Source organism: Oncorhynchus mykiss, chromosome 25, assembly GCF_057628025.1.
Source record: "Oncorhynchus mykiss isolate SJ-2025 chromosome 25, ASM5762802v1, whole genome shotgun sequence".
Classification (NCBI taxonomy): domain Eukaryota; kingdom Metazoa; phylum Chordata; class Actinopteri; order Salmoniformes; family Salmonidae; genus Oncorhynchus; species Oncorhynchus mykiss.
In genome coordinates this window covers 33,391,523-33,515,171 of record NC_143046.1, presented here as the reverse complement: position 1 = coordinate 33,515,171, position 123,649 = coordinate 33,391,523, and the positions used below count along the sequence as shown (strand labels likewise).

General features: G+C 44.7%; 8 protein-coding genes across 35 annotated transcripts in view; 4 read left to right on the top strand and 4 right to left on the bottom strand.

Moving 5' to 3' along the window:
- Window positions 1–9,511: 9,511 nt before the first annotated feature.
- LOC110505049 (catenin delta-1) lies at window positions 9,512–39,716 on the bottom strand. Of its 26 annotated transcripts, none has more exons than XM_036970426.2 (23): window positions 39,559–39,716; window positions 35,777–35,855; window positions 20,512–20,664; window positions 20,159–20,310; window positions 18,695–18,763; window positions 18,496–18,618; window positions 18,109–18,374; window positions 17,687–17,983; window positions 17,282–17,522; window positions 16,415–16,637; window positions 14,981–15,173; window positions 14,738–14,855; window positions 14,453–14,609; window positions 14,093–14,110; window positions 13,717–13,785; window positions 13,511–13,638; window positions 13,174–13,324; window positions 12,825–13,017; window positions 12,490–12,689; window positions 12,302–12,343; window positions 12,127–12,203; window positions 11,846–11,942; window positions 9,512–11,490 (listed from the first exon to the last, which is right to left on the bottom strand). In XM_036970426.2, exons 4-22 carry the CDS (start codon window positions 20,303–20,305, stop codon window positions 11,883–11,885), a joined length of 2,772 nt encoding a protein of 923 aa, XP_036826321.1. In that variant the 5' UTR covers window positions 20,306–20,310; window positions 20,512–20,664; window positions 35,777–35,855; window positions 39,559–39,716; the 3' UTR covers window positions 9,512–11,490; window positions 11,846–11,882. The 26 variants fall into 26 exon arrangements, with proteins under 26 accessions (XP_036826321.1, XP_036826313.1, XP_036826315.1 ...); XM_036970418.2 differs by having other exon boundaries at window positions 11,888–11,942; XM_036970420.2 differs by having other exon boundaries at window positions 11,888–11,942; window positions 35,777–35,876; window positions 39,559–39,685.
- A 709-nt stretch (window positions 39,717–40,425) lies between these two features.
- LOC110505047 (uncharacterized) lies at window positions 40,426–42,777 on the bottom strand. The gene is made up of 4 exons (XM_021583991.3): window positions 42,374–42,777; window positions 42,179–42,273; window positions 41,999–42,086; window positions 40,426–41,897 (listed from the first exon to the last, which is right to left on the bottom strand). Exons 1-4 carry the CDS (start codon window positions 42,660–42,662, stop codon window positions 41,059–41,061), a joined length of 1,311 nt encoding a protein of 436 aa, XP_021439666.1. The 5' UTR covers window positions 42,663–42,777; the 3' UTR covers window positions 40,426–41,058.
- Window positions 42,778–44,621: 1,844 nt separating this feature from the next.
- LOC110505045 (uncharacterized) lies at window positions 44,622–49,364 on the bottom strand. 2 transcript variants are annotated; one of them, XM_036969959.2, is made up of 6 exons: window positions 49,246–49,364; window positions 48,122–48,241; window positions 46,145–47,313; window positions 45,934–46,048; window positions 45,694–45,845; window positions 44,622–45,471 (listed from the first exon to the last, which is right to left on the bottom strand). In XM_036969959.2, the coding sequence occupies exons 2-6, from the start codon at window positions 48,200–48,202 to the stop codon at window positions 45,093–45,095; spliced, it is 1,896 nt and encodes a 631-aa protein (XP_036825854.2). In that variant the 5' UTR covers window positions 48,203–48,241; window positions 49,246–49,364; the 3' UTR covers window positions 44,622–45,092. The 2 variants fall into 2 exon arrangements, with proteins under 2 accessions (XP_036825854.2, XP_090075809.1); XM_090219683.1 differs by lacking the exon at window positions 49,246–49,364 and adding an exon at window positions 48,400–48,490.
- Window positions 49,365–59,339: 9,975 nt separating this feature from the next.
- Window positions 59,340–70,673, top strand: LOC110505044 (equilibrative nucleobase transporter 1). 2 transcript variants are annotated; one of them, XM_036969958.2, is made up of 13 exons: window positions 59,340–59,510; window positions 59,849–60,125; window positions 60,261–60,390; window positions 63,759–63,805; window positions 63,988–64,064; window positions 64,324–64,416; window positions 64,522–64,661; window positions 65,970–66,088; window positions 66,252–66,395; window positions 66,982–67,089; window positions 67,564–67,750; window positions 67,935–68,058; window positions 69,723–70,673. In XM_036969958.2, the coding sequence occupies exons 2-13, from the start codon at window positions 59,939–59,941 to the stop codon at window positions 69,840–69,842; spliced, it is 1,476 nt and encodes a 491-aa protein (XP_036825853.1). In that variant the 5' UTR covers window positions 59,340–59,510; window positions 59,849–59,938; the 3' UTR covers window positions 69,843–70,673. The 2 variants fall into 2 exon arrangements, with proteins under 2 accessions (XP_036825853.1, XP_036825852.1); XM_036969957.2 differs by having other exon boundaries at window positions 59,421–59,524.
- A 2,604-nt stretch (window positions 70,674–73,277) lies between these two features.
- On the bottom strand, window positions 73,278–82,142 carry LOC110505043 (uncharacterized). The gene is made up of 2 exons (XM_021583987.3): window positions 81,971–82,142; window positions 73,278–76,711 (listed from the first exon to the last, which is right to left on the bottom strand). Exons 1-2 carry the CDS (start codon window positions 82,065–82,067, stop codon window positions 74,760–74,762), a joined length of 2,049 nt encoding a protein of 682 aa, XP_021439662.3. The 5' UTR covers window positions 82,068–82,142; the 3' UTR covers window positions 73,278–74,759.
- Window positions 82,143–101,598: 19,456 nt separating this feature from the next.
- On the top strand, window positions 101,599–107,328 carry LOC110511522 (reticulon-4 receptor-like 2). Its single transcript, XM_036970059.2, has 4 exons — window positions 101,599–101,831; window positions 103,223–103,449; window positions 103,711–103,944; window positions 104,177–107,328. Exons 1-4 carry the CDS (start codon window positions 101,774–101,776, stop codon window positions 105,047–105,049), a joined length of 1,392 nt encoding a protein of 463 aa, XP_036825954.2. The 5' UTR covers window positions 101,599–101,773; the 3' UTR covers window positions 105,050–107,328.
- Window positions 107,329–114,594: 7,266 nt separating this feature from the next.
- Window positions 114,595–116,586, top strand: LOC110505042 (selenoprotein H). The gene is made up of 5 exons (XM_021583986.3): window positions 114,595–114,749; window positions 115,125–115,242; window positions 115,691–115,833; window positions 115,918–116,039; window positions 116,319–116,586. Exons 1-4 carry the CDS (start codon window positions 114,614–114,616, stop codon window positions 116,022–116,024), a joined length of 504 nt encoding a protein of 167 aa, XP_021439661.3. The 5' UTR covers window positions 114,595–114,613; the 3' UTR covers window positions 116,025–116,039; window positions 116,319–116,586.
- A 3,622-nt stretch (window positions 116,587–120,208) lies between these two features.
- The window catches only part of LOC110505041 (polyribonucleotide 5'-hydroxyl-kinase Clp1), a 4,381-nt gene continuing 940 nt past the window's right edge, over window positions 120,209–123,649 (top strand). Inside the window, exons 1-6 of the mRNA XM_021583984.3 lie at window positions 120,209–120,348; window positions 122,154–122,431; window positions 122,559–122,666; window positions 122,770–122,889; window positions 123,084–123,221; window positions 123,370–123,649. The exon at window positions 123,370–123,649 is cut by the window's right edge and continues 940 nt beyond it. Of these exons, the coding sequence (XP_021439659.1) occupies window positions 122,156–122,431; window positions 122,559–122,666; window positions 122,770–122,889; window positions 123,084–123,221; window positions 123,370–123,649 (922 nt within the window). The 5' untranslated portion in view covers window positions 120,209–120,348; window positions 122,154–122,155. The remainder of the gene's footprint in view (window positions 120,349–122,153; window positions 122,432–122,558; window positions 122,667–122,769; window positions 122,890–123,083; window positions 123,222–123,369) is intronic.

The window sequence follows — 123,649 nt, the reverse complement described above, 5'->3', positions numbered from 1 at the left end:
GGCAGTCCCCTCAGTCAGAGCAGACATGACAGATCCGATAGAAGGGGCGTGGGTCCAAATCTCCTCCAATGACATTGATATCTTCCTCTGAACCAAGCCCCGCTAAAGCCCCCAAACACATCCACTTCCTCTTGCTCCCAGCTTCCTGTTGACCCTTCGATGTCCACCTGTTGTGGACATCAAAGGATGGGAGACTGGAGGCTTTACTATCCCAGAATGCATCTGAACTGGGACCTTCCACTCGGCTATTTGGATTGCTGGGTTGTGGAGTTCTGTTGTCTGTTTATCTGCGCTGTCTGTCATCCATTCTTCTAGATGCTCTTCAATCGCTCCGATGTCCTCCACACCCATTTCTTCTTCCCTTTTCTCCATCTCTTCATCCATACATACGTTTCTCCCTCTCTTCTGTATGATCGGTCCTTTGTGGTTTGAGCTCGGTCCATCCTGTTTCCTCTCCTTGTCCCTCTCGTTCCCCCTCTCCATCTCTCACTCAGCTCTGTGTCTGCAGGACCACCCTGTTTTTCTGGAAGGCTGAGGAGGCAGTTACCTGAGTGACATCGACATCCTCCTCCTCTGTGGTCACTTCCTTCCCAGACTCCTCTCTGTCCTCGGGGTGTACCTACTCAACAGGCTGGGGGTTCTGGACCTGTGAGCGTATGGGCCGGTGGGACTAGCTCTGCTTCTGGACTTGTCCTCGCTGGCTCTCTCTCCTCCCCTCCCTTCGTCATCTCCTCCTCCACTCTCCTCCTTGCTGGCTCTGTTTCTCGCTTGTCCTCGCTGGCTCTGTTTCTCGCTTGTCCTCGCTGGCTCCGTTTCTCGCTTGTCCTCGCTGGCTCTGTTTCTCGCTTGTCCTCGCTGGCTCTGTTTCTCGCTTGTCCTCGCTGGCTCTGTTTCTCGCTTGTCCTCGCTGGCTCTGTTTCTCGCTTGTCCTCGCTGGCTCTGTTTCTCGCTTGTCCTCGCTGGCTCTGTTTCTCGCTTGTCCTCGCTGGCTCCATTTCTTGCTAGCTCTGTCTCTCTTGTCCTCCCTGGCTCCGGTCCTTTCTCCCACCCCAGCTGAGGCTTCTACTCTCCTCTTTTTCTTCCTCCTCCGTGTTTCTCCCTCTAGGCTGATCTGTTCTGCAAGGAGGCTGGTCTGTTCAGGTGGAGCTGGAGGGCTAGTAACCTTCGGTCTGCCTCTCCCTCTCTTCACGATAGCCACTGCCCCAGACAGTCCCCTCACATTCTTCTCGCTCTGTCTGATTGGCTGAGCACTCTCACGTCTGAGCTTCTTGGGGGTTCTGATTGGGGGATTGGGTAGGGGTGGGGATTTCTGGGTAGTGTCAGACTCTGCTGCTGGCCGGGCTTTGGTCTAAGAGAGATGACTATAATTAGACCACTCAGCCATAACACATCTATTCAAATTATACACTGCTAACAATTTACTGAAGAATACATGAAGTACCCCGAGTAAATAGTAATAGATGTTTCATAACAGAAAATGTTGAGGAATGAGCTTTGATCTTTTCAGCCGACCTGATTGGGCCGTTGCCCTTCGAGACTCCACCCCTGGTAACACCTTAGTCTTTCTTCTCCAGTCTAAGGGTTAGAGGTGTGTTGCTGTGTTCTGGTTGAGGTGTGTATACCTGGGCCAGGTGTGTTACTCTGCCCAGGGTTAGAGGTGTGTAGCTGTGTTCTGGTTGAGGCGTGTATACCTGGGCCAGGTGTGTGTTACTCTGCCCAGGGTTAGAGGTGTGTTGCTGTGTTCTGGTTGAGGTGTGTATACCTGGGCCAGGTGTGTTACTCTGCCCAGGGTTAGAGGTGTGTAGCTGTGTTCTGGTTGAGGCGTGTATACCTGGGCCAGGTGTGTGTTACTCTGCCCAGGGTTAGAGGTGTGTAGCTGTGTTCTGGTTGAGGTGTGTATACCTGGGCCAGGTGTGTGTTACTCTGCCCAGGGTTAGAGGTGTGTTGCTGTGTTCTGGTTGAGGTGTGTATACCTGGGCCAGGTGTGTGTTACTCTGCCCAGGGTTAGAGGTGTGTTGCTGTGTTCTGGTTGAGGTGTGCATACCTGGGCCAGGTGTGTGTTACTCTGCCCAGGGTTAGAGGTGTGTAGCTGTGTTCTGGTTGAGGTGTGTATACCTGGGCCAGGTGTGTTACTCTGCCCAGGGTTAGAGGTGTGTTGCTGTGTTCTGGTTGAGGTGTGCATACCTGGGCCAGGTGTGTGTTACTCTGCCCAGGGTTAGAGGTGTGTTGCTGTGTTCTGGTTGAGGTGTGCATACCTGGGCCAGGTGTGTGTTACTCTGCCCAGGGTTAGAGGTGTGTTGCTGTGTTCTGGTTGAGGTGTGCATACCTGGGCCAGGTGTGTGTTACTCTGCCCAGGGTTAGAGGTGTGCAGCTGTGTTCTGGTTGAGGTGTGTATACCTGGGCCAGGTGTGTGTTACTCTGCCCAGGGTTAGAGGTGTGTTGCTGTGTTCTGGTTGAGGCGTGTATACCTGGGCCAGGTGTGTGTTACTCTGCCCAGGGTTAGAGGTGTGTTGCTGTGTTCTGGTTGAGGCGTGTATATCTGGGCAAGGTGTGTGTTACTCTGGGCTGTGTGACTGTCGCTTTGCTCTTCTCTGACTTGAGTGCTTGGGGTTCTGTGTTCAGCTGTGCTGGTCTGTATCTATGCTCCACTATAGTTCCTGAGGGCAATGTAAGGCTCCGAGAGGCTGGCTGTGCTCTGATTGTCTACCTGTGTGCAGCTTGATCCCTCACCCTGTCCCTCTTCCCTTGAGTTGGCTGCTGCCACCTGCAGCTCAAATGACCTGAGGAATTGATCCAGGATGTCACTCAGCACGCCCTCCCCATGCTGTTGCTGCAGCCCCACTTCTGATGATGACTTGGCACTTTCAGAAAGGTCACCTTGGCAACAGTGTCCATGGTGCTAGGAGCTGCTACGGCAACGTCCCTGCCGGTGTCCTGGTCTAAGCCCATCATGATGTCCTCCTGCAGGCGGTCAAACTGCTCGGCTGAGTCCTCCTGGGGAGGGGGGGGCACCACAGGGGGAGGGGGCAGTGTGTAGGAAGGCCTGGGTGGGGGCCAGGAAAGGGGCCGTGACGGGAGGAAAGGGGGGTTGAATGGTGATGGTTTGTAGGTCAGAGCCTAGTAGAATTACATGGGTAGGACATGGAAGGGGATGGGGGGTAGAATTACATGGGTAGGACATGGAAGGGGATGGGGGGTAGAATTACATGGGTAGGACATGGAAGGGGATGGGGGGTAGAATTACATGGGTAGGACATGGAAGGGGATGGGTTTGACCAGAGCTCTCTGCCACTTTATCACTGGGAAGCCATCCTGAGGCAGAGGACTTCACCAAACACATAATACACTTGTTAGAATTTACAGCATTGGCAAGTGAAGAATGCACAAACACATAGTTCTAAAACCAAATAGATACAGTTGAAGTCAGAAGTTTACATACACACACATTTATTTTTAACAAACTACAGTTTTGGCAAGTTCGGGGAGGACATCTCCTTTGTGCATGACACGTAATTTTTCCAACATGGAAAATTCCAGAAAATGATGTAATGGCTTTAGAAGCTTCTGATAGGGTAATTGACATCATTGGAGTCAATTGGAGGTGTACCTGTGGATGTATTTCAAGGTCTACCTTCAAACTCAGTGCCTCTTTGCTTGACATCATGGGAAAATCAAAATAAATCAGCCAAGACCTCAGAAAACAATTGTAGACCTCCACAAGTCTGGTTCATCCTTGGGAGCAATTTCCAAATTCCTGAAGGTACCACGTTCATCTATACAAAAAAATAGTACGCAAGAATAAACACCATGGGACCACGCAGCCGTCATACCGCTCAGGAAGGAGACGCGTTCTGTCTCCTAGAGATGAACGTACTTTGGTGCGAAAAGTGCAAATCAATCCCAGAAAAACAGCAAAGGACCTTTTGAAGATGCTGGAGGAAACAGGTACAAAAGTGTCTATATCCATAGTAAAACCGGTCCGATATCGACATAACCTGAAAGGCTACTCCGCAAGGAAGAAGCCACTGCTCCAAAACCACCATTAAAAAAAGCCAGACTACATTTTTAAACTGCACATGGGGACAAAGATCATACTATTTGGAGAAATGTCCTCTGGTCTGATGAAACAAAAATAGAACTGTTTGGCCATAATAACCATCGTTATGTTTGGAGGAAAAAGGGAGAGGCTTGCAAGCCAAAGAACCGTGAAGCTTGGGGGTGGCAGCATCATGTTGTGGGGTGCTTTGCTGCAGGAGGGACTGGTGTACTTCAAAATATATGGCATCATGAGGGAGGAAAATTATGTGGATATATTGAAGCAACATCTCAAGACATCAGTGAGGAAGTTAAAGCTTGGTCGCAAATGGGTCTTCCATATGGACAATGACCCCAAGCATACTCCCAAAGTTGTGGCAAAATGGCTTAAGGACAACAAAGTCAAGGTATTGGAGTGGCCATCACAAAGCCCTGACCTCAATCCCCTAGAAAATGTGTGGGTAGAACTAAAAAAGCGTGTGCGAGCAAGGAGGCCTACAAACCTGACTCAGTTACACCAGCTCTGTCAGGAGGAATGGGCCAAAATTCACCCAACTTATTGTGGGAAGCTTGTGGAAGGCTATCTGGAATGTTTGACCCAAGTTAAACAATTTAGAAGGCAATGCTACCAAATACTAATTGAGTGTATGTAAACTTCTGACACTCTGGGAATGTGATGAAAGAAATCAAAGCTGAAATAAATAATTCTCTCTACTATTATTCTGACATTTCACATTCTTAAAATAAAGTGGTGATCCTAACTGTCCTAAGACAGGGAATTTTTAATAGGATTAAATGTCAGGAATTGTGAAAAACGGAGTTTAAATGTACTTGGCTAAGGTGTGTGTAAACTTCCGACTTCAACTGTATGTAATAACTGAGGTGTGTGACTGTGTGTCAGAGAGATGTCACTTACCGGGGTAAGCTGCTGTCATGCATTCTGTTGGCCCCTCCCTCCTCTTCTGCCCTGCAGCGAGGCTCAACCCCTCTCCCCACACCAGTGATCTCCTACCCCTCACTCTGCCCTCACTTCTTTAGACGGATCTTGATTGGCTGCATCAGCTCCCGGGGCTTCAGGTAGTTTCCTGCCGACCACGCCTGCGCCCCTCCCTGTCCTGCAGGCTCAGACTCCCCACCTCCAGTCTTCCTCTCTGGGACACCTCCACCATCGCCTGCTCAACTTCAGACCCTTTCATCCTCGCTGCTTCCCTTCCTCCTCCCTCCACCCCCACCTCCTCTCAGCTCTGTTCCTCCTCTCCTGGCTCCTAACGGGCAGTTTAGCAGGTGAGACAGGGGGGTGTAAGGAATATTAGGAGGGAGGGAGCGGTACGGAGAGGGGAACAGGGACAATAGAACCAGAGGCCTCCATTCCCTGGATGTCCACAGCGGACAGATGGGCCCAGGGGAGAAGACACCATTGAAGTCTCCTGTATCGGTCACACTCCCCTTTAACTCACAGGTCTGAGTCCCGGAGTCTTTTCATACCGAGTTGGTTTCACCTTCTCTCTGAGCTTCCTGGTGAGAGCTTCTGCTCTTCACTTCTCCCTCCCATCTTTCTCACTGCCTGAGCTTCACTGCTCTGCAGGGGGTCTGTCCCTCTGTGAAAGCCCCTCCCTCAGTCTATCCTCCTCCACCAAGCTTTGACCCACTCTTCCTTGACTGCTGGACCAAAACTCTCACCTCCCTTGTCATCTCTCGTTCCGACCTTCACCAGTCCTTGGATACCCAGCCTGGCAACAGCAGCAGCAGCGGTCACTTCCTGCCTCTCCACCTCCCCCCACCATCTTCCCAGAGTACAGCAAGCCCACCAACCTCAGGAGGGTGCAGGCCACCAAAGCCTGGAACTCCAGTAGGTGGTTCTGCCCAGAGGGAGATGGACAAAGCACAAGACAGCTGGGGGCTCTGGACGGATAGGATTCAACTGTGGGCTTGAATTAGCTATTTTGGCTACATCAGATGACACATATTAGCTAATCAGCCCATCTGTTAAAAGCATTTAGTTATGAGTTTAGACTAGAGGCAAGGCAAAATGACTTCATGAGTTTAAAATTTAGGGCATAATCACATCATCCTTTATGTCATCTAAATTGCAATCAGGGTATTGCAGACTTTGGTGACAGGGGCGGTGAATTGACAGACAGCTACATAATCACAGCCAAATTAGCACGTCAGCTAGCTAGCTGTGGTGATGTGCACCAGCTACAAACACTTGACTCAACCAATGAGTATACTGATAATATTTGAAGTGGCGGACCATGCAAATAGTTTGTTGAAGTGCACTCTGTATTAGCATTCTAGAAATAACTCATTTGTTTAACCGTGTAATTAGATAGCTAGCCAGTAAAAGTACATTCACAGACATCTTGCACCAACAGCTGCTAACGTTTGCTAGGCTAGCTAGTTGACAGAACAAAATCACGGATCGCTTTACTCACCTTTCTCCAAATCCCTTGATGTGTCCTTTTCTCAAAATAAAAACTGAAACTCCAAAAGCATCGAAAATGCTTAGTGCATAAAAGTTGAAATCATTATTGTTATTTGTAAACAGACTGTGTTTTTCTTTATTTAACTCTTAATTGACTGAAAGCTAGCCTGCTTGTCACGCTAAACACTAAATGGGTTGCCATGTGTGTGCGCACCTGTAATAAATCTATGTCTATGTGAAAACCCTGCAAAAAAAAAAAAAGCTGGCTATGTGTGTAGTATGGACTATAAAATGTACAGACAAGTACATTTGTTCAAACCCAAACTTTATTCACCATCAATTTGCATTTTTCTCCCAAAATAAAAACAATTATTCCCCTCTTTCATGAATTGTATTCATCTGAAACAGTTAAAAAAGGCCTACCGGAATTTAAATCACCGTCACACAGACAGTTATACAGGGCTAATAAATCTAGTTTAAGACAGAGCATTGCAGTCTAATTATTGCTTAGTTATGGTCCAGACTCCTAATCTGCACGTTATTCATAGCCCAATGGGCTGTTGAACAGACGTAGGGACACAATTGAGGCAATCAAAGACAGAAAGAACCCTCAGGGAGTCGGCGTGCTGATCTAATCATGATCTGATTAGGAATTCCATCGTAAATTCCACAGGGAGATTCTAAAAACCTTTGATCCACCTTCAAATAGAATCTAATGGCACAGGTAGAAGCATCCGAATTCCACGACTCCAGTTCAACGGGTTCCATTCCCTGTGTGCTCAAAAGGATCAGGGTAAAGGACCGGGTTTGAGGGTGCCGTATCCTTGTGCGGTTTGGGTCTTGGCCAACGTTCCTCGAACTTCTCAAAGAAGAGTGGATCGGTGAATGGCCCGGAGTAGATTATGTGCTGGATCAGGTACATGATTGCCACGACCATTGCACTGATCAGAAAGAATGGTATGAGCGGTCGCAGGTAAGCCCACACGACCCCCACCTCATACGACAACGATCCAAAACCACCTTGGTTACCAGTGTGAGAAGTGTGGCGAGACGAGCCTGGGAACAGGGTGGGAGACCCATCCCGCGCACCCCGCGTGTTGGAAGGCGGGGGAGAGAGGTAATCCATACTGGAGTAATAGAATGAACACTATTGCAAAACTGTCTGAATAGTTCAGTTATTTTATAGCCGGATGTCTTCAATTAGGCTAATAATCCATGGGGGAAAAATATGAAAGGAACATTCTCTAATTCTGTAGTTCCAGTGTCTTGGCACTCTAATCGCGTGGTCCAGACAATTCCTGTGCGCAATAGCCTGGGTACGATGTTGCTCTCGCTCACAGACAGTCACACACAAACACTAGTTACCCCCAGGGCTTGTGAATGGTCCATGGCTCTTAATGGTCAGAGTTTGACCTGAAGAGTTGATTCATCACGGGTCAACGTGATTAAATCCTCACTAAAATGCCATTGTCTCGGTCTCAATCGGTTCTTTAAAATTGTCCTTCTCCTGCCCTGCTGTGTTGATTCTGGAGGAATATGACACTGCGCATGATTGAGAGAGCAAATGAAGGAGAGTGGATTCTTTAAATAGATGTAGTACCAGTAACAAGGGAGCCAGGAGAAAGAATCTGCTGGGGAGAAGGACACAGGCCACATGCATACAGTACACACGCTTGCATGCATTCTATTAAAACACCTATTCTCTCTTACAGACACACACTATTCGCTCTCACACCCCCAAGAGTCGTAGTGATCCATCCAACAGCTGTAGTTTAATTGCATAGGCCAGTGTTTCCCCAACTCCAGTCCTCAAGTACCCCCAACAGTACATATTTTTGTTGTGGCCCCGGACGAGCACATTAGATGAGTCTCTAATCATCAAGCCCTTGATAAGTTGAATCACAACATTGAAAATGTGTGCTGTTGGGGGTACTGGAGGACTGGAGTTAGGAAACACTGACCTAGGCTATAAGATGAAGAGATGCCTCAAAGGGTTTTACAAGCAGACATTGAGGCACTTTAAAAAGGTTCAATGCAGCAATTTTTTTCCCTCAAAATTATTTCTGGTTAACAATTAAGTACCTTAGTGATTTTGTTTTGAATTAAAAATAGCTTCTTAGCAAAGAACAATTTCTCAAGCAAGAATTTTGCTAGGACTGTCTGGGAGTGGGCAGGGGAAAGTGAAAATTAGCTGTTATTGGCTGAGAGGTTTGGAAACATTTCTTATTGGTCTATTAACCAATTTACCGCCTGGTGCCGCCACCAGGCAGGCAAAAACTCCATCCTACCAAAACAGGCAGAAATTTCAGCCACTTTTCAAAAAGCTTTTACACCTAAAGGCATTAACATCATTCACAATATTTTTCCAACCTCACATTTTTGACTATAGTGGGCCTTTAAAGCCCTTATATTTAACCAAATCACCACCACACAATACATTATGTACCCCCCCCCCCGGTAATCTTCTCACAGCGTGAGACATGAGACAAAAAGCGACTGAGCACATCAACACTAAACATTAATCTGTGGTCAAATGTTCCCCAGGGTCATGTTAGCCTTTTAGAAAGCTTATCCTGGCTTTAGAGACAGCGCAATAGCAATGGCTTGGGTTCGGGCTATAATATTGGCCAAGGTATAGACTCAAAAGCAAATTCGGAGGGCTAAAGAAACTATTTTAGGCATCTCAAATGTCGTAGAAGCATACTTTAAGGAGGCACAAGACTGAGCAGACCACAAAGCTTAAAAGCCTTCATGAATATTAAAGGTGTGAATGTGTGTTTGAAGAGAGGGAGTCTGGTTACCCAGACAGACTAAGCTGTACCCCTTTAATTAGATGCGTTTATCCCCAAGAGCACATCTCCAGCTGTCACACGCACACAAAACATGCTACTTGATACCGATAGACCTCGCCAGTGTGCTAACGCTAGTTAGCATTGGCTCACAAAACTACCTCAAAACTTCCTTCATACTGAACACAGATACATAGGGAAGTAGATTAAGGGCCATATTGCCAAAAATCCCGAAGTAGCCCTTTAAAAACATCAAATCTGGTCTGAGAAAAGATCTTTATTTTATAAAAACAGCATTGCCAGTTACATACTCTTACTGAAGAAAATGAAACCTTTCAGAGCCAAGGCAAGTTCATCATATTTGTACATGAATAGGCAATGCTACAGAGAAACGACGCATGTGGCAACCATATAAAAAAAAAAATAAAAAAAAAGTTGAGTAGTCTCCTTTGCCATTAAAGAAAAGTTACAAAAGCAGAATAAAATAAAAAGTAGAATAGAGATTGCATAATGCTTCACCCACCACTCCCAACAACCATTCCCAAATCAGAAAACAATATTAAAAACCCAAAACACGGACACAAAATGAAAAGTCAAAGTATATATAAAAAAATAATAAAAAATAAAAAAAATGCTCCCAAAATGTGCTTTTCATTTCCCCCCCTAGTCTATGCTCAAGTCTGGTCCTACCGTCTGTTTATACTTGAGTTACCTCTGAGGAATCCAATTCTCCCGAAACACAAGTGTAATTTCTACAGAAAACCAACCCCTCTTTTTCAACCAATGCCTTTTGGGTCCATACGTACAGCACATTGTTCTGGCTAGTGTAACAGCAAGTACTGACTGAACTAGTGTTATTGTTAGTGGTATAGGAGGTTCAGAGCATTGCTGATAGAACAGACGATTAATGTTTAACATGCGGAACCAAGAATCTGCCAGCTCTATGCAAAAGATTGATCACGGAAGCGGTCCAAAACAATCCACCCTAGGGAACAGGCCCCGGGTCTGTAGTGGGGTTCTGTATAATAGTGTGGGGAATGCGTCCCTAGTGTTATAGTTTAGTGTTGGAATGTTATCGAGCGTATGAGAAAATGTAGGACTAAGAGCTGTGGTGCTTGTTAACCGTGTGTGAACAGTAGTATTCCTGCTACCGGCACAGCAGCAGCAAAACCCACACTCCAATAGGTGTATGAGATCGCACTCTCACAGCCATCGTTAACCAAAAAAATAGCAATGTAAAAAAAATTAAGGTATCACAACAAAAGAAATAGAGGCAGTTGGTACATCTGTAAAAGCCACAATTGAAAAGAAACCGAGACAACACAAATGATATTTGCAAAAGGAGTAGAAAAAACATGAAAGCACACAATATGAAGTCCTTAAAAATAAAAAAAAAACAGGCTCATATGGGTTGTTTGTTTGTTAAATAAAACCACTCATGCACACACACAGGTCTCAGGTCTCCTGTATGGCCCTCACTTACACACCGGCCTCACACGCTCCTCCCAACTACCCCAAAACCAACCAGCCTGTAATATACCTAGAAAAGGTGAAAATAACTCCTATACAAACATTCTGAACCTATGAGGACCGAGCCCCATTGGTCCAGCAGCCACGCATGACCTTTCCACTCACCAATCCCAATCTGGGTACCACTTAAATTAAAATCAACCCTAAAAAAAAAGCTATAGACACCTTCCTCCCCAATCAAAACATTTCCTCTTTTTATATACAAACACATACCCTACAGATATTAAAAATAAATTCATCTCAGGATGCAGATGGCAATAATCCGATTCACGACGATGAAAATAACAAAACACTTGGATGAGTATGAGGATTCTAACAAACGACAGGAAACACTCATTAAGCCAAATGTTGGATGTAAGTAACCAGAAAACAGAAATAAACAATGATTGTCAAACAAAGACTATTGCCTTGAGAAAAGGGAATATCAATATAATTTAAATAACAGGGAATATATTTCTGACGCTACTATGGTGTGTGTGTGTGTGTGTGTGTGTGTGTGTGTGTGTGTGTGCGCGTGTTCAGTTTGAGTGTTTAATATCACTCTGATTGCAACACAACCACTTTCTTTGGATGGCAACCCTCATAGCCTTGCGATGGAAGGAGAGAAAGAGGGGGATGAGAGAGAGCAAGTCCATGGATCTCTAGTGTTCTCTGCTCAGCAGGGGCAGGGTTGGGGCAGCTCACCCTGGGTAATGCACACCATCAGTTCTTCTGGAGGAAGAAGACGATGATAAATACTATGTTATCAGTGCATGTGGTAATATTTAAGAAGAGTAAAACAAACCGCACACAAGCCGATTTTGTGGTACGAGTATGTCAGTCTATACACAATATGCCAAAATGCAAGTGCCTAGGGAATACTGTTAGTTTTAGGGTTAAGTACAAGTCCACACAGCATACTGTACCGGTGTGAAAGCCTTCAATCAGTTTTCACTGCGCATTATACTGGGTGCAAAACCAAGGTACTGGAATTATACAATACAGACAGAGTTACAAGAGAAAAGGTCATAAGTTAAGAGAACGGATGGCGATTTAGAGTCCATGCAGGACAAGAGGTGAAACGTACCATGCTGTTACATGCAGGGGGGAGAGGGGGGGGGGGGCTAACCATCGTAGGAGTCCAACAGAGGCAGGGAACCCTTTCTGCCCCCGTACACCCCACGCTGAGACGGCATGAGAGAGAGAGAGAGAGAGAGAGGTGGTGGAAGAGATACCGTGAGTAGAGGTGACGGTCGTCAACCCGAAAAAGGTTTTGAAAAAGGTGTGAAGGAGAAGGTTAATAAAGGGTAGTGTGTTTAAGTTAAAGAAACCATGTGTACAGGGCGGGGGCGGGGGGGGGGGTGTTACCTTTAAAGTGTCTGTGGTGTCGAGGGAGTTGTCCAGAGAGCGTCTCCTCTCCCGCTGGTCCAGTGTAGAGTAGGCTTCTAAAGTGGAAGAGCATGAAATCAATATTGATTAGTTTTTTTTTTACAAAAATCTAATCTTCGGGCTCAGCTTTGACAGTGTTTCCATGGATACTCACCAGGGCCTAAGTCATTCAGTGGAATCATGTCTCTCTTCGCCCCTGTGGAAATAACAAAAAGCCATTACATCCCGCTTGTTTCCCTACAACTCCTACATACTGTATATTTTATGTCTAACTTCAACTTTCTGTCAAAGAAGCAAGTCTTTTTTCAGAAAAAAATGAAATAAAACTATTCCCAGTCTCACCTTTGTCTAGCATTGGCATGGTCGTTTCCTCGTAGGTCCCGTTGGTGCGTGCGGAGGGGCCGTTGGCGGATGTGTTGAGGTTCACCGTGAAGTCAGTCTTCTTCCAGCCGTCCTTCTCCAGGGGGCGCCGCAGATCCTTATGCCCCCACACCAGCTGCAACACCTGGCCTGCCCCGCGCACCTCTCGCTCGGACCGCTTACTGCAGGACCAATAGACATGCGCTCGGTTAGACGCGCTGTATGGACACACTTTGACCTATCCGTCTCAAACAAACGTGCACACACACAGAACATGCTTGTCAATGAGCTTCAGTTCAACACACACACTCTCTTACCCATCCTTATTGATGAGCACCAGTCTCTCGATGCCTTGGGAGGCCCTGAGGGTCTTGGCGGCCTCCAGGCTGTTGCCCAGCACCTCAGTGAGCGTGCTCAGCACAGACACCACCGTCTCCTCAGACAGAGGTCGTGCAGACTGGCTCTGGCCACCCGGCAGGTCTGCCACCAGGTGGGGCACGGCGTGCTTACCTGAGGGAGGACAGGACGGCTCAGATGAGCAACAACACAGACGAAAGAGTGGCTCTGAAGCAATCCAGGAAGGAACGACCTTTCTATATGCTAATGAAGCAGTCTTTCCTCATGTGAAGTTGTGATAACAGGCGACTGATGCACATGCCAACTTACCGAGCAGCTCGCGGTTGCGGTTGTCGATGGCCAGGTTCCTCAGGGCCCCGGACATGGCTCTGACCACACGGTCGTTCCCATGAGCCAGCAGCTCTGCCATCATAGGTAGGCCCTTCTCCAGACGTACCGTGGCCCGGATATACCGGCCATACTGATTGAGAGAGAGAGAGAACCATTACCATGGTTAGAACCATTACCATTCTGAACAGAGAAGTCATCCTGAGGAGAAAGCAGCAACCAACACCATTGGGGTAATGCTACGAAATCAGACAATGAGACGCGAGAGGTGGTGGAGATCTCAGGGAAAGATGAGAGAGATCAGAGGCTGTCCACTCACAGTCCAGCGTCCGGCACACAGGTTCTGTATAGCTCCGGCTGCTGCCTCCAGCACTGAGGGGTTCTTGCTCTCTCTCAGCAGGGAAGTGTAGACACGCACCACCTCAGGCTGGAACAACAGCTCATAGCCTGGTAGGAAGAGGGATTTTAGGAACGGATTGTGTGTGTCGCATGTACGCTGTGCTTTCATATGGCGTTTTGACTCACCTTTGGCAGGCGTCGTCCTCTTTGGGATATCGACCTGGTCCGCACTCCCGTCATCCGCATCTTTCTGACCTGGAGAGAAACCCAACCATCTAGAGATCATTCTGATTTCAATGGTTTTTTTAAATATTTTTTTTTTTTTTTTTATTTTTTTATAAAATCGGTTCCACCTCGGCCATTTTTAATAAATGCAAATTCCCCTCAATGACATTATGGTATCATGCAAACGTGGCCACTAGTTGAACAGCATGCACTCACTATGACAAGTCCCACCTACAAAACCTACGGGCTAAAGGAAAGGCAATGTTAAGGCCAGCCAGCGTTAGGAAAAGCCCTTGTTCAGCCATAGCGCAATAGGACACTAAGAAGAGAATCTTACCTGTGGAAAACCACTCATCTAAAACAGGACGGGAACAAAAGGAGGAGGACAGAGGGAGAGGGAGGGACGGAGTGTGAAAAACATGAATCCCAGCCACCAACAAGCAAAAACAAAACCGGTCAGGTCCACAAAAGCAAAACATTTAAAAAAAAAACTCAGCCCCGGGCATCAACAAAAAAAAAAAAGCACACACCGAGTAGGACTACGTTTCCACTAACCACAGATTCATCCCCTGTTACTGAGTCAGGACTGGGGCGAGGGCAATCTGATCCTTAATCTGGGGTTAAGGGAAACGGTCTACCTCTAGCCACAGAACACACAGGGTGTATACTATGACCTTAAAACAGGCCGGTTACTGACCTTTGCCCTTCCGTGAGCCGAAGCAGCTGGCCTTGTTGGATCCGGGGACAGGGCCCTGGTTTAGGGGCGCGGCCTCCAGGTAGCGCTCGCAGCCAGGAACCTCCCGGTGAACCTGATAGGACAGATTTCTCAGCAGACACACACTGTTCTCCACCAACTACACACAGAGAGAGATGGAGAGTGGAGGTTTAAAAGCATCTTTATTCAATCATGTTCATTGCAAAATAAAAAAAAATGTATGTACCATCCCAAAAATTACGTAATCAGATTTAAGCAATCAATTACCTTGTTGTCCACATCTTTGCGGTTGATCTGTGATTGGACAATGTACATGAGCGAGTCCACCAATCCCGTGCACTCTCTCAACTTCCGCCTGGCCTCGCTACGTTCTGAGCTCACGTTCCTGAACAAGAAAAGAAAATATGACATTAAAATGGTTTATATTTCCCCTCAGATCCAATAGCTATTCCCCCTGCCTTCATCTCCTCCGCTGATCGCCAGCCCTCCATTTCCTCTCCATCCACGTGCCTCAGACAGCCAGCCGTGTTGGTGAGGGCCGTCTCCCACTCCAGGTGGCGTGGTTTGAGGCTCTCTTCTCCTCCGTCACGCCCTCTCTCCCAGCCAGAGTGCGGCACCATCACCTCGTCAGAGAGGGCGTGTAACGCGTGGTCCACGATCTCCATCTTCACCGAGTCGTGAGACGAAAGGTTCCACAGCGTGCCTGAGGAAGAAGAGAACGCATTCTTCAGCGTTTTTCATGACTCTGTCCTCGGAGTCCAATCACAAAGTACAGGTAACTGCCAAAACCATGTCAACAAGGCCAGCATGTACAAAAATGATAGGCAGGCCATTATTTTGGCCACCGTGGCTATGCTCCCATCGGATGATAATTCCCCCATCCACAGGGCATGAGTGGTCACAATGGTTTGAGGAGCATGAAAATGACGTAAACCATATGCCACGGTCGTCTGCGGTCTCTAGATCTCAAACCAATTCTGGAACGGCGCCTGAAACCTTCCCACCATCAGCAAAACACCAAATGATGGAATTTCTTGTGGAAAAATGTCGCAATATTCCGATAGAGTCTCCAGACATGTGGAATCTATGCTGTTCTGGCTTGTGCTGTTTCCAGTATTTTGGCAGTTACTTATGTATAGAAAACATGAACACCAGCTCTTTCCATGACAGACTGACCAGGTGAACGCTATGATCCCTTATTGAGGTCACTACAATCAGTGTAGATGAAGGGGAGGAAACAGGTTAAAGAAGGATTTTGAAGCCTCGAGACAATTGAGACATGGATTGTGTATGTGTGCCAGTCAGAGGGTGAATGGGCAAGACATAAGATTTAAGTGACTTTGAACAGGGTAGGGTATCAGGTGCACCGGTTTGAAGGTGTCAAGAACTGCAACGCTGCTGGGTTTAAGCTCAACCGTTTCCTGTGTGTATCAAGAACGGTCCACCACCCAAAGGACACCCAGACAACTTGACGCAACTGTGAGAAGCATCGAGTCAACATGGGCCAGCATCCCTGTGGAACGCTTTCGACACCTGGTGGAGTCCATGCCCTGATGAATTGAGGCTCAATATTAGGAAGGTGTTCTTAATGTTTGGTATACTCAGTGTAGGTTATAGAGTTGAAGTAGACTAGGAATGCTACATGATCGTACTGGTGTCTCTGTCCCACAAGTAGTACAGGAATAGAAAGGCAGGATTCTCCCCGAAACGTAAACTGGGTGCTGCGCCACCTTGTGGACAGGCTGCGCCACTACGTAAAAATACATTTTAAAAACACTATTTGTTATCATTTAAGGCTCTAGATTGCAGGAAATGGCAGTTACACATGTTCAAAAACACAAGCCCTTCTGGGCCTTCCCCCTGCCTTACTCATAAGCACCACCTCATTAGAGAAAAGAAACCTGTAGAGCAAATGATAGAGAACAGACATAACGGTAGTACTACCTGTAATGGTGTCTGTGAGGTCCTGCTCTCTGGCCTTCCTCAGTAGCCTGACTAAGGCTGGGATGCCGTCACAGTTCTTGATGGCGATCTTGTTGTCGTGGTCTCGTCCGTATGAGATGTTCTTGAGCGCCCCGCAGGCCGAGTGGTGCACGTCCTTCTTGGGGTTGTCCAGCAACGAGACCAGAGCGGGGATCCCCTTTAAACGACGCACCTCCGACTTCACCTACAGACACACGCCACCAGCATGGTCACACACCAAACCCATTGTAAAAACACACGCTAACAGCAGTGCTGTAACACACGCTAACAGCAGTGCTGTAACACACGCTAACAGCAGTGCTGTAACACACGCTAACAGCAGTGCTGTAACACACGCTAACAGCAGTGCTGTAACACACGCTAACAGCAGTGCTGTAACACACGCTAACAGCAGTGCTGTAACACACGCTAACAGCAGTGCTGTAACACACGCTAACAGCAGTGCTGTAACACACGCTAACAGCAGTGCTGTAACACACGCTAACAGCAGTGCTGTAACACACGCTAACAGCAGTGCTGTAACACACGCTAACAGCAGTGCTGTAACACACGCTAACAGCAGTGCTGTAACACACGCTAACAGCAGTGCTGTAACACACGCTAACAGCAGTGCTGTAACACACGCTAACAGCAGTGCTGTAACACACGCTAACAGCAGTGCTGTAACACACGCTAACAGCAGTGCTGTAACACACGCTAACAGCAGGGCTGTAACACACGCTAACAGCAGTGCTGTAACACACGCTAACAGCAGTGCTGTAACACTCGCAATATTCATCCTTTCAAAACAAATCTGTGTTTGCAGGTACACAAAGCATTGCGTTTTACCTTGTCGTTCTTGAAGGTGAGGTGCTGGAGGAAGGCAGCGGCGTTGGTTTTGACCGGGTCCAGTCGGTAGTTCAACATGGCGATGACCTCCGGAAGCTCCGGTTGTCTCCAGGAAGTGGGCGGGCCCTTCCTCAGGGTGCTGTCCAATGACGCCATGCTTCCCCTCTCCATCGCCATGTTGACGCCCCAGGTGTAGGGGTCGACTCCTCCCATGTCCCCGTCCAAAGTGTCCTCGCAACTCCTAAGGGACAAATGGAAGTTCAGACGAGAGTGTGTAGTGGTTTAGTGGGAGTGTGTGTGTGTCGGTATCCGAGTATTGCGTACATGCACACTGATAGAGTGATTTGGGTGTGTGCTGTTACCCAGGGATCATGAGTGTGTCTCTGTCTGTGTGTGTGTTTGTACCGGAGCCTGCGTCTGTCCAGTCCTCCAGGGCCTGGTCCTAGTCGTGGCATGGTGCCGTACCCTGGGTGCATGGGAGGAGGAGCCATACTATACTCCATATCATCATATCCCAGACTCCTCTGGTCATCCTCCACACCAAAGTGGGCCTGGTGGGCGTAGCGCATGCCCCCCAGCTCCAGGGCACTGCCCACACCCCTCACCCCTCGCCCCACCTGGGGCTGGGCTGCGTAGGGGTCCAGCTGCTGTCTGCTGGGGGCGCGGTACCCAGAGTCCAGGGTCCTGTACCCATCCGCAGGTCTGGAGAAGAGGGGGAGAAGATCAATTTATCCCAAAGATAGTCATCTTCACAAAGGAATACTTCTCGAGAAGCCTTTCTTTACAGTGCTCTTTAGCACGTCTACAAACTTTACAGTCTGTCTGACCTGTAGCGGTCGTCCATGCGTGTGCCTCTGCTCAGGCTGGCGTAGGCCTCGGAGGGCGGGGCGCTCCTGTAGTCGTCGTACCCCCCCGCAGGGCCGTAGTGGTAGTTCCTGGGGACCGTGGCTGTGGGGTAGTCCCCCCCTCCAGCCTGCCTGTAGGTACGGTCCAGAGTGGCACTGTAACCGCCCATACCTGAGACGGACAGTCCTCCGTCGATGGACATCGAATCAGAGGGAAGGACGGTACGCGAGGTGATCACCTTCTTCATCTGAAGAAGAGGAAGTACATCACGATGAGACAGGAAGTTGTAGATAATATTTTGTTCGCCATGGAGGAAGTTATTTTCAGTTACATGTTAGTTACAGTAGAAAGTGTGTGTGTCTCCATACCGCGTTCCCTGCCCTCCGTCCATTTGTTCCATCGTCTGAGAAGACAGACTGTACGTCCTGTGAATCATCTTCTGGTGTGCAGCTCTCGTCTAGAACGCCATGCACTGGGTCCACCATCCTGTACTGTAATAAACACACACAAGGTTACACACCCACACACACACAGAACATCTCACACCCAACCAGCACACACACTCACCTGTGTCCCGTTGATGTATCCCTCACTCAGTTTCAGTCGTTCTATGTCTGCCTCCCCCAGGCGCCCGTTCTGAGTAGGAGAGCAACAGTCAACCGAGAGAACACAATCAAATTCACAGGCGTCTTCAGAGACAGAGGATCTAACTGGGCTGTTGCCTTACAACCACCACAACACTGACATCATGACACATTAACCAAACTGACCCCGTTTTCTCAGTACCTCACCGTCATGGGCCATATCTGAAAATGTTGATAATGCATCCTTCTGCCTTCTTTGAGGTAATCAATGACCCCACCATTGCCTTTCAACACTAATTTTATGTTAGATCACTTTAATGAAGGCAGGAGAATACAGGCAAAAATGCTGGGCATGTGCTGCACACTTTAGATGTGTGGCTGGGTGTAATGCCTGCTCTGTCCACAAGGGGTCAGGCCAGTTCCACCACAATATAGGAGCCGGGGAGAAAAGGAATATTTCCCTTTAAATTCTAAAGCCGTTACGGTAACAAGTTAACAGCAGCAAATGTCTTAAGTGCCGAGATAGCTGTGTATGCGTGTTTTGGCATCTAACCTTGGAATGATACATTGTTATAAACAAGGGACACTTACACCGAGAGAGGCAACACACACCCAACGGTAGTCATGAGACATTGCTTAGCACGCTGCGAGACTAAAAATGGAAGAGGAGACTGACAACCTAAAACACGCCAATTAGCCCTGCTAGGATTATAAAAGCAAAACGGCAACCCCATTCATCTTCCCTATCAGCTGATGTGTACTCAGTAAAAACACTTCTCCATGTCTCTTCAGGGCTCTAATAGCACGGTAAAGCATACGAGCATATGATCAACATGGACACCTATGAGAATCACATTAGGAGGCACCGCATGGAGTTGATACTGTGTACTGGCTTAAAACGACGGCATCTTCCACAACATTTTAGGTGGTGGAATAAGGCTGCATGCATGACAACTGACAGCATCCTTCCAGGTACAGTCTGGACAACATGCTGGAGCGAAGATGACGATAGCTTGAATTCCATGGTATGTAAGGGTGGTATGAAGGCTTTGGGTTGCGGGTACGGCAAGTGATGCTGGAGTTATGCAGAGGTGTGAGATGTATAACGCGTGGTAGTGTTAAAGCTGTAGCGATATCTAAACAGTGTGTTAAAGGACAAGGGCTGAATTGCAACACACAGTTAAACCAAACACAATCCGGAGTGCTGGTTGAGGTGGAGGAGCGGAGCGGTGGATTAGGGGGTTGGATGTGATGGGTGGAGGAGGGTGATAACGGTAATCACTGGATGATGGAGGGATGGGATAGAAGGACAGATGAGGGATATGTGAACAGATGGATGACTGGTCTTTCGCCTGACTCTAGAAAGAGGCTTAGGAAAGGCGCAGGCCACTAATAAAGTGTATTTGGGGGTTGGGAGGAAATTTCCCCTGGGGAAATGGGGTGTTACCTGTGTGTGGGGGAGGGTGTGGGACGGGGGGCTGGTGAGGCGTACCCTCCTTCTCTCCTCTTCCAGCGCTCTGGTCAGCTGCTCAAACTGCACCTCCTGCTCCCTCACCGACTCCAGCAGAGCCGCGGCGCTCTCACACTGCTCCATACACTCTAGAGAGAACGGCGTTACACACACGGACGCGCCCACTACAGTGAGACGTTGCACATGGACACGCCATACACTACAGAGAGAAAACGACAGGCTCCTCCATAGCATACAGCTCTAAAAGCAAAGAGCAGGACACCTCAAATCTCATGAAATCCCTGAGAGGTTTGACCAGCTGTCAAAGACAGAAGAGCAGAGATACAGACCTTCACCAGGGGGGCGTGGCTTTGGAGAAGAGGTGAGAGGTCAGGCCAAGGTCAAAACGGTTGAGCCCTAGTTGCAGGGGCTCATGGGTAGAGTAGATGTAGGTCACCAAACCACAAGGCCCAGAAAGAAGAGGATGTACAGGGATAAATAAACTGCAGAGGGACAGAGATGGAGAGAAAGAGAAGTAAAGAGTGAAAATCTCATATTTACAGTTGAATATTGCAGTAAGAGGGTCGCTAAACAACACGAGTATGACGTTACACGCTGCTGTGAAAAGAAAATGCACTCCTAAAAAAAAAAACAGTTATGCGAAGACTAACTATGGTGTGCATTGGCTATCCCTCCAAACACAAAGCAACGGACACACCTATATTGCACAGTAGCTGTGGCTCAGCTGAGGCTGCAGCGCTTTTCTGGGCCAGACGAAGCACACCGTCAGCAGAGAGACGAGAACACCAACTCCCAGGAGCCTCCTCTCCTCTCCTTTGTTTGATGCTCTCCAGTACTGCTCGCCCGTCTCTCCCCCAGCCTATTTCTCACTCACTCTCCAAACCTCCCCATCAGCCCTTTTCTCTCCAATCTCTCTCCATCCATCCTCCCCCCACCCCCTCTGCAAATGTCCCCTCTCCATCTCTGTGTAAGTTTTGTTCTATTGCCAGCCTCTGTTCAGAGCATACAATAGAATGGACTAGATGTCATGAAGTATAATCAGAGGCAGACAGGCACAGGCTCAGACGGGCAGTAGTAATTCCTCTCATCTGCTGACAGAACATCTCAAGCACCCCCTGGTCCGTGGTTTAAAAAGTTACTATGGGGTAAATCCATTTGAATTCAGTCACTTTGACAGCACCCCATTTGATTTGAACAAAACCTTCCATTCATAATTCCTTTAAGTTGTCAGAAAGTGACTATTAACCAAAACATGACAACCCACCCTGCATTCAAGAGAATCTGGTCTCAACCGATGGAGGGCAAAACAAATAAAATCTCAGATTATGTCAAATAGGGCTTTAGATCAGCGGTTACAAAACGTCGTTTAAAGATACGTTTGACAACCCTGCTTGTAAACTTTGAAATGATAGCAAACTCTGTCTCTTTTCCAGTGATGAAGACATGGTAAGTTGGGGTGTGCAAAAATGGGTCAACGTAAGAGCACCTTTATCTCGCAAATGTTTTGGCATTCAGTTCCAAAAAGCCCCTTACTTTCTGACAACTTCTTCCATTGGCAAACATGTATGGATAAGTTGTGTATAAATCAAAAGGGATGCCGTCAAAAAAGTGATTGTGTGTGGCGCCTTTGAATTCAAACAAGCACAGACAAACCACCTGTCAAACTGGTTTGGGTAAGGAGGGACACATTTCACCATCTTGACACACAGACAACTCTTGCTACATCACTGCTAGAGCTGGGAATTGCCAGGAACCTCACAATATTATCACGATCCTTAAGTGCGAATACGATATGTATTGCGATTTGATGTTCCAAACATATTGCTCACTATAAATCTGCTAGCTAATGCTACTTAGCAACAATATATTTGTTTTTAACAAAACGTTACTTGGAGTCGAAGTGATATGTAACTAGGGGTGTAACGGTACACACACTGAACCGTTGTTTGTACCGAACCGTTCGGTATGGGGACCTTTGTTCGGTCCACACTATCAAGGCAAATGAATACCTAAAAATAACAACAAAAATAGGCTGTGCCTATGCGCGCATTATAATAAAAATGTTCATCTTAACTGCCGCATTTCAAACGGTACTTTTGTGAGGTGCAGCCGGGGGCCCAGTTCTGTACGATGGCGAGAGGTGGGGGCAGATAAACCAGGAGGATCCTCAATCATCGTTAAATCTCCAGTTTGGGAACATTTTGGCTTCCCAGTAGATTGCAATGGCCAGTGTGTTGTGGATAGAACGTTAAAACAGTTCGTCGCCATTACTCAACTAGAGTAGCCTAGGTGTTTAAACACAATAAGTGTTTATTGCCGCGGATATGCACCCATTCTCCGTGGTTGAGTGTGGGGGGGGGGGGGGGGGGGGGGGTTCAGGCAGTACCTCCTGAAAGTGCTCGAGCCACGTTGCGAACTTCTCTCACACCCATTCCAGCAAATAGGTAGTGCCTGCTCTATACAAGCAAGCCAAAGCTGAAGTTATCAATGAGTTGGCCAATACACCCTGGGTTACGCTCATTACAGATGGATGGACCTCCAGCGCTTCAGAGAGCTACTTAGTGACAGACCATCACATGACCCCGGAGTGGGAGATGAGAAGCATCGCGCTACAGACCTGCCCCGTTTAGGAGTCACACGTGAGCAATTTTTCCTCTTTGTAAGAAAAACATTATAGTATAGACCTAAACAATGTCTGCGCCGTGATTATATATCGATTTCACACGCATAATGCACTTTATTTTCGTGTTTTTGATGAGTAAATCGTGTGTTTTCACAATGAGGAACACCTAAACAAAAATTAACTACAGTTACGTTTGGCATTTTATTTTCCAGCTGTACTGAAACCGAACAGTCACCCCAAAACCGCAAATAGTACCTTGGGGTTAGTGAACTGTTACACCCCTATACATGTAACTATCCCCCCCCCCCCAGCAACAAGGACCTGCATATAAACTTTGAGCAGCAGGTGTGTGAAAAAGATAAGATCTACACCGCGATGGGGACGTGTCGACAAGGGGTAATAAGGAGGAACAGAGGTGTATTGTGACATGGGAAGCGGGGGAGGGGGCTGACTCACAGTTTCACCTGTGGAGGACAGTGAGTGTGTGAATGAGTGAGAGAAAGAAAGAAAAAGACAGAGGCAGAGATGAGGACAGACTGGAACTTGATGAGTAGGACTGCCCTTTAAACAGTAGAAATAGGACCTCTAGTTGCCTCATCTGGTGACTCACACGCACCTCCTCCAACCACGTTCTGTCGTCTAGTACAAGCTGGTTTCCCCCCCTTCCGCTCAGCGACGTATGTGGGTGTGAGAAGAAAAGGAGGTAGGGAGGATGACTGGCGGAGGAGTATTTCTCAAGCGGGTTGCTTTATTTTGGAATAGAAGTGGACAGGAAACAGATGAACGTGAAGGGAATTGATGAGGACTGATGACATTTCAAAACACACATACACACACAGAGCCAAAGGCCACTGCCCACCTGCACAAACACCTGTCCAGTAACACATGCCCTTATATGCAGACTCAGGACAGCAGCACAGAACTGTTAACTACCTTCAGGTTGGAATGAGAAGGAGGGTTAATGAGGGGGAGGAGTAAGAGAGAAAGATGACTAAAAGCATAGCTTACATTGCCCCAACCCAATTGAATACACCCTACACCAGCAGTATTAAACTCTAACCCTATGAGGTCTGGAGCCTGCTGGTTTTCTGAGCTAACTGATAAATTGCAAAAACCTGGTCAGGGTCTACAGACAATCACAGATTACAAAGGGAAAACCAGCCACGTCGCGGACAACGACGTCTTGCTCATAGACAAGCTAAACACCTTCGCCTGCTTTGAGGATAACAGTGCCACCGACGCGGCCCACTCCCGAGGACTGTGGGCCCTCATTCACCATGGCCGATGTGAGTAAAACCCTCGCAAGGCTGCAGGCCCAGACAGCATCCCTAGCCACATCCTCAGAGCATGTGCAGAACAGCTGGCTGGAATGTTTACGCATAAATGTAATCTCTCCCTATCCCAGTCTGTTGTCCCCACTTGCTTCAAGATGGCCACCATGATTCCTGTACCCAAGAAAGCAAAAGGCAACTGAACTAAATTAATATCGCCCCTTAGCACTCACTTCTGTCATCATGAAGTGCTTTGAGAGGCTAGTTAAGGATCATATCACCTCTACCTTACACCCTAGACCCACAGACAATGCAGTCGCCATTGCACTGCCCTATCCAACTGGTCAATAGGAATACCTACGTCAGAATGCTGGTCATTGACTATAGCTCAGCATTCAACACCATAGTGCCTTCCAAGGTCGGGGGCCTGGGTATGAACCTCGCCTTGTGCAACAGGGTCCTGGACTTCCTGACGGGCTGCCCCCAGGTGGTGAAGGTAAGAAACACCTCCACTTCACAGATCCTCACCACAGGGACCCCACAAGGGTGCGTGCTCAGCCCACTCCTGTACTCCCATGACTGCATAGCCACGCACGCCTCCAACTCAATCAAGTTTGCAAACAACAGTAGTAGGCCTGATTAACAACAATGACAAGACAGCTTACAGGGAGGTGGTGAAGGGTGTGTCTCACTCGCTCTCTCTCAGAGAGCATGCCCCCAATCCACATGGATGGGAACGCATTGGAGAAGGTGGAAAGCATCAACTGGAAATGGTTCACACAGACAGCGCAGTGAAGGCGCAACAGCGTCTCTTCAACCTCAGGAGGCTGAAGAAATTTGGCTTGTTACCTAAAAACACTCAAACTTTTACAAATGCACAATTCAGAGCATCCTGTAGGGCTAGATCACCGCCTGGTTCGGCAACTGCACTGCCTGCAACTGCAAGGCTCTCCAGAGGGTGGTACGGTCTACCCAACGCATCACCGGGGGCACACTGCCTGCCCCCCTGGACACCTACAGCACCTGATATCCAAGGAAGGCCAAAAGGATCAACATACACACTGTATTCTATTTAGTCAATGCCACGCCGACATTGCTTGTCCAAATATTTATATATTACTTAATTCCATTCTTTTAGATTTGTGTATTGTTAGATACTACTGCACTGTCGCTACACCCGCAATAAACATCCGCTAAGTGTGTGTACGTGACAGAGTTTGGAAATCCCTGGCCAAGGCCAAAACGTTCTCTCCCAGACTCATGGAGAGAACATTTGGAAAGTAGCACAAGGTAACAGGTCCATCCAGTATGCATAACAATACAGCCCTAGGCTAGACCAATTATGTACCATTACGGATAATCAACCGTGAATGACGTCTGAGAAAGTTAGACGCACATATAACAACCCTGTCCCCAACAGGTAACCTTCCCTGTTATTGTAACGGTGAGCAGTTAGCATGTCTTGAGGGTATGAAATGTGTGCGTCTCCAACAATAGACAAGAAATTATAATTACATAAACTTTTCAAAGCGCTGGTAATGGTGTTCAGGTTTCTATCGGCTGAAGCATGTGCAGAACCATGTAAACACGAGCTCAGCAAGTATACATGAGTCTCCTCCATGCATTTGTATCTTGTGCACATGCATCAGCTGCTAGAAATCTGAACGCACTACCAGCGCTTTGAAAAGTTTGTAATTATCCTTTCCTGTGGATAGATTGTCTCACATTCCTAACACCAAAAGGACCAACTGCACAGACAACTGGTAAAGTACATTAAAATATCTTTATTCAACATTGTATTGTAAAAGGTCGTGAGAGGAAACTCCTACCCAGTGTAGAATTCAATGCAATGTCGGGCTTTCAGGCAAGTTGCCAGTCATTGATCTACAAGTCACTTTGCATGCAGAACAACTCCAGGCGATATCAGTAGCGGAGTCAAACTGCGCGATCTGGCACATCTGGGCGTCACCTTCAGCATTCAAATGTTCGAAAATTGGAGTTTAACTACCGCCAGAGACAACTCTCGTCTGGCTATAGGTAGGTTACATGCTGATCGGGGCTTACATTCGATTTTTATTTTGACACCATCAGCAATAGTTTTGCTTGAAACAATCATTCATTCATATATATATATATATATATATATATAGTAATTTTGATATGAAATCATCAACTTTACCCTGTATAACAGGACAGCAACCACTTTTGTATGGTTGAAGCAGAGAAGCTCACTTAGAGTCCGTCAAAACGATCTAAACCATTTGTTTATGAGACATGGTGAAATCCAAAAGTGGTGCTATACAGTCATTGGCTATGTCATAGTTACATTTACTAGCGCCAACACGTTCTGCAAAACTACAAATTAGTTAGTGGGTTTTTAATTTTGAACAGGGTCTCATTCTCAAGGGTGCCCTGATTGCAGTAATACAACAATCAAATACAAATGTGAAACAAAACAGCAAATCAATATAAAGAAAATACAACACAAATTAAGATAAATTGTTAGATTCCTAAGCTACTAGGTTCTCACTTTTTTTAAAAATTGCCAGAGCATCACCAAAACATCCAATTGTAAGGAGTTGAGTAAATTGTTCCAGCAGTGAGGTGCATTAAAAAGTAATATCAGATTTACCTAATTTGGTGGAGACCTGAGGAACCTCAGAGTTAACCAACACTGAACAGGTTTGGTAACTCAGATATTTATACTTCAGCAATGAAGTTAAGTAAATTTGAAGCAGGTGTTGTAGAGCTTTGCAAGCAACAGTGAAGTGATCTCGGGACTTTAATGATGACCAGCCAACCTTTTGATACAGGATGCAGTGATGAGTATTAAAACAGTCACCTGTGATAAAGCAAAAGGTGCCAAGGTAGACGGCATCCAAAGGTTTAAGACTAGTGGCTACTGCATTCCAGTTGAAAACTGGAAGTAAAGTTGACTGTACAATTTGTTTCCTGCTGTTTAGGGAGAGGCAGGATTTCTTTCTAAAATAGAAGCCCACTTTAAAATCTTAGCTTTTTAACTAGCTCATCAGTATTTAAAAAAAACTTTAAATCCATGTCAATCCAAATGCCCTGGTATTTATAGGCGGGAACCCGATCGATGGGAGAACCATTCAATGACTACATGTTGTCCATCTGAATTTTTTTTGTGAGAATTAGAGATCATATTTAATCTTGCCCACATTAATTACAAGTTTCAAACCAACCAGATCTTTTTAATAAAAAGGCACAAAGTCAGATTGCAGCTCAAACTATACCTGCTCTACAGTTGGGGTAATGGCATATGTAACCGTATCTGCATACAGATGATTACACATTTTAATAGTCTAATATTATTCATTTAATATGAAAAAGAGAACAGGTCCCAATACCGACCTTGCGGCACACCTTTCGTAATATCCAGGAATCTAGACTTCACACCATCAGACATCACCATTGCAAGACAGAACATCCCTCTTCCCCCTCAGTGCCCAATCTAGCTAAATATGCTAACTAGGGCAAACAAAGAAAACTAATTGCAAAGACAGGCAATCCAGCTCAATGTTATACATACAGTACCAGTCATAAGTTTGGACACACCTACTCATTCGTTTTTTTTTCTTTATTTTTACTATTTTCTACATTGTAGAATAATAGTGAAGACATCACAACTATGAAATAACACATGTATTGACCAAAAAAAGTGTTAAACAAATCAAAATATATTTTATATTTGAGATTCTTCAAGCTGTCACCAACCTTTGCCTTTATAACAGCTTAGCACACTCTTGGCATTCTCTCAACCAGCTTCCTGAGGTAGTCACCTGGAATGCATTTCAATTAACAGGTATTCCTTGTTAAAAGTTCATTTGTGGAATTTCTTTCCTTCTTAATGTGTTTGAGCCAATCAGTTATATTGTGACAAGTCCATATTATGGCAAGAACAGCTCAAATAAGCAAAGAGAAACGACAGTCCATCATTACTTAAAGGACATGAAGGTCAGTCAATCCGGAACACTTCACGAACTTTGAACGTTTCTTCAAGTGCAGATGCATAAACCATGAAGTGCAATGAAGAAACTGGCTCTCATGAGGATCGCCACAGGAAAGGACAGACAGTTACCTCTACTGCAGAGGATAAGTTCATTAGAATTAACTGCACCTCCGATAGCAGTCCAAATAAATGCTTCAGTTCAAGTAACAATCTAGAAGAAAGAAACGCACACCTAGGCGAGGCTAGCAAAGTAGAAAACTTGAAAATAAAGGAGAGCCACACACTAGGAGCTCAGATGCAAAAATGTAATATCCAATGTTTCGACAGTCTAATGAAGACAGCTTGGCTGTGGAAACGTTGGATATTACAATTTTGCATCTGAGCTCCTAGAGTGTGCGGATCTCCTTTATTTTCAGTTCAAGTAACAGACATCAACTGTTCAGAGGAGACTGCGTAAATTTGGCCTTCATGGTCAAATTGCTGCAGAGACCACTACTAAAGGACACCAATAAGAAGAGACTTGCCTGGGCCAAGAAACACAAGCAATGGACTTTGTGGGACTATCATTTGTTTTTCAACAGGACAATGACCCAAAACACACCTCCAGGCTGTGTATAAGGACTATTTGACCAAGGAGGAGTGATGGAGTGCTGTATCAGATGACCTTGGGTTGAGTTAGACTGCAGAGTGATGAAGAAAAAGCAGCCAACAAGTGCTCAGCATATATGGGAACTCCAAGACTGTTGGAAAAGCATTCCTCATGAAGCTAGTTAAGAGAACGCCAACAGTGTGCCAAGCTGTCTTGGCAAAAGATAACTACTTTAAAAAATCTAAGTAGATTTGAGATTCTTCAACACTTTTTTGGTTACCACATGATTCCATGTGTTATTTCATAGTTTTGCTGTCTTCACTATTTTTCTACAATGTAGAAAAAAAGCTCAAATAAAGAAAAACCCTTGAATGAGTAGGCATGCCCAAACTTTTTACTGGTACTGTATATAGGTTAAAAAAAATAAGGAAAGCAATTTTTGGTGAGTTTGGACATTTACAAGTGAATGTGAACTAAAGACATTGTGCAAATTAACAAAGTTTTGAACCATGCTCGTCTGAAGGAAGAACCGTTACTGGGTCTGGAGCATCATGTGTACACACTGTGTCGAGTCGATTAGGACAACTGGCCTGTCCTGCTCAGAGAAGACGGAGGAGCTGACGGCCGAGAACGGAGAGGAGAAAAAGAACGCAAGGAAATCAAAGGCAGTGGCAGCTGTATAGATAACTCATCCAAAATGGGTTTGACTTCTCAAACACACCAGGAAGTTAAAACAATGATGCCCCGTCACCTTGTTAATTCAGCTACTTAGACAACTAGCAAGTTAAACTTGTCACTGTTAACGCATAATTCTTCATTTTTCACGCAGGAAAAGATAAAACACAAAATGAATATCTTGCTGCGTTTTGCAAACAAAAATCTAAAATGCTTCTTATTGTAATTTCTGCTCGACAGCAGACATTTTGTGCTTCAGTGTCACTACTCCACTCGGATTAGGATTGTACTAAAAGGGCATTCTATCAGCAAACAACTCTGATGTAGCTACTCCCCCCCCTACTTTTCTCCAGTAAAATGCAAGAATAAACATTAGGGAATGTAGCTGCCTACATTTTTTCTATGATAAACAGAAATGGCCTTGCATCGTTTTGAAAAAAAAATACCTTGCTTTGTCATTGTAAACTCCCTTGTGTGGCTGCCAGCCAAACAGCGTTGCACCTCTTTTTGTCATTGATGACATTAAAGCTATTTTCTGCCAAAATGTGTTGCACTAATATATTTTATGTGAAAAAAAACTATAGTCGCACGTTCCTGATCACTACTGAAGCCCCAAAATGTTCTTACCCCTGCTCCCGCTTTCTCCCGTGGTGCTATTTACTTAAACACGTGACTGGCTCAACTGTTCTGGGGAACTACGGTAAACTTCATAATGTAAAATAATGTGACAGGTGAAATTAAGAACGCAATCTGTTTTACCCCCTAACGTATTGCACAAATTGACTGGAGGTATTTACTTAAAAATTAGATGAAGTTTCACACAAAAAGTGTAAAACATTTTGTTCCAATGGAACTGACAGCATAGACAAAACAATTGTAGTTATCAAGCCAAAAAAATAAATAAATATTAGTATTTTAGCTCGACCGCCCCCTGCCTCAAATGCCCTCCCGGACCACCCGAAGGCACCGCAGACTCTGGGCTCCTTTAAAAACAGGCCTAAAGACCTCTCTTTATGAAGGATTTATGTTGATAGCTGTGTGCTCCTTGGTGTCCTACCGTGTTGCGTCAGCTGGGTTCTTTGTCAGTTATTTTGTCTAGTTGTGCCCATTTTTTAAATTTGGTTATTATTTAATGCACCGTAATCATTCGCTATAAATTAAAAGTACTTTACAAAAGTAAATCGTCTTCATTAGAACTCACTGTATCCGGTCTGACAGATCATTCTCAAACCACATGCAAGAAGCCTACTTAATTGTTAACCAATTTTACCCCCCAAAAAAGGCTGCACTGAGCCTGTAAATTACAGTTTTTAAAATCGCTGTGCCGAGTTAGAGTAACTGGCCCTAAAAAACAACTAATCCCTATAAAACGGCCTGTGGCATTCATGAGTCAGAAACGCCAATTATAGTGTCAAAATTGTGTAAATAGGATAGTTTTGGTCATCAAGTCAGTCTGATCTAACTAAGGGAGTCACGAGTGAATAAAAAAAGATTGGTTTGGATTACAATTGTCAACAACTCAAGCCTCCTTTTGCCAAGATCCACATACAAATCGCCCCCTCCCATCCACGTCGCTTCCCTTCATTCAAATGGGGCTCCATTGTTTCGTCGCCCCCAACGCGTTCAAAGGATCACGGGCGTTTGAGACTGAAATTCGGATTGACCACGCCAATGCATGCTTCCAGCATTCCCAACAACGGACCCTATCATGCAGAATAGGTGGTCGGAGTTCGTTGGTAGCTAGACCATATACCGCTGGTTACGTGTATTTTAATCATCATCATCATAATCAATAGCACAGCTGACGTTATCCGAGTTGTAATTGAGGTAGGCTTTGACTTGGAAACACCGTAACGTTTCAAAGGCGCCAAATCATTTGTAGGAAAACCTTTAGTCATGATTGTGATGTTGCCAGATTGACTTTAGATGCAGTATAACTTCAGCCAGCTAACTACGATTTATGGGACCTCCATATTTTAGCTAGCCAACATAAGCATTGCTACCCATGTTTGACAAACTTTGCTAGGAAACAGTAATGGCAATATTGCCATCTAAAGTAAATTGACGACATAGCAAAAATGTTTATTTTAAACATAAATTTGCCTAGTTTGGCAATGTCAACTTATTTACATGCCACTAACTTAGTGTAATTTAGACGAAAGTCACATTAGCCTCCGAGGTGCGACTCATGTCTTGGGTACAAATAAATATTGGCTGCAGCTATGGTGGTACAAGCTAACTCATGTCTGACTACAACAGTGTACTAACTAGCAGCAACTAACTCAAACCAACCCAGGGCCATAGCAAAACATGTCACAGCTGGTTGCATAGTGCAACCGCAGGCACCAAACTGAATCAAATCCAATCTGGAGCCAGTCTGTCTACATCTGTAACGGATAGAGTTAGCTTCCAAACGACATAACGCTATTGCTCGAGCTGTGTTTATAATTGAGGGATGATGACCATCATTGACCCTATTTCTCGGCATTCCCGCACAGTTGGGTGCCAGACTGATCCCCTGTTATGAACGGATGCCGGAACCTACCAGAAGGAGCATAACATGCCCAGCAATGCGATCGCAATGGTTTAGCGACCTCCAAAAATCATTTATCCACTTGCCATTTTCCACAGCTCGTCAGCAAGACTTCAGAATAAGTGTCATGAGACAAGTACACTTGTGATACCTCCTCCGTTGATGCCTTCGTGAGGCCTCTGATATTGACCTGAGTAACTGCAATGATTACACAGACGGCTACAGCTACAACAAGTAGTGTGTGTTAAATGTGAAAATGGAATATTCAATTTCTATGAATGGAACAGTCAGCCACATGTATCCAGCCAGAAACAAATCACCTGTACAGTGGGAACAGCTTTCACAGGGTCATCCTTTGTACAAATACAGAAGGTAACCCACTTCATTACTTTGATACATTTGATTACCAATTGTGAAACAATATGTAAACTGACATTATTTGTTGGTTATTTTCTATTTCTTCGATACATATGTCCAGCGGTCATTATTTCACTTCACATTTGAGGATTTCTGAAGTGAAATTGAAAGCTGAACACAGCGATCAGATTGGTTGCACCAGGCTAATCATTACCGCCATTGATAATGTAATCAGTGCGCTCTCTGTGCGTGTGACCGACCAGTATATTTGATGAGGGGCCAGGAGCTGATCTATGCTGCTATTCCCATCATCACTACCTCTTGCCTGCTCACCAACGGTCATCGATGGAGGAGAAACAGGCTAAGTCTGACTTGTTCAAACTTCAACATAGTATAGGTTTGTCAGATATCACCTATCCTGGCATTGATAATAGAACAGTGACTAAGTGTTCACAGATTCAGGAGAGACCCGGAACTCGACACATCCTCAATGAGACTATTATTAATAATACGGCACAAATGTCCAGTAATCGACACCCTTTTCATTCCATGTGTCACTGACGAACTCCGTCTAAAGCTTCTCCAGTCCACCTGTCGAAGTGGGCAGATGTCAGCCTCAGTCTTTTGACCATAACTGGGAAGGTTTTATCGGACCTGTTTAAACTTCAAACATAGTACCTGTTTGGATGTCAGATATGAAGTACCTGTTCATTTTTCAGATATTGCCGAACTGCCATTGGTAACAGAACAACGACTGAGTGTTTGTGGTGTGTGTTCACAGAAACATGTATGGAGCCAGCTCATGGAGACTTGCAAGATGACGTGATGATGATACTGAGGTCTCTGAATGGAGAGAAAGACCTGGCACTCAGCATTCAATTTCACGAGACAACTTTGACTTCTATTTTCTTTTTTGAAATTATTTTATTGGTATCAGTTAAAACGGGGGGAGAAACCCTGTGTATTCTGCACCGGGATCAGAGAACTCCGGGTGTATACGGGACACCACAGAGGAAGGTATGACCACTGGGGGGGGGGGGGGGGGGGACAAGACAGCTGCAGGCAAGGTTCTGACAGACGGGTGTGTCTTGGTGGCAACGACACAGACAAAAACCCACATAAAAAAAAAAAAGCCAACTCGCATTTGGCTTCTGTCACAGCCACCAGCATTTCCTGAAGAGCAAGCCAAAAAAAGGAGGCCAAATCAGTTCTTCTTTAATGTGAGTTAATGTCTAGTGGTTAATTTTATATCCAATAGGCTATGCGTTTGTAGATCGACTGAGGTGACTGAAGCTACAGGAACCAATGTGATCATGTCGGTTTATGCGGTTTTCCAAGTAGCATTTTACAGTTTTTAAATTGTATAGAAGTGCAGTAAATGAGCTTAAATCCTAACATTCCTTGGTTGGGTGGGGGGACCCCACTAAAACTCAGACCATGGCTACCACTGCATTCAACCCTCCAAGTAAAGAGTCAGATATTTTAGCCTTGAAGCCTATCGGAAGTCAGCTGCGAGTTTCGGTGAACAATGAAAACATGTCTGACCCCCCCCTTTCCCTTCACAGGCCCTTCCTGAAAAACAGGATGTTATGGATACTCCATTAGGGATGAGTGAGGACAAGGCTACAGCACCACACTGTATGGTAAACCACAAGAACCCATTTTGTTTTGTTCTATGAGGTATAGTTTTTCCCTTGCTCGCTCACTGCCACATCTTCCAGTCACTGTTCTTTCACTTCCATTCATGCTTTTGAGGCTTCCACCTTCAACCCCTAACCTGCCTCGCACAAGTGTTGAGGAAGTTAACTAAATCTATAAAACCCATAAGACGAAGAAAAATATAATGCGACCGCAACAGCCAACCATTACTCCGACCGCGTGATGTCATCATCTCCAGGTCAGCAGACACTTAAAGCAGAGTGCATTGTGCCAGGTTCAAAACGGGGAACTCAGGAAAAATACGAGGTCAAATCATGACACAAGTGATCTTCAGGTCGGAGCTCTAGAAAGAAGCCAGATTCCCCCCCCCCCCCCCAAGTTCCCAGTTGTTTGAACGCAGTGTTAGGGTCAATGACACAGAATATCTGTGTGCTCGTACACCACGAGTCATATCGTCCTGTCTGATTCTGCAGCAGTCAGTGTGACTCACCCTAGTCTGGAGTAAAGAGCTTCCCTTTCAAGCATCAGCACGCTGTACCACAGGAGGTTGGTGGCACCATAATTGGGGAGAACGGGCTCGTGGTAAAGGCTGGAGCGGAATCACTGACAGCAGTTTTTCCATGCGTTTGATGTTTGATTCCAGCCATTACTATGAGCCATTGTCCCCTCATCAGCCTCCACTGGGCTGTACACACCATCTAAAACAATACAGCCCTATGTGACGTTTGAAACTGTCTTCTCTACTGTACTATTTCAGCAAGTGACCAGGAACAAAGAGTGATTGAGCGGTGGGACATTATAAGAAAACAATATGCGTCTGTGCCCGTCTGTCATTTGCACCTGTGTTTGCCAATAAGTCAGGGTAAGGTCATTTGCGTTGGTTTAATTGAGCATGGCTGGTAATGAGATCGGGGCATTAGACTGCTAATCCACTTGCCTCCCAAAAACACTGTGCAGTGTACATACACAAATTGAACCTCCCAAAAACACTGCAGTGTACATACACAAACTTAGCCTGAGGCACAGCTTAACTACCCACCTCACCTGGACAGACAAACGCAACAAGTAGCAGATCAACAATCTCAGTACCTTCACATCAACTAAAACAGTTTGTTAGTGTACACACAGCCACTGAGGTGAACTCCACACACACACAAAAACACAGAAGCCCTGTTTATCACAGGGTTAGAGGCAGCACCTGTTTCACCTGCACTGCATCACAGTGAAGCTCTCAAGGAGATCCCTTGTTGACTGACTGTACAGGCCAAGGAACACCTGCACCCCACACAGGCAACAGATACCCAAATTACAGCCAACCTCCCATCACGTGAACAATCAACAAACAGTGACTTAACGTGCTTCCTCGGCTAGATATTAAATACAAATGCCAATATTTACAGTCCAGTAGCAGATTGAATCCTTCTTATTCAAGCCACATGTCAACATTTAACCCCACCCAACCTTTTCCCTAACAAAACAAGTTCACTCAGGACCCACCCAACAGGTTAGCTGACAGGGAAAAAGCTTCAACATTGCAGATTGATGGAAGTCACAATCTACGTAATTCTCCGTATCATTTCCAATCCCCCATACATGTATATAGACTCTTTTTTTTTCTATTGTGTTATTGGCTTGTTAATTGTTTACTCCATGTGTAACTCTTGTCTGTTCACACTGCTATGCTTTATCTTGGCCAGGTCGCAAATGAGAACTTGTTCTCAACTAGCCTACCTGGTTAAATAAAATAAAAATAAAAACATATACAAACACATACACACTTTGTCTAACTGGTTATTGCAACAACAAAAAAAGGTCATTGCCAACACCTCAAACTAAAAATGATAGAGGGAGAACTTGTTCTTATCTTTCACACGGGGAGAAAACTTGGGACAACTCAACCAGCAATACCCTTACCTGTGTCAGGTGTGGTCAGCACTGTATGCTTGTTGGTCCCCTCGCTTGAAATAGACCCGTTGTCACCACCCTTCAGGTACTAAAGACACAAACACAGAAGCTACCAGTTAATGAGCAACAGTGTCAATGAAGCATGTAATTAGCTGGCTGAGTGAAACAGTTCAGTCTTGCAGAGTGGCTCGTCAAACGAATGAGTTGCCCTGGAAGCTTAAGCCAAAAAAAAACCTGTACACTTAGCTCGCTATTAAAATCTAGTGTTTGGTCACGTGACAATCTGTACACCGAGTGAGAATTCTACTGTTTGACAATGGTGCCTTCTTTATAAATCATGATATTTTGATGAAGTGAATTAAATTGAAATATATGTTTGCATAAATATCAGGGATTTTTCTGCCATTGTGCCCAAGTGTTTTTTGGGTTCGCTTAAGCCCAAGCCGCCTAGGTTTTTCTCTTTTTTGGGGGAGTTTAAGTCCAAACATTGGGGGGAAAAAATACACATTTGAAGGCTGTGCCAACGTCTGCCCGCGCTCATTGACACACACCCTGCCACGCCCACCACCTAAGCCCCTTTTTGATCCAGAAATAAAAACATCAATATGTTCCTTAAAAATGTTCTGAATAACGTATCAGTGGGGCCAGAACAGAAGACGACAACCACTTTCAGCACTCTCCTGAAAATACTGCTTTCACATTCTACCTTTTTGATTGACGTCCGGAAAGAGTTTATGTGGAGCAAGCACAAAAATCGCCTGAGTGAGAAGGTAAGCATGCTTTCACCTATTGTTTGACCATGTACACTAGGACCGGGATGATACCAGAATCGCGATACTCAGTATCGTGGCAAGTAAAAAAAAACAAAGCAGATTTAACCGTTTTTAGCAAGTATTCTAGGTAGCCATGTAGTTGAGGGGGAAGAGAGAGGAATGTTGCTTGGCACCTGTCCCTCATGTGTATGTCTCTCACACACACGTACGAGAGAAAGTAAAGAGAGTAGGGGGAGAGAGGTAAACTAGTAGGCAGGGAGGGATGAGAAGATAGGGAGAAATAAGACTACTGGCTGATAAATGCCCTCAGCAAGCACTGCCAGGCTGCAGTGCACATAAACGAAATTACAGAGGCTCATTCTGTTTTTGGTTGTTCGATATTAACAGGCCTTTATGCTCCCCATGTTTACAGATATCTTGTTCATCTGGGTGGCCTCGTCCACCCCCTCTTTTGACCAATTCATCTGTTATACTGTAAGTACACACACGCAGTTGTCCAAGTCTAGGTGAGGTAGGGGTAAAAAGTGTGACAGATAAAAGGTAATGTGAGCCCATGATCATTATGTTCAGAGGTTAAACTCATCTACATTGGAACCATCAAATGTCATCTCACACACTATTGGTTGTGTGACATTAGATGCTCATTCTGTTTTGTTTAATCTTCTCCCCCTGTTTAAAGGGACATTTCAAAACAAGGTCAGCTTCATATTCATCTCTAGCACCAGCCTAACATCAACACGTGAAAAGTGTGAGTTACTATGTTTTGTAGTAAAAACAAAAGAGGCACATAAGTGTACAATGACGTCGGTGTGCATTGTGTGATTTTAACCAATTATGATTAGGCATTGCCTACTTGATGTCATTGGAAACACATCTTCCTCTGTCTTTTACTACAAAACATAGAAACTTGCCATTTTCACATGTTGATGTTCTACTGGAGATGATGAATATGAAGTTGAAAACGTTTTAAAACTTTATTTCCCTTTAACACGTACAAAGCTTGTCTGGATGGCCTTGTCTACCTTTTCTGACCAATCAGTCTGGATATAATGTTACACAGTTTATTGGTTGTATGAAAAGTACAGATGCTCATTCTGTTTTTGTTTAACATTAATAGGCCTGTATTATTTGCATGTTCACTATGGAACTTAAGATATGCACCTACTGTAATGACATCTGCCGTTGCTGCTAATAAATGGCAAAAGACCCACCAAGAATCTGAATGGAAAGTGGTTTATTGTGCACACATTTATGAACACTTGTCATCTCACCTTTACCAGAGGAGCTATCAGGATGGCTAGCTGCCACCAAACACACTGTAGTCTAAGTGGGGGGTAAAAGTTTGTTGAGTCTAGCATATATTTTTTACATTTGACATTTATTTAACTAGGCAAGTCAGTTGAGAACAAATTATTGTTTTAAATGACAGCCAACCCCGGCTAAACCCTAACCCGGCCAATCACAGCCGGTTGTGATACAGCCTGGATTCGAACCAGGGTGTCTCGAGCACTGAGATGCTGTGCCACTCGGGAGCCCTATCAGTTGTGGGAGAAGTTGCAAATAGATCTGTCCCCATTAAAAGTCTTTGGCCATTGGAATGCATTGAATTGTATTGCTATGGTGTATGTAGAAAGTGTCAAAAGGATTCTCCGGTAATCAAGTCTGAAGCTGTCTAATGTTCGTTTGGTGTCTTTAGCTCATAGGTTTTAGGAGTGGGCAGTAGAAAAATAATAATGAGTATCTCAAGTCGAACATACATAAGTGTTGATGTTACAAGCACACTAAAACCATAAACGTATTACCACCATGTCAGAAACTCGACCTCAGAGTTAAAATGAATGCAGGTGGGAAACTCGGGATCCGACTCTTCCGCATAGGTTAGCAAGTCGGAAATATCCGATTTTCCGACATGACTAGTTGCATTAGTACGTCAAATATTAATTGTTCAATAATTTCTTGCGTACAACATGAAATATGCACATACATTCAAATCAAATTTGCATATTACATACAGACAATTATATTTCATTTTAACATCCCCATTATTGTATAACCCCTGGAAAATGTCATGTTTATAGGATCTTGAGATATTTGGGTTTCTGGTTATTCATGAGTCCACCTGTCATTTTGGTTACATTTTTGGAAAAGGCTTTGCCATTGTGACCTGTGAATTATCTCCCGCGACCTTTTGACCCAGAAATCAGACACACAAATTGTAATGTCAGCAATGGTAAGGCCTACTACAGATATTAAACAAAGTGCTTCTGGGAGTATGTTGTATTATTGGGTAGTTCTAAAACTAATGTTCATTTTACCCTCCCTCACATTAACCAGAAAGCATATTCTTACGAATCATGCTAAAATACTAGCTAAACATGTTATCTTGCTAAAATTGTAAGTGGACTGAGGTCGATCAGAATAATGAAAAATTCGAACAACAGCTGAATCGGTGCATGGCATATTCAGCAAACGATGGCTACCTAGCTAATTTAGCTGAAATGTTCAGCAAGCTAACAAAACAATGGAAACGTTAGCTAGATAGTTAGCCAGTCATGAGTTGCAAGGGTGCAGCATGTTCCTAAAACTCTCGAGATAGTTTTGGTTGCTTGACCAGTTAGCTAGCTTGTATGGCTAACCATTTCTTTGCGCGTAGCCGCGCTAACAGTTAGCTTGACGTGGCTAGATTAGCACAAACTAGCTAATGGTAGTTGCTAACACAGCGACGAGTCTTGTGTTTCCATTTAAACAAACCTTCTGCGCTTGTTAAAATATTTGGTCGCTAGATAACAGGTCGTCCATCTCCACTTTTGGTGGAGACACTGGCCTACTAGACAGGCTTAAAACTGGCTATCCGTGCTGAGCGACATTTGGGCGTTTTAACCCCACTCACTCACGGGCAGTGGAAAAGTCGTGATCTGTGCCCCAGTTGACCACTCCTTGCCGACGCTGCGGTTTGCGAAATAAAGTAAAACTGTCAAATGATCCCATCAATCCGCTTGTATCTTTTCTTTTACTTACCTATATGTCTCGTATTCCCTGTCCCTTCCCAACGTATTTATTTTCTTGGCTTTATCCACCTTTTCTCCTCCTTGTTCTTTCTGGTTTCTCGGTCAAGCTCGGTGGGAGCAAAGATGAATAGATATGCGGGGGGGGGGGGGAGAGGGCGGGCATAACGGATGGATTTTACCGTAATTACGGATAAGCGTTAGCCGAACAAAATTCCCGTGATGGTGTGTCTTCAGTTGCAGAATGAACATTCCGCATCACACAGCACAATATAAATTAACTTCTCCACAAATATCCAACTGAATGAACATAAAAAATAATAATTTATATATATCATCCCATTGATTGTCTTAGAAAACGAAATAGAAGTTGAACAGTAACCCCCAAGAACGCATTAGCACATGCAAACAGAAAACCATAAAACTGGAGTTTAATCAAATGCTGCCAATGTAACAGTATAATTTTAGACACATCCGTTACACCAATACAGTATTTGTCTAAGTCTCCCTGCATAAGTGGATGACTGCATCAGTAGGCTGTCTGGTGCTGGCACTGTCTGCCTCCTAGTAGGATAATCAGCAGCAATTATGTGGTCCAAATTATACTTTATATCCTTCTGATGCTTTAGACAAGCGTTTAGATCAAACAGCTGGCAAAGTCTGCTTCATGCTCTGCTATTTGCCTTAAAAGGACTCTGGAAGCTTTAAGTCGAATGGCCAATTTCCTGAAGAGACCCCCGCGATGGTGAAGAATCTCTAAGTTTAAAACCCACACTGTACAAGATTACAAAGAGAAGGTAATGCTGCACTCGAAGGGAAACAATGATAGATAACTATGGTGCAGCCAGTGAGTTAGGAAAAAAAAAAAATTGTTCATTCATTCCTTCATATCAAAACACTGTTTATTCGTTTGGACCAGAGTAGGAAACTTACTGAAAATATTCATACAGTAACTTTCAAGGGGAAATCTGCAGTTGCTACATACATGTTTTTACTTATACATGAATGATATGTACCCATTGATTCTTGAAGTATATAACTTACAAATGCCCCATGAGCTTAGTTCAACTGTCCACCCCATAAGACACGCAAAATACAAGCTTGTTTTACTCCAATGTTTGTAAACAAACTAAATGTAAACTAACACTATACATCCTCAAAACATGGTCAAATTTTGATTTGATGCATGGTCAGTCATAGCTATGAATTTTAGAGTGGTTCCATTTCTCCAGCCCCATCCCTCAGCTTTTTCATGAAACAAGGGTGGGGAGTACGCTTTGTTATTGTTTCAACAGCTGATTGCCACTTTAAGTAGTACGTGCATCTAGATCAGAGACATAAACAACAGAGAGGGGGGCAACAGTGGACCAGAGAAAGGGAGAAGAAGATGGGAGACAGGGAGAGAAGAGTCTAAGGCTAAGTGAGACATCAAGAGGAAGACAGTCAGAGAGAGAATGAGAGAGCTGAAGAAAGAAAGAACCTAAACCTCCACCGGGGAGGTAGTGTGTATGTGTCAGAGTGTCAGCGTCCCTGCTTGCTCTAGGTGTGTGACCATGTGTCTGCGCAGGTTGCTGTGGTTGTTGAACGAGGCGCCACAGTGGGAGCAGCTGTAGGGTTTCTCCCCAGAGTGGGTCCTCAGGTGGATGGTCAGACTGCCTTTCTGGGTGAAGCCCTTCCCACACAGGGAACACATGTACGGTTTCTCCCCTGTGTGGATGCGCATATGGACCCTCAGAGTAGTCTTGTTGACAAACGAGTTCCCGCACAGGTTGCATATGACAGGCGTCTCTCCTGTGTGGACCGCCCGGTGGCGGATCAAGTCAAGCCGGCGAGAGAAGCGCTTCCCACAGTCGCTACAGAGCAACGGCTTGGTACCGTGGGGTATGTGGTGGCGCTGGAACTGGTTTACAAGACCAGGGCGCCTCACAGTCGCACCCCCTGTTGCCAAGGTTGTTGTTGGGGTCTTTGGGGTGTTTTCTAGGGAAGCTACCTCAACGATTTTCAGACCCCGTCCTCCTGCATCCCCTGTCGGCTGACCCCCTCTGTCACTTTGCACCCTCCTCATTGGAGGGCTGCCTGGCAGTGGTCCCCCAATAGAATGAGTGTTCAGCTGTATCTGATGATTGACTGTGTGGTCCGGCAGCAGACCAGAGTGTGAGGGCAATCTCTGGGGCTGTTCTGGGGTTCTGAAGAAAGGGTAGTTCTCAGTACTGCTCACGCTGCACAGAGCTCCTTCACCTCGACTATGAGCGCTCATGCTGTAAGGCCCTTCATCGTGACCTAGTCTCTGGCTGGCATGTTCCAGCTGTGGAGTCGCCATAGTAATAGTCTCACCATCAATATTGTCTTGACCTACAGGAAACAAAATTATTAAATCATCGGTTTGTTATCTGGCTGTCAATTGTCTATATACCAGTCCATCATCTTCTTCTTCCTCCTCCTCCTCCACACACCTGCATCTGGCCAACATCCTCCAAAGTCATCCTCAGCTCCCTCCTCCTCCTTTATCAAGATGACATCTGGACTCTCCACAACTGCACACTGAAAACACACATATTCAGTCAGACATGTACATATTTCTAGAGTAGTAGTAGCCTATGTCAGAAATATGTGAGGAGCTATTATTGCCACACCTCTTTTTTGACTGTGGATGGACTCTCCTTTTCCCCTATTGTAATAGAAGCGTCATCCCTGTTGTTAACAGCCGCGTGGCGCTCAGATGTCTTATCTATGAGTAAGAGCATAGGTCAAAAACCGTTCCACTCCCAACATACTATGATCAATTGACTGGTCGCCCAGCTAGCAGCATTTCGAGAACCTGAACCAACCTGTGAGTTTTGCCCGAGGCTTGCACAAAGTTCTGCCAAAAGAAAAACGACTGCCCCGCGGTGTACTCGCCCGTTGTAGCCGCAGGGAGAAAAGCTCGCTCTTCATCCCTTTCATCTTCATCTTCAGCGCTTCGTTGTCTTTGTAGCTGCGAGAAATCTCCAAGTGTAAATCAGCCGAGCTCTCGGAAAAGAGTTGACTGATCTCGACAACGGCCGCTCTAGCAAGCACGTCCATTATGGAAGCGAGTTGGGTCTGTAAAGACAAATGAGCCTGCATTTTTGTTGACATCGATTCCAGTGGCGAGATAAAAGACAGAGGGAGAAATTGGAAAAAATCAGATCATTGATCAGACAAGCTGTGACGCTTTTGTCAGTGTACACAAAACTACTTCCGGTGAATAAAAGCAGTGCTGACCGTAATTATAAGAAGACCTCCGCAGATTTTTTGGGGGAGGACGAGCGCCACAGATGAACGCGTACAGTGCCTTCAGAAAGAATTCACACCCCTTGACTTTTTCCACATTTGTTTCTGTTACAGCCTGAATTTAACATAGATTAAATGTAGATTTATTTCCCACTGGCCTACACACAATACCCCATAATGTCAAAGTGAGCCTTGAATTTCAACAACAGATTCAACCACAAAGACCAGGGAGGTTTTCCAATGACTCACAAAGAAGGGCACCTTTTGGTAAACGAAGGGCACCTATTGGTTAACTAATTTAAAAAAGCAGACATTGAATATCTCTTTGAGCATGGAGAAGTTATTAATTATGCTTTGGATGGTGCATCAGTCACTACAAACATACAGGCGTCATTCCTTACTCTTTTGCTGGAGAGGAAGGAAACCACTCAGGGATTTCACCATCTGGCCAATGGTGACTTTAAAACAGTTTAATGGCTGTGATAGGAGAAAACTGAGGATGGATCAACAACATTGTAGTTACTCCACAATACTAACCTAAATTACAGAGTGAAAAGAAGGAAGCTTGTACAGAATAAAAATATTCAAAAAAACGAATCCTGCTTGAAATGAGGAACTAAAGTAAAATTGCAAGCAATGTGGTAAAAAAAATGAACTGTTTTAACTACAAAGTGTTATGTTTGAGGAAATCCAAAACAACCCATCACATCACTAAGTATAACTCTTCATATACTCTCCATGGTGGTGGATGCCACAAAGTTGGAAGCACAGAATCATCTAGAATGTCATTGTATGCTCTAGCGTTAAGAGTTCCCTTCACTGGAACTAAGGGGCCTAGCCCAAACCATGAAAAATAGCACCAGACCATTATTCCTCCTCCACCAAACTTTATTGTTGGCACTATGCATTCGGAAAGGTAGCATCTCCTGGCATCCGCCAAACCCGGACTGCCAGATGATGAAGCGTGATTCATCACTCCAGAGAAGGCGTTTCCACTGCTCCAGAGTCCAATGGCGGCGAGCTTTACACCACTCCAGCTGGCGCATGGTGATCTTAGGCTTGTGTACAGCTGCTCGGCCATGGAAACCCATTTCATGAAGCTCCCGGCGAACAGTTCTTGTGCTGACGTTGCTTTGAGAGGCAGTTTGGAACACAGTCGTGAGTGTTGCAACCGAAGACAGACGTGCTTCAGCACTCGGCAGTCCCGTTCTGTGAGTTTGTGTGGCCTACCACTTCGCGGCTGAACCGTTGTTGCTCCTAGGCGTTTCCATTTCACAATAACAGAGCTTACAATGGACCGGGGCAGCTCTAGCAGGGCAGAAATACATTTTTGATAAATGCTACCATTTTTCTTCCACTTTGACATTACAGAGTATTTTGTGTAAATTATTGAATCAAAAATGACAATGTAATATATTTTTTTAACCCACTTTGTAACACAACAAAATGTGGAAAAAGTCAAGGGGTGTGAATACTTTCTGAAGGCACTGTGTCTTCAGACTCATATTTGCTCGTGACTGGAAATTGGAATTCATGATCGTTAACTAATTGTAACAGCAAAATGTAATCAGTCAACGAGTGCAATTTGTATGGACAGGCCCCTCTTCAATCTCTTGCTTTTTGTTGTTGCAAGCATTCTGTCATGGAAAGTTAATATCGCCCTCCTCTGACAAGCAAAAGGAATATCTGATTTATGTGATGTTGGAATGTCATGCCTTGATGGCAAGTCTCATAACTCACAATAACGCTCGGTGAATGGAATAAGAGTGTAATTGTTGTATTCCAAGACTATCTGTTAATGAATATCATCACAATTGCCATAAATCATTTTCAAAATATTTTTTATTCAAGATAGATCCTCATGAACCCAAGAGCCTTTTGAATCCTTATTTGGGCTGCAGTGCAGCCGTACTTAATAACTTTACCCATAATAAAAACATACATAGGTTGTCTTTCTGAAAAATAAATCAAAATAGTTCATTATAATATACATTGACGTTTTATTTTTTCTGTGCACAAACTTCCACAACAGACATGATAATGAAATTGGAAAGAACACATCATGTGTTAAATATGGTTTAAAAAGTCACAACAGGTTACAATTTACACACATTGTTGGAATCTGAGTATAATTCACAACCTTAACAAAGCCAGCTTTTGAATATACAGTAGTAATGTGTCACTCTTTAAGAAATTATGCTCATACATGCTAAACACTTGTCGTGTTCCAAACTGTAAAACTATACTTCATCATGTGGCTTATTTGAATCTCTTTTCCATGTCTTTAGCATTAGCTTAAGCCTGTGCTTCAATTAACCCTCTAACTTCTCTTCCCTCTTGCTCTCTCTCTACCGCTGAGCTCTCCTCACTCTCGTTCTCTTTCCCATCTTTTACTTCGTTCTCCCTTCCCTCATCTCCCTCCTCTTGTTGACCATCTATCTTCCCAGTTTCCTCACTCTCCTCCTCTTTCTTCTCTGCAGTGGTTTCTACCTCTTCGTCTTTCATCTTTTCACTCTTCTTCTCCTCTTCCTCCTTGTCCTTCCTCTCCTTCTCTATTTTGGAGAGGTGATGGCAGAGTGCCTGGACATAGGTGAACACACACATAGGGTCCGGGCTGTTCCCCATCAGGATCATATCACCAACCTCCAACAGGGGGCAGCAGTCAGCCATGGTCCTTAGAGAGAGAGAGAGAGAGAGAGAGAGAGAGAGCGAGAGAGAGAGAGAGAGAGAGAGAGAGAGAGAGAGAGAGAGAGAGAGAGAGAGAGAGAGAGAGAGAGAGAGAGAGAAGGGAAAAATAGATATGGAGGGAGAGAGAAAGGATGATGAATCATTTACAACACACACACTCAGACACAAACACATATATATATATATATACACAAACACAGCCTTGTACTCTGCTGTATTGAAGGCCAGGGTGAAATTCTTCTCTCTCTCAGATGAGCTCAGGGCTGAGAAGTCGAAAGCGTCCGGGAAGAAGCGATGGATGAGTGCACAGAACGCCAGCCCATCACACCACGATGATGAGAAGTTCTCTATGGAAACACCCTGGGAAAGAGAGGGTATGGTGTCAGGTAGGGTTATGGTGCTCCAATGTCAGTACCTCTGGTGTACATGACCATCAACATCCCCTCACCTCGTACTTGCGTGTTTTGTTTTGACACCAGGAAAGCACTTTCTGTTTGATTGACCCCCCGTTTGCCACAGCCATAGATGATCTCTGAAGTTTGAAGTTGCAGACAACCGGTGTCCTGGAAATAAGTGAAAAGACAATGCAATTATTGCCATAATAAACATGAGCATGTTGCAGTTTGTCATATTGGACATGTCAGAACTCAGAATCTTACTCAGAGTCATTTTTCTGGAACTTTGCTATGATGTCCTTTTTAGTGGAAGGCCGGGCAGAGCGGGCAGAGCTCCGGGGTCGGGCCACAGAGGATGGGGTAGAGGCGGTGTGATTCACGCCACTCTTTCTTTTGGTCTTTCCTTGCTTCTCCACCTCCTTGCTTTTCTCTTTAACCTTTCCCCCTCCTGCCCCTTCCTTTTCTTTTACTGGTTTGCTCTTGTTCTCCAGTGCCTTCCCTCCCTCTCCCTTCCCTCCCTCTCTCTCTCCCTTCTCTCCCTCTCTCTCTCCCTCTCCCTCTCTGTCTCCCTCTCCCTCTCCCTCTCCCTTCCCTCCCTCTCCCTTCCCCGCCTCTCCCTTCCCCGCCTCTCCCTCTCCCCTCTCTTCCTCTCCTTTCTCTCCCTCTCCCTTCTCTCCCTCTCCCTTCTCTTCCTCTCCTTTCTCTCCCTCTCCCTTCCCTGCCTCTCCCTTCTCTCCCTCTCCCTTCCCTGCCTCTCCCTTCTCTCCCTCTCCCTTCCCTGCCTCTCCCTTTCCTGCCTCTACGTTCTCTCCCTCTCCCTTCTCTCCCTCTCCCTTCTCTCCCTCTCCCTTCCCTGCCTCTCCCTTCCCTGCCTCTCCCTTCTCTCCCTCTCCCTTCTCTCCCTCTCCCTTCTCTCCCTTCCCTGCCTCTCCCTTCTCTCCCTCTCCCTTCCCTGCCTTCACTTTTCTGTCTTTCCCTTTATCTCCTTTTATCTTCTCTTCTGTTTTTCCCTCTCCTATCTTTTCCCCCTTCCCCTTTTTCCTGGCAATATTTTCTCCCCCCTTCTCTTTGTCCTCCTTCACATCCTCTTTCTCAATCTCTCCATTCTTGACCACCTCTTGACCCTTTCTATTCTTGTCCTCCTCCTTCTCTCCCTCCCCCTTCTCTCCGTTCACCACTTTGGAGTCTTCTGTTTCTCCGGTGTCTGCACCTTGAGATGTTCCCTCACCCTTACAAGCCTCTTCACCATTAACCTCAATGGCGTCGGTTACTGGCTGAGACTCCTCTACATTTCCAACGCTAGCCCCTGCTGCCTGTTCCGGCGCTTTCCCCGTATTAGCCCCAGACTTAACCACATGACCTTCCACTGTGTCCTCCGCCAGGTGGTCTCTCTTAAGGGGGTCACACTCCTGCACTGAAGCCCCTCTCTCTGTCTGAGAGACAAACCAGATAAGATTACAATCGGTTATTCTGAGCAGTTGAGGTAGTTTTGGTTAGGGTTAGGGACAAAGCAAAATGGTACAGGACTGTTGTCATAGACCTGATTCTAAATCAGTTGTTTAGGGGAGAGACAATGTAAAGTGACATTATAACTAGTTCAAAACTAAATGAGAAAATGTGTCTGCTTCACTTCACTCCACGTTACGTTGGTACTCAAAAAACATACCTCCGGCTGTAGAGTTGTTTATGGCTGTAATATTACACACGCATTTTTAGAATGTTTTATGGCTTTAATTACGATTCAAACATATTATATGTTTATGTTGTTTTTATGTTATGCATTAAGATGTATAAAGTTGCAGATAGCATAGTGTGTTGGAATTATGTTAGGTAAGTGAACTGTCCCAGGTGTCACATCAAGTCGTGACTCAGAGTGGTGACTCATCAGTGGAAATAAGATAGACACACATGTGTGTGTGTGTCTGTGTGTGTGTGTGTTGAGAGTGAGAAAGGGATAAACATTCCTGTGCCAGAGTTTGCCACAGAAACAGGTGTAGCCCAGCGCTTAGGTTATACGCAGGCAGCCACAACACCCACCAAGCCCTCCCACTATCTTCACTCCGTATACTACATCTGACTACAGCGCAAAGACATCTAACAAGCCTGCCACCTCATTGTAAGGCTCAATACCAATAAGTGTGTATTGGTTTGTCTGTAGGTGGTTGAAGTTAGCCTCTGTATGCATTTCGTCTTCTGTATCTGTTTATGGGTCTACTTCTTTCATCATCAACACACACATACCTCATTGTTTTTGTTGTCCTCCGTCTGGTTGGCTGTTGCGTCTTTCCCAGAATCGTCCTGGCGGAGTGATACATCGTCCATGGTTCCGTGGACTTTCTGTGTTTGTCAGTCCAACTTCCTCTGAAACATAAAGGCAAATCAGACTCTTCCTCTCCAAGGTTATTGGATTGATCGCTCAATATCTAAGTTCATTAAAGGTCCAACTTTCATGCAATCAGTTTAGACTCAATGTTCTGTTCGAGGCAGATTTCTCCCTGGCACTCTCTCTCTCTTTCTACCTCTCTGTCTCTCTCTCTCTGAAAGTGCTGTCTGGTGTGTGTTGTTTAGTGAGTGCCCCCTGCCACCCTCCTTGTGAGGATTCCGAGCCACTTTATCTGACCTTCAGAACAACACAGGTTCCAGAAATAGAGCTAGTGACATCGGCACAGTCCAACAGCCAGGACAGCTGCATCTGCTCTGGAAACCATGGGTACACAGACATATACACACACACACTCAAACACACATATGCATACATACACACCTGAATACACACCTACATAGACAGACAGATAGACAGACAGGCACACACACACACACTCTCAAGTCAAGCCCTAGCAAACAGATTTGTATAGTCAGGACTCAGTAGTCAAATTAAACTGAATTCTTACCCTGACCCCGATGACCCCAATGACCTACTTAATTTCTAAGTAAATACACTCATTCAGACATAAGAGTTAAAGCTTGAATCCCTTAATGGTGGACCTGCAATGTCTGTTTTCGATATTACAACAGCAAGGAAGTTACTGCAAACAACGAACACTGTTTTTCCCCCTCTGACATCAATGCACGCATGATAGAAAAAGAGCATATGTCATTTTTTTTTTAAATCGCCACCAACAAAACAAAAACAATAACAACAGCCGCAGAGTGGAGAGTGGCGCTGTTTCCCTTGCTGCGGATTCCATCTTTAACAGACATAGTAACAATCAATGCACTTCACACACACCAACCGACACTCTTTCAACAAGCATATACATGGAGTCCAAGACATACAGAGACAACACTTCCATGGACTCATGCGGATACTCTTTGATGCTGCCAAAAGAGTGTAAGTTGTGTGGTAGGAGAGGTGCAGCCCTTACCTTGTGTGGTACATGTAGCCCTCTGGGTTCACTGTGGTCACCGTGTCCTGCTTTCTCTCTCTCGGTCTCTCTCTCTCTCTCTCTTTCTAAACTGAAGTGACCAGTGAGTCAGTTGGTGTGAATCTGTCTCTCTTTCCTACGTTAGTCTCTCTTTCTTTCTCTCTCTCTCAATTCCATTCAAAGGGGCTTTATTGGCATGGGAAGCATGTTTACATTGCCAAAACAAGTGAAATACACAGTAAACAAAAGTGAGAAAAAACAACATCAGCAAAAAAACATTTGAATTAAACAGTAACCATTTCACTCAAAATGTTTTAGAAAGCGAGAGAAGGGTTTCTTTTTTATCACAGCGGTGTTCAGAGGGTTTGGGTTAAATGCAGAAGACACATTTCAGTTGAATGCATTCAGTTGTACAACTCACAAGGTATCCCCCCTTTCCCTTTCCGTTAAGTCCTGCAAAATATATATACTGAACAACAATTTCAAAGATTTTGCTGAGTTACAGTTCATAAAAGGAAATTAGTCAATTGAAATAATCTCATTGAGCCCTAATCTATGATTTCTAAATGACTGGGCAGGTGTGCAGCCATGGGTGGGCTTGGGAGGGCATAGGCCCACCCACTTTGGGGCCAGGCACACTCAACGGGGACCGAGCCCCATCCAATCAGAATGAGTTTTGCCCCACAAAAGAGCTTAATTACATACATAAATACTCCTCAGCACCCTGCCCCCCCTACCCTCAGACGATCCCACAGGAGAAGAAGCCGGATGTGGAGGTCCTGGGCTGGCGTGCTTACGCGTGGTCTGCGGTTGTGAGGCCAGTTGGACGTACTGCCAAATTCTCTAAAATGACTTAGGGTAGAGAAATGAACATTGAATTCTCTGGCAACAGCTCTGATGGACAATCCTGCAGTCATCTTGACAATTGCGTGCTTCCTCAAAACTTGAGACATCTGTGGCATTGTGTTCTGTGACAAATTGTACATTTTAGAGTGGCTTTTTATTGTCCCCAGCACAAGCTGCACCTGTGTAATGATCATGTTGTTTAATCAGCTTCTTGATATGCCATACCTGTCAGGTGGATGGATTATCTTGACAAAGGCTCACTATATATAAAATGTTCACTATATATATACAGTTGAAGTCGTAGGTTTACATACACTTAGGTTGGAGTCATTAAAACTCGTTTTTCAACCACTCCAAAAATGTCTTGTTAACAAACTATAGTTTTGGCAAGTCGGTTAGTATATCTACTTTGTGCATGACACAACAATTGCATGACACAACAATTGTTTACAGACAGATTATTTCACTTATAATCCACTGCATCACAATTCCAGTGGGTCAGAAGTTTACATACACTAAGTTCACTGTGCCTATAAAAACAGCTTGGAAAATTCCAGAAAATGATGTCATGGCTTTAGAAGCTTCTGATAGGCTAATTGACATCATTTGAGTCAATTGGAGGTGTACCTGTGGATGCATTTGAAGGCCTACCTTCAAACTCAGTGCCTATTTGCTTGACATCATGGGAAAATCAAAAGAAATAAGCCAAGACCTCAGAAAAAAATTGTAGACCTCCACAAGTCTGGTTCATCCTTGGGAGTAATTTCCAAATTCCTAAAGGTAGCACTTTCATCTGTACAAACAATAGTGCGCAAGTATAAACACCGTGGAACCACACAGCCGTCATACCGCTCAGGAAGGTATGGTGCAAAAAGTGCAAATCAATCCCAGAACAACAGCAAATGAACTTGTGAAGATGCTGGAGGAAAATGGTACAAAGTTATCTATATCCACAGTAAAACGAGTCCTATATCGACATAACCTGAAAGGGCGCTCAGCAAGGAAGAAGCCACTGCTCCAAAACCGCCATTAAAAAGCCAGACTACGGTTTGCAACTGTACATGGGGACAAAAATGATACTTTTTGGAGAAATGTCCTCCGGTCTGATGAAACAAAAATATAACTGTTTGGCCATAATGACCATCATTATGTTTGGAGGAAAAAGGGGGAGACTTGCAAGCCTAAGACCACCATCCCAACCGTGAAGCATGGGGGTGGTAGCATCATGATGTTTGGGGTGCTTGCTGCAGGAGGGACTGGTGCACTTCACAAAATAGATGGCAACATGAAGATGGAAAATTATGTGGATATATTGGAGCAACATCTTAAAACATCAGTCAGGAAGTTAAAGCTTGGTCGCAAATGGGTCTTCCAAATGGACAATGACCCCAAGCATACTTCCAAAGTTGTGGCAAAATGGATGAATTAAGGACAACAAAGTCAAGGTATTGGAGTGGCCATCACACAGCCCTGACCTCAATCCCATAGAACATTTGTGGGCAGAACTGAAAAAGCGTGTGCGAGCAAGGAGGCCTACAAACCTGACTCAGTTACACCAGCTCTGTCATTAGGAATGGGCCAAAATTCACCCAACTTATTGTGGGAAGCTTGTGGAAGGCTACCCAAAATGTTTGACCCAAGTTAAACAATTTAAAGGCAATGCTACCAAATACTAATTGAGTGTATGTACACTTCTGACCCACTGGGTATGTGGTGAAAGAAATCAAAGCTGAAATAAATAATTTTCTCTACAATTATTCTGACATTTCCCATAATATAAAGTGGTGATCCTATTTTTACTAGGATTAAATGTCAGGAATTGTGAAAAAATGAGTTGAAATGTATTTGGCTAAGGTGTATGTAAACTTCCGACTTCAACTGTATATACTGAAGAAAAATATAAATGCAACATGTAAAGTGTTGGTCCCATGATTTGTGAACTGAAATAAAAGATCCCAGAAATGTTCCATACACACAAAAGGCATATTGCTTTCAAACTTTGTGCACCTTACAGTAATATGGAAAAATAGTCATCAATATATGGAATAACACAGAATCCCAAAGACCAAACATAATATTCATAACTCTGTTCTTCAGTTTTATGACATCATCCAATGCCAATCTAAGCAACTCTCTATATATATACATATACCCCTGATGTCCCATCAAACGTACGTCCCCTCGGCCTTTCTCCACTCTCCAACTCCCTGCCCACTTAACAGTGTAACTTTTCATTCAACGCAAAACAGTTGGCTTTTAAAAATAAACGTCTATCTTTCTTTCTTCTCTTTCTCTCCCCGTCATTATCTTCCCCTGATGCCTCCCCAACCCTCTCTTCTCTTCTCCACATTTCAGTGGCTAAAAATAAGTCAACACCTTCTGCAGTATCTCCCTCTCTCCGATTCATTCTCTGGTGGACATCTATCAGCCCGCTGTCACGGAAATTAAAGACTGTATTTCCGCATGGAAAAACGCACAATGTGAATGTGGTAGTGAAGCTGTAATGACCTGACTTAAGAGGGAAATTATTGTTTCGTTTTTTCTTTTTACAGTTGACAGAGCTGATTCCAAAAAGTTTGTTGAGTGTGTTAGCAACTAAGAGTTTGTTTGTGTGTGTTTGTGTCTGTGTGCCTGTGTGTGTCAGTGTGCATGTGCGTGAGAGAGAGAGAGAGAAAGAGAAATTAGTGAGCTCCAGTGTTATCTCTGTCGCTGTTGTGGGATTATAACACACACTGCACCTGATTTTGAGTGTCATGTTTTCATCGCCTTCTCATCTGAACAGGTTTGAGAGGTTTGTCTTCAGTGAAGGTGGTCATTGTCAGTGGTGGAAAAAAAGTATCCAATTGTCATACTGTAGTAAAAGTATAAATACGTTCATAGAAAATGACTCAAGTAAAAGTGAAAGTCACCCAGTAAAATACAACTTGAGTAAAAGTCTAAAAGTATTTGGTTTAAAATATACTTAAGTGTTAAAAGTAAAAGTATAAATCATTTCAAATTCCTCATATTAAGCAAAGCAGACGGCACCATTTGCCTTTTTTTTTTTAATGTATGTTTTGCCAGGGGCACACTCCAACACTCCAATTATTTACAAAAGATGCATTTGTGTTTAGTGATTCCACCAGACCAGAGGCAGTAGGGATGACCATGTGTTCTCTTGATAAGTGTGTAAATTTCACAATGTTCCTGTCCTGCTAAGCATTCAAAATGTAACACGTAGTTTGGGTTGTCAGGGAAAATGTATGGAGTAAAAAGTACAATATTTTATTTATTAATGTAGTGAAGTAAAATTAAAAGTTGTCAAAAATATAAATAGTAAACTAAAGTACAGATACCCCAAAAAACAATTTAAATAGTACTTTAAAGTATTTGTACTTGAGTACTTTAGACCACTGGTCATTGTCCACATATTCAGTAGATGCCCTTTGTTTATCTCAATGCACATTACTATATTGCCTCCTAAATAACATAAGTGAATATAGTATCCTTATTGACCACCACATTATATACCCAGTTTACATCCAGGAATAATCCATTATAATCAGATAATAATCTCACTTCTCCATAAAACCAGGAGTGAAAGACCACTGGAGGGCGCTGTCAGATTTGGAGACAGCCGTTGACTGTTTCTCTCATAACCAAATGTCATGCCATAGGTTATGGAGGAACGTCTTTGGTCTCTCCCTGCCTGAACGTTTCACCTCAAAACGTGTAAACTGGATATCCAACGTCAAAGTTAAAACCAAAGGCGGTATTTCTAAAATATCTCTGGCCAAACACATTTTGAACATCCATCCACTCACATGTCAAGAATCCCACAAAAACCAATGGAGCTAGAATGTTCCACTAGCTAGCTAAACTCTGTGACGTTCATTAAATAAATACAAATTGGTGAGTTGAGGAGGGGTAGCTTGGTAAATTAGACCTGCAGCTAGCTATCTAGGTCTAGTTCCACAAATTATGTTTGACATGTTTAGGAATAGAAACAGTTATGAACCTTTATGATATCACTCATAATTGTCGTTATTTGCAGCGAGTCAACTTTACCCCCAGCTATCTAACGTTAGCGAAAAGTCCATAGCTAGCTAAATTACACCATGGGTGTGAAAAAGCTTGCCAAGCAGCAGGAAAGATGTATAGAAATATGTATAGTGTCTGACTGGTGTCTAACCAGTATGCAACACGCAAATGTTAGTGTGAACTAACATTGGCTAGCTGGGTAGCTAGTAATAATTGACGTTATCAATATTTTTTTGTTAATTGAAATGTTTCCAGCCTCATTAACGTTTGTCAGTCTTCGTCCTTTATGATCTTATCTGTCAAGCCATTACAGTTGCATATTTAATTGTGCAAGCCACAGAAGTTTAATGTAACGTTACCCCTAGGATTGGGTGAGACCTATTTTTCTCCCCTTTAACAATAACAGACCAGTGCTTATAATATCAACAGACCACAACCTAGTTTTTGCTAGTAAAAACACATGGTGAAACATTTACAATGAACATGGTAGGAGGGATTACTTCTGTTAGACTGGTCGGGTTATCTGTTTGTGCTGTCATTCCAACTCCTCTCCTTGCCATACATTGTTTGGCATTACAAGGAGTGGCATGATGGCACAAACAGACTGGTACCCTAGCAGGCCACACTTTTGTAACGCTAGCTGGTTTAAAAGAACACTACTGTGCATAGGCAACAATACAGATAATGTCACAATTGGTTGGTATATTTTTTGGGGGGCTAGCTACAGTGCATTCTCTCGTATTCAGACCCCTTCCCCTTTTCCACATTTTGTTACATTACAGCCTTATTCTAAAATGTATTACATTTTAATTTAATTTTCCTCGTCAATCTACACACAATACCCCATAATGACAAATCGAAACAGGTTTTTAGACATTTTTGTCTTAACCAAGCCATGAGGTCGAAAGAATTGTCCGTAGAGCTTCGAGACAGGATTGTGTCGAGACACAGATCTGGTGAAGGGTACCAAAACATGTCTGAAGCATTGAAGGTCCCCAAGAACACAGCGGCCTCCATCATTATTAAATGGAAGAAGTTTGGAACCACCAAGACTCTTCCTAAAGCTGGCCGCCTGGCCAAACTTAGCAATCGGGGGAGAAGGACCTTGGTCAGGGAACCCGATGGTCACTCTGACAGAGCTCCAGAGTTCCTCTGTGGAGATGGGAGAACCTTCCAGAAGGACAACCATCTCTGCAGCACTCCACCAATCAGGCCTTTATGGTACAGTGGCAAGACGGAAGCCACACCTCAGTAAAAGGCACATGACAGTCCGCTTGGAGTTTGCCAAAAGGCAGCTAAAGGACTCTCAGACCAGGATCTGCATAGAAGAATGGGAAAAGCTCCCCAAATACAGGGGTGCCACGCTTGTAGCGTCATACCCAAGAAGACTCGGGGCTTTAATCACTGCCAAAGGTGCTTCAACAAAGTACTGAGTAAAGGGTCTGAATACTTATGTAAATATGTTATTTCTAAAAACCTGTTTTCGCTTTATTATTATGGGGTATTGTGTGTAGATGGATAAAAAAAAATCCTCATCAATTTTAGGATAAGGCTGTAACGTAACAAAATGTGGGAAAAGGTCAAGGGGTCTGAATACTTTCCGAATGCGCTGTTGTAACAAGTCTCCCAAATGACAATATAAAGGTAATGCTTTAGTTGAGCGCAAGGTTAGTACCATGTTTCACATAGTTGCTAAACAACCTCATTACCAGATTGATTTGGCTCAAGTTTAACAGATTAAGAGATACAAAAGCAAAGGCTTGAACAACGGTCCAGTTAATCGCTGTTCCATGCTTTCATTTAAAAAACTATTTAACCTTAATTTAACTAGGCAAATCAGTTAAGAACAAATTCTTATTTTCAATGACGGCCTAGGAACAGTGGGTTAACTGCCTTGATTCAGGGGCAGAACAACAGATTTGTAATTCGTCAGCTTGGGGATTTAAACTTGCAACCTTCCGGTTACTAGTCCAACGCTCTAACCACTAGGCTACTCTGCCGCCCTATCGCCGCTAGGGCCTGGGCTGGCGCAAGCCATATCTCCAACCGTGACGTGGTATAGGCTATGTAGGCTACTGTATGCACAGGGAGCTACACTAACAGCACTACACATGTACATACATGTATATAAAGTTGAAATCGGAAGTTTACATACACTTAGGTTGGAGTCATTAAAACTTGTTTTTCAACCATTCCACACATTTCTTGTTAACAAACTATAGTTTTGGCAAGTCGGTTAGGATATCTACTTTGTGCATGCTTGGAAAATTCCAGAAAATTATGTCATGGCTTTAGAAGCTTCTGATAGGCTAATTGAAATAATTTGAGTCAATTGGAGGTGTACCTGTAGATGTATTTCAAGGCCTACCTTCAAACCTTCAAACTCAGTGCCTCTTTGCTTGACATCATGGGAAAATCAAAAGAAATCAGCCAAGACCTCAGAAAATAAATTGTAGACCTCCAGAAGTTTGGTTCATCCTTGGGAGCAATTTCCAAACGCCTGAAGGTACCACGTTCATTTGTACAAATAATGGTACGCACATATAAACACCATGGGACCACGAAGCCATCATACCGCTCAGGACGGAGACGCGTTCTGTCTTCTAGAGATGAACGTACTTTGGTGCGAAAGGTGCAAATCAATCCCAGAACAACAGCAAAGGACCTTGTGGAGATGCTGGAGGAAACAGGTACAAAAGTATCTATATCCACAGTAAAACGAGTCCTATATCAACCTAACCTGAAAGGCCACTCAGCAAGGAAGAAGACACTGCTCCAAAACCTCCATAAAAAAAGCCAGACTACAGTTTGCAACTGCACATGGGGACAAAGATCGTACTTTTTGGAGAAATGTCCTCTGGTCTGATGAAACAAAAATAGAACTGTTTGGCCATAATGACCATCGTTATGTTTGAAGGAAAAAGGGGGAGGCTTGCAAGCCTAAGAACACCGTCCCAACCGTAAAGCACGGGGTGGCAGCATCATGTTGTGGGGGTGCTTTGCTGCAGGAGGGACTTGTGCACTTCACAAAATAGATGGCATCATGAAGATGGAAAATGATGTGGATATATTGAAACAACATCTCAGGACATCAGTCAGGAAGTTAAAGCTTGGTCGCAAATGGGTCTTCCAAATTAACAATGACCCCAAGCATACTTCCAAAGTCATGGCAAAATGGCTTAAGGACAACAAAGTCAACGTATTGGAGTGGCCATCACAAAGCCCTGACCTCAATTCTATAGAAAATGTGTGGGCATAACTGAAAAAGCGTGTGCGAGCAAGGAGGCCTACCAACCTGACTCAGTTCCACCAGCTCTGTCAAGAGGAATGGGCCAGAATTCACCCAACTTATTGTGGGAAGCTTGTGGAAGGCTACCCGAAACGTTTGACCCAAGTTAAACAATTTAAAGGCAATGCTACCAAATACTAATTGAGTGTATGTAAACTTCTGACCCACTGGGAATGTGACGAAATAAATAAAAGCTGAAATAAATAATTATCTCTACTATTATTCTGACATTTCACATTCTTAAAATAAAGTGGTGATCCTATCTGACCTAAAACAGGGCATTTTTACTAGGATTAAATGTCAGGAATCGTGAAAAACTGAGTTTAAATGTATTTGGCTAAGATATATGTAAATTTCGAACTTCAACTGTATATATATATTTATATATTTATACAGTACAAGTCAAAAGTTTGGACACACCTACTCATTCAAGGGTATTTCTTTATTTTGACTATTTTCTACATTGTAGAATAATAGTGAAGACGTCAAAACTAAGAAATAACACATATGGAATCATGTAGTAACCAGAAAAGTATTAAACAAATTAAAATATATTTTATATTTGAGATTCTTCTAATTAGCCACCCTTTGCCTTGATGACAGCTTTGCACACTCTTGGCATTCTCCAAACTTTTGACTGGTACTGTATATATTTTTCATCTCTCAATACATACCTGGTATTTATGCATAAGACAAATCCGACCACACATGAAAAGTCATGTTTCTGATTATTTTGTGAATGTAGGATTTCTCTGACTGTAATATATGTTTTAAAACTGTTTCTTTATGCGAGTGCTAATGTGACGTAAACATTTTAAAAAGTATCGTACACTCTCTCTCTCTGTCTCTATCTCTCTCTGGGTGTGTGTATGATGCCAGCCTTTGACGTGTGCGGTAACGGATTTGAGGAAGTTGCGCTGTGTTCTGGCAACCAGATCTTGTGATCCAAGGTGTAAGAACTTGATTATGATTTGATGAGATCTTGTGGTTGTTATTATATGTGTTTACTTGCCCATATGTAGTTGTCCAGCCCTTCCTCCTTTGACTTTACTGGTAGAGATTGAATGAGTGAGAGACAGAGCATAAGGATGTCAAAGACTTATGCCCTTGATACAGATTGAAAGACACTGTTACAGTAATTAACTAGCAATGTAAATAGCAACAGCCGAGACAGGAAAAACAGTACACCGTATACCACTGGTATGACCCCAGAAAATATTTTTTACTGTTCTAATTACATTGGCAACCAGTTTATAATAGCAATAAGGCACCTCGGGGGTTTTGGTATATGGCCAATATACCACGGCTAATGACTGTATCCAGGCACTCCGCGATGCGTCGTGCCTAAGAACAACCCTTAGCCGTGGTATATTGGCCATATTACACAAACCCCGAGGTGCCTTATTGCTTAAGTATACCAGAGATAAGGGACTGTTGATATTGCAACCACACAACTCAAACTGCGGTTCACAATATAAATGAAATCGCAAACCGCTTTTTTTTGTTCAAGCCCTCAAGAACTGTTGTCTGCTAAAGACGATAATCTGCATCTGCCAAATGATTGGCTTTCCGGTATCCAGACGACCTGTCCCCAGAGCTTCCTGTTACAGTTAAGCTGGCAATTCAGGAGAATGAGAGGCTCAATTAAAGATGTTGCAGAACTGCTGTATTTCAAGCACATCTCCCTTCTGCCAAGTTTCCCTGGTGTTGCTATGGCAATCAAGCTGTTTTTACCATCCTTGTGACTGTCGCTACTGAGGAGAGATCGTTTTCCAAATGAAAACTCAGAAAGAGGTACCTAAGGAAGCATTAGGCTCTCGCTTTGGTATGCCCTGTAGAACACCTGAGGAAGGCCATCCTAGCCTTTACCCCGGCATCCGCGGTGGTGTCCGGTACACGGGGGTTCACATTTAATGTGTACGCATTCAGACACGACCCTGACAATATTACTTGAGATGAGAGCGAGAGTGATTCATGGGGGAGGAGGGGTTGAACTGAAGGGAGGGGAGACTGGGTGGAAGGAAGGTTTATATAAAGTATGAAAAAGAGAGTTAAGAGAAGAGAGAGAAGGAGTTGTTCATATGAGTGACTGGGGGAATTGTTCTGAACCGTGAGTAATGTAGGGTGGGTTCATTTTTCCACATAAATGAAATAAGGAATGTTGCAGTGGGGCAGTTGTCTCTTTTTTTTATGTGTCTGGTTTCTTTGGCAATGTTTGAGTATTAGTATGTTTGCATTCAATAAGACTGCAGCAAAATGCAATGGTCAGGCGTCACAACGACACTGGAAAGCATTATTTAGGCTATATGCTATTCAAAAAGGTCATTCAACAGAGTCATTGACATTTGAAAGCACTTTCAGAGGAGACAGAAGATCATTTATTTTTTTACCTTAAATTTGGTTTCTTCTCAATTCTGATTTTCTCTTTTTCTTGTTTCCTCTCTTCAGTGAAGTGACTACCAGGGAAGCTTAAAAAGAGAGAGGGTGAAATTGCGGGTGCTGTGTGTGTGTGTGTGTGTGTGTGTGCGGGACGAGATCATGCTCGGGTGTGAGGGAGGGGCAGGGCTGCGGAGGTGGCTGACCCTGGTCACAGGGCTGCTGGAGTGCCTTTGTTTTGCTGGGGCCGTGTTCGGCTGGGCCTCCCTGGTGTTCGTCCTGAAGACAGAAGGCTACTTCAGCTACCTGTGTGTCAACATCCCCGGGGTCAATGGAATGCAATTCCTAGGTCAGTGACTGAGACGCCTCACTGTCACAGTAGAGCTTACAATACAAATACATATCTCATGCACACACACACACACACCTGTCCATACTGACAGCTCTCTGACTGCCTGTGTGTGTGTGCGCGCGTGTGTTTCAGACTGCAGTGGTCAGGATGAACAGTTCTCCCTCATCTTCACCATCGCTTCCTTCATGACCAACTTTCTACTGCTGCCCAATGGCTTCCTGTTCGACCGTTTCGGCATCATGGCAGTCAGGCTGCTGGGAATGTAAGTCTTTGTATAAACATATTATAAAGCATCACTAAGCTGCACAGGGTTCACAACCTATATTCAACCGGGATTGATGGTTAGGTGTCAATTGTAGTAACGATAACAATCTGGCAAGAGACAACTGACAGAGAGAATGTGAAACAGTCAAATGCGGTGTTGTCGCTAAAACACGGTACTGAACACAGCTACGTGAGTCTTGTCTAATCTTAACTTGAGACTGTAACTTGACATTTCACGCAAATCTTCCATTGATCTCAACCACTAATTTGCGCTCAGCCTTGAGTTGCCCGCAAGGATCTGGCCTTTACGTGACGACAGTATACTATAAAGTCTTGTTAAATGTTAACGCATCTGTTCAAAAGTTAATGAGGCTTTAATAAGTGCTTCATCTCACGGAAATTGAGATTTCTTTGTGTCTAGTCTGTGCTACCTAATGTGACTGATTTCATGGCTGTTAGACAGAGACCGTCAAAGAAAGACACAGATCTATGAAGCGCCACATCAGCTGTTATTGCCTGAGACATAACAGAGAGCCCTCTGTCTGTCTCTCTCTTTACCACTCTCTCCAACAGTTTATCTCTGTCCCTGTCTATCGTTCTACCCAGTTTTGGTATCTAAGTGACGGTATAAAGCATGTGTGTTTACTCTCCAGTGCTAAGTCACTCATTCTCTGGCTGTCACATCCTGTTATTTCCCTTGGAGGGGTTCCCATGTCTGTTCACGTTATGTGGAGTGAGCTCTGGGAAGAGCAAGGGAAAGGCAAAGTGTGTGTGTGTTTGTGTTAGTGAAAGAGAGAGTAGGCAGAAGGACATGAGAGATATAGTGACTGAAAAGAGAGCCCAAGGGAAAGTTGTCTGGGCTTCTAGTTTCTTGTTTGAGTAGATCGGACTCAGTGCTGAGTTATTCAAGAGATGGTGCAAGGCAGAGCCAGGGGGTGGTGTCTATGTGACAGCCAGAGAACGAGTGCCAGAGGTTAGGAATAGACGGAGAGTGGATGTGCCAAGCAGAGACAGAAAGAGGGAATGTGAAATAAATGGTTGTGTAGTAACTAAGAATGAAGTTGGGCAGGATGGAAGAGTTATAGGGTGGAAGAGATTTAGAGCAATAGTTGAAAGGAGCGAGGGCTGGGAGTTATGTTGACTGTGATTGTTCAGAGTGTGGTTGAGCTCGGGGCTGATGGGGTTGGAATGGGCCAACTAGGGTTAATGTGGCACAGACCCAGTTACTTAACAACATTTCATAGCCACAGATTACAAATCCGCAACAACATTGGCTGAGCCAATCAGAAGCCAATCCAGATGTTTTTGCTATGGGTAGAGGGGAAATGAAAAGAGAAGCAATGCAAATAGAGTGGAGACTAGAGAGAGAGGTAGAGATGAGAACTACACCTCCTAGTGAGGGCCAGGAAGACACAGTAGAATAGAGAGAGTGGAGACTAGAGAGAGAGGTGGAGATGGGAACTGCACCTCCTAGTGAAGACCAGGAAAACACAGTGAATAGAGAGAGGTGGAGATGAGAACTACACCTCCTAGTGAGGGCCAGGAAAACACAGTAGAATAGAGAGAGTGGAGACTAGAGAGAGAGGTGGAGATGAGAACTACACCTCCTAGTGAGGGCCAGGAAGACACAGTAGAATAGAGAGAGTGGAGACTAGAGAGAGAGGTGGAGATGGGAACTGCACCTCCTAGTGAGGACCAGGAAAACACAGTGAATAGAGAGAGGTGGAGATGAGAACTACACCTCCTAGTGAGGACCAGGAAAACACAGTGAATAGAGAGAGTGGAGACTAGAGAGAGAGGTGGAGATGAGAACTGCACCTCCTAGTGAGGACCAGGAAAACACAGTAGAATAGAGAGAGTGGAGACTAGAGAGAGAGGTGGAGATGAGAACTACACCTCCTAGTGAGGGCCAGGAAAACACAGTAGAATAGAGAGAGGTGGAGATGAGAACTGCACCTCCTAGTAAGGGCCAGGAAAACACAGTAGAATAGAGAGAGTGGAGACTAAAGAGAGAGGTGGAGATGAGAACTACAACTCCTAGTGAGGGCCAGGAAAACACAGTGAATAGAGAGAGTGGAGACTAGAGAGAGAGGTGGAGATGAGAACTGCACCTCCTAGTGAGGACCAGGAAAACACAGTGAATAGAGAGAGTGGAGACTAGAGAGCGAGGTGGAGATGAGAACTGCACCTCCTAGTGAGGACCAGGAAAACACAGTGAATAGAGAGAGTGGAGACTAGAGAGAGAGATGGAGATGAGAACTGCACCTCCTAGTGAGGACCAGGAAAACACAGTGAATAGAGAGAGTGGAGACTAGAGAGAGAGGTGGAGATGAGAACTGCACCTCCTAGTGAGGACCAGGAAAACACAGTAGAATAGAGAGAGTGGAGACTAAAGAGAGAGGTGGAGATGAGAACTGCACCTCCTAGTGAGGACCAGGAAAACACAGTGAATAGAGAGAGGTGGAGATGAGAACTGCACCTCCTAGTGAGGACCAGGAAAACACAGTGAATAGAGAGAGGTGGAGATGAGAACTGCACCTCCTAGTGAGGGCCAGGAAAACACAGTAAAATAGAGAGAGTGGAGACTAGAGAGAGAGGTGGAGATGAGAACTGCACCTCCTAGTGAGGACCAGGAAAACACAGTAGAATAGAGAGAGTGGAGACTAAAGAGAGAGGTGGAGATAAGAACTACACCTCCTAGTGAGGGCCAGGAAAACACAGTAGAATAGAGAGAGTGGAGACTAAAGAGAGAGGTGGAGATAAGAACTACACCTCCTAGTGAGGGCCAGGAAAACACAGTAGAATAGAGAGAGTGGAGACTAGAGGGAGAGGTGGAGATGAGAACTACACCACCTTGTGAGGGCCAGGAAAACACAGTAGAATAGAGAGAGGTGGAGATGAGAACTGCACCTCCTAGTGAGGACCAGGAAAACACAGTGAATAGAGAAAGGTGGAGATGAGAACTACACCTCCTAGTGAGGACCAGGCAAACACAGTGAATAGAGAGAGTGGAGACTAGAGAGAGAGATGGAGATGAGAACTGCACCTCCTAGTGAGGGCCAGGAAAACACAGTGAATAGGCTAAAGGCTCTCAGAACAGGACTAGGACAGTAGGAGGGAGAACCAGGGGAAAGAATTAGAGTTAAACCTGAGTCTCTTTTATCATTAACCCCTGCCTCTCTGTGTGTGTGTGTGTGTGTGTGTGTGTGTGTGTGTGTGTGTGTGTGTGTGTGTGTGTGTGTGTGTGTGTGTGTGTGTGTGTGTGTGTGTGTGTGTGTGTGTGTGTGTGTGTGTGTGCGTGTGGGTTCACGCGCACGCCTGGTTGAATTCACATGATGGTTGTGATCACTTATTTTTATTCTCCAGATCACTGTACACCACTGGTGCCTTGCTTGTGGCCTTTTCAAGTTCAGGTAAAATCCTTTACTTTTCTATAGTGTAATACTAATTGAGAAAAACAGGTTTGATGGAACAGCTTACACGAACACCATGGAGTTTGATACATTTTTTATCAACAGTTGACAAGATCGTTACACTTTCATCAGCAATTCGCAAGATCTCAAGAGGGATAAGTCTGTTGTTTTTTCTTTCTCAGCTCTCTCCTCTCTCCTCTTCCCGGCCCTGTCCTTCATCGCTGTGGGAGGCATCTTGTTTCTGGTCACCAACATGCAGGTCCGTCCTCTCATATTTATGACCTCCTGAATAAACATCAGTCATGTACACAGCAGTCCTCAGGGTTCTCTCAGTAAACAGGACCGTGACTGAGAACATACCCTTGATGTAACCGTGGACAACCTTGCCTTGGGCCATACATTTGCTTCCTTTTGACCTGTGGTTTTGTCAGTCTGTGGTGTGTACTGATGAGAAGCATGAGACACTCAGACACACAGGCCTGGCGAGTTATGTTTCCCCTCTCTGTGGCCCCCTGTAGATAGGCAACCTGTTTGGTTCCGCTCGCTCCACCGTCATCACCCTTTACAATGGTGCCTTCGACTCCTCCTCCGCCCTCTTCCTCATCATCAAGGTAACATTGTTAAACACACCCGCCCACAGACTATCAGTCGGTCGCTGTCCATGAGTTAATTAAGATGATGATGATGATGATTTCTTCCCTCGTGTCTCCCTCTAGCTGCTATTTGAGGTTGGGATCTCTCTACGTGCCTCTTTCCTCTTCCTGGCTGCGTGTGGCATCATCCACCTGGCCAGGACCTTCCTCCTTCTACCCAGAACACACATCCCCTACCCCCTCCCTGAGGGCTACACCTACGGGTAAGAACACATCCCCTATCCCCTACCCCCTCCCTGAGGGATACACCTACGGGTAAGAACACATCCCCTACCCTCTCCCTGAGGGCTACACCTATGGGTAAGAACACATCCCCTACCCTCTCCCTGAGGGCGACACCTACGGGTAAGAACACATCCCCTACCCCCTCCCTGAGGGCTACACCTACGGGTAAGAACACATCCCCTACCCCCTCCCTGAGGGATACACCTACGGATAAGAACACAACCCCTACCCCCTCCCTGAGGGATACACCTACGGGTAAGAACACATCTCCTACCCCCTCCCTGAGGGCGACACCTACGGGTAAGAACACATCCCCTACCCCCTCCCTGAGGGATACACCTACGGGTAAGAACACATCCCCTACCCCCTCCCCGAGGGATACACCTACGGGTAAGAACACATCTCCTACCCCCTCCCTGAGGGATACACCTACGGGTAAGAACACATCCCCTACCCCCTCCCTGAGGGATACACCTACGGATAAGAACACAACCCCTACCCCCTCCCTGAGGGATACACCTACGGGTAAGAACACATCCCCTACCCCCTCCCTGAGGGCTACACCTACGGGTAAGAACACATCCCCTACCCCCTCCCTGAGGGCTACACCTATGGGTAAGAACACATCCCCTACCCCCTCCCTGAGGGCTACACCTATGGGTAAGAACACATCCCCTACCCCCTCCCTGAGGGATACACCTATGGGTAAGAACACATCCCCTACCCCCTCCCTGAGGGCTACACCTATGGGTAAGAACACATCCCCTACCCCCTCCCTGAGGGCTACACCTATGGGTAAGAACACATCCCCTACCCCCTCCCTGAGGGCTACACCTATGGGTAAGAACACATCCCCTTCCCCCTCCCTGAGGGCTACACCTATGGGTAAGAACACATCCCCTTCCCCCTCCCTGAGGGCTACACCTACAGGTAAGAATACATCCCCTACCCCCTCCCTGAGGGCTACACCTATGGGTAAGAACACATCCCCTACCCCCTCCCTGAGGGCTACACCTATGGGTAAGAACACATCCCCTTCCCCCTCCCTGAGGGCTACACCTACAGGTAAGAATACATCCCCTTCCCCCTCCCTGAGGGCTACACCTACAGGTAAGAATACATCCCCTACCCCCTCCACAGCACAGCGACTGGACAGAAAATAGACCCAGGGAAAGAAGGGAATAAATATCTGCTGAAGGTCCAACCAATTCTAGAGACCCCCAGCACTGGACTGTCTGGACTCCCTGTGTGACTTTAACCAGTGTTGCCGTTACTTCCTGTGACAGAATGAAGAGCCGTGGCCAGGCCAAGACCTTCAGCTCAGAACAGGCAGCAGCCAACGGCAACATGCAGAGGGATGATGTCACGGAGGAAATGCCTTTTAACAAGGAGAGCGCAGAGAAAGGTGTGTAGATTTAGTTTACCTTGACGTCAGCTCTGCTCGTTCCCGTGTCCCAAATATTCAGGATTAGTTGCCCGTACAGACCTTGTTTCCTACAATTACATAATCTTATGTGAATTTGTAACTGATTTGACCTCTCTAACCCCCTACCCCCTCCTCTTCTCAGTGGCTACTTTCTGGGAGTGTTTCCTGTCCAAGTTCTTCCTCTGGCACCTGGTGTGGCTTTCTGTCATGCAGCTGAGGCACTACCTGTTCATCGGCACCCTCAACCCCATGCTGCAGAGACTGACCCAGGGAGAACCCTCTCTGGGTACGCACACAATTGTCTATTAACAGGCGTTATAGTTCAGTCTTAAACGTTTCTAAATATCTTATGGACATTTAATAAAGTTGACTTAAAGTGTTACCCTTTATTTTAAAGTTACTGTCCATTGTTTCCAGATTTCTATGAAATATGACGTATAATGAATTACAATAATTTGAATAGTTTTCCTTCCAATTCTTTTTTTTTATTAAGTATGTTAAAAAGCAGCTTTTCTGTGTTGGAATGGTGTGGACGTATAGCGGTCATTAAAAATATTCATGTGAGTAGACTGTTGAATGGCCAGCTCATCCTTCTCAGGTGGATGACATCATCCTCTATTAGGAAGTAGCAAAGCATTTTTGAAACGGTCTGTTTGAGAAAATAGTTTGAGGTGGGGTTTTTGTAAAGTGTTTTTTCTCCAATTGATGTTTTGGCCACAAATACGAGTATAGGATGAGTCAACAACATTATTTGGAAATGAGTTAACATAATATTAACTTTTAAAAGGTAGATGTTCCCAGACATTTACTTTAAAGTGCTACCCTTCTCTCTTTTTAAGCACGTTCTTATTCCGCTCTGTTTATCCCTGCAGTGAGCACGTACACCAATGCGTTTGCTGTGACCCAGCTGTGTGGGGTGCTGTCTGCCCCCTGGAACGGCCTCATCATGGACCGACACAAGGGCAAGCCCAGGACCCCCGGTACCAACCTCACCTACACACACTACTACAACCCCCCCTACGACACACATGTGAAACCTCACACACACACACTCCAAACCAAACACACTAAGACCGGTTTTAGACTCGTACCAGCGTCACATTTGAATTTCTCCAGATTTTGTATATGTTTTTATTACATTTTACTGTAGGAACATTTGGCTTGAAGAGCCTCTGACTTTACATTACTGCTCGGAGAGGGGTAAGGGAGAGGGGTAAGGGAGAGGGGTAAGGGAAGTGGTAGTGTCGGAGGTGGCATAGAAATGTCATGGAGAAGACGGAATTGAATAGAGATTTGCGTCTTTGTGTGTGTGGGTACGTATGTTTGGTGTGGGTACATGTGTTTCTTGTGTGTGTACACACTGTATATGTTTGGTGCATGTGTATTTGGTGTGTGTGTGTGTGTGTGTGTGTGTGTGTGTGTGTGTGTGTGTGTGTGTGTGTGTGTGTGTGTAGGAGTGAGTGAGAAGGAGGCAGACCTGCGTGCGTCGGTGCTCTCCCTGACCCTGACGGCGCTGCAGTGTGTCCTGTTCTCCATCTGTGCCTCCACCCCCTTCCTCCCCCTCCAGTACCTCACCTTCATCCTGCAGGTCCTCAACCGATCCTTCCTCTACGGAGGCCATGCAGCCTTCATCAGCATTGTGTGAGTCACACACACACACACACACACACACACACACACACACACCAGTTGTTTGCAATAACAAACCTAATGGAACAGGATAAGGGGAGCACGGATAGACGCCAACACCTTCTTAGCGTCATACTTTTGTACCGTACTAACAAATCAATTAAATGATCTCTCTTGCCCCTCTCTCTCTCTGTAGTTTTCCTCCCTGTCACTTTGGGAAGCTGTATGGTATGGCCATGGCTCTGTCTTCAGTGGTTTCTCTGCTGCAGTACCCCTGCTTTATCCTGGTCAAAGGAGTGCTGGGAGGAGACCCACTATACGTGAGTGGAGCTACTGTCATTAGAATTACCAGATATACTACCTTTACCATTGGCAGTGTCGGGGAAGCTACTTTGACGATACGGTTTAACAAGTTACAGAATACTTCACACTGGAAGAGGTCAAGCTACACTAAAGCTACCCTTAAGAAAAATCTACTTTACTTTACTGAAGTTACTTTGTGATAAATGATCATATCTAAATGTCATAGACTAGAAATAGCAAGAATAAATCACTCTGGAGTCGGATGTTAAAAGAAAGTGTAATTTTAAGTGAGAAGGTTTGATGCCAAAAAAGAAAGGAAATTCCTACAGTGTTGAGGAGTAGTGAACTACATGTAGTTCAACTAGTAATTTAACTACATTTTGCAGTAGCTTGGTGGTAGTTGAACTAAATTCTAATCTAGGTAGTTTTCAGTAGTTCATTACTTGTTTGCCATGTGGTGATGTAGTTAACTACTTGAACTACACACTACTTTCTTGGCAAAAATAAAATATAGGTGAAGTAGGCAAGAATTTCCTTTATTTTTCAGCATCACACCTGCCTACATCTCACTTAATACATCGTTTTTGTGTTTAAGAGACTAAATTACACATTCTGTTAACATCTGACTCCAGGGTGATTACACATGCTGTTAACATCTGACTCCAGGGTGATTACACGTTCTGTTAACATCTGACTCCAGGGTGATTACACGTTCTGTTAACATCTGACTCCAGGGTGATTACGCGTTCTGTTAACATCGGACTCCAGGGTGATTACACGTTCTGTTAACATCGGACTCCAGGGTGATTACACGTTCTGTTAACATCGGACTCCAGGGTGATTACACGTTCTGTTAACATCGGACTCCAGGGTGATTACACGTTCTGTTAACATCGGACTCCAGGGTGATTACACGTTCTGTTAACATCGGACTCCAGGGTGATTACACGTTCTGTTAACATCTGACTCCAGGGTGATTACACGTTCTGTTAACATCTGACTCCAGGGTGATTACACATTCTGTTAACATCGGACTCCAGGGTGATTACACGTTCTGTTAACATCTGACTCCAGGGTGATTACACATTGTTTTGTTCTTGCGATTTGTAGTCTATGACATTTTAGATTTAGATATCATAATTAGTAGCTTCATAAACTATATTTTCAGAGTAGCTTCCCCGACACTGGTTAGCAACACCACCACATGGGGCCTAGTAGCCTAGTAGCCTAGTAGTTAGAGCGTTGGACTTATAACCGAAAGGTTGCAAGATCAAATCCCTGAGCTGACAGGCTAAAAATCTGTTGTTCTGCCCCTGAATAAGGCAGTTAACCCACTGTTCCTAGGCTGTCATTGAAAAAAAAATGTTATTTTTGCCAAGTTGTTCTGACTTGCCTAGTTAAATAAAGGTAAAATAAAATATATATATATATATAAAAAAAAACATGGCAAACAAGTAATTAACTACTGAAAACACTACCAAGATTTGAATTTATTTCAACGACCACCCAAGCTACTGTCATGAAATGACTAGTTAAACTATATGTAGTTCACTACTCCCCAACACTGGCCATTGCTTTTCAGCTTACCATGATGTTCTAAAGTGGAGTTATTGCAGAGTGGTGACCCCATCTCCCTTCCCCCACCTCCTCACTCTCTGTCTTCTCTCTCTTCCCTCTACAGGTGAACATAGCTCTGACGTTACTCAGCATGCTGGCCTTCATCCATCCTCTCTGTGTCTATCTGCATTGTCGTGGCCTGGCTGCCCGGAGGGGTAAACCCAAGGACTCACCTTCCTCTTAGACCAGCTCTAAAAATACTTTCAAATGGTCATTTCAGCCCTCACTACTATAGGACACCAATAAGAAGAAGAGACTTGCTTGGGCCAAGAAACATGAGCAATGGACATTAGACCGGTAGAAATGTGTCCTTTGGTCCAAATTGTAGATGTTTGGTTCCAACCGCTGTGACTTTGTGAGACGCAGAGTAGGTGAACGGATGACCCCTGCATGTGTATTTCCCATCGTAAAGCACGGAAAAGGATGTGTTATGGTGTGGGGGTGCTTTTCTGGTGACACTGTCTGGGATTTATTTAGAATTCAAGGCACACTTAACCAGCATGGCTACCACAGCATTCTGCAGCGATACCCCATCCCATCTGGTTTGAGCTTAGTGGGACTATTTTTTTATTTTTAACAGGACAATAACCCAACACACCTCCAGACTGTGTAAGAGCTATTTGACAAAGGAGAGTGATGGAGTGCTGCATCAGATGACCTGGCCTCCACAACCCCCCGACCTCAACCAAATTGAGATGGTTAGGGATGAGTCGGACCGCAGAGTGAAGGAAAAGTAGCCAACAAGTGCTCAGCATATGTGGGAACTCCATCACCACTGGAAAAGCATTCCAGGTGAAGCTGGTTGAGAGAATGCCAAGAGTGTGCAAAGCTGTCATCAAGGCAAAGGGTGGCTATTTGAAGAATCTCAAATAGAACATATATTTTGATTTGTTTAACCCTTTTTTGGTTACCACATGATTCCATGTGTTATTTAATAGTTTGTTTTCACTATTATTCTGCAATGTAGAAAACAGTAAAAAATAAAAACCCTTTAATGAGTAGGTGTTCTAAAACATTGGACCGGTAGTGTATTTTTATTCCATCTATTGCATCTTGCCTATGCCACTCAGTCATTGCTCATCCATATATTTATACAGTGGCAAGAAAAAGTATGTGAACCCTTTGGAATTACCTGGATTTCTGCATAAATTGGTCATAAAATGTGATCTTCATCTAAGTCACGACAATGGACAAACACAGTCTGCTTAAACTAATAACACAAACAATTATATGTTTTTATTGAGCACACCGTGCAGGGTGGGAAAAGTGTGTGAACCCTTGGATTTAATAACTGGTTGACCCTCCTTTGGCAGCAATAACCTCAACCAAACGTTTTCTGTAGTTGCAGATCAGACTTGCACAACGGTCAGGAGGAATTTTGGACCATTCCTCTTCACAAAACTGTTTCAGTTCAGTAATATTCTTGGAATGTCTGGTGTGAACCGGACACAACCGCTCGGGTTGAGGTCAGGACTTGGACTGGGCCATTCCAGAAGTCTTATTTTCTTCTGTTGAAGCCATTCTGTTGTTGATTTATTTCTGTGTTTTGGGTCATTGTCCTGTTGCATCACCCAACTTCTGTTGAGCTTCAATTGGCCGACAGATAGCCTTACATTCTCCTGCAAAATGTCTTGATAAACTTGGGAATTAATTTTTCCGTCGATGATGTCGAGCTGTCCAGGCCCTGAGGCAGCCCCAAACCATGATGCTCCCTCCACCATACTTTGGGATGAGGTTTTGATGTTGGTGTGCTGTGCTGTGCCTTTTTTTCTCCACACATAGTGTTGTGTGTTCCTTCCAAACAACTCAACTGTAGTTGCATCTGTCCACAGAATATTTTGCTAGTAGCGCTGTGGAACATCCAGGTGATCTTTTGCGAACTTCAAACGTGCAGCAATGTTTTTTTTGGACAGCAGTGGCTTCTTCTGTGGTGTCCTCCCATGAACACTATTCTTATTTAGTGGTTTACCTATTGTAGATGTTAGCATGTTCCAGAGATTTCTGTAAGTCTTTAGCTGACACTCTTGGATTCATCTTAACCACATTGAGCATTCTGCTCTGTGCTCTTGCAGTCATCTTTGCAGGACGGCCACTCCAAGGAAGAGTAGCAACAGTGCTCTACTTTCTCCATTTATAGACAATTTGTCTTTTAGACATACTTTTGTAACCCTTTCCAGCTTTATGCAAGTCAACCATTTTTAATCTTAGGTCTTGAGAGCTCTTTTGTTCAAGGCATGGTTCACGTCAGGCAATGCTTCTTGTGAATATGAAACTCACATTTTGTGAGTGTTTTTTATAGGGCAGACCAGCTCTAACCAACATCTCCAATCTCGTTTCATTGATTGGACTCCAGGTTAGCTGACTCCTGATTCCAATTAACTTTCAAGAAGTCATTAGCCTAGGGGTTCACATATTTTTTCCAACCTACACTCTGAATGTTTAAATTTTACATTCAATATAGACAAGAAAAATACAATAATTTGTGTTATTAGTTTAAGCACACTGTGTATGTCTATTGTTGTGACTTAGATGAAGATCAGATCAAATTGTATGACCAATTTATGCAGAAATCCAGGTAATTCCAAAGGGTTCACATACTTTTTCTTCCTACTGTATGTATATATTCTTATTCCACTCCTTTACTTAGACTTGTGTTTACTAGGTAGTTGTTGTGAAATTGTTAGATTACTTGTTTGATATTGCTGCAGTCGGAACTAGAAGCACAAGCATTTCGCTCCTCTCGCAAAAACATCTGCTAACCATGCGTATGTGACCAATAAACTTTGATAAAGCATTATTAACTACCCGTGCACTGTGACACTGCTGCCCAAACCCCTACACTCATGTTTTACATTGTAGGATCCAGGCAGTCAAGGAAAACATATCTAGTGTTTATTACGCCGTTTAGAATAATGAATGTGATAATCAGTTTGATGTATTTTAGGAATTCTAAGTCATTTACAGATCGGAGAAACTGCTCAGTTGGACGGGAGCAAGAAGATGAGATTATGTCTGGCTTTCAACATAACCACACATACGGAACTGACCACATGTTCCACCCTGGGTCCCCAATGTCTCATACTGAACTGACCACATGTTCCACCCTGGGTCCCCAATGTCTCATACTGAACTGACCACATGTTCCACCCTGGGTCCCCAATGTCTCATACGGAACTGACCACATGTTCCACCCTGGGTCCCCAATGTCTCATACTGAACTGACCACATGTTCCACCCTGGGTCCCCAATGTCTCAAATTCAAAAATAATTCAAAACGGCTCTCTTCGAGAGTCTGAGAGATCATTTGTCAGGAAAGGCTGTACAGGTCTACCACCTACTGGTTTAACTGGGGGAAACAGCCTGTTTCCAGAAGGCCTTTACTTCACCTGTGAACAAACCATGTCATGATGAGGGTGTTTTAAAGCATTAAATCAACTAATCACATAACAGCAATAACCTTTATTGGGTTAACTGGCGATTTTGTATGAGAAAGCAAGTGTTGCACAGCACCATACTGAATATACCAGAGTTTCGGATATATACACATATATAAAAGAGTTAGAGCACCTATGCCTTAAGCATGGAAGTCAACAACATTGAAGAGACCATTACATTTGTATTGGGAATGTACTGTATTTATTGTAAAAGGGATTACTTCACATTGTATTACGCATATAATGCAGTATACTTTACCTGATGACTCACCAATAATTTATTTTCTTTGCTCTATCAATCGCTACATACATTAAGTCTGAAACTAACATCCTAGAAGTCATTTGAGGGACTTCAAAATGAGGGGCGTGGCGCAAAACAAATGAGTCAGCGATCGGGTGGTCTCTAACAAATGTAGCCAGAGTATCAAAGTTGATCACGTCTTCATGTAGGCTGGCTCTGGCCTAACCTAATGTAGCACCTGAAACAAGATCCCCTACATACTGGTCCTGAGAAGAAAATAAAAAAACTGTCGGGGGAAGTTCCCTTCTGAACTGTTCAACCAATCCAGTAAATGTGGAGGGAGGAGTTAAAATGAAGTGTCGCCTTGTTAACGTCCAAAAGTAGAAGCCATGTCACAGGCTCTTTCCACCCCCCAGATCCTTGATATCCATCATCTGTGTTTATGGACTGAACTGTGGTGGATCTTTGATGTTATGGGACTATATTGCTTCCACTGGTCCTTGGGCCCTTGTAAAAGTCAACGGCATCATGAACTTTACCCTGTACCGGGACATTTTAGCCCAAAAACCTGGTTGCCTCTGCCAGGAGGCTGACACTTGGCTGCAAGTGGATCATCCAGCAAGACAATAACCACAAGCACACATCAAAATACGCTCAGAAATGGGTTATTGACCACAAAATCAACATCAAGTCTCCAGACTTGAACCCCATTGAAAACCTGTGGTTTGAATTGAAGAGGGCAGTCCATGAGTGCATGCGAAGGATTTTTACTAGGCCTAATCAACAACAAACAAAAAAATAAAACATTCGGAAGAACCATGACTCCCCCCTTGAACTGCTACCATAGGCCTAAACAACACAGCCATAAGAGCAGAGCAGGCCGGGGCTCAGGGTTGGAATATCCACTGCAGTGTGTAATGCAGTCTAGTTGTATTTACACCATCCCAGCAGCTATCTTAGAAATAGAACTTTGCTCTGTGCTTCTTCCAGCATGCACTTCGCAGCCTATAGTCTATGGATCATTTGATTGAGACCACACTAAATAGCCTACAGGAACACTTGATATTGCTCACTCAGCAGAGAATCAGAGATGAGGGACAGCATCGGACACACCGATACATAGACTTACAAGCAACTCATTCTAAAACACTGAGAAATACAGACATTTCATAAATTACAAATAACAGAAAAATCTCCCCAGCACTAAAAATACTAAACACTCCTCTGGACTGAAATTTTAAAAGCATGACTCTGCCCCATTTCCCTCCAGGTACCCATTATGTAAATCGGGATCCATCCCTAAAATAAATACAAAAATGTTGCATAAATTTATTTCATACAGTCTTTTTTTGCTCATCTTTATCAAGGCATCCAAAAATTCCAGACCCCACCGTAACATTACATTACCACACAACACCCTGTGTTGTCATTGCTCATCCTCCTGTTCCTTCATTTGCTGTAAAGACCCATGCTTTCTGCCTATGTGATCATCCAGGTACTTGCGACGGGTGAAGCAGCTGCCGCACGACTTACACTTGTGTGGCTTTTCTCCCGTGTGCGTACGTCGGTGCGCGTTGAGAATACTGGTCTGGGTGAAGCTCTTAGCACAGTGCTCACACTTGTATGGCCTCTCCCCAGTGTGCATTCTCATGTGGATGTTGAGGTACTTAGGGTTGACAAAACTCTTGTTGCACTCCGTGCACTTTGTCTTCTCTTGCTCTGGCAGATCTGGCCCCTCACTACCTGACACGTGCAGCTTCAGATGCATCCGCAGGTACTCCGGCCGATTGAAGGCCATGGCGCAGTGTTCGCAGCTGAATGGTTTCTCTCCGGTGTGAATCATCTTGTGGCGGTCCAGGTGGGACTTCTGGATAAAATGCTTCCCACACACATTGCACAGGTGTGGCCTCTTTTCCTTGTCCGTGTGGGAGTACATGTGGCGTTTGAGGTATGTGAGGTGGGTAAACTGTTGGTCACACTCATTGCATATGAAGTCCTTGGTCCCCTTGTGGTGAACCTGCATGTTGTGAATCTTCAGGGTGGTTTTGCTGCCGTAGTCTTTGCCACACTCTTCACAGTGGTAAGGCTTCTCCCCTGTGTGACGCTGAAGGTGCCTACTCAGCGCAGCCCTGTTTGGCAGGACCTTTTCACAGAAACTGCAAATATGAAGTGTTTTCACCCTTATCCTTTTCTCTACGGGTGGTGTGAATCTTAGTCTTGGTGCCTTCAAACCCATGGCACCTTGCTTTTTGCCTTTCTTTTTAATGGTGACGTTTTCAGAATCTGACTTCATTGTCTTCTTGCTCTTGGGTCCTCTCTTTCTCTTTGCAGGTAACACCTCGTGTTCAGTCTCCTTCTCTGAATGGTCAGAACAGTGCCACTCCTCTTCACTTAAGTCTTTAGACTCAGTCTGGGAGCCTTGGTCACTCTGCTCACTTAGGTCCTTAGACCGAGTCTTGGCATCTTGGTCACGCTCTTCTTCGTGGAAGTCCTTGGGCCAGGTCTTGGAAATATGTTTGCCTGATTCACCATCACTCTCTGTGTCGCTGGCCTCCTTGGGAGGACTCTTGGATCTCTTCTTTTTAGATTTCTTAGACCTCCTCTGTCTTTTTCTGAGGGTCGTGTCTTCAGCGTGTTCTTCCGTCTTGAAGTGGGCACTTTCAACTTCCACCACGTCTTCAGAGGGAGTCCTGGTTCTTACCTTTTTAGACTGGCTACGTTTTTTTCTAGGGGGAGTTTCTTCAGCCTGTTCTCCCAATTCATAATGATCACTTTCAGCTTTGTCCTCTCCACGAGGCGTAGTTTTTTGGGGGTTGCTGCGCTGCTTCCTCCTCTTAGAAGCAGAGGCCACTTCAGTCTCCTCCTCCACAACGTCCTCCACCTCAGGCTCAGACACCGTATTATATTTTTCAGTCCCCGCTTCAAATACATCGAAGTCACTACATTGCCTCCTCCTTTCTCTGGGGGAAGCCACCACGGTTTGTTCATCTGACAAATTGTCATCATCCTTCTCTTTGCAGCGAATATTGGTCCTTTTATTTTTTGAGTTGCTATATTTACATTTTCTTTTTGTGCTCTCCTCTAGCTGTTCACCAGGCTCGGCCCCGGAACAGTCACCACAATCCTTTGATGGAGACTTTGTTCTTGTGTTTTTGGAGCTGCTTATTCCGTTCCTCCTTTTCGGTGGGGAGGCCTCCTTGTCGCTCTCCTCCCCAGAACCAGACACGGGAGAAAAGCCCCTCTCTTGTTCTTTTAGAACACTAGAACGCGTCCTGGGACTTTGCCTCCGGGAGTTTCTCTGAGGAGTTCTCAGCTGCCTCTCGGAGCTTTGAGGAGTGGCCACCTCCGGCTGTTGTTCTTCATGATAGGCAACCGGTTCTGTGGGAAACAGAGGGGTGGTTTTAGATTGGTTTTTTTTAACTTTATTTTTATAATTCCAAAGTTATAAAAAAACAACATGAATGAAGGAATTACATTTTATTTTCATGTGTAATATCTCCAAATGTCAACCCATCCCTTATGGGATTAATTGACACAAACAAACATTATGGTAATTAAATGATCATTCTTCTTCCGGTGTTCTCTGCAATGTGCCTTGCATAAAGAGTAAAAAATAAAACATTTATTTAAAGAAAATGTAAGGTAAAAATCTATACAAAATAGTAAATTACATCCCTAAGAGCAGTAAAAAAAAATATATATATATATATATATATAGTGGGAGAACAAGTATTTGATACACTGCTGATTTTGCAGGTTTTCCTACTTACAAAGCATGTAGAGGTCTGTAATTTTTTTTTTATCATAGGTACACTTCAACTGTGTAGAGACGGAATCTAAAACAAAAATCCAGAAAATCACATTGTATGATTTTTAAGTAATTAATTTGCATTTTATTGCATGACATAAGTATTTGATCACCTACCAACCAGTAAGAATTCCGGCACTGACAGACTTGTTTGTTTTTCTTTAAGAAGCCCTCCTGTTCTCCACTCATTCATTACCTGTATTAACTGCACCTCTTTGAACTCATTACCTGTATAAAAGACACCTGTCCACACACTCAATCAAACAGACTCCAACCTCTCCACAATGGCCAAGACCAGAGAGCTGTGTAAAGGCATCAGGGATAAAATTGTAGACCTGCACAAGGCTGGGATGGGCTACAGGACAATAGGCAAGCAGCTTGGTGAGAAGGCAACAACTGTTGGCGCAATTATTCGAAAATGGAAGAAGTTCAAGATGACGGTCAATCACCCTCGGTCTGGGGCTCCATGAAAGATCTCACCTCGTGGGGCATCAATGATCATGAGGCCGTCATGGATTAAAATCCTGCAGCGCACGCAAGGTCCCCCTGCTCAAGCCAGCGCATGTCCAGGCCCGTCTGAAGTTTGCCAATGACCATCTAGATGATCCAAAGGAGGAATGGGAGAAGGTCATGTGGTCTGATGAGACAAAAATAGAGCTTTTGGTCTAAACTCCACTCGCTGTGTTTGGAGGAAGAATAAGGATGAATACAACCCCAAGAACATCCCAACCGTGAACCGATGGAGGTGGAAACATCATTCTTTGGGGATGCTTTTCTGCAAAGGGGACAGGACGACTGCACCGTACTGAGGGGAGGATGGATGGGGCCGTGTATCGCGAGATCTTGGCCAACAACCTCCTTCCCTCAGTAAGAGCATTGAAGATGGGTAGTGGCTGGGTCTTCCAGCATGACAACGACCCCATATACACAGCCAGGGTAACTAAGGAGTGGCTCCGTAAGAAGCATCTCAAGGTCCTGGAGTGGCCTAGCCAGTCTCCAGACCTGAACCCAATAGAAAATCTTTGAAGGGAGCTGAAAGTCCGTATTGCCCAGCGACAGCCCCGAAACCTGAAGGATCTGGAGAAGGCCTGTATGGAGGAGTGGGCCAAAATCCCTGCTACAGTGTGTGCAAACCTGGTCAAGAACTACAGGAAATGTATGATCTCTGTAATTGCAAACAAAGGTTTCTGTACCAAATATTAAGTTCTGCTTTTCTGATGTATCAAATACTTGTCATGCAATAAAATGCAAATTACTTAAAAATCATACTATGTGAATTTATGGATTTTTGTTTTAGATTCTGTCTCTCACAGTTGAAGTGGACCTATGATAAAAATTAGACCTCTACATGCTTTGTAAGTAGGAAAACCTGCAAAATCGGCAGTGTATATTCTCCCCACTGTACATATACTGTTGAAGTCAGACGTTTACATACACTTAGGTTGGAGTCATTAAAACTTGTTTTTCAACCACTCCACGCATTTCTTGTTAACAAACTATAGTTTTGGCAAGTCGGTTAGGACATCTACTTTGTGCATGACACAAGTCATTTTCCAACAATTGTTTACAGACAGATTATTTCACTTATAATTCACAATTCCAGTGGGTCAGAAGTTTACGTACACTAAGTTGACTGTGCCTTTAAACAGCTTGGAAAATTCCAGAAAATTATGTCATGGCTTTAGTAGTTTCTGATAGGATAATTGACATAATTTGCGTCAATTGGAGGTGTACCTGTGGATGTTTTTCAAGGTCTACCTTCAAACTCATCGTGAGACATCGTGAGAAAATCAGCCAAGTCCTCAGAAAAAAAATTGTAGACCTACACAAGTCTGGACCACGTAGCCATCATACCGCTCAGGAAGGAGACGCGTTCCGCTCCTAGAGATGAACGTACTTTGGTGTGACAAGTGCAAATCAATCCCAGAAAAACAGCAAAGGACCTTGTGAAGATGCTGGAGGAAACAGGTACAAAAGTATCTATATCCACAGTAAAATGAGTCCTATATCGACATAACCTGAAAGGCCACTCAGCAAGGAGGAAGACACTGCTCCAAAACCTTAATAAAAAAAGCCAGACTACAGTTTGCAACTGCACATGGGGACAAAGATCGTACTTTTTGGAGAAATGTCCTCTGGTCTGATGAAACAAAAATAGAACTGACCATCGTTATGTTTGGAGGAAAAAGGGGAAAGCTTGAAAGCCAAAGAACACCATCCCAACCGTGAAGCACGGGGGTAGCAGCATCATGTTGTGGGGGTAGAAGCATCATGTTGTGGGGGTGCTTTGCAGCAGGAGGGACTGGTGTACTTCACAAAAGTGATGGCATCATGAGGGAGGGAAATTATGTGGATGTATTGAAGCAACATCTCAAGACATCAGTCAGGAAGTTAAAGCTTGGTTGCAAATGGGTCTTCCAAATGGACAATGACCCCAAGCATACTTCCAAAGTTGTGGCAAAATGGCTTAAGGACAACAAAGTCAATGTATTGGAGTGGCCATCACAAAGCCCTGACCTCAATCCCATAGAAAATTTGTGGGCAGAACTGAAAAAACATGTGCGAGCAAGGAGGCCTACAAACCTGACTCAGTTACACCAGCTCTGTCAGGAGGAATGGGCCAAAATTCACCCAACTTATTGTGGGAAGCTTGTGGAAGGCTACCCGAAACATTTGACCCAAGTTAAACAATTTAAAGGCAATGCTACCAAATACTAATTGAGTGTATGTAAACTTCTGACCCACTGGGAATGTCATGAAAGAAATAAAAGCTGAAATAAATCGTTCTCTCAACTATTATTCTGACATTTTTCCTCATCGCTCAGCCACATAATGCCAGGATATATCTGGTGTGCTTCCTGGAATAAGAGCAAGTGTATATGGTGGTAGAAATGACAATAGAGGACACAATGAGTTTCATTCTCTATTTCTTCCATGTCAAAATAGTTACACAGTGTTTCCTCTTCCATTTCACCACGATACCGACCGGTTTCAATACGCAGAGGCAATAACCCTGATCTGACCGGTTTCAATACGCAGAGGCAATATCCCTGATCTGACCTGTTTCAATACGCAGAGGCAATATTCCTGATCTGACCTGTTTCAATACGCAGAGGCAATATCCCTGATCTGACCTGTTTCAATACGCAGAGGCAATATCCCTGATCTGACCTGTTTCAATACGCAGAGGCAATAACCCTGATCTGACCTGTTTCAATACGCAGAGGCAATAACCCTGATCTGACCTGTTTCAATAGGCAGAGGCAATATCCCTGATCTGACCTGTTTCAATACGCAGAGGCAATATCCCTGATCTTCCCTGTGCACATAGCGATCTCTTGCTTTTAGGTAGGTTATACATAATATATCTCTCACTCACGAATACACCCATAATCAAACAAAAGGTTCTCAATTTGGGTTTTTGATTAATCTCCTCCACCCATTCTTTTTTCCAATATTGCATCAAAAGTTATTTTTTAATCATATCTATGTCTCCCTTCATTTGGTTTTCGTACAGATTTTCAAGTCTGACTGTGAACAAGGTCGGACATTTCAGTTTCCCAGGCTCGCCCTATGGATAGATCCCACTAAAAAAACTTGACTAGCTATTCTGGCAGTTGGCATATCCAACAGTCTATTCCAAAGTATCACAATACACACCTTCCATCTCACCTCACAGGGTTCCCAGCCCATGTCCCCAGTTATTGCAAGTATAGGTGCAAACTTGTGGACACCTAAAAAGTAACGTACTGCTCTGTTGTGGACATGTTCGTTTTTAAAACACCTCTTAGAACCCCACACTCCAAATGAATAGTCCAGCACAGGACACAAAATCCTTGAGTGGTTTTGTTTTTTCCTATAACTCTCCCAAGAGCTCTACTTGCTGAGTCGGCTAGGGCTGATGTTCCGTATAGAGAGGTAATATGTTAATCAATTAAATGACCCAAATATTTAGAATTGCTAATAAACTCACGAATGTCTTCACCAAAACAAAACTGAAAAACACTTCTCTTAGTACCTGGTTTTCTAAAATCCAGATTATTTCTGGAACATCTCTATCAATACGGGATTCACAGAGTTGAATAAAAACCTGTCGATAGAAACATCTTGAATAATAGTTCTTGAAGATATGATTTAATATGAGTGTAAACTGCATGGTGGAGAGAGCATTACGCTGTCCTTTTGCAGCGTAGAGTAGAATAAAATACAACATGTAGTTTCTATGGACTAAACGTGTTGTATTTCTCATTAGGTTTTCCGAGGATAATTAAACACAAACTGTTCCTAACAAGAATCCCCAATGAAGTTATGATGACTTAATTTAGGCCTTAGGACTCACTAAGGTTGACCAGGTGTGTGTGCAGGGAATAGCCATATAGCCTATGCCTCTGTGCTGTTCTATCAGGTATTATAAACTGGGTGGTTCGAGCCCTGAATGCTGATTGGCTGACACCAGTGGTATATTAGCCCTTATACCACTGGTATGACAAAACACGTATTTTTACAGCTCTAATTACGTTGGTAAACAGTTTATAATAGCAATAAGGCACCTCGTGGGTTTGTGGTATATGGCCAATATACCACGGTTAAGGGCTGTGTCCAGGCACTCCGCGTTGCGTCTGGAGGAAGAACAACCCTTTCGCCGTCGTATATTGGTCATATACCACCCACGCTCGGCCTTACTGCTTAATTAGCTCAGTGTAAGCTTTTAAACCCTACTTACAGTCATTGCCTTCTTGCCTGATGATTCTGCATTTGATGAAACATAAACCAGCTAATAGCTAGCTTGTAACGTTAACATTTTATGGATATTTTAGCAAGCCACTTACTTATTTTCGATCTCCGTGTAGCAGATTTTTTCGAAATAGTGTTTACAATATCGGTAAGGTATAATTTCATAAACTTCCACTCAACCTGCTCGCCCATTGTTGTCAACTAGCTACCAGGCTAGCTTCAAGACGTGAGGAAAGCAGGACATTTTTTTCAAAATAAAAGTCCCCCACGAAGTAGAAATGTGTCAATAACCTGTATTTATTCATGATATATGAAAAATAATTGACAAAACATTAACAATGATTCATATCTGTTCATATTTAAGTGAAATTTGCATTAAATTGTGGGCAATTCACTGTAATGAAATACTGTACACATTGGACTGTAGAGAAAAAACTGAACTCCGAGTCTGAAATAAACGTTAGGGGGGAAGGGGATACTCAGTCAGGTCTCTACTAACTCGTTTTGGAGGGGGACTTTGTCATACAGACTGTTGCTGGCTTTTTACCCCACCCCTTCATAGCCCACAATGCAATTTACTGTATATGGAATGCATATTGGACTGTAGAGGGAAAAAATGTACTACCTGTCTCAAATAGTAGGGTATTTTTTACCCTTATTTTACCAGGTAAGTTGACTGAGAACACATTCTCATCTACAGCAACGACCTGGGAAATAGTTAGGGGGGGGGGTCCCCCGTTTAACATCCCATCCAAAAGACAGCACCAATCACTTCCCAGGGGAATTGGGATATTTTTTTAGACCAGAGGAAAGAGTGCCTCTTACTGTCCATCCAATGCCTCTTTCAGCAGCATCTGGTCTCCCATCCAGAGACCAACCCTGCTTAGCTTCAGAGGCAAGCCAGCCGTGGGATGCAAGGTGGTATGCTGCTGTCTCGAATAAGCAAATATATTTAGTTTTGGAGGGGAACTTTGTCTTGCTTGTCCCCTCCATAGTCCCCAATGCAATACACTGTATTTGAAATACATATTGGACTGTAGACAGAACAAACTTTACTACCTGTCTCAAATAAACTGGTGTGGAAAATACTCAGTAGGTCTCTACCAACCAAATATAGTTTGTTTTGAATGGGGACTGTGCACTGGCGGAGGGGCCCATGAGCTTGTTTAGAATGACAGAAAATTAGCTTTCAAAATGCAAAAGTTTAGAATTGCAGGAAATTAGCTCAGGGATTGTTGAAAGTCAGGACAATCCTTGTCCGGCAGGGAAACTTTATTTTATAGTTGAGAAAATAGATTTTGTGGCATTATTTCAGCTTAAAATGTACATTTAGGGGAATTTTATAAGGGAAAATATTTGTTTTGGGAATTTGCGCTACGCCACTGGGACTGTGTTGTACGGCCTACAATGCACTCTATATGAAATACATATTGGACGGTAGAGAATGAACATTACTATCTGTCTCAAAGTGGGAAATACTAGATCTCTATTAAGCAAATGTGTTTAAGTTTTGAGGTGGACTGTGTGCTTTTCACTCTGCCCCCTGTATAGCTCCCCAACGTAACACTATGCCCTCATTGTAAGCTGTTTGACCACAGTAAAAATTCAGCAACACTTCCTATGAACTAGCTTTTGTTCAAACTCATCTGTTTTGTATTCTGTAGACTCTAGTGCGTAGACTGGATCCTGGTTTTATGGACACAGAATCAATCGTTTTCCCTGTACAGTGCAATTTGTTTGTGCAATACAACAAAAATACAGTGCCTTTTCTCAAATATTCAATTATTTTAAAATTGCATACTTGGACAATAGCACCAGTAAATTAACATGAAGTATACAATCAAATAATGTTTTTTTATTTTTTGAATTGTATATTTTTTGCCAGTAGTATATTATTATGTTCTTTACATTCATTAACTTAAGGTCCAACCATTTCTCTATGTGCTCCACCGTATAATATCTTTATTCTTTATCTTATAAAAAGTAGTAATTCGCTTTAGTTTACATTTTTTCCCCAGTGTAGGTATACTTTTTTTGTACATCATTTTAAAATAATGAACTATGCAAATATACACTGCTCAAAAAAATAAAGGGAACACTTAAACAACACAATGTAACTCCAAGTCAATCACACTTCTGTGAAATCAAACTGTCCACTTAGGAAGCGAACACTGATTGACAATAAATTTCACATGCTGTTGTGCAAATGGAACAGAGAACAGGTGGAAATTATAGGCAATTAGCAAGACATCCCCAATAAAGGAGTGGTTCTGCAGGTGGGGACCACAGACCACTTCTCAGTTCCTATGCTGCCTGGCAGATGTTTTGGTCACTTTTGAATGCTGGCGGTGCGTTCACTTTAGTGGTAGAATGAGACGGAGTCTACAACCTACACAAGTGGCTCAGGTAGTGCAGCTCATTCAGGATGGCACATCAATGCGAGCTGTGTCAAGAAGGTTTGCTGTGTCTGTCAGCGTAGGGTCCAGAGCATGGAGGCGCTACCAGGAGACAGGCCAGTACATCAGGAGACGTGGAGGAGGCCGTAGGAGGGCAACAACCCAGCAGCAGGACCGCTACCTCCGCCTTTGTGAAAGGAGGAGCAGGAGGAGCACTGCCAGAGCCCTGTAAAATTACCTCTAGCAGGCCACAAATGTGCATGTGTCTGCTCAAATGGTCAGAAACAGACTCCATGAGGGTGGTATGAGGGCCCAACGTCCACATGTGGAGGACGTGTGCAGGACGTTTTTCATTTGCCAGAGAACACCAAGATTGGCAAATTCGCCACTGGCGCCCTGTGCTCTTCACAGATGAAAGCAGGTTCACACTGAGCACATGTGACAGACGTGACAGTCTGGAGACGCCGTGGAGAACGTTCTGCTGCCTGCAACATCCTCCAGCATGACCGGTTTGGCGGTGAGTCAGTCATGGTGTGGGGTGGCATTTCTTTGGGGGGCCGCACAGCCCTCCATGTGCTCGCCAGAGGTAGCCTGACTGCCATTAGGTACCGAGATGAGATCCTCAGACCCCTTGTGAGACCATATGCTGGTGCGGTTGGCCCTGGGTTCCTCCTAATGCAAGACAATGCTAGAGCTCATGTTGCTGGAGTGTGTCAGCAGTTCCTGCAAGAGGAAGGCATTGACTGGTCCGCCCGTTCCCCAGACCTGAATCCAATTGAGCACATCTGGGACATCATGTCTCGCTACATCCACCAACGCCACGTTGCACCACAGACTGTCCAGGAGTTGGCGGATGCTTTAGTCCAGGTCTGGGAGATCCCTCAGGAGACCATCCGCCACCTCATCAGGAGCATGCCCAGGCGTTGTAGGGAGGTCATACAGGCACGTGGAGGCCACACACACTACTGAGCCTCATTTTGACTTGTTTTAAGGACATTACATCAAAGTTGGATCAGCCTGTAGTGTGGTTTTCCACTTTAATTTTGAGTGTGACTCCAAATCCAGACCTCCATGGGTTGATAAATTTGATTTCCATTGATAATTTTTGTGTGATTTTGTTGTCAGCACATTCAACTATGTAAAGAAAAAAGTATTTAATAAGAATATTTCGTTCATTCAGATCTAGGATGTGTTATTTTAGTGTTCTCTTTATTTTTTTGAGCAGTGTATATATCTATATATATATATATATATATATATATATATCGCGTTTTACGGCATACTTTTTTGGGGGGAGGGTCGTGTGATTTTGTATTGGGCATAGGGATGGTCGTGCATTTTTTCCCCCTGTTTACTATCACCCTTTTGCAGGTTTAACTATATAATTTCTTCCATCCAAGCCAAATTTCCTAATTTGCTTGCATATGCCTCCCCTAGCCCTTGATCCTAACTCTCCCCGTCCCATTACATTACACAAGACAGTCATTGGACGTCTTCTGTAAGGGAGAATTTTGTTAAGAGGCTCAGCCTTAATGCTCAGCCTGGACATTAACACTCATCGCTTGCGGTATTGGTTTTGTAAGCATAAGGACCTTATCTTTTATATCAAAAAATAAATAATTTCCAAAAATGTAAAGATTTAATTGATACACACTTTTATTGGTTTAGGGTTCCTACATGGCAAAATCACCATGTTACAGTGCTTGTTTACAGAAAACAGACGGAAGACAGAGGCTACCACCTGTGCTAATTAGCTACCTAGCGTACTCCGAACACCTGTGTGTAAGCTTTACTCTGGAAGTGTAGCAGAAGTGTAGTTGTGTCTGACTTAGAAACTCATAGCTGTATGGATCTGTGCAAAGCTGCTACAGTAAGTGTATTGTTTGAACAGATTCTTTCTCACTGATGAAGGATAAAGGCCATATGTTTCATAAGCCGTATCGCAAGTGATGAGTATTGACGTTTCTAACCGTTAAAACACAGCATCGGGATTGTAGCTCACATCAGGCAGTCATGGGCGAAGCTAATGGCTGAAAACTGTAGAGCGAAGGCAGAATGCTGCCTAGATTTTTGGAAAGCTAAATCAAGATGATTTGCAGCTACAGATTGTTACACCAGATAATGCGATTTAACCAAAGATGTTTGGTATCCATTACTGGGGAGTTACAGGTTAGGTACGGTTTGATGTAGCACAGAGAATTTCCCACCAACCTTACTGCCTTTGTTCTCAATGTCCGTGTCTCGTTGCAGGTGGTGCGTTTTGAATTTAGAAAATGCTCTGTTATTAAAATAAATAAATGTTTTACTCCATGGAGTAATCCAACAATGTGGACGCCACCATGTGGTCTTTTTCAAATCTTCTCTCACTGATCGAGACAGGTCATCATGACATGCGACTCTTTGGGGTGGACCCACCGGTCTCATTCAATGAGAAAAGGTTAGAAATGGACAAGATGGCGGTGTACACATTGTTGGATTACTTCATTTCTAAACTCAAACGCACCACCTGCAACTGGACATGGATATTGTAGTAGATACACGTTTGGCCGAATCGAGAACGAAGATAGAAGATAGTACTGACAAATGAAGGTTGGTCGAAAATGATCTGTGCCACACCGAACAGTACCTAACCTGTTTATCAATTATTTAACATTATCCATCATTCCTGTGAATAAAATGTTTTTGTATTCAATGCACGTGCAGCAGTGATATTAATAAACTTAGTAAATTTCATACAAGCCCTATCAAAGTTTTAGTGTGTGTGTGTGTGTGTGTATGTGTGTGTGTGTGTTTGTGTGTGTGTGTGTGTGTGTGTGTGTGTGTGTGTGTGTGTGTGTGTGTGTGTGTGTGTGTGTGTGTGTGTGTGTGTGTGTGTTGAAGCAGAGAGAGAGAGAGAGAGAGAGAGTTAGAATAGAGCTCGCCGGCTTGTAGTCCTAAAAAAAGCTAAATTAGTTACCTCTGGTTCGCTCAGCTATTCCTACGGGGGAAATTAATGGGGAAAGAATAGGGTTTTGGGATAAATGCCGAAAATAAGATCTGAGGTTAACATTTTGTTCTATGGGATAATAGCAGTCAGTTAACATGACCTTTATGAATGATGAAGCCCTAGTGTGCTTTTTTGTTTGACATAAATGCTTCAAAATTCACAAAAAGTGTCATTAACTGATGACGATTATCTCATTAAACAAAATGTATAAGATCTCCTGAGCCTGTGTTTACCACAAACCTTGTTTTCGGTGTTTATCCAAAACCCCTCCAAATTCCTTTCCCCCATAGGCTTTGGCCAACGAGCCATGGCGATGTTAGTGCCAACAAAAGGCGCCATTACTATTTCTCTCTATTGTGACTGTCTATGATCCTGTCTATCTGCATCATCAATTATCCCCATCCCATTCACAACATAGGAAATAAAGGAATATATAGTGGGGCAAAAAAGTATTTAGTCAGCCACCAGTTGTGTAAGTTCTCCCACTTAAAAAGATGAGAGAGGCCTATAATTTTCATCATAGGTACATTTCAACTATGACAGACAAAATGAGGGAAAAAAATCCAGAAAATCACATTGTAGGATTTTTAATGAATTTATTTGAAAATTATTTTGGAAAAGAGCATCGACACATTTTATCTATAATTTCTCTTCATTATTTCTCTTCATATGACAAGGATTAAAAAGGATTTGCCAGTAGATTGTCGAATTGATTCATGATGATGACTGCTAGCTACGATTTTGAAAGTATGATGATGACATCAGTCCAATCAAAGCTACTGTAGATATAATGTTTTTTGATGTCATTTTATCTGTGGCCAATGACCTTCTTGGATGGGCACTTCTAATGTAACTCTATGGCAGCACCCAAGGGGCTAGAATTTTAGAGCTCTACACTTAGACTTGACTGTGACGTATTGTCCCCATGAGTGACAGAACACTGAGCCAATCACGGCGCAAAGCTCCGTATTTTCTGCTGGCTTTCCCCACCACCACAGAAAGCACTTGAGCTAGGCTGAAACACCTGCATTTTTAGAGCTGCCTTTCTCAAGAAAACAAAAAAGAGACCATGTTTGTATGCATACTGATATTTTTTATTTAACCAGTCAGTTAAGAACAAATTCTTATTTACAATAACGGCCTACACCGGCCCAAAACAATGTGGGGTCGCCACTGGAGTTATCACAGTTATGTAATTCTAAACAGGATTCTCCTTGTTTTTTCTCCTTGTTTTCTCTCATTTAATCTTACTAGAATAACGGCTGCACGTCATTCAATACATCCACTAATGCACACTCGTGTTTTTGGCATTTTAAATGGACCGGTATCCAAAAACAGAAACACTCATTCCTCACTCGGCACATTCTGGTTGAATCAACGTTGTTTCCACATAATTTCAATGAAATCACGTTGAACTAACGTGGAATAGACGTTGAATTGACGTCTGTGCCCATCATCAACCACCATAGTAGTCCTCTTTATTTTCACCAACTCCGTGTCTGTTTTTGTCCTCTTCCCCTTGGTTTTTCTGCCTCTTTCTCTCTCCTTCCCATAATCTCTCTCTTTCCCACCTCTCTTAATGTCTCCCCCCCCCCTCCCCCATCTCTCTGTCTCCCTCTCTCTGCATACTGTATCTTTTTCTCTGTTTACCCTCTCTCAAGGTCCGTTTTTGGAGTGTCTCTGTGTGAGTGGACAGTCCCCTCAGGCCATGGCTTTGCCTGACACGCCTTTCACTCTAAGCATGGAGAGACACACCCACCAGGGAGTCCACATACACTGTCCCTTGTATGTGGGGGTGTGCACGTGGTTGTTTTTGAATATGATTGTCCTTGTGTTTGTACAATATGTTTGCATTTGTAGAAATGTGTCTGTGTGGGTTTGCCTCTGTAGTGCATGTTTACATGGCAGATTTTGTGTAGGTGGCTATGAAGGTTGGTGCATGTTTGGGGGGGTACATGAGTGCAGTGTGCAAATTAGGGTTAGGGAAGGCTCAGCCCATTCGATTGAGACATGAGCTCCCCTTAATGCAACAAAAGTTCAACTTTGGGGAGGCTTTAATTTAACCATTCTCCAATGTGTTTAAATTCCAATGTTGTACTGCTACAGCGGTAAATATGAAAATAAAAGCTTATTTCAAATGAAACGATCACCCCCACCTCTCTGTCATGGTTTAAACGTGGTTCAGGTTCTTTCAACCACGTTCATCTCTCTGCTCGGCCTGCCTCACGGGCATGATACACTAGCACAGGTTGCCGCGTGGTGAAACACAGCATCCCATTCATTTCAATGGAAGGAAAGAGGTGAGAAGCGGCCTTGGTGCGCAGCCTTGGCACCACTCCTCCCGGCTGGATCACCATTTTAGCCCGGACCATCCAGAGTGCAGGCACAGGTTGAACCGGGCTGTGGGTGAGCACTGGAGATCTGGTGCATACCACTCGCACCTCACCCTTAGGCTCAATACCCACATTCGCCCGGCACGGGCGGAGCGCAGGCATAAAACGCACTGTACCCGCCCAGCGTCCTGGAGACACAGCACGCAGCACCGGCGCAGGATACCCTGGGCCGAAACGGCGTACTGGAGACCAAACACGCTGGGCCGGTATAACACGCCCTGGCTGGATGCCCACTCTCACTTGGCACTTGCAGTGGGCTGGCCTATAGCCCGCTGGGCTATGGGCGCGTACTGGCAACACCGTGACCGTCACCGTGACCTTGACCTGACTCTGCCACACTCCCGAGTGCCCCCCTCCAAACAAATGTTTGGGGCTGCCTCTCGTGCCTGTCGCACTGCTGTGCTGTCTCCTCATAACACCGCCGCTCCGCTTTCACAGGCTCCAGCTCTGCCTTGCGGCGGCGATATTCCCCAGCCTGTGCCCAGGGCCCTTTACCGTCCAAAATCTCCTCCCATGTCCATGACTCCAGAGATCGCTGCTGCCTGATACCATGTTGCTTGGTCCTTGGTTGGTGGGTGATTCTGTAACGGTTGTCGTCTGGAGAAAGAGAGGAGGACCAATGCGCAGCGTGGTAAGTGTCCATTATTTTAATAAAACACCTGAACACTGAACAAAACAACATAAACGACAAACGAACAGTCCTGTAAGGTGACGAAAAACACTAAACAGAAAATAATCACCCACAACTGTAATGGGGAAAACAGGCTACCTAAGTATGATTCTCAATCAGAGACAACGATCGACAGCTGGGTCTGATGGAGAACCATACCAGGCCGAACACAGAAATACAACAAAGAAAAAAGAACATAGACTACCCACCCCAACTCACGCCCTGACCAACCTAACACAAAGACATAAAAAAGAAACTAAGGTCAGAACGTGACACCATGGTTGGCCCTCTTGTCTATTCTTTGAAAGTGGAAGGAGCCACAGTTATACACCTGAGCCTGCTTACTGCACAACACAATCCATAAATCAGATTGATACATGAGTGTGTAGGTGTGGGTTATAGGGTGTCAAATTGTCATAGGCGTCGTCATAGGCGGGGCTTCCCTTGATGTCCAGGGGAGGTGGAGGGGTGTCATGGAGGATGGTATCACCCAGTGGACCAGGAACCACCGGCCTGAGGGAAACATGAAAAAAGGGTGAGATCCGGTAGTTAGAGGGGAGTTGTAATCTGTATGTTACCTCGCTGACCCTCCTGAGGACTTTGAGTGGCCCCACAAACCGAGGACTCAGCTTCTTACAGGGCAGTTGGAGCGGGAGGTTCCTGGTGGAGAGCCAGATGCGCACACCAGGATGAAACAGGGGCGCATCACTGCGGTGGAGATACGCCTGCTCCTTCTGACGGCGGACGGCACGCTGGAGCGTCAAGTAAGCATTGTTCCACACCTCATCTGCACGCCTGAACCACTCATCCACCGCAGGAGCTTCGGTCTGGCTTAGAGTCCAAGGGACCAGGGCTGGCTGGTAACCCAGAACACACTGGAAGGGAGTCAGCCCGGTGGAGGAATGGCGCAACAAATTCTGATCGTATTCCACCCAAGGAAGGAATCGGGCCCACTCCCCCTGCTGGTCCTGGCAGTGACTCCTCAGGAACCTCCCCAGCTCCTGGTTCATCCTCTCCACCTGCGCATTAGACTGAGGCCAGTACTCGGAAGTGATGCTGACCGTGACCCCCAGCTTCTCCATGAAGGCTTTCCATACCCGTGACATGAATTGAGAGCCACCCTCGAAGACGATATCCTCCAGAAGGCCATAGTGCCGGAAGACCTGCTGGAACAGTGCCTCAGCAACCTGGAGACTGGTAGGAAGACCAGAGAGGGATGAAATGGCATGATTTAGAGAATCTGTCAACAACAACAAGAATAGTGGTAAAACCATCAGAAGAGGGGAGATCAGTGACAAAGTCAATGGGCAGGTGAGACCAAGGACGCTGAGGCACAGAAAGGGGAAGGAGTTTCCCTGCTGGAGCGTTGCGGGGGGATTTGGATTGAGTACAAACTGACCATGAATTGACAGTGGGCTACGTCCTGCGCCAAATAAGTATTTATCAGAAAGGGATTGGATAGTGTGGATGATACCTGGGTGTCCACCGGCGAGGGATGTGTGTGCCCAGGTCAACAGCCGATCTCTCACCCCTGTAGGAAGGTAGATGCGCTCTGGAGGGCATCCCACTCCAAAGCCTGGCGGATGTCCACTTTTACGTCCCAACACACAGGGCCAACGATACGGCAGAACCGATTGATGGGCTGGTGGACACTCACAGGGCCCTCAACCGCCGTGGAACCACAGGGTATGGGAAAGCGGGTCCTCCGACATCCTGGTCCCCAGACGGTAATTTTCATACTCGACCATGTGATGGTGGGATTGTGACGGTGGAACCACAGGAGGCCGAGGATTACCTTGTGTACAGGTGAGGAGTTGATGAAGAAGGGAAGACTTTCCTAATGCATGGGTCCCATGGTGAGGGTGAGTGGTGCGGTCACTGTGTCGGATCCCAATGGTCATGTGTCCAAACTTCCGTTGTAGTCAGAAGTTTACATACGTTTGTTTATTCCATGTGTAACTTTGTGTTGTTGTTTGTGTCGCACAGCTTTGCTTTATCTTGGCCAGGTCGCAGTTGTAAATGAGAACTTGTTCTCAACTAGCCTACCTGGTTAAATAAAGGTGAAATAAAAATGAAATAAAAAACACCTTAGCCAAATACATTTAAACTCAGTTTTTCGCAATTCCTGACATTTAATCATAGTAAAAATTCCCTGTCTTCAGTCATTTAGGATCACCACTTCATTTTAAGAATGTGAAATGTCAGAATAATAGTAGAGAGAATGATTTATTTCAGCTTTTATTTCTTTCATCACATTCCCAGTGGGTCAGAAGTTTATATACACTCAATTAGTATTTGGTAGCATTTCCTTTAAATTGTTTAACTTGGGTCAAACATTTCGGGTAGCCTTCCACAAGCTTCCCACAATAAGTTGGGTGAATTTTGGCCCATTCCTCCTGACAGAGCTGGTGTAACTGAGTCAGGTTTGTAGGCCTCCTTGCTCGCACACATTTTTCAGTTCTGCCCACAGATTTTCAATAGGATTGAGGTCAGGGCTTTGTGATGGCCACTCCAATACATTGACTTTGTTGTCCTTAAGCCATTTTGCCACAATTTGGAAGTATGCTTGGGGTCATTGTCCATTTGGAAGACCCATTTGCGACCAAGCTTTAACTTCCTAACTGATGTCTTGAGATGTTGCTTCAATTTTCCTACCTCATGACCTCATCTATTTTCTGAAGTGCACGAGTCCCTCCTGCAGCAAAGCACCCCCACAACATGATGCTGCCACCCCCGTTCTTCACGGTTGGGATGGTGTTCTTTAGCTTGCAAGCCTCCCCCTTTTTCCCTCGAACATAACAATGGTCATTATGGCCAAATAGTTCTATCAGACCAGAGGACATTTCTCCAAAAAGTATGATCTTTGTCCCTATGTGCAGTTGCAAACTGTAGTCTTGCTTTTTTATGGTGGATTTGTAGCAGTCCTTGCTGAGCAGCCTTTCAGGTTATGTCGATATAGGACTCGTTTTACTGTGGATATAGATACTTTTGTACCTGTTTCTTCCAGCATCTTCACAAGGTCCCTTGCTGTCTTTCTGGGATTGATTTGCACTCTTCACACCAAAGTACGTTCATCTCTAGAAGACAGAAAGTGTCTCCTTTCTGAATGGTATGATGGCTGCGTAGCCCCATGGTGTTATACTTGCGTACTACTGTTTGTACAGATGAACGTGGTACGTTCAGGCGTTTGGAAATTGCTCCCAAGGATGAACCAGACTTGTGGAGGTCTCCAATTGTTTTTCTGAGGTCTTGGCTGATTTATTTTGATTTTCCCATGATGTCAAGCAAAGAGGCACTGAGTTTGAAGGTAGGCCTTGAAATACATCCACAGGTACACCTCCAATTGACTCAAATTATGTCAATTAGCCTATCAGAAGCTTCTAAAGACATGACATTTTCTTATAATTTTCCACGCTGTTTAAATGCACAGTCAACTTGGTGTATGTAAACTTCTGACCCACTGGAATTGTGATACAGTGAATTATAAGTGAAATAATCTGTCTGTAATCAATTGTTGGAGAAATTATTTTTGTCATGCACAAAGTAGATGTCCTAACCGACTTGCCAAAAGTATAGTTTGTAAACAAGACATGTGTGGAGTGATTGAAAAACGAGTTTTAATGACTCCAACCTAAGTGTATGTAAACTTCCGACTTCAACTGTATAAAAATTCTGGGCAGGCCATTATTTTGGCAATCATGGCTGTGCCCCCATAGGATGACAATGCCCCCATCCACAGGGCACGAGTGGTCACTGAATGGTTTGACGATGAAACGATGTAAGCCATATGCCATGAGTTCACCAGAACTCAACCCAATTGAACACTTATGGGAGATTCTGGAGCGTTGCCTGAGACAGCGTTTTCCACCACCATCAACAAAACACCAAACAATGGAATGTCCTGTGGAAGAATAGTGTCGCATCCCTCCAATAGAGTTCCTGATACTTGTAGAATCTATGCCAAAGTGCATTGAAGTTGTTCTGGCTTGTGGTCAACACCCTTTTAAGACACTTTATGTTGGGGTTTCCTTTATTTTGGCAGTTACCTGTACTTTTCTTCACTATTAGGCCCATAAAGAAATGGAGCCACCACCGAATGTCACGGTATCATTCACACTCTGCATGACTGTAATTGAGGATAGAGAGGTCAGCGTGTGTAAGAACAGGACGAGAAATATTTTCAACATTGTGTGTTCACCAGATCAACTGTTAGTGTACCAGAGCACAGAGAGAGGGGTGTGTGGGAGGGGAGGGAGAACAGAGGGAGAGAGAAAAAGAAAGAGTGAAGTTGTAGGGAAGGCGTGTGATCTCTGACTACTGCAATAGGTCATCAACAGAATACTAACACACACACACATGTATTCACTCTCCATCTCTCTTACACACACACACACACACACACACACACACACACACACACACACACACACACACACACACACACACACACACACACACACACACACACAGCCTACTCATGACCAATGTCTGGGTGATTGATGAAGGGAGGGGGGCACAGTGAGCCGCCCTAGGTCAGCTGTGCAATTAGCTTCTCACTCCCTCCATCTCTCCCCTCTCCACCCCTTACCAACTCTTCTGCTGAGCTGACTACCACCCCCAATGCCCAGAGGGCCAAGGAACATTGTGCACTTACACACGCGCGCACACACATAGCAGATTGCTTGCTGGTTAACTGATCACCAGAGCAAGCATTGCACCCTGTATGCATTGAAGAGGTGACAATGGTTTTTGGTAGAGTGATTAGTTGAAAATCCAGAGAAGTGCTGTTATGCAGAAGGTCCTGCATGCAGACACAGAGACAGACACACAAATATGTTCTCTACTGATGAATGATGTCATATGCTTACACAGCCTGTGGAACTGACCTTATGAGTAGCCATTGTTATTGTTATGTGCAGTTACCTCTGTGTTGCCATAAGGAACAGACTGTGTGTGTCATGCTGCTGAAAATGAAACAGCCTTGACCCAAGTCATGGAGGGACTCAGTTCTGACTCAACCCACCCCGAAACATGTGTTAACATACACACACACATATGCTGCATACAATCTCTACCAAACTACACCCACCACCCACTGAAATGTACCCTAGAAAGCACACAGACTGCACAGGCACGCACACACAGACACTCATTGTTCTGTCCCTTCACAATGGAGAGATCCATACTCAGGTTAGGTCCTACTTGTGTTAGAGGTCTTCCCCTGAACCCAAATACCCGAGACCCGACCTGGGACCCGTGCAGGTCCAAGTCCAAAATGCTAACTTTTCCCTGGGGTCAGGGTTGGTTCCTGTTTGATTGTCATTGGGTGTCTGTCTATGTTAACCCAGGCCCTGTGTGTCCCCAGGTGCTCTCATTTGTTGACTTCTGTACCGTAAAAGCCTTGGGTTCATGCATGTTAACATCAGAAACCTCCTCCCTAAGTTTGCTTTATTCACTGCTTTAGCACACTCCGCTAATCCTGATGTCCTAGCCTTGTCTGATTCCTGGCTTAGGAAGGCCACCAAAAATTCTGAAATTTCCATCCCCAATTACAACATTTTCCATGAAGACAGAACTGCTAAAGGGGGCAGAATTGCAATCTACTGTAGAGATAGCATGCAGAGTTCTGTCATACTATCCAGGTCTATGGCCAAACAGTTCGAGCTTCTACTTTTAAAGATCCATCTCTCCAGAAATAAGTCCCTCACTGTTGCCGCTTGTTATAGACCCCCCTCAGCTCCTACCTGTGCCCTGGACACCATATGTGAAATGATTGCCCCCCATCTATCATCAGAGTTCGTACTGCTAGGTGACCTAAATTGGGATATGCTTAACACCCCGGCCGTCCTACAATCTAAGATAGATGCCCTCAATCTCACACAAATTATCAAGGAACCTACCAGGTACAACCCCAAATTCATAAACATGGGCACCCTCATAGATATCATCCAGGCCAACTTGCCCTCTAAATACACCTCTGCTGTTTTCAACCAGGATCTCAGCAATCACTGCCTCATTGCATGTGTCCGTTATGGGTCCGCAGTCAAACGACCAACCCTCATCACTGTCAAACGCTCCCTAAAACACTTCTGCGAGCAGGGCTTTCTAATCGACCTGGCCCGGGGTATCCTGGTGGGATATTGACCTCATCTCATCAGTAGAGGAGGCCTGTTTGTTTTTTAAAATGCTTTCCTCACCATCTTAAATAAGCATGCCCCTTTCAAAAAATGTAGAACTAAGAACAGATATAGCCCTTAGTTCTCTCCAGATTTGACTTCCCTTGACCAGCACAAAAACACCCTGTGTCGTACTGCACTAGCTTTGAATAGTCCCCGCGATATGCAACTTTTCAGGGAAGTCAGGAACCAATACACACAGTCAGTTAGGAAAGCAAAGGCTAGCTTTTTCAAAAAGAAATTTGCATCCTGCAGCACTAATTCCAAAAAGTTTTGGGACACTGTAAAGTCCACGGAAAATAAGAGTACCTCCTCCCAGCTTCCCACTGCACTGAGACTAGGAAACACTGTCAGCACTGATAAATCCACGATAATTGAGAATTTCAATAAGAATTTCTCTACGGCTGGCCATGCTTTCCACCTGGCTACCCAACCCCGGCCAACAGCTCTGCACACCCTGCAGCAACTGGCCCAAGCCACCCCCCTTCTCCTTCACCCAAATCCAGACAGCTGATGTTCTGAAAGACCTGCAAAATCTGGATCCCTACAAATCAGCTGGGCTAGACAACCTGGGCCCTCTCTTCCTAAAATTATCTGCCGCCATTGTTGTAACCCCTGTTACTAGTCTGTTCAACCTCTCTTTTGTATCGTCTGGGATTCCTAAAGATTTAAAGATTGGAAAATGGCCACGGTCATCCCCTTCTTCAACAGCCTTGGTTTCTCTAATGACTGCCTCGCCTGGTTCACAAACTACTTCTCAGATAGAGTTCAGTGTGTCAAATCGGAGGGCCTGTTGTCCAGACCTCTGGCAGTCTCTATGGGGGTGCCACAGGGTTCAATTCTCGGGCCGACTCTTTTCTCTGTATATAACAATGATGTCGCTCTTGCTGCGAGTGATTCTTTGATCCACCTTTACACAGACGACACCATTCTGTATACATCTGGCCCTTCTTTGGACACTGTGTTAACAAACCTCCAAACAAGCTTCAACGCTATACAACACTCCTTCCGTGGCCTCCAACTTCTCTTAAATGCTAGAAAAACGAAATGCATGTTCTTCAACCGATTGCTGCCCGCACCCGCCCGCCCGACTAGCATCACTACTCTGGACGGTTCTGACTTAGAATATGTGGACAACTATAAATACCTAGGTGTCTGACTAGACTGTAAACTCTCCTTCCAGACTCACATTAAGCATCTCCAATCCAAAGTTAAATCTAGAATCAGCTTTCTATTTCGCAATAAAGCCTCCTTCACTCATGCTGCCAAACATACCCTCGTAAAACTGACTATCCTACCGATCCTTGACTTCGGCGATATCATTTACAAAAGTGCCATCCGTTTTGTCACCAAAGCCCCATATAGTATATAGGGCAGCAGCCTCTAAGGTGCAGGGGTGAGTAGCCGGGTGGTAGCCGGCTAGTGATGGCTATTTGTCTGTCCTTGAAGTTGTTTTTCTGTCTCTTGGTCCCAGTGTTGATGCACCTGTACTGACCTCTCCTTCTGGATGATGGCAGGTTGAACAGGCCGTGGCTCAGGAGGTTGATGTTGATCTTTTTGGCCTTCCTTGGATATCAGGTGCTGTAGGTGTCCAGGGGGGCAGGCAGTGTGCCCCCGGTGATGCGTTGGGTAGACCGTACCACCCTCTGGAAGGCCCTGCAGTTGCAGGCGGTGCAGTTGCCGAACCAGGCGGTGATATAGCCCTACAGGATGCTCTGAATTGTGCATCTGTAAAAGTTTGAGTGTTTTAGGTAACAAGCCAAATTTCTTCAGCCTCCTGAGGTTGAAGAGACGCTGTTGCGCCTTCACTGCGCTGTCTGTGGGAACCATTTCCAGTTGATGCTTTCCACCTTCTCCAATGCGTTCCCGTCCATGTGGATTGGGGGCATGCTGCCTCAGAGAGAAAGCGAGTGAGACACACCCTTCACCACCTCCCTGTAGGCTGTCTTGTCATTGTTGTTAATCAGGCCTACTACTGTTGTCTGCAAACTTGATTGAGTTGAAGGCGTGCGTGGCTATGCAGTCATGGGAGTACAGGAGTGGGCTGAGCACGCAGCACCCTTGTGGGGTCCCTGTGGTGAGGATCGGTGAAGTGGAGGTGTTTCTTACCTTCACCACCTGGGGGCAGCCCGTCAGGAAGTCCAGGACCCAGTTGCACAAGGCAAGGTTCATACCCAGGCCCCCGACCTTGGAAGGCACTATGGTGTTGAATGCTGAGCTATAGTCAATGACCAGCGTTCTTGTGATCATTTTGACCCCACAGGGTGAGATCTTGCGTGGAGCCCCAGATCGAGGGAGATTATCAGTGGTCTTGTATGTCTTCCATTTCCTAATATTTGCTCCCACAGTTGATTCTTCAAACCAAGCTGCTTACCTATTGCAGATTCAGTCTTCCCAGCCTGGTGCAGGTCTACAATTTTGTTTCTGGTGTCCTTTGACAGCTCTTTGGTCTTGGCCATAGTGGTGTTTGGAGTGTGACTGTTTGAGGTTGTGGACAGGTGTCTTTTATACTGATAACAAGTTCAAACAGGTGCCATTAATACAGGTAACGAGTGGAGGACAGAGGAGCCTCTTAAAGAAGAAGTTACAGGTCTGTGAGAGCCAGAAATCTTGCTTGTTTTGTAGGTGACCAAATACTTATTTTCCACCATAATTTGCAAATAAATTCATTAAAAATCCTACAATGTGATTTTCTGGATTTGTTTTTCTCATTTTGTCTGTCATAGTTGAAGTGTACCTATGATGAAAATTACAGGCCTCTCTCATATTTTTTGGTGGGAGAACTTGCACAATTGGTGGCTGACTAAATACTTTTTTGCCCCACTGTACTACCCACCACTGCGACCTGTATGCTCTCATTGGCTAGTCCTCGCTACATATTTGCACCAAACCCCCTGGCTCCAGGTCATCTATAAGTCTTTGCTGGGTAAAGCTCCGCCTTATCTCAGCTCACTGGTCACCATAGCAACACCTACCCGTAGCATGTGCTCCAGCAGGTATATTTCACTGGTCATCCCCAAAGCACCTCTTTGGCCGCCTTTCCTTTCAGTTTTCTGGTGCCAATGACTGGAACGTATTGCAAAAATCACTGAAGTTGGATACTTATATCTCCCTCACTAACTTTAAGCGTCAGCTCTCAGAGCAGCTTACCGATCGCTGCAGCTATACACAGCCCATCTGTAAATAGCCCATCCAACCAACTACCTACGTCATCCCCATATTTGTTTTTCTGCTCTTTTGCACACCAGTATTTCTACTTGCACATCCTCATCTGCACATACATCACACCAGTGTAAATTGCTAAATTGTAATTACTTCGCCACTATTGGCCTTTTTATTGCCTTACCTCCTTACTTCATTTGCACACACTGTGTACAGATTTTTCTATTGTGTTACTGACTGTATGTTTGTTTATCCCATGTGTAACTGTTGTTTTTGTCGCACTGCTTTGCTTCATCTTGGCCAAGTCGCAGTTGTAAATGAGAACTTGTTCTCAACTGGCCTACCTGGTTAAATAAAGGTGAAATAAAAATAAAATAAATGTAACTATAGCTGATAGACCCGAGTGGACCAGAATGGACCCGACCAATGCTCTGCATAGTCTATAGCCCCCATAATCAATGGACCCAGGATGGGGTTGTGGGTCCCACCCCCCAAAAAAAGAGGGATTTAAAAAAAGAATGTTGGGGTAACTCATTCAGGCTTCGACCCAGGTATCATACAAACATCCCTAAGGGATGAAAAAAAATGTTCCCCCATGAAAAATGTGTAGAATTGCGTGAAATTAACTTTAAAACTGCAAAATGTGTGTCTGGACCTTCTCAAATAGTCCTTGAGTACCCCTGGTCTATATAATATTTATGTCATGCTAGTGAAGTGGATTTATTGATTTATAGAAGGCCTAGCCATTATATAAAACCTATTTATTAACCAGAAGAGTAACTTGGCTGATAAACAAAAAAACATGTTTCCCTCGGGTCCAATCGGGGCTGGTGTAGACCTGACCATTAGGGTACAGATAAACTCTAGTTCTGGGTGTCAACGGGTCCATTTGGGTTGGGGTCTGATTTGTTCTCGATCTGTTCAGTCTGGGTCCCCTTTTTTTTTAAATTATCGGGTCCGTTCGGGTTTTGGTCCAACTCTTTGGACCTTAGAAGACCTCTAACTTGTGGCAGATTTCTTATTTGTGTGTAATTTCACAAATCAATACTCTAATCCAAAACTAATCTCAAACGATTAGCTGACAATATCCATCGGATCCTAGTTCTCTCCAATGCACGTCCAGACTCTGAGACAGAATGTCCTGCTAACTATCTGTACAAAAATAAACCAGTCAGTCTCGCGCGTAACGGCGCGTGAATGGGTGATTTGACAGCATCTTCTTCTGAACATCTGAGCACTGAAAGGTCGAGCAACTTCCGTATTTTGGAGAACGACTCGATCTAGCCTTTTAATAACATAGTTATTGAGGTCGATGCAAGGTTGTGGCCAAATCACTGGGGTAAATGATCTGTGGGCTGCGGTGCAAATAGGGCGCATCGCCGTAGCCTACTTGTATGAGTAAAACGGTAGGCTATTGCGCCAACCAAGGTTATGAATGTTTGCTATTACTGATTGTAACACACGCATGATCAAGACAGGAAGTAGAGCGACTATATAAATTTGAGAGGATGAGGTAACTAACTGCCTCATTCATGCATAGTCGTAGACGTCACGTCATGATATCCACTGAGTCTCCGCTCACAGTAGGCTACGATCTCTTTCATGAAATACAACATACTTCAAAATATTCTCAATCTCATACTATTTCTTAGACTAATTAAAAACATTGAAGTTGGGCAATACGTATTTTTTTTGTCAAATTAGCCTTTCCTACCTCCTTATCCTCGTCAACACCCCCCCCCCCCCCCCCCCCCCATCTATGATCTAAACCCACTGCGCTGGAATCGTGCCGAGCTCCACACACACACACACACACACACCACCGTGGCCATCCTCTCTTTTCCAGTGACTTCCTCCCCTGAGCAAATTATCCACACCCTCCCCTCCACCCTATCTCCTCGCCCGCGCGAGTCTGAGCCATACAGAGTGACGTATGAGTTATTCCGCGGCTTTCCACATCCGTGGGTGCCAGCTCACCAAGTATAAACCCAATCCCGGGAGTTCTGCTTGTCACTCACTCAATCGCACCGACTCCGTCACCAGAGCTGAACTTCAGCGGAGATAGCAGGCACTTTCTCGGCGCTCAGGCTAGCTCGCTTTCGGCTTTGGTTCGAGATGGAGACTCGCTCGACTGCACGGAGATCTCGCAGCTCCAAAATCCACAACTTCAAGAGTGAGTTGACTTCAGTTCATAGGCTAGGCTTTATCATAAATGTTTTGTTTTTGAATAGATGTGGTCGATGGTAATGGGGATGAGGATGGTTCTGTAGCCAGATGTGATTTACAGTGTTTATAGACTCACTGTGTATTACATTTACAGTCAATTGAATTCGTTCACAGTTAAGTGCGTAAACAGCTAGGCTTACCTGAATAGGGTGCCTGCATATGCCACATCTGTAGCCTATTCACTTGTTTCAATAAAGTTGTTGGCTCCCTGAAGTACGAATCTGGCTCTTGCAAACAAGATGACACATAAAACCTTCATTCCCTTAACTCTCCATCCACCTCAAAATTGTAAAGCTTAGTTGTTCATTCGTTCAGTTTTCATCTGCTTTGTAAATGACTTTTGCGCATGTACCGTTGTATCCTACATTTGGTAAATCAACTTTGTAGATTAATTCATAGAGAAAATGCATGCAATCCGAAGCAAGGACATAAGTAAGGTAAACTAGTTATTTCATAAGCAAGAACAAACGTGGAAACTGTTCATGTTGCTCACAAGCGCGCACGTACTAAACAAGTCCTCTCCATGTCCCATGCGCGTGGAGTTAATTAACGAGCCGTGTCAGAAGGTGAGGTGGTTGGAAAATCTTGCGCACGAAGCTGAATGGGCAGGCGATTATATTTTAATGCGATGTTATTTTCACCAGGCCGCTTTGTCCCGGGTATCCGTGCTTGCCAAACCGCCTCTGAATAATCCATGCAGAGCGAAACTGAGCCGGGTCCGGTTACCTTGTTTTACGCGTGTCCATACTCTGTAACCTCTTGGTGATCCAGACTTTTTGTGAAGTTGTCTCGGGAATTTAACCTACTAGGGTAAATGTTGTTTGGCACTTCTGTAGCTCGTGTAATAGAACTTGATAGCACTTTGAACCAGAGGAGCAGAATATTTGGTTTTAAGCACATCCAGCTGTTTAGTCTTGGATAACTGTTGGGTTCCCAGAATGATAAACCCCTACTGTGACTAGCCAATGTAACATGATCAGCTAGATATAAATAGGCGGATGATTTGTATAATGTCATTTATTATGAATGATTGCCACTGTTCAGACCTTTGGTCGATAAATCAGACTTGAGATCCCAGCAGTCCTTTGATAATCTTGGTTTGTGCGTCACTCCATTGGACAGCTCCAAGTGCTGAAAACAGCTCAGAATCTCTTTCTCTCTCACTCTATTTTTCTCTGACTGTCTTCACTGTACAATGCATCTGCTAATTGCTATAATGTCCCGTTATTGTAATCTATGTCCATGAGTGAATAAGATAAAATTAGAAAATATTGTCCCAGAGTTTGACTGTGTCACATTTATTCCTGTCTCTTTTCTCTCCTTGTGTGTGTTGTTCAGGTGGGCTCACCCTGTGGCTGGTGCTGTGGTTGGTGGTGCTGAAGCCGAGTGGGGTGGGGGCGTGTCCAAGGCTGTGTGTGTGTTACCCGTCACCCATGACGGTTAGCTGCCAGTCTCAGAACTTCACCACCGTGCCTTCCGGAGTTCCCTACGACTCCCAGCGCGTCTTTCTGCAGAACAACCGCATCACCGAGCTCAGAGCAGACTCCTTTGGCTTCGAGACACAGGTGAGAATGTGTGTTTGTGTGGACCTATTTTTTATGTGAATGAGGTGTTCGTGTGTTTGTGTTTGTGTTTGTGGATTGATATTGCATAGTGTTGCATTTCAATGTAGTCTTTTGCTTAGTATTTGAGCTCTGTGTGTTCGTATCAGAGCTGTGTCCTTGCTCCTTATAGGAGCTGTGTCCTTGCTCCTTATAGGAGCTGTGTCCTTGTGTAACGATCCCTTTCTATTTACCTCTCCCCTTTTCAACCCCTCCCCCTGATAGGTCCTCTGGCTCTACTCCAATAACATCACATTGATTGAGGCTGGAGCCTTTAGCAACTTGAGGGTTCTAGAAGAGCTGGACCTTGGTGACAACCCGTCGCTACGGCGACTGGAGGGTGGAGCGTTCCGGGGACTGGAGAAGCTGCAGAGCCTGCACATGCACCGCTGCAAGCTGGCCGCTCTTCCCCTCGACCTCTTCCTCAAACTCTACAGCCTGCAGTTCCTCTACCTGCAGGTATGGATACACACACACTCATAGAACTTCATACATACACCTGCATTCATGCACGTACACACACGCACACGCACACACACACACACACACACTCATAGAACTTCATACATACACCTGCATGCATGTACACACACACGCACGCACGCACGCACACACACACACACACACACACACACACACACACACACACACACACACACACACACACAGACAATGTCCTCCCTCCCTGCAGGAGAACCAGCTGCACTTCATCCAGGATGACCTCTTCTCCGACCTGGTCAACCTGACCCACCTCTTCCTGCATGGCAACCGTATCCGCACACTGTCCGAGAACGCGTTCCGCGGCCTGGTCAACCTGGACCGCCTCCTGCTCCACGACAACCGCATCCGGCAGGTGAACCGCCGTGCCTTCCGCGACCTGGGCCGTCTGACCATCCTCTACTTGTTCAACAACTCCCTGGCAGAGCTGCCAGGCCAGGCCATGAACGACGCTGTGGCAGTGCAGTTCCTCCGCCTCAATGGGAACCCCTGGTCCTGCGGCTGTGAGGCCCGCCCCCTGTGGGAGTGGTTCCGTACTGCCCGCATCTCCTCCTCTGAGCTGATGTGCTCATCCCCCTCCCACCGCCGTGGACAGGACCTGCGCTTCCTCCGAGAGATGGACTTTGCCCTTTGCCCCCTCCCTGACCCCGGGTCACTGGCTGGCACCACCACAACCACCTTTAGCACCAAGACAAGATGGTGGTTCTCCAAGCACAAGCCTGCGTCCTCATCCAAAGGAATCTTCCAGAAGAGCTCGGAGAAGGTCAAGGTGTTCCCCTTGTCCTCAGTCAAGCCCAGCCAGACCTCCAGCCCTTCCTCCACCTCCTTCTCCTCTAAGTACGAGCTGGCGGAGGAGGAGGTGAACCTTCCCAAGGTGGACCAGGAGGACTACTGGGCAGACTACGGGAATGAAGACGCCTCTGTGCGCTGCTTCGAGCTTGAGTGTCCGCCCGGTTATGATACTCCGATCCTCCCGCCCTCCTCCTCCTCCTCCCTCACTCTGTCTTTACTCCCTCTCCTCTCCCTTTCTGTACTAACTCTGTCCCTCCATCTTCTCTTTGGCTGAACCCCCCCCCCCCCCCTCAGCCGCTCCTTTTCTCCTACTTTATTTTCTCCCTCCTCTTTCTTCTCTTCACATCTGGATCTTGTTTGCTTTCAGTTTCCCCCCCCCCCGGCCCTCAGGGGGCGGTACACTGATGTAGAAGCAGGCAGGCAGTAGGGAGCTGCTCTCAGGAGCACAGGTGAGATGCATTGTAGGCTAACACCATTTGATTGGAGGGCACCGCTGCTGCTGAAAGGGCTGAGGTCCTTTTTCACAGAGATGAAATCACAGCAGCAGGTTCTGTCGCCGTGACAACACGATAGTGTGGTCAGTTTACGCGAGCTCCAATCACTACTGTACCACCGCACTAACACATCACACACCAGGACTCTTACACGTCCATACATGTAGCACCGTAACACAATACTGCGTTCAATTCATACCACTCAGTAACATGGTGATGTTTTGAGGAAGTTTTTCACCACAACTACTAGTTTGTATTTCCAGCAAACAACGCAGGCGTTGGCTATTTTGTCCGCCGCCAAGCGCTCACCATTGTAAACCACTCCATACCAGTTCTGCAAAGAAAATATTTTCAAAAGCAACACTTTCTTTTGTTTTTGGTTTAATGACATCAGAGTCATCTTTGTTCACTGACCTTTCAACTTTCACCTCTCCACCTGCAATACCAGAGCTAAAGCAGCAAGACAGAAAGCACAGAGGGCATCTCATAAAGGAAATAGTAGGAAGAACAATGATGGTAAAATACTGTAGTGAGACAACTATCAGTGAAATGGTAGAGGAGAGGTAGATATAAGTCAACTATGAAGAAAAGGAGGGTGATAATATACAGGTATAGGAGAGAGAGATAACAAGTTAAAGTTCCAAGGATGATGACAAACAAGAGATGATAAAATAGAGAGAGAAGCAGAGCGAGTGTGAGAGTGAAAGGATTGTTAAGTTGTTAAGACGTACAGCAGAGATTGGGCCAAGTCAAAGATCAGGCCAGGTCAAAGATCAGGCTAGGTCAAAGATCAGGCCAGGTCAAAGATCAGGCCAGGTCAGACATCAGGCCAGGTCAGACATCAGGCCAGGTCAGACATCAGGCCAGGTCAAAGATCAGGCTAGGTCAAAGATCAGGCCAGGTCAGACATCAGGCCAGGTCAGAGATCGGGTCAGGTCAAAGATCAGGCCAGGTCAGAGATCAGGCCAGGTCAGAGATCAGGCCAGGTCAGAGATCAGGCCAGGTCAGACATCAGGCCAGGTCAGAGATCGGGTCAGGTCAAAGATCAGGCCAGGTCAGAGATCAGGTCAGAGATCAGGCCAGGTTATAGAGCAGGACAGGTCAGAGAGCAGGCCAGGTCAGAGAGCCAGCAAGGGAGTGAAAGCGAGGGCATCTCTCCAGCTCCAACATTTGACATGTAATCTATTTTTCCTGTCAACACCATCAATAACAAGCACACTGAAAATATCTCACACTTTAAACTCTGTACATAGGTACTGATACACTTATGACACTATATACAGTAGCAACATACATGACACTGCTGTGTAGTTTAGTGTATGAAGCCCATGCTTCAATGTTCTTCTTGTTTTCTGGTTTTTGTTTTGGTGATTGTTGCCATGAGTGACGCCATCATGTGTATTCGTGTACTATATGTAAAGATTGAGGAGATTTGAAGAGAACTTTGGTTTCCTTCAATTGTTCGTCTCTACCTTTTATTTTAAAGTCTGTGGTTACCCTCTTGACCAGAGTGTGTGTCTCTGTGTTATTGTGAGATGTGCACAGAGGGACAGTACTGGGGAGAACCTATAGCCCATTATGGTGACTGAAGCCCAGGTCCAGCCCGGTTGATCCAGTCCAAATGAGTGACCTGCTGTGGCTCAGCAGCAGATGAGGAGTGCCCAGTCATCCCTGATATATGTGTGTGTGTGTGTCAGCAGCCTCTCATGTGTTAAAAGACTATTAACGACCCCTTTCGTTCGCAAGCTGTCATATTTCAAGCAGCTCTCGTATGTTAATGAGTCTGAGTCTAAGAGGATTCCGCTGTGAGCAGAAAACGCAGCTGTTTGATTCCACACACACACACACACACACACCAACAGCAGGTGCATGGCTGAATGTAAATCTCTGTCGAATCAAATGCAAATCCAACAAGGTAATGATGAGTGTTGGAGCATTTCTGTTTGTCACTCCTCTCTTCCGCAGACTGTGGTTGAATGAAGTAAGATTGAAATTGTGACACAGTTACTTTTCAGTGGAAGCTGTGAATAAACATTTTCTTGGTTTTACTAAAACAGAATTTTGTGTGAGTCTCTGTTCTCTGGGTCTCCTTCAAAAGGCAGTCGCTCAGGAGAAGAGCCATAAAGTATAAAACGCACAAGAAACACCCACTTGCAGGGCTTTGCTACATTTACAGGTCCCTATCAAAGTATCTGGAGGAAAAGAATCTGAAGTGGAAAGACATCAATTGGTAAAGTTCATCAAGTTTGATGATATTTAAATATATGGGGGAAATGATGAATTGAAAATAGATGGATGAAATGAATAGAGACATTTGGAAGACATTGACAATTTTTTTTGGGGTCTTGGAGGTTCTAACAGAAATGTCTTTGACGTATTTGGTTGCTCACTCTGTGACAGATGGTTTTAGTTGAGACTGAGCAAGTCAAACGTCTTAATTATGGCCTCATTTAAAGTCTTAATCTGCTCCTTCTAAACCCCTAAAGCTCTTTTTTTTGAGTTTGGAGCGTGTGTGTGTGTGTGTGTCACATTTTGATCTCTCTTTCTCAACCTCTCGATTGCTCTGTTTCTGGAGCAAAATGATGATAAATGCAGAAACGTGGTTGTCTTGAGGCAGGGGGGGGGGGGTCGTGAGTCAGGGGAGACAGTGATAGGGGTGATGGTATTGGGTGAAAGAGTGACATTTAGCACCGGAATGAATCCTCCCCCTCAACAGATCGACACTCGAATGATGCAGATACGGAGAAACACATACAGTACCTGTCAAAAGTTTGGACACACCTACTCATTCAAGGGTTTTTCTTTATTTTGACTATTTTCTACATTGTAGAATAACAGTGCAGAGATCAAAACTATTAAATAACACATGTGGAATCATGTAATAACCAAAAAAGTGTTAAACAAGTCAAAATATATTTTATATTTGAGATTCTTCAAAGTAGCCACCCTTTGCCTTGATGACAGCTTTGCACACTCTTGGCATTCTCTCAACCAGCTTCATGAGGTAGTCACCTGGAATGCATTTCAATTAACAGGTGTACCTTGTTAAAAGTTCATATGTGGAATTTCATTTGAGCAAATCAGTTGTGTTGTGACAAGGTAGGGGTGGTATACAGACGATAGCCCTATTTGGTAAAAGACCAAGTCCATATTAGGAAAAGAACAGCTCAAATAAGCACAGAGAAACGACAGTCCATCATTACTTTAAGACATGAAGATCAGTCAATGCAGAAAATGTCAAGACTTTGAAAGTTTCTTCAAGTGCAGTCGCAAAAACCATTAACCGCTATGATGAAACTGGCTCTCATGAGGGCTGCCACAGGAAAGGAAGACCCAGAGTTACCTCTGCTATAGAGAATAAGTTATTTAGAGTTACCAACATCAGATTGCAGCCCAAATAAGTGCTTCACAGAGTTCAAGTAACAGACACATCTCAACATCAACTGTTCAGAGGAGACTGCGTGAATCAGGCCTTCATGGTTAATTGCTGCAAAGAGACCATTACTAAAGGACACAAATAAGAAGAAGATACTTGCTTGGGCCAAGAAACACAAGCAATGGACATCAGACCGGTGGAAATTTGTCCTTTGGTCTGATGAGTCCAAATTTGAGATTTTTGGTTTCAACCGCTGTGTCTTTGTGAGACGCAGAGTAGGGGAACGGATGTTCTCCGCATGTGTGGTTCCCACCGTGAAGCATGAAGGAGGAGGTGTGATGGTGTGGGGGTGCTTTGCTGGTGACACTGGCTGTGATTTATTTAGAATTCAAGGCACACTTAACCAGCATGGCTACCACAGCATTCTGCAGAGATATGCCATCCCATCTGGTTTGTGCTTAGTGGGACTATCATTTGTTTTTCAACAGGACAATGACCCCAAACACACCTCCAAGCTGTGTATGGGCTATTTGACCAAGGAGAGTGACGGAGTGCTGCATCAGATGACCTGGCCTCCACAATCAACCAACCTCAACCCAATTGAGATGGTTTGGGATGAGTTGGACCTCGGAGTGAAGGAAAAGCAGCCAACAAGTGCTCAGCATATGTGGGAACTCCTTCAAGACCGTTGGAAAAGCATTCCTCATTAAGCTGGTTGAGAGAATGCCAAGAGTGTGCAAAGCTGTCATCAAGGCAAAGGGTAGCTACTTTAAAGAATCTCAAATATAAAATATATTTTGATTTGTTTAGTACTTTTTTGGTTACTACATGATTCCATATGTGTTTGGTAGTTTTGATGTCTTCACTATTATTCTACAATGTAGAAAATAGTCCAAATAAAGAAAAACCCTTGAATGAGTAGGTGTGTCCAAACTTTTGACAGGTACTGTACACACACGCACGCACTAAAACACACATGCGCACATATGTACACATGTATGCACTCATGCACACAACTTTCTGTCTAGCAAGTGTTCAAATCATTTAGATGTTAGTTGCCTTGCTATCTCACTCTCTTTTTTTGTCCAAGTCTCCCTCTCTCTAACAGGATATACAGGCACATTCCATCCCAACATTTCTTCTCTCTCTTTCTCTCGCTTCTTCTCTCCTCCCTCTCTTTGATGACAACTCACTCCCCCAATTTGGTCTCACAGTACGTAAGTCATCAACACAAGTGGGTTCTCCTCTGTGACCTCTCCCTTTCTCTCTCATTTACTTTCCATTTCTTTCTTTCTTTCTTTCCATACCCACACTCTTGCCAAAAAGGAGAGCACAGTTCATAACAACATGTTTATTGATAACATGTCTTGATCTCATCATCGTTATGTTTTTACAATGTCTCCATTCTCTCCGCGGGTGTCTGTGCGGAGCTCACCGGCTCTAACTCTGCTCTAGGAACAGACGCCATTAGTAGGCTATAGACTTTGATGTGTGTGTGTGTCACAGAGAGCCTACTCATATTCAGTGGCTCTCTCTCTTCTTTCTGTTTCGTCTCTCTTTCCTCTCCTGCTCGCTTGTCTAGCTGTCAAACTTTTCACGGTACTGCAAATCCCTTTAACACTCTCAGTCACTTTGTTTAATCCTTGACTACTGTCACATCGATCACTATGTCGCTCTTTCTTTCTGTATACCCCCCCCCCCCTCTCCTGTCTCTCGCTCTCTCTCTGCCTCACACTCCCAGATGGCAATGTTTGTATTGGCTGCCCAGCTAGGCCCTCTGAATCTGTTTGAGTGAGTTGGTGTGTCGTTGGCGTGTTTGGTGACGTGTGTCTTCACACAATTCTCTTATTCACTGAGCCCAAACCCAGCCAACCAGTGACGTCGGTGGGACCAGAGAGGGATACAGAGAGAGCTTGGAGGGAAGTTATGAGGTTCCGAGAGGCTGAAACGGATTCGTTCAAATTAAACTGGATGTTTTTGTTGGAAAGCTGCATGGTTCACTGTGTGTCCCAGGCCCATATATTGTCTGCCATTATTATCTCAATATGAAGTGCAGCATCGGAACACCCACTGCTAAAAAGAATGTGACCAACATCCATTATTGATTCACAGGTTACATGTGAATTACATCAGAATGTGACCGCTTCCATCTGTCTACTACAGCAGAGCAGGGTAATATGACCCCTCGGGTCAGTGACCTACAGTTCCGGACACATCACCAAGCGTTAAAGAGAGAGAAAGAGAAAGCTAGACCTCATCAAGCGGAGAGAGAGCGAGAGCGACAGAGAGAAAGAGAGAGAGAGAGAGGAATTCTGAGGTTTTTCCATCCACCCCACAGGAGGCTGCCTGTATATGCTATGACCGGCTGCCAGGTCTTTGGCTAGAGAGGGTGAGATACATGCATTACGTGAATAATATTAAAATGAATATGCGATAACAACACAGTCCCAGTTCAGATAGCGAGGGGAAATGGTGGCGAGAGGGAAGGAGAGCGAGAAAGATGTGAGACGGAAGTGTAAAGATTCATCTTCATCATAAGAATTGCTGGCATTGACATATTTTCCGCACACATATATGTAGGCAAGCAAGAAAGAACACTCATAGTATGGTGGGCTGTGTCTGTCCCTAGGTGTTGAAGAGATTTTGGGATACTCTGTCTTTGCGTTTCTATTTAAAGCATGCTGTTGTGTTTTGTGTCGTGTTACTGATGGTCCTAGGTCTATACTAGGAGGAGCAGGGGGGTGGGAGGGGCTCGCTCCATCCGGTCCTGCGTCACACTGTCAGGTAAGAGGGTGTAGAAGGATGGGAAAAGGGAAGAGGGTACATCTGTTTGAGGGTCTGTACGCCCCTGGCTCGATCAGAGGAGAACACAGAGGGAAAGAGAGAGAGAGAGAAAAAGAGAGTGATAGTAGCCTGTGTGTGTTTGAGAGAGAAAGAAAGAATGTGTGACTGTGATACAGTGTGACTGCATTATGAGTTGGTCTCACCTCGTCTCACTCTTTGTGAGTCCGTCCTTTTTGGTACCAACGGAAGCAGTGACACTCTGAGACAGTATTTGTGTTAGAATGGAAACTACAAAATGTGCTTGGCACTGTGATTTTGTCTGCTATTCCTGTGATATCATATTTACTCTCAATTTTGCAGTAAGAAGAAACAAACACAGGCATTTGGTTCACTCCATCTCTATTTCACGTTTCCCTAGGCCTACCTCCATCACTTCTCCTTTTTCCAGACCTGGTCCTCTCTCCTGTGTTGACAATCTGTGAAATCTTATATTCCTTTATAAATATTTGTGATATTTAGCTAAATCCAAGATCATCTTTGTGGCCCAGATTCTGTCAGCCAACTTCTATTTTAGGTGACAGAAGCACCTCCATGAATCTTAGCTGAAGTTCACAACCCCACTTTCTGGAATGGTTTTGTCCACAACCAGAATGAAAAACCCCTTCAACCTCACATTGGAAGAGCCCAATGGACAAGATGGTTGACAGGTGGAGACAGGACGTGGCAGGGGGATAGACAGGGCGGAAGAGGAAACGACGACTGTGCTTGAATCCGAAAGTGCGGCAAGTGAAGTGTGTGATAATGAATGGAAAATAGTGAAATCAAAGAATGGAACAAAACAAGCAAAAGTTGCAGTAGAAGACAAGGACCCGGTCCAATAATGAATTTCCTATTGAGTTGCGTTTTTTGGACAAGGAGATTAATTTGGGAAATCCATTTGCAATATCGAGCACTGTGAAGAAAGCAATGGGAAAGGTGGATTCAATCAAGGTGACTAGAAGCGGCCTTGTTTTGGTTAATTGTGTTGATGAAGAGCAGAAGAAGCGTGCAGTGGATCTGGCAAAATTGACCACGTCAGAAGTTACGTTTATTGATCTTCGGGGGCGGCGCACCTGCCAAAAGAGTTAAAACTGGAGACTCGCTGGATATAGGTGATGAGTACCTTAGTCAGAAAATCCTAGGAGTGGTCAGTGCACGTCACCTGACCCGTATGGTAAATGGGAGGAAGGAGAAAAGGAGAAAAAATATTATTGTTGTTTGAGGAGATTCTACCTGAATTTGTGAAGCTTGGATATGTGAGGTATGCCGTGACACCATCTGTGTGGAAACCTTTACAGTGTGGGAATTGTAAAGGATATGGTCACGTTTCAAATGTTTGAAGATGGGAGAAGTATGATATTGAAGAGTCTGTGAATGGAAAATGTTGCAACTGTGGTGAGGATCATACTCTGGACTTCCTTGAGTGCCCGGTTAGGGTGAAGGAGGTCGAGATGTCAAGTGGATCTCCTGGTTGAGAGAATGCCAAGAGTGTGCAAAGCTGTCAAGGCAAAGGGTGGCTACTTTGAAGAATCTAAAATATAAAATACATTTTGATTTGCTTAACGCTTTTTTGGTAAAAACATGATTCCATATGTGTCATTCCATAGTTTTGATGTCTTCACTATTATTCTACAATGTAGAAAATAGTCCAAATAAAGAAAAAACCTTGAATGAGTAGGTGTGTCCAAACTTTTGACTGGTACTGTATAGATGGGGCTCCAAACAGGTGGCGCTCTGCCCCACCTGGCCTGAATGACGGGTTGACCACTGAAGATACGTTTGGTCCAGTGCGAGTGAGATTTTTGAAGAGGGTGGAACCAGGCCTTTTGGCTACTCCATGGGTTGTTTCAGGTTGGGCGGAAAAGATGGTGGGTGTTGTTGGGTCGGTGAAGGTAACCTGATGAATGTTTGTGTTTCTTCAGATCAGAGGGAAAGACTTGGGGAAAGACCTGTATCTTGCTTTGCGCTTAAGTACAGGGCACCATTGAAGGACGTGATTTCTGGGGTAGTGTGGAGGTGGAGCAATTTAAGTTGAAGATTCCTGGTGTTTGTGACGCCCACCGTTTGGTGCGACACAGATTCAGAGTCTTTACCTGACAAAGTGTCACGGCTGAGGTCGGCTCCTCTCCTTGTTCGGGCGGCGTTCGGCGGTCGACGTCACCGGCTTTCTAGTCATCACCGATCCATGTTTCCTTTTGTTTTGTCTTGATTACGCACACCTGATTTCTATTCCCTTATTATGTTCCTTATTTAACCTCTCGTCTACCTTTCTGTTTTGTCCGTGATTGTTTTGTGTTATCGTGTGTGTTGGAGGGTTTTCTCATTAATGGATGTTTCCTTGTTGGCGCTATTCTGTTTTTTTTGTATTTATATTTTGAGTAAAGACTTGTGTTTTTCCTCAAACCTGTGTCCTGCGCCTGACTCAGACAACGAACACCGCTCATTGTTACACAAAGTAATGTTAAGATATACGAGTTATGCTGTTAGAGCTTTTGTGCCGTATACACTGCAGTGCTCTAGGTGTCACGTTTATTGGCATGTCGCAGCAGTGTGTAGGAGGGAGATTCTTAGATGTGGGAAGTGTGCAGGAGGACATGGGACAGAGGAATGTGTAGTTTTGGTGGAAAAAGTTGTGTGTCAACTGTAGTGCTGCCCATATTGCTGGATCGAATCCCTGAGCTGACAAGGTAAACATCTGTTGTTCTGCCCCTGAACAAGGCAGTTATCCCACTGTTCCCCGGTAGGCTGTCGTTGTAAATAAGAATATGTTCTTAACTGACCTTCCTAGTTAAATAAAGGTATATAAAACAAATATGTTTCAGTAAGGTTGGCTTCTTAGTGTTCATATCAATGGTTATCAGAGCAGAGATGGAACAAAAGTCACAGAAAATAGATGTGTTGGCAGCTGCAGAGAAATACTTGGGGTTATGAGTTGACTTTAGAAGAGTTACAGGGTGTGTTGAGTGGTAGTGTCCTGTCCTCTCAGGTTGTTGGCCTGGGATAGGATCAAATAAGGTGGTGGGTTTTAATGAGTGTAGTTGGTAGGGTAACTCAATATTTTTTATTTAATTTAGCCGTTTCCACTTTGACCATTTTGTATCACAAAGTGTCATGTATTTATATTATAGTTCAGTTGGGGGCGGTAATGCAATATATTGGATGCCAACCACCGTTAAACTCTACCAAAGAAGAAGAAACCCATTTCCCAAGCCCACAAAACGCGCGAAAGTTCACTCATTACACAAGATCAATAACAGCAATGGCTTCCCTTACTAAAGCAGGTAAACTATACAAAATCTAGTTTATTCAGAAAATTGCACGCATTCATGAGATAAGTTGTCATTGACTTACAAGATAAATCGCAAGACCATAATCCGAGACAGACGACTCCGAGCTAGCTACATTTGCTATTTAAGGGCCGATTAGTTAACTAACACTAGCTTGTTGACTTGTACAGTAGCTAACCCAGAGATCTGTGTATATATATGACGAGATTGTCTCCGTCCTAACCATTGGAGTCGTCGTCCCAAAGGCGGAAAGGCAGGCGACAAGTTTAGGTCCAAATATATGCGCATAGAAAGTACATTTCGGCGAGAGTGAAACTACTCGATTCGCCTCTTCATCTCTGGCCAACCCCACTGTCTGTTGTTGGACAGGTCGTGTTTTGAAGCGCAAGGTGGAGACCGAGGAGTCCGTGGAGGGGAAGAGGGGTAAAGGAGAGGACGACCACCCGGAGATTGTCACAGAAGGCCAGAGGGTGGTCATTGAACACTGGTGAGAACTGAACACACCAATAACACCCATTACATTTGCGTGACGGAAAAAGATGACGAAATATAAATTAATTGGACGTTGCATTCCAGTGTCCATCAAATGAAAATGGTATCTGGCATGCGTATTGCTCAGGGGTCTCCAATGCTGTTCCTGGAGAGCAACCCTTCTGTAGGTTTATCTCCAATCCCAGTTGGCACTAACCTGGTTCAGTTTATCAACCAGCTAATTGTTAGAATCGGTGGTGTTGTAGATTATGGTTGGAGTGAGGACCTACAGGACTGTAGCTCTCCGGGAACAGGGTTGGAGAGCCCTGATATAGCTTATTGTCGTCTAACAACATTTACACAATTAGCAAAAAAAATTAAAGTGCAAACAAATAAGCTACATCTCTGCTGCAGGTAAACACAACCAGTTAACTAACGCTCACTGTTCTGTTGTCTTACGGCAGTAAAAGCTGACGAGTGTATGGGCGTAATGCCGAGGGGGTCAGAGTTGCCCTCCTGGCTGCCTGTCCAGACCTCACTGTGGTGCTGAACCCCCAGAAGCCCCGGAGTAAAAGTTTTGAAGTGATTCTGTTTGAAGGAGAGAAAGGTAAGGATGTCCAGGGATCTATCTGTGTGAAATGTCTTTTGTCTCCTTTTCTTTTGTTTAATCCATTACTCTCCTCTCCTACAGAGGTTTGTCTGTGGTCAGGGATAAAGAAAGGCCCACCTCGCAAGCTGAAGTTTCCTGAGCCTGAGGTTGTAGTTTCTGCCCTGGAGAAGGCGCTAAAGACTGAATAGACACCTTTGATGAAGGTCTGTATAGGCAGAACTGTATAAGTTATGTGCTTCAAGGTCGAATTCAAAAGACTGGATTCAAATCGGATTGACCAAAACTGTGAGAGAAAGAAAGCCATTTGAATTGGCCAGACTGGTTGAGAGGGTTTGGCTACTAGAGCCAGTAATAAAACAGACCAAGAGAACAGCACTAAATCAATGCAATCCACTTATTTGATTGGATCAAATATGTCATTATCCAATTGTCCATGATCATTTTTGGCTAAAATAGCGAATTGTCCCTCTTGTTCTTTGCAGCCAGTCATCTGGGGTTTGTAGCAGCTGGACGCAGAATGATGAGGACTGACCAAACCGGGTTGCACCCCAGTCCTTCCTCTGATGACCCCAGCGTCAAGCTCCTCTGGCCTGGATACACAGCGACATCTAATGGTGTCTCTCACAGTCCCTCTTTTTACAATATTGCTGCTTTTACTGTTCTCTTCTTGTTCATATTATCCAGTAAGGCTGTAAAATCTTTCACCTGCTTTTGTATGTCTATGAAGAATAAAGATTGTTTCTACATTTCCTTCAGTGTGTCACATTTGGAAATTAGGCATCATTTAGAAGTAGGTAACATGTACTCTGACACATTCCATGTGTCTGACATGTGCTTGGCTGGCTGTGAATGGAATTTGGAATTAACTTGCTATTTGTAAAATATGATATGAACTAAATTTAGCAGAGGACATAAACGCCCATCTGATGCCCTCAGTCTCTTGCACCTCCATCACCTCTGTTTTATTTTGGCTTTTTTTCTAATTCCAATGTAGACCTTATTCACCCCCAGATGTTCACCCTCCAACATTATTTATTTGATGCCTGTCCTGTCACTTTCTATTTTAAGCCGTACACATGTTATGGCACCTAAATGGATATTTAGTCAGGCAATTACACCATAACAGAGTGATGCTGAGACTTTCATTTTTCACTTTAAAATATGTCAAAGTTAAACTATTCTATGCGCAAGGACTACTTTAAAATGTCCACTGAACATTTAACAGAAAAAATACTTGAACAGTGCAGCTGTGAAGTTCAGTAACAGATTGACTGCTGTTGGTGCAGCTTTTTTTTGCATGTGTTTTGGATGGGAAGCAACAAGGGGGGACAGGAGGAGACACTGGAAGAGGGAGAAAAGAGGAGCAGGACTTGGACAACAGAGGGAGAGGGGGGGTCATTGAGTACTGAAATACCCACAGCCACCCCCCCTAAAGAATATTACCACTTTTGGGACCACACATCAATTTAGGTAAATACATTGAGTCAATTATCCATAACCACATCAATTTAGGTAAATACATTGAGTCAATTTCCCATAACTACATCAATTTATTCCCATCACCAATAGCTCATCTGTACCATCTGGATAATCTCAGTGTACAGGAAAAGAACAGAACACTTAAAAGTCGTAGACAAATTGCCACTGAAAATGAAAATGTGTGATAGTGAGTTGTGACTGTTCTGTCGTTCTGCAGTAAGAGCTAATACGTGTGCTGAGGGGGGTGCGAGACGCCCTCCTGGCCGCCCGTCCAATCCTCATTGTGGTTCTGAACCCCCAGAAACCCTGCAAGAAAAGCCTGGAGGTCACACTTTTGTGGAGGGAGGGAAAGGTGATTACTTCCATGTCATAGGGCCTGTTTACTGGACACAGACTCGTCATTGAAAGTGCTTTTTAGTGCACGATTCGGTGTCTGGAAATACGGACCATATTGTTTATCTTTGGCATCTTTGGATTCACTGCGGCACCCAGAAGCTGTCCTTTTTCTTGTACTATCCATCTTTCCTTCCTGTGGCGGTGTGCCTCTGGATGGGCATAAAGCTAGGCCCAACTGCCAGGCGGAAGTTCCCTGAACCTGCAATTGTGGTTGCAGCCCTGGAGGAGGCACTGAAGAATGAATAGAGACCCAGTGAAATTCTGTATTTCGGACTGAGCCCTGACACTTACAGTAGATGGCTTTACCTAACTCAACGATTATGAGTATGATCCACTGATCCAAAATCATTTTTGAAAACCGTCTGTCAGTTTCTCCTTTATCCTTGTTCTTCTTCTGATGACCCAAGCGACAAGCTCCTCTGGCAAGGACAACGATGACTTATAGCGGTGTCTCTTTGCAGTGCAACACATTTCCTCTATTAGGTTACTGTACAACTGTGGTACCCAAAATATTTTCAATATACTGTCAGTGTACTCCAAGTAAAACCCTAGCAGCTCCCTGAGTATCCCCTTCAAAAATCATGTCTGTCCATAATGATGACCACTATGTGACAAAATGGGGCTTGATGCATGAGGAGCTGGCTTGTTTACCCAGGAGGGTTACTGCTTCACAGTTTGGGAAACACTGGGTACCAATATACACTGAACAAAAATATAAACGCAACATGCAACAGTTTCAAAGATAGATTTTACTGAGTTACAGTTCATAAGGAAATCAGCCAAATGAATAACTTCATTAGGCCCTCATTTATGGATCGAACAGACATGCATATGTTGGTCACAGATACCCAGTGCTTGACTTGGACTGAAATATGTGCTGGTACTCATTTTGGGTGCCGGTACTGTCTATATCAAGGTATAGGAGCTCCACAATACTTTTAGCTAATATTCTGTAAGATAAACAGGTGCTCAAGCAGTATTAGGTGCCGGTACTCAGCTCCGGTGAGCTCCTGCCCTAGTCAAGCACTGCAGATACCATAGATCAATAAACCAATCAGTATCTGGTGACCACTATTTGCCTCATTGAGCGCAACACATTGACTTCGCATAGAGTTGATCAGCTTGTTGATTATGGCCTGTGGAATGTTGTCCCACTCCTCTTCAATTGCTATCTGAAGTTGCTAGACAATGGTGGGAACTGGAACTCGCTGTCATACATATCGATCCAGAGCATACCACACATGCTCAATGGGTGACATGTCTGGTGAGTATGCAGGCCATGGAAGAACTGGGACCTTTTCAGCTTCCAGGAATTGTGTACAGATCCTTGCGACATGGGGCCGTGCATTATCATGCTAAAACATGAGGATAGGTGGCGAATGTATGGTACGACAATGGGCCTCAGGATCTCATCACGGTGTCTCTGTGTATTCAAACTGCCATTGATAAAATGCAATTGTGTTTGTTGTCTGCCCATACCATAACCCCACCATGGGGCACTCTGTTCACGACGTTGATGTCAGCAAACCAATTGGCCACATGAGGCCATACACACTGTCTGGCATCTGCCCGGTACAGTTGAAACCAGGATTCATCCGTGAAGAGCATACGTCCCCAGCATGACAGTGGCTATCAAAGGTGAGCATTTGCCCACTGAAGTCAGTTAAGATGCAGACGAGCACTCAGGTGAGCGTCTCTGAAATGTTCTAACAGTTTATGCAGAAATGATTTGGTTGTTCAAACCCACAGTTATCAGCCGTCCGGGTGGCTGGTCTCAGACCATGAAGAAGCCGGATGTGGAGGTCCCGGGCTGCCGCGGTTACACATGGTCTGCGATTGTGAGGCCGGTTGGACGTACTTCCAAATTATCTAAAACAGAGGCAGCTTATGGTAGAGAAATATACATTAAATTATCTGGCAACAGCTCCAGTGGACAGTCCTCCAGTCTGCATGCCAATTGCACACTCCCTCAAACCGTGAGACATCTGTGGCATTGTGTTGCGTGACAAAATTGCACATTTTAGAGCTGACTTTTATTGTCCCCAGCACAAGATGCACCTGTGTAATGATCATACTGTTTAATCAGCTTCTTGATATGCCACACCTGTCAGGTGGATGGATTATCTTGGCAAAGGAGAAATGCTCACTAACAGGGATGTATACAAATTTGTGCACAAATTTCGAGAGAAATAAGCTTTTTGTGCAGCTGATGAAACATGGGACAGACACTTTACATGTTGCGTTTATACTTTTGTTCAGTAAATTTGCTGCTATTGCTGATTATCCACTCATCAATTTCCAATGTGAGATGTCTTATCTAATGTTTTTTAATATATATATATATATATATTTTTTAATCTATGGAGAATAAAGCTGCTTTGTTTGTATACTGTTCTTCTGTCTTTGCTTCGAAAAGTATGGAATGTGTGCAAGCATAGGCTTTTGTGCTTCAACAAAAGCACCGCAAATTAAATCAACCGGATTTCATACTTTTTTTAAACGCGTCAACGAGCTACACAATCACAGACGCTGATTGGTTCTAAGAAGAATGACGTCTGTCGGACTATCGTTCTATGGTGGTCTTCCGGTGAGGTGGAGGACGCTTTGAAAACGAATTTAGGACCAATCACTTATCCTGTAAGTAGCAAATGTAGTATGTTGGCACAAACGATTATCTAAAAAAAAAAAGGATATAAATATATAAACTCTCAGTTCTATGCATTCAAGCAGGTTTGCGCTGGTACGGTTCTAGCCAGGCATTGCCGGATAGCTGGCCTACATGCTAACATTAGCTAGCATTGTTATTTACTTTTCGCATGATATTGGACTTTATACGCTCACTTTTTTGTACCTATCCGTTAAAAGTTGTTCATATATAAAGGTAGAAATAAACACCCCTCTTGATCAACGTATTTGTAGCTTCTCAACATGTAATTTATGCTACGTGTTGTAAATGATTGGCACTCGTTACTGTTCTGCTTTGGCCTGTACCAGAGACTTGTAGTGTTGTCACAATACCACGTTTTTACTAACGATGCGATGCCATGCCACATTTTTACTAACGATGGGGGGGGAGATGTCAGTGGCCTATTGTCCTGTTCGCCCCGTCCCCGGACGTTTGTTCCGGTTTCAGATGTTCTGCTTATGTGTTACGCAGAAACCTGTCATTGAAAGTCGCCCTTCTACTCAGTACAACACGTTGAATTTAACTTTACACTGTTCAGTGTATTATAGAATACTGAACAGAATGGCTGATTTGCTCATATTTGTATAGGCCTACCTGTGATTTGGCTGGAGGAATGGAAGGAAGGAATATAACTTTACATGCATAATGATCTGCGTGTCATTGTGGCAGTAAGGGAAAACACTGCATAAAACCTTTACTTTTCAGTTAACACACACATCTCCCTCCCTCTCTACCACAAACACACACTGCTCACAACTTTCAAACGTTAGGCGTCAAACAAATTAAGGAGCACCAAAAATACATTTTTTTATTTAGCTTAGGTTTCCATTAGGCCTATATTAATCTTTGAAGCACATTTCATGAGTAGCATGCCCTTTTTCTTTCTTCCTCTGCCATTCAGTGGCGAAGCCGTCTAAGGTACTGCATCTCAGTGCTAGAGGTGTCACTACAGACCCTGGTTCGATTCCAGGTATCACAACCGGCTGTGTTTGGTCTTGGTCGTGGTAGGTCGTCATTGTAAATAAGAATTTGTTCATAAGACTCGCTGAGTTAAATAAAACATCTCAGTTGCCTAGACCTACTGTGAAGTTACTAGGTGGTTAGCTAGCTATGTAACATGACTGGACAACATTGTTATCAAACCAATAATTAGCGGACCGTGACATGGTTTGTGAAATTACATCAAATGAGTGTGATTCCCGATAGAGAGAAAAGGTATCTCTGGTAATATGGGTATATTTAAAAAAGAAATAAAAAATGTTTAGGCTAGCGACAAGCCGTCTTCTCTGCTGCAAGCATGCCTGTGGTGAAGCTGTGCTCAATTTCCCCTCTCTGGCACAGAGGTTGCACGACAGTGTACTTATAACACGTGATGAAATGATACAATGGATCAACTTTGCTCACTCTGCTCCACTGTAACAAATGTACAAATATAACAACACAAGACTCATCAGGGTCTGCAGCCCCGCTCGCCGTTAAGGCTAAATTATATTTAGATAACTGATGGAGGGATAGATGTGCAGGAAGAGCGGCCAGGGAGAAGCAGGTGAGTGAGGGTTGGTAGGGGGATGCGGCTAACTTTCATGTGCCACCAGATATGCACATGAAAGTGATGTGGATACTATTGGACCGTGCATACTAGTGGCTGTTGCTTCAATTCAACTGAATTTAACTTATCACATGGCAGAGAAGAAGCAGCCATGTCGGTGAAGTATCAGTGTTGTTGAGGCTAAATCGAAACTTTGTCTCTGTACAGCCATGGCGACTGAGGGCCCAGAGAAGACTGGTGAGGAGGCTGCGGGGGCTGGGGCGGGTGCTGGTGGGGGGGGGACGAGGTTCGACCTGGAGAAAGAGACAGAGCTGCGGTTCGAGGTGGAGGCTGGGGAGAAGGTGCAGCTGGAGCTGCTCACGGGATTGGCTGAAGTCTTTGGTTCGGAGCTCAACCGCAACAAGAAGTACACGTTCCCACCGGGCTCCAAGATCGCTGTGTTCACCTGGCAGGGCTGCAGTGTTTCTCTCTCAGGGAAGACAGAGGTGAGAGGCTGTGGAGGAGTAACCGATGAATGGAGGGGGATATGTGCATGGCTGAAACGTCTGCCTTGGTATCTGCCACTGCTAGGAGTGAAGGATGCAGAAATATGTTGATCTCGCTCTCTTCTAGGTGGCGTACGTATCAAAGGACACACCCATGCTGCTCTACCTGAACACCCACGCCGCACTGGAACAGATGAGACGACAGGCGGAGAGAGACAACGAAAGGGGCCCACGGGTCAGTGTTCGGCTGTGTGTGTGTGTGTCTGTGAGAAGTGGCCCTTGGTCAGTGTGTGTATGCTCGCTTGTTGTGTAAACGTTGCTTCAACGTTGTCCCCCAGGTGATGGTGGTGGGGCCTACAGACGTGGGGAAGTCGACGGTGTGCAGGCTGTTGCTGAGCTACGCTGTCAGACTGGGCAGGAGGCCTACACTGGTGGAGCTCGACGTGGGCCAGAGTGGGGTGAGACATGAATACGTTGTCTCTGTGGATGGAGGCGTGCATATCGCCTCTTTGCTACTGGTCCCCTCTACTAGCACTGCTATTATGCTAATAAGGATAATTGCATGTAATATTGAAATGAATCATGTTTCTGTGATTGTGTTGACTGGCTGTGTCTGGTTAGTGCTGTTGATGACGTGATGCTTTCCTGTCAGGTGTCAGTCCCGGGCACAATGTCAGCGCTGTGTATTGAGCGTCCCGCTGACGTGGAGGAGGGGTACTCAGTACAGGCTCCGCTGGTCTACCACTTTGGCTCCACCACACCAGGAACCAACATCAAACTCTACAACAAGGTGAAAGATGACACCGATCACCTCTGGTTATGGCATTAGGTTATATGAACCCAGAACTTTGTGATGGACTTTTCCCCCCTGGTGTATGTAATCTTTCTCGCTCTTTCTTCCCCATCCATTTCTCTCTTTCTCTCCCCCTCCCTCCTAGTTGACATCATGTCTGGCGGAGGTGTTTTCCCAGCGCTGTGAGGTGAACAGGAAAGCCAGTGTGGGCGGCTGCATCATCAACACCTGTGGATGGGTAAAGGGTTCTGGATACCAGGCCCTGGTCCACTGCGCCTCAGCCTTTGAGGTGGATGTGGTTCTGGTGCTGGACCAGGAGAGGCTCTACAACGAGCTGAAGCGGGACCTGCCGCATTTCGTCCGAGTCGTGCTGTTACCCAAATCCGGAGGGGTCGTGGAGCGCTCCAAAGACTGCCGGCGCGAGG

Coding starts and splice junctions, on each gene's coding strand:
- LOC110505049 (XM_036970418.2), bottom strand. CDS start 20,305: ATGGAGCAGTGTGAGAGCGCCGCGGCTCTGCTGGAGTCGGTGAGGGAG. Junction 13,325..13,510: donor TGTGTGCCGGACGCTGGACT/GTGAGTGGACAG, acceptor TCTCTCAATCAG/TATGGCCGGTATATCCGGGC. Junction 11,491..11,887: donor TCTGTTGGACTCCTACGATG/GTTAGCCCCCCC, acceptor TTCTTCCTCCAG/AAGAACTGATGGTGTGCATT.
- LOC110505047 (XM_021583991.3), bottom strand. CDS start 42,662: ATGTCAACAAAAATGCAGGCTCATTTGTCTTTACAGACCCAACTCGCT. Junction 42,274..42,373: donor GCCTCGGGCAAAACTCACAG/GTTGGTTCAGGT, acceptor TCTTACTCATAG/ATAAGACATCTGAGCGCCAC. Junction 42,087..42,178: donor CATCCACAGTCAAAAAAGAG/GTGTGGCAATAA, acceptor GTGTGTTTTCAG/TGTGCAGTTGTGGAGAGTCC.
- LOC110505045 (XM_036969959.2), bottom strand. CDS start 48,202: ATGGACGATGTATCACTCCGCCAGGACGATTCTGGGAAAGACGCAACA. Junction 47,314..48,121: donor AGGACAACAAAAACAATGAG/GTATGTGTGTGT, acceptor TTTGTCTCTCAG/ACAGAGAGAGGGGCTTCAGT. Junction 45,472..45,693: donor CTGGCCTTCAATACAGCAGA/GTACAAGGCTGT, acceptor TCTCTCTCTAAG/GACCATGGCTGACTGCTGCC.
- LOC110505044 (XM_036969958.2), top strand. CDS start 59,939: ATGCTCGGGTGTGAGGGAGGGGCAGGGCTGCGGAGGTGGCTGACCCTG. Junction 64,417..64,521: donor CCCTCTTCCTCATCATCAAG/GTAACATTGTTA, acceptor GTCTCCCTCTAG/CTGCTATTTGAGGTTGGGAT. Junction 66,396..66,981: donor CCAGGGAGAACCCTCTCTGG/GTACGCACACAA, acceptor TTATCCCTGCAG/TGAGCACGTACACCAATGCG.
- LOC110505043 (XM_021583987.3), bottom strand. CDS start 82,067: ATGGGCGAGCAGGTTGAGTGGAAGTTTATGAAATTATACCTTACCGAT. Junction 76,712..81,970: donor TACACGGAGATCGAAAATAA/GTAAGTGGCTTG, acceptor TGTTTCCCACAG/AACCGGTTGCCTATCATGAA.
- LOC110511522 (XM_036970059.2), top strand. CDS start 101,774: ATGGAGACTCGCTCGACTGCACGGAGATCTCGCAGCTCCAAAATCCAC. Junction 103,450..103,710: donor CCTTTGGCTTCGAGACACAG/GTGAGAATGTGT, acceptor TCCCCCTGATAG/GTCCTCTGGCTCTACTCCAA. Junction 103,945..104,176: donor TGCAGTTCCTCTACCTGCAG/GTATGGATACAC, acceptor CCCTCCCTGCAG/GAGAACCAGCTGCACTTCAT.